Source organism: Schistocerca cancellata, chromosome 11, assembly GCF_023864275.1.
Source record: "Schistocerca cancellata isolate TAMUIC-IGC-003103 chromosome 11, iqSchCanc2.1, whole genome shotgun sequence".
NCBI classification, from domain to species: Eukaryota; Metazoa; Arthropoda; class Insecta; order Orthoptera; family Acrididae; genus Schistocerca; species Schistocerca cancellata.
Genome location: NC_064636.1, coordinates 92,612,216 through 92,756,394, shown reverse-complemented (window position 1 = coordinate 92,756,394; position 144,179 = coordinate 92,612,216). Strand labels below are relative to the sequence as shown.

Genomic DNA, 144,179 nt, shown 5'->3' with positions numbered 1-144,179 from the left:
GTGATCGAACTGGGTGTAACATTATGTACTTAGAAAAGTATCCAAAATTCCCACTATGTATTTATTACCTCCTCTTGCCCGCGGAACTGGCCCAGAGATGTCCACAGAGATTAGATCTCAGGGCTTATGTGGAATGATGGAGTGCATCTCATCTTGTGTACCGTTGTTATAAGGCTTAGTCAGCTGACAAACTCGGCATTCCTTCCAAAGCTGCTGAACTCTTCTCCTGATATTAGGATAGTAATAATAGCTACCTATCTTGCTTGAACATTTAAGTACACCAAAATGTCCGCAAACATAGTGAGTGTGCAATATGAGCTTTTCCACGTAATCTTCTGGTATACATACACACCATTTATCTGTAGTATCAGACCTCCTGTAGAACAAAACATTATCGACTACGGAGCTGCCCTTGGTCTGGCTGGCTCAGTTTATTGAAAATTATAGGCCAATGACCATCTCGTTGCTGGAGGACAGATAGGTTACTACACATGTATAAATAATACCTCCTGGATTCCAAATCTTGCATCAGCAAGTTCCTATGTTGCTTCTCCTCATCTTCCTCTGTGCCAATGTTCTCCAAATCTACAGGTAGTCTAGATAAAGCGTCTACGACCTGGTTATGTTGCCCCTTTATGTATATACCTCTGACATTATATTCTTGTAAAGTCCAGCGTGATAGACGAGCTTGATGTATTTTGGCTTGTTGCAAGAATGTGGGAGCTTGATGATCGTAGTACACGGTAGTGTGTGCTCCAAACAAGTAACAGTGGAATTTTCGAAACACCCACTCAGCCGCCAAAGCTTCCAATTCTGCGGTTGTGTAGGAGCGGTCGCAACATGACAACACGCGACTTGCGTAAGCTATGGGACAGAACGTTGGTTGGTTATTGATGTCCTTGATTTGAAACAAACAGCAACCTAAATCAACGCTCTATGAATCAGTCATCAAAACAAACTACAAAGTCATATCCGGGTGGTGTAACAATTTTGCATCCGCAAGAGCGTCTTTGATAAGCTGGAACTTCAGAGTCATTTGTCCATCTCCACGGTATGTTTTTTTTCGTAGAAGCTGGTGTAAGGGCTCTGCATTCATCACCTGTTTATTTAAAAATCGCCTATGGAAGGTCGCCATTCCTATGCAAGGTTTTAACTGCTTCTTGTTTTATGGTGTGGGAAAATCCTTGATGACGCTCACCTTCGCTGAATCCGGCATTGTTCCCTTATTGTCTGTTATATGCCCGACGAAACAGATCCGTTCGAGTGCAAAATGAGATATTCGCAGATTAGCTGTCACGCCTGCTTTACTAAATGCATTTATGACTCTGGCCAAGAGGTTAACGTGTTGTTCCCAAGTTGACTTTGCAGTTCAGGTCCTAAAGCGGCATCCAATGCCTGGATAAACACATCAGAGCTAACATTCAGGCGAAATGGAAGAACCTTAAAATGATAGCTTCTCTCTGTATAACCAAATGCTGTGTACTTCCTCGATTCAGGACTTGGCATTATCTGCCAGTAAGAACTTCTAAGATCACCTGTCGAAAATAATTTTTTGCCATGAAACTTCTGTATAAGCCCATCAATATTATCTGGATGACTGAGGACAGGAACTATAATCTTCCAGAATGAGATTTTCACTCTGGAGCGGGTCATGAGTCCTGCTTGGGTAGATGAGACGGTAGAGCACTTGCCCATGAAAGACAACAGGTCCCGAGTTATAATCTCGGTCCGTCAAACATAATTAATCTGCCAGGATGTTTCAACTATGATCTTATCTATCAGTCTTGCGTCCAAAACTAGTCGAACTTTGACTCCATTGCCGTCTGGTTTAGGGACAACGAATAAATGACTACAGAATGGGCTTGTTGATGGCTCAGTCAACTTCCAATCCAATATTCGTTGCAATTCTTCATCGACGGATCTTCGAAGTCGCCAAGGTATAGGATAAAAACTTTGGCAATATGTTCTCTGTGGGTACACTTCTAAATTACACGTAGCATTTCATTATACCCCGTTTTTCGCTAAAGACAACGATATTCTGCTGCAATAAGTCTGCCATTTGTTTTCACTGCTGATCGTCAAAATAGATTCAGACTATAACATCCCCCCTGCTTCCCGGGAGTTGCGAAATTACAAGTTAACAGTGACTGTGAATTATGAATTTTGACCCGCCTCGGGATAAGGCATCCGAATCCGAACTAAATAATGATTATTCCGCGGGAAACAGGACACGTTATAACTTGAGCGTTATTGAATGGGTAATTTCATTCAATAACGATCAGTAAATGAAATAATGGAAATTATTTGGAAATAAATTTTGCCAGTAGAAATTTTGCCGAAAGGAATGATTAAGTTGTAAAAGCAATTAAAAAATCGGTCGCCAGCTCAACCGATGAGCGACAGTACTGTTTATTACGTGAATAATTGTGTCAAAAGTAAAGTTTACCTGTTTGTAGAGCAGCAGGTGGAACGGGAACATTTACGTAAGTGCTGTGTCAGGCTCAGCAGTCATATAAAATAATGTCATAACAATCTAACTACACTTAAACATTAATTGTTAACTTTTAATAAGTATTTTGATAATTATTTTGTTCATAATTTGTCAGCTAAGTGTAATGCTGACAAGTCAGATAATTATCTATCGAGATTTTGAATAATGGACTGTCATTCTGTCTTTCAAATTAGGTACTTTGCACAGTTTAATCTACTGGTAATGAAATATATTGCCAATAATTGATTAACTATTTTTTGAATGATAATAATTCATTAATTGGGGAACTGTCAGTTGGAGTAATCTTTATAGTTTCATGAAATATCCTTGAACTAACTTCAGCTGAATATGCATTGAAATAAATCTTAATAATCAAATTTATTACTTCAGTCTATTATTAAGCTACTACGGTTAGCGCAAGCATATTAAGTGCAACAATTAACTACGATAACTAGTCGTGCTTAGACCCACACACCAGCCGTTAGACGTAACACAGCTAGGACCAGCAGCCCTCGGCTGTACTCCTTACTCCGAGCACGGCGTCACTGCTACTACTGCCCGCTGGCGCGCTCCCGCACCCAGCGGCACGACAAAACAATCTCTCTTGACTTCAACGTTAACTAAATATGCCCTGACTTGCCAGTGTTGAATATTACATAATTTAAACATAGTATTTACATTACATCTTTACACTAGACAATACATCGTATACAATCAGTTTCATGTGTTAGGTAAGCGAAAAAATTCATAGCAAGGACTGCGTTGTAGCGTCAGATATGCCCCACGTTTCGGTGATCTTTATCAGCAGATACAGACTCAACGAAACGTCCAGAACGGAACAACCAGCCCTTGCCCGTTAAAAACACTTCAAAACATTACATAAACTTACAGTAGTTACTCGCTGTTTCCGTAAAACTTAACCTACGACACATTTGACATTCAGTACCTTTGTATACATAATTATTAAAAAACATCCTTTACATTAATAATTTTCCTTGTACATTATTTTGTACACCATTCGAAATTTCTTTAGTACAGCAATTAGCTGCATAGTACAATAAACAATAGTAAATATTGTGGGTACAGTAATTTATCATCACTTCATATTAATTAAATGGTAAGACTGTTCCACGACCAGATAATAAACCCTATTAATTAGCTCACACAGCATATACCATCTGTGTCCATACCTAAACGCAACTATAGTGGCACTAAGCAAAAACACATATTAATTAGCTCACACAGCCTAAGCATAACTGAGTCTGTTTTAACCAATTATCACGTAAACAACAAAAGAACAAACTGACTAATTCACACAGCCTGTGCATAACTGTGTCCATTCAACAACAATAAAAATTAGCACTACACCAAAGAACATATTAACTGACTCACACAGCCTGAACATAACTGTGTCCACCTGAAACTAACCAGAATTACAACACACGTATTTGCACTTGTATAATTTGCACACACATTTGTTCTACTCGGTGTTGTAGGCCCAAAACTTCTCTCAATCTGCGTTAGCAACGAAAATGACATTGCTGGTGCACTGCCTTGTGCACTCCTTTTGTTACAGAACTTTTATCTTTTGGGTGCCCACATGTTATCCACGTCCAATAGGTACCTCTTTCACCATTATCATTTCCTGCACTTTACTTACTGTCCACTTTAATATATATACCAACCTGTAACGTAAATAAACAGTCTTAGTCCACTGGCATTTACTGACAATACACAGTGTACACTCTTAATATTAATTACATTAGACGTCATTTTTCATTTTACTTTACAAATCACAAAATATATCCTATAGCTAGTAAATAAAACCTGCTCTGATACAGCTTCAAGTCTATTATGTTCATCACTCCTAACCTTTTGCCTGACTGTGGGTACACTAGATAGAAAGCGTTAGGATGGGGAATACTTTCAATTCTAACCGGCCCATTATAAACAAATTTAAACTTCGCTATTTCATTGTCGATTTCACTCGATTTTTCGTGAGTTTTCACGACGACTTTGTCTCCTACTTTAAATTTTGCTGGCTTCAGATTCTCATCGTGCCTCTTAATCCTAGCCTCAGCACGTTTCTTCATCTTTTCTCTCACCATTTCTTTCTTCTGAATAATGTCTACATCTTTTCTGGGTGCAAAATCAATTATTTCCTCTATTATACTCTTGGATTTAACACCCAACATAATTTCCTCTGGTGTGATCCCTGTACTTTCATGAGATAATGTATTCATAATCCTTTCAACATCCTCTACATACCTGCCCCAGGCTTTGTGGTTGTTGTGGCAGTACGTTCGGAAGTATCGTCCTAATTCTCGCATATACCGCTTCGAAGGGTTACTGGAGGGGTGATATGCCGATATGTGAATAACCTCTACTCCTCTTTCTCTCATCCCCTCATTCCAAATTTTGGAAATAAATTGCGGTCTGTTATCGAACAATATCGCCTTCGTTACACCTATCTTCACGAAATAATCTTCACTGAATTTACTGAATACTGCCTTGGCCGTAGCCTTACACAAAGTATATAGCTTTACAAAATTTTGAAAACGTGTCTAACACGACCAAAATGTATGCTAAATTACCAGATGTCTTCGTTGAAGGACCGTAAATGTCCGTTTGGTAGAATTTCCAAATTATTGAATACTTTGCATAGGACTGCGACTGGTTGCATTCGTTACTTTTACGTTGTGACATCGAAGAACCTTCAACATCCCAGCACGTCAGCAATCGTTGGTTAATATATTAAAAAAACTAGAAACCCGCCTCGATTGCAAAAAAAACACCTAGTGTTAACCTAGGTTTCGGCGTAGATAGCTACACCTTCTTCAGAACAATAAAACCCACAAGTGCCTAAGAAGACCTTTGTCAATTGAAAGGGTACAGTACCGCCCGGCATTGAAAATAGGTACAACATTCTTCGTTATTCTTGTCAGAACGACATATTTTTTGTAATAATAACTCAATTTCACATAATACACCGAAACCGGATACCAGTGCAGGAAAGAATGACAATTTATTTATTTAATTGATCACATGTGCACTCCCACAAAATAAATCCCTACATCCAATTTGGTGAGGTATGCGAAATGAATGAACGTATGGTCGTCTGCTAACCACAGATAGTGAATGTGCAGTATATGATCATATTTGAGACGGTACTTGGGTCACCTTTGGTGGAAACAAAGAGATGAAATTTACCAGAGCTTTGAGCGCCTGAAATGTGGCTGACCAATGCGGTAGCGTGGTCTTCCCCTACCTCGACGGAGGTGCGAGAAGACCTGAAGAACGGCCATGTTTCAGCACTCTGCCGCTGGATCTAGTGTTGGTAAGACCTGTCTTAGGTGTGCTCCGTAAAAACAAAAGAGTGGAGACGTGGTATGCATGTGAAATACTTAACGATAGTTTGGAATAATAATTTCTCTATTTCAGGAACTTTTGTGGGGAGAATTAAATGTCAGCAGGTAATATTAAGGGGGTCGTAGTAATCTTCGGAAGTGACCAACGGTCACAATGAAGCCATGTGTAGCAATAAGTTGAAATACTTCCGAGTGCATAAGTTAAGCTGAATTACTGGCGTGTGTACTATAAGTTGGAAATATTTAAGGAATGGCGTGTACAGAACTTGAAATTAGAGACGAGTACTTCCACGTGGCGAGTACTGTGTGAGTCTCAATCTGTGTATTAGACAAAGGATAAAGAGAAGTACTCGTCCATGGTATCAGTTGAGGACTCGCGTGTGTGATGAATACGTTCTTAATATTACTTTGCGTGATATGATTCCGTGTGACGCTAGATTCAAACTCTGAGAGAGAAGTAAGGTGAGTCGGCCGTCTATCCAGCAACGCCACTTGGCTTGCATTGCACAGGAAGACGTGCATATAACGTCCAGAGTTCGTAGTAGGAAAGAAAAGTTACGAAGTGGGGCAGTGTCGTGTGGAACTGGGATGAATACTAATTGAAGTGGGAAAGTGATGTATTTCATTAAAGTTAAGTATGTGTGGTTTGCATGGGAGAGTAACAAGATAGTTTCAGAGGCAGTTTGTTATGCATGTTCCTTTTTTTAACCACTCGGTCTGGAGGAAATTTTCGTGATGATGGGTGTGAGAGTCGAAGTGTGAGATATAGAAAAAGATCCACCATCTATCCAGAAAGTGCACTGTAGCGTTAAATAATTACGAGACCATAAGATAGACAATCACCAATGTAAAGCCATGCCCACTGGGCGGAATTTCTCATGTGTTATTGTTGTAGGTTATAGAATTTGTCTGTTTAGGTTATAGAATTTATCGGAATAAATAAGACAGTGAAAAGAAAAAGATTGGTGGCCATTTCCTTTGAATAGTATGTTGCCATGATACCCAGAATTTATAATGTGTGCGCCATTCACATTCAGTGCGATGGCCACGTGTTGATCAAAGCTGTTGAATAAGAACGAAAATGTGGTATTACCAGTGCGTAGTGAACAATCAGAGTTGTGTAAATTTTTAATAGTCAGATGTGCGTTATCTGTTTCCGTTGGTTAATATTCAAACAGGAGAATAATTTGTAACTTAATTGTGAGTACTAGAGCTCATGTTACTTGATAAATAAAAAATGAATCCACTCGCTTGTCAGACCACTTATCTTACAGGCCTGACTGCTTGATGCCACAGTATGAGCAAGGCATGTGGGTGCCTCTCACAATGATTAAAAGAACACCATAGCTATACATTTATAAAGGAAAAAAAGGAAAACAGAATCAGTACATATGTACAAAGTCTAAACCGTTACTTAACTTAATGGTGTATTCTCCACCTCACATCGGCCTATGTTCGATGAGCCATGACCCGCCATAAACTGCAGCTACATCGGCCACAAGTACGGATTCTGCCAGCCACTTCCCTACTCATATTATCGAACCTAATGGACTCTAATGTTTTGTTAACACATTTCTTTGCCCCGCAATGACCAAACGCTAAGTGGAAACAGTCAATTACTTTGCACACATACCAGGTGATCAAAAAGTCAGTATAAATTTGAAAACTTAATAAACCACGGAATAACGTAGATAGAGAGGTAAAAATTGACACACATTCTTGGAATGACATGGGGATTTATTAGAACCACCCCATATTGCTAGACACGTGGGAGATCTCTTGCGCGTGTCGTTTGGTGATAATCGTGTGCTCAGCCGCCACTTGCGTCATGCTTGGCCTCCCAGGTCCCCAGACCTCAGTCCGTGCGATTATTGGCTCTGGGGTTACCTGAAGTCGCAAGTGTATCGTGATCGACCGACATCTCTAGGGATGCTGAAAGACAACATCCGACGCCAATGCCTCACCATAACTTCGGACATGCTTTACAGTGCCGTTCACAATATTATTCTTCGACTACAGCTATTGTTGAGGAATGATGGTGGACATATTGAGCATTTCCTGTAAAGAACATCATCTTTCCTTTGTCTTACTTTGTTATGCTAATTATTGCTATTCTGATCAGATGAAGCGCCATCTGTCGGACATTTTTTGAACTATTGTATTTTTTGATTCTAATAAAACCCCATGTCATTCCAAGTATGTGTGTCAATTTGTACCTCTCTATCTACATTATACCGTGGTTTATTCAGTTTTCAAATTTATACTGACTTTTTGATCACCCGGTATTTACTTGGCCATCTGACACGCCACTCCTATCTTTCTGTATTCTTTCGTGAATATAAAATACCCTTATATATCTTACAATATTTCTTCAACTTGTCACCTTTCTCATCTTTTGCGTCGTAACCTGTTTTTACCAATTTCAGACACTCGTCTTCATTCTGATAATGTCGCATATTTTTACACAGATTCTCTACCTTCTTTTTACCTTCCACGTCTTTGAAATACATAACTTGAAACACAGCTTCCGTACTATCTATATCTATTACTTCTCCAGGATCACACGCTAACCTTGACAATGCGTCAGCTACGCAATTGTCTACTCCCTTCACATGACAAATTTAACATCAAATTGTTGGATGTACAACGCCCATCTTTTCAACCGGTCGTGTAATAAACGACACGTTTTTAGAAACGTCAAAGCTTTATGGTCAGTGTGCACAATCTCTTTGCGCCCCCCTAAAAAGCATGTACATTTTTTAAATCCCCAAACAATGGCTATCGCCTCTTTCACTGAAACGATATAATTTCTTTCGTATTTAGTCAAGGTCCTGCCCGCAAAAGCAATGGACCGACACTCCTTGGCATCGCCTTCTCTTACTTCTTGGAAAATGTGCACCGCAATTCCATAATCACACGAGTCTGTCCCCATGTGAAATGGCATTGCTAAATCCGGGTGATACAGTACTATTTCCTTCACAAGCTCATCTTTCAGTCTATCAAAAGCTCTTTGACATTTCTCGGTCCAAACAAAGACACTCTTTTTCTTTAACAAGTCGCACAAATCGGGATCATTGAACGCTTGCCTTTCAACATATTTACGATAAAAATTAGAAAGACCTAGGAAAGCTTGTAATTGTTTTTTGGTTCTCGGTGGAGGACAATTTCATATCGCCTCCAATTTTTTCGGATCTTTGGCTATTCCTGAAGTTGTTATAATTGTTGTTGTTGTTGTTGTCTTCAGTCCTGAGACTGGTTTGATGCAGCTCTCCATGCTACTCTATCCTGAGCAAGCTTCTTCATCTCCCAGTACTTACTGCAACCTACATCCTTCTGAATCTGCTTTGTGTATTCATCTCTTGGTCTCCCTCTACGATTTTTACCCTCCACGCTGCCCTCCAAAGCTAAATTTGTGATCCCTTGATGTCTCAGAACATGTCCTACCAACCGGTCTACATTTTATATCCTCTCTACTTCGACCATCATCAGTTATTTTGCTCACCAAATAGCAAAACTCCTTTACTACTTTAAGTGTCTCATTTCCTAATGGACTGGCTCTCCCAAGGCCGTCAGTAGTTCCAATGGAATGATGTCTACTCCCGGGGCCTTGTTTCGACTCAGGTCTTTCAGGGCTCTGTCAAACTCTTCACGCAGTATCGTATCTCCCATTTCATCTTCATCTACATCCTCTTCCATTTCCATAATATTGTCCTCAAGTACATCGCCCTTCTATAGACCCTCTATATACTCCTTCCACCTTTCTGCTCTCCCTTCTTTACTTAGAACTGGGTTTCCATCTGAGCTCTTGATATTTATACAAGTGGCTCTCTTTTCTCTTTAATTTTCCTGTAGCCAGTATCTATCTTACCCCTAGTGAGATAAGCCTCTACATCCTTACGTTTGTCCTCTAGCCATGCTTGCTTAGCCATTTTGCACTTCCTGTCGATCTCATTTTTGAGAAATTTGTATTCCCTTTCGCCTGCTTCATTTACTGCGTTTTTATATTTTCTCCTTTCATCAATTAAATTCAATATTTCTTCCCTTACCCAAGGACTTCTACTAGCCCTCGTCTTTTTACCTACTTGAGCCTCTGGTGCCTTCACTACTTCATCCCTCAGAGCTAATCATTCTTCTTCTACAGTATTTCTTTCCCCCATTCCTGTCAATTGTTCCCTTATGCTCTCCCTGAAACTCAGTACAACCTCTGGTGTAGTCAGTTTATCTAGGTCCCATCTCCTTAAATTCCCACATTTTTGCAGTTTCTTCACTTTTAATCTACAGTTCACAACCAGTAGATTGTGGTCAGAGTCCACATCTGCCCCTGGAAATGTCTTACAATTTAAAACTTGGTTCCTAAATCTCTGTCTTACCATTATATAATCTATCTGATACCTTCTAGTATCTCCAGGATTCTTCCAAGTATACAACCTTCTTTTATGATTCTTGAACCAAGTGTTAGATATGATTAAGTTATGCTCTGTGCAAAATTCTACCAGACGCGTTCCTCTTTCATTTTTCTCCCCCAATCCATATTCACCCACTATGTTTCCTTCTCTCCCTTTTCCTACTCTCGAATTCCAGTCACCCATGACTATTAAATTTTCCTCTCCCTTCACTACCTGAATAATTTCCTTTATCTCATCAAACATTTCATCAATTTCTTCATTTGCAGAGCTAGTTGGCATATAAACTTGTACTACTGTAGTAGGCATGGTCTTTGTGTATATCTTGGCCACAATAATGTGTTCACTATGCTGCTGGTAGTAGCTTACCCGCACTCCTATTTTTTTAATTGATCATTAAACCTACTCCTGCATTACACCTATTTGATTTTGTATTTATAACCCTGTATTCACCTGACCAAAAGTCTTATTCCTCCTGCCATCGAACTTCACGGATTCCCACTATATCTAACTTTAACCTATCCATTTCCCTTTTTAAATTTTTTAACCTACCTGCCTGATTAAGGGATCTGACATTCCACGCTCCGATGCGTAGAACGCCAGTTTTCTTTCTCCTGATAACGACGTCCTCCTGAGTAGCCCCGCCCGGAGATCCGAATGGGGGACTATTTTGCCTCCGGAATATTTTACCCAAGAGGACGCCATCATCATTTAACCATACAGTAAAGCTGAACGCCCTCGGGAAAATATACGGCTGTAGTTTCCCCTTGCTTTCAGCCGTTCGCAGTACCAGCACAGCAAGGCCTTTGTTTAGTGTTGCAAGGCCAGATCAGTCAATCATCCAGACTGTTGCCCTTGCAACTACTGAAAAGGCTGCTGCCCCTCTTCAGGAACCGCACGTTTGTCTGGCCTCTCCATCTCCATCTCCATCTGTATCGCTGAGGCACGCAAGCCTCCCTACCAACGGCAAGGTCCATGGTTCATGGGGGTAGGTTTGTTATAATACGCCATAAAAATTCAATTTCCTTCTTCACAAACTCGCACTTCTTTAATTTCAACGTCATCCCTCCGCGTCTTAATGCTCGCAGTACTTCATTCGAGAGCTCGCAATGTTCCTCCCATGATGACGTCGCTATCAGCAGGTCGTCAACATAGATTGTAATCCGGGAACTCAGTTCTTTTGCCAGTACACCGTCGAGCGCTCGGATAAACACCGACACAGACGTGTTCAATCCGAAGGGGATAACTTTATACTGATAACACTTTCCTGCAAATAGGACTTGTGTCAGGTTCCGTGATTCTTCTTCGGGGCTTATCTGCCAGTATCCAGCGGTCATATCGAGGGTTGTCATGTACCGTACATTATGAAATTTCTGCAACACATCATCTAAACTCTCCGGACGGTCCGTCTAACGCTTCACTACATTGTTAAGTTCGCGGGCATCACTCACAATCCTGACGCTATTGTCTTTCTTACTGACCAAAACGAGCGGGTTATTATATTGGCTCTTAGAACGTTCAGTAATGCCCCATTCTTCCATGCGGTTTGTTTCTTTCTGCACCGCTTTCCTCCGAGCTATCGGCACCTGATAAACCGGCCGAGAAAACGGCTCGTGGGGAATCGTATCGATCATATTTTCAAAATCCCGCACGCGACCTGGTTTATCCGAGAATACTTCTTTGTTGTTAATTAGAATGTCATATAATTGAATTTTCTGTTCGTTAGTGACGCCCGAAATATTTTCGATAATCGCTGCAAATTCGACGTCATACGGCGATGTCATGTTTATATTCCTAACATGATAACACTCTGGCCCTCCACTCAGACCTTCATTCATTGGTAATGGAATTACGTTCAATCTCGTTAATGTCAAATTCCTGATCAGCTTGATCAAAAGTCATTTCTAATTTAAACTCTCCTACCAAACACATCATAATCTTTCTGTCACAATCTATAATCACTTTATACTTCGTCATCCAATCCATGCCTACAATCATCTCTGTGCTTAATTGCGGTACAACTAAAAAATCATGTTCCATCGCAACATCCTTAATACAAAATTGCATCAGAACCTGCCTCTTAATTGGGTTTTTACAGACACCTGTAGCACCTATCACTTTTATTCCCGTAACAGGCATTTCTACAACCTCCGTTACGGCCGTATTCCGTTCGTAAAATGACGACGAAATTACACTAATCTGGCTGCCACTGTCAATCCTAACTTGAACTTCCGTACCGTATACTTTACTAGGTATCATTAACTGGTCACATATTTTTGCTTCCTTACTTTTCTCTTCCCACAATAAACCTTTTTCAACTTCGAAATCACTCCATGAAGCATCGTTGCTCTCAATTATTTTATCTGGGATTTTTTTGGGTCTTCCCCTACTACTTTCTTTCGTTTGACGCAAAATATACTTTACGTCATCTGTATTGAACCGTTTGGCGGGTTTACTCTCACTAATATTATTACCTGGGTATATCACAACTGCTTTGACCTCGTATGCCCTGTAATCGCTTGTTTCGCGCACCAGACTCATGCCGCGGTCCGAAGTTGCACCTTCGGTCTGCAGTGAACGGCGCTAATCAGTTAGTTCAGATCCGTCGAATTCGGCTGTCACGGAAACGGCATTCCTCCTACTTTCACCTACCAGCACGCCACGTGCCCCTTCATCATTACTAACGTAAGTTATCTCATCACTATTATCCATTTTATTCTTATTAAATTTATTTCTTCCACGTTTTCTATCCCTTTTCCGTTCTTCTACACCGTCATATATTTTGCTCATTTGTAGTAGCCATCCCCCTTCATTGCCTAATTGCTTCACTTCATCAACATGCGCCTTTTCGACCGGGCACTGACCTCTTCCTCTGGCTTCCACCCGTTCCTCTCCTACCTTGGTCTACTCGAGTGAATCTCACGTCATATTCATTACGTCTTTCGTTATTTTGGTGACTGTTATAATTGTTCCTACTCTGATTATTTTGACCGCCGTGGAACATACTGTCACCGTCTCGGCAGCACACGTCAATGTCACCTTCTTCAAAAAGGCTGTTTTACTATTTTCATTCATTAAGTAGCCTCGAACACTCCACGGAAATTTTCCGCGTAGTATCGTGAGCATCCATTTTTCCGACATCCGTCCCTGAACGTACTCGACTTTTTTGAATACGTCTTCACGGTATGACTTCATGTTTGCATCTTTGCTTGGCCGGTAAGGAGAAGCAAGTTGTTGCAAAACTTCGTTCTGCTTATCCGCGTACCAGTATTTATCTTCGAACTTAATTATAAATTCCTCCAATGTCCGACAATTATCCTTTGCATGGACGACTCAGCTACTCGCGTCTCCGATTAATTTAGTTCTCGCAATTCTAATCCTGTCTTCTTCGGGTAACGCGGACGGAATTATTGTCCTGCGCGCCACCGTGAATATAACGGGGTGGACCCCTCCTTTCGGATCGAATTTCTCGATTTCAAAAGTCACATGGCTAGCGTATGCCCCACCCTCGATTTCAAAAGTCACATGGCTAGGGCATGCCCCACTCATCGCGAACGTAGCCGTCAAATTTTTTACATTTTCTAAGTTTTTCACTTGCTCTTTGATTCTATTGGTTTCGGACCTCAAACTCTCTACTTCTCTGTTTTTAAACTCTACGAGTTTGTGGTTCACGCCGACCTCTCACAATCGCGTTTTATCCTGTACTTATGTATTAATTGCGATTACCGTCTCATTACAGAAAGGGCAACAGCCTCAACGGGTGCGGGGCAAAGTCAGAACATGCGGGGACCAAGCAACAATCGGTATTGTAATTGTAAACTGTCGAAGCTGCGTTGGTAAAGTACCGGAACTTCAAGCGCTGATTGAAAGCACTGAAGCTGAAATCGTTATAGGTACAGAAAGCTGGCTGAAGCCAGAGATAAATTCTGCCGAAATTTTTACAAAGGTACAGACGGTGTTTAGAAAGGATAGATTGCATGCAACCAGTGGTGGAGTGTTCGTCGCTGTTAGTAGTAGTTTATCCTGTAGTGAAGTAGAAGTGGATAGTTCCTGTGAATTATTATGGGTGGAGGTTACACTCAACAACCGAGCTAGGTTAATAATTGGCTCCTTTTACCGACCCCCCGACTCAGCAACATTAGTGGCAGAACAACTGAGAGAAAATTTGGAATACATTTCACATAAATTTTCTCAGCATGTTATAGTCTTAGGTGGGCATTTCTATTTACCAGATATAGACTGGGACACTCAGATGTTTAGGACGGGTGGTAGGGACAGAGCATCGAGTGACATTATACTGAGTGCACTATCCGAAAATTACCTCGAGCAATTAAACAGAGAACCGACTCGTGGAGATAACATCTTGGACCTACTGGTAACAAACAGACCCGAACTTTTCGACTTAATAGGAATATAAAAAAGAGCGGAAGGTTTATCTGTTTAGCAAGAGTAATAGAAGGCAGATTTCAGACTACCTAACAGATCAAAACGAAAATTTCTGTTCTGACACTGACAATGTTGAATGTTTATGGAAAAAGTTCAAGGCAATCGCAAAATGCGTTTTAGACAGGTACGTGCCGAGTAAAACTGTGAGGGACGGGAAAAACCCACCGTGGTACAACAACAAAGTTAGGAAACTACTGCGAAAGCGAAGAGAGCTTCACTGCAAGTTTAAACGCAGCCAAAACCTCTCAGACAAACAGAAGCTAAACGATGTCAAAGTTAGCGTAAGGAGGGCTATGCGTGAAGCGTTCAGTGAATTCGAAAGTAAAATTCTATGTACCGACTTGACAGAAAATCCTAGGAAGTTCTGGTCTTACGTTAAATCAGTAAGTGGCTCGAAACAGCATATCCAGACACTCCGGGATGATGATGGCATTGAAACAGAGGATGACAAGCGTAAAGCTGAAATACTAAACACCTTTTTCCAAAGCTTTTACACAGAGGAAGACCGCACTGCAGTTCCTTCTCTAAATCCTCGCACAAACGAAAAAATGGCTGACATCGAAATAAGTGTCCAAGGAATAGAAAAGCAACTGGAATCACTCAACAGAGGAAAGTCCACTGGACCTGACGGGATACCAATTCGATTCTACACAGAGTACGCGAAAGAACTTGCCCCCCTTCTAACAGCCGTGTACCGCAAGTCTCTAGAGGAACGGAAGGTTCCAAATGATTGGAAAAGAGCACAGGTAGTCCCAGTCTTCAAGAAGGGTCGTCGAGCAGATGCGCAAAACTATAGACCTATATCTCTGACGTCGATTTGTTGTAGAATTTTAGAACATGTTTTTTGCTCGAATATCATGTCGTTTTTGGAAACTCAGAATCTACTATGTACACTCCTGTAAATTGAAATAAGAACACCGTGAATTCATTGTCCCAGGAAGGGGAAACTTTATTGACACATTCCTGGGGTCAGATACATCACATGATCACACTGACAGAACCACAGGCACATAGACACAGGCAACAGAGCATGCACAATGTCGGCACTAGTACAGTGTATATCCACCTTTCGCAGCAATGCAGGCTGCTATTATCCCATGGAGACGATCGTAGAGATGCTGGACGTAGTCCTGTGGAACGGCTTGCCATGCCATTTCCACCTGGCGCCTCAGTTGGCCCAGCGTTCGTGCTGGACGTGCAGACCGCGTGAGACGACGCTTCATCCAGTCCCAAACATGCTCAATGGGGGACAGATCCGGAGATCTTGCTGACCAGGGTAGTTGACTTACACCTTCTAGAGCACGTTGGGTGGCACGGGATACATGCGGACGTGCATTGTCCTGTTAGAACAGCAAGTTCCCTTGCCGGTCTAGGAATGGTAGAACGATGGGTTCGATGACGGTTTGGATGTACCGTGCACTATTCAGTGTCCCCTCGACGATCAACAGTGGTGTACGGCCAGTGTAGGAGATCGCTCCCCACACCATGATGCCGGGTGTTGGCCCTGTGTGCCTCGGTCGTATGCAGTCCTGATTGTGGCGCTCACCTGCACGGCGCCAAACACGCATACGACCATCATTGGCACCAAGGCAAAAGCGACTCTCATCGCTGAAGATGACACGTCTCCATTCGTCCCTCCATTCACGCCTGTTGCGACACCACTGGAGGCGGACTGCACGATGTTGGGGCGTGAGCGGAAGACAACCTAACGGTGTGCGGGACCGTAGCCCAGCTTCATGGAGACGGTTGCGAATGGTCCTCGCCGATACCCGAGGAGCAACAGTGTCCCTAATTTGCTGGGAAGTGGCGGTGCGGTCCCCTACGGCACTGCGTAGGATCCTACGGTCTTGGCGTGCATCCATGCGTCGCTGCGGTCCGGTCCCAGGTCGACGGGCACGTGCACCTTCCGCCGACCACTGACGACAACATCGATGTACTGTGGAGACCTCAGGCCCCAAGTGTTGAGCAATTGGGCGGTACGTCCACCCGGCCTCCCGCATGCCCACTATACGCCCTCGCTCAAAGTCCGTCAACTGCACATACGGTTCACGTCCACGCTGTCGCGGCATGCTACCAGTGTTAAAGACTGCGATGGAGCTCCGTATGCCACGGCAAACTGGCTGACACTGACGGCGGCGGTGCACAAATGCCTCGCAGCTAGCGCCATTCGACGGCCAACACCGCGGTTCCTGGTGTGTCTGCTGTGCCGTGCGTGTGATCATTGATTGTACAGCCCTCTCGCAGTGTCCGGAGCAAGTATGGTGGGTCTGACACACCGGTGTCAATGTGTTCTTTTTTCCATTTCCAGGAGTGTAGGAATCAACATGGATTCCGGAAACAGCGATCGTGTGAGACCCAACTCGCTCTATTTGTTCATGAGACCTAGAAAATATTAGATACAGGCTCCCAGGTAGATGCTATTTTTCTTGACTTCCGGAAGGCGTTCGATACAGTTCCGCACTGTCGCCTGATAAACAAAGTAAGAGCCTACGGAATATCAGACCAGCTGTGTGGCTGGATTGAAGAGTTTTTAGCAAACAGAACACAGCATGTTGTTATCAACGGAGAGACGTCTACAGACGTTAAAGTAACCTCTGGTGTGCCACAGGGGAGTGTTATGGGACCATTGCTTTTCACAATATATATAAATGATCTAGTAGATAGTGTCGGAAGTTCCATGCGGCTTTTCGCGGAAGATGCTGTAGTATACAGAGAAGTTGCAGCATTAGAAAATTGTAGCGAAATGCAGGAAGATCTGCAGCGGATAGGCACTTGGTGCAGGGAGTGGCAACTGACCCTTAACATAGACAAATGTAATGTATTGCGAATACATAGAAAGAAGGATCCTTTATTGTATGATTATATGATAGCAGAACAAACACTGGTAGCAGTTACTTCTGTGAAATATCTGGGAGTATGCGTGCGGAACGATTTGAAGTGGAATGATCATATAAAATTAATTGTTGGTAAGGCGGGTACCAGGTTGAGATTCATTGGGAGAGTCCTTAGAAAATGTAGTCCATCAACAAAGGAGGTGGCTTACAAAACACTCGTTCGACCTGTACTTGAGTATTGCTCATCAGTGTGGGATCCGTACCAGATCGGGTTGACGGAGGAGATAGAGAAGATTCAAAGAAGAGCGGCGCGTTTCGTCACAGGGTTATTTGGTAACCGTGATAGCGTTACGGAGATGTTTAACAAACTCAAGTGGCAGACTCTGCAAGAGAGGCGCTCTGCATCGCGGTGTAGCTTGCTCGCCAGGTTTCGAGAGGGTGCGTTTCTGGATGAGGTATCGAATATATTGCTTCCCCCTACTTATACCTCCCGAGGAGATCACGAATGTAAAATTAGAGAGATTCGAGCGAGCACAGAGGCCTTCAGACAGTCGTTCTTCCCGCGAACCATACGCGACTGGAACAGGAAAGGGAGGTAATGACAGTGGCACGTAAAGTGCCCTCCGCCACACACCGTTGGGTGGCTTGCGGAGTATAAATGTAGATGAATGTAGATGTAGATGTAGATGTAGATTTAATTCCTTAAACTGTTTCATCCTGAACCTTCACGATCTGTCCCTTCAAAGTACTGACTGACCGATCTAGTTCGTTTCGGATTTTCGCTTCTTCGTCAGTGACCACTTTAATTTCCTGGTTTACTTTTCCTTCAGATCATTACGTATTGAATTGACATTGCCCACAAGCCTACTGCTAACCGCGTCATACAATTGCTCTCTTTCCTTTTTAATTTCATTGCTGACTGCCTTCTTTAATGCTTCCATTATATTATCAAATTTAATTTCTAGCTCATTAACTTTTTCGGTTAATTTTTCGTCCATTTTCGTTAGCCAAAGTTTTAATTTGTCCACCCAGTTCACTTTTCAACAAACCCATATTACTATTCACACTCTTCAGAACATTTTTCATTTCAGTTTTCATCGAACTCATCTCATTATGCATTTCACATTTCATCGAACTTATCATCTGAAATAATTTATCCCAATTATTAGATTCCAAATTACCTCCCGTATTTGTTACTCGTTGCGCAACAATGTCCGTCACACCTGGTACGGCCGGCCGGGGTGGCCGAGCGGTTCTAGGCGCTTGCTTCAGTCTGGAACCGCGCGACCGCTACGGTCGCAGGTTCGAATCCTGCCTCGGGCATGGATGTGTGTGATGTCCTTAGGTTAGTTAGGTTTCAGTAGTTCTAAGTTCTAGGGGACTGATGACGTCAGCAGTTAAGACCCATAGTGCTCAGAGCTATTTGAACCATTTGAACACCTGGCACGTGTTTCATACTTGTCACAACTTCATTAATATTATTATCCTCAGTAAACTTATTTTCATAATTTTCTTGATGTGAGTCATTGAATTCTTGCTTTATTACTACATGGCTCATATCTTCTGCATTAGTTGAGCTACCTAGCCCACTATCGTTACTCATTTCAGCATCAAACAATGCTGAGACTGACTCAGGCCTTTGTAGTTTCCGTTCCACTTGCATTGTCCAGTTTAACATTCTACTATTGTTCAGTCAAATTTTCCATTGATAATTTTTTGGTTTTTTAAAGGATTCTAATTTTGCTAGGTTCGGGCCGCTGGACAATTCCAAGATTGGAAATGTCGTGTCCCCCCTGCTTCCCGGGATTCGCGAAATTACAAGTTGACAATCACCGTGAATTATGAATTTTGACCCGCGTCGGGATAAGGATCAGAATCCGAAGTAAATAATGATTATTCCGCGGGAAACAGGACACGTTATAACTTGAGCGTTATTGAATGGGTAATTTCATTCAATAACGATCGGTAAATGAAATAATGGAAATAATTTGGAAATAAATTTTGCCAGTGGAAATGTTGCCGAAGGAAATGATTAAGTTGTAAAAGCAATTAAAAAATCGATTGCCAGCTCAACCGATGAGCGACAGTACTGTTTATTACGTGAATAATTGTGTCAAAAATAAAGTTTACCTGTTTGTAGAGCAGCAGGTGGAACGGGAACATTTACGTAAGTGCTGTGTCAGGCTCAGCAGTCATATAAAATAATGTCATAGCAATCTAACTACACTTAAACATTAATGGTTAACTTTTAATAAGTATTTTGATAATTGTTTTGTTCATAATTTGTCAGCTAAGTGCAATGCTGACAAGTCAGATAATTATCTATGGAGATTTTGAATAATGGACTGTCATTCTGTCTTTCAAATTAGGTACTTTGCACAGTTTAATGTACTGATAACGAAATATATTGCCAATAATTGATTAACTATGTTTTGAATGATAATAATTCATTAATTGGGGAACTGTCAGGTGGAGTAAGCTTTATAGTTTCATGAAATATCCTTGAACTAACTTCAGCTGAATATGCATTGAAATTTATTACTTCAGTCTATTATTAAGCTACTACGGTTAGCGCAAGCATATTAAGTGCAACAATTAACTACGATAACTAGTCGTGCTTAGATTCACACACCAGCCGTTAGATGTAACACAGCTAGGACCAGCAGCCCTCGGCTGTACTCCTTACTCCGAGCACGGCGTCACTGCTACTTCTGCCCGCTGGCGCGCTCCCGCACCCAGCGGCGCGACAAAACAGTCTCTCTGACTTCAACGTTAACTAAATATGTCCTGACTTGCCAGTGTTGAATATTACATAATTTAAAAATAGTATTTACAATACATCTTTACACTAGACAAGACATCGTATACAGACAGTTTCGTATGTTAAGTAAGCGAAAAAATTCATAGCAAGGACTGCGTTGTAGCGTCAGAGTAGCACTTGTGTCACGTTGAACAATTCTCTCCAGTCGCCGTTGCTCTCGCTCTTGCAGGATCTTGCTCCAGCCGCAACGATGTTCTACCGGATTCCTGATATTCACGGTACACTCTTGATATGCTCGTGCGGGAAAGTCGCCACTGCATGGTTACCTCGGAGATGCTGCGTCCCATCGCTCGTGCGCCGACTATAACACCACGATCAAACCCACTTAAATCTTGATAACCCGCCTTTGTAGCAATAGCAACCGACCTAACAACTGTTCCACACACTTTTCTCTTATCTAGGAGTTGCCGACCGCAGCTTCGTATTCTCTCTGTATTTGAATACGCATGCCTATAACTATTTCTTTGGCTCTTCAGTGTACATAACTACATTTGGTGAAGATGCATAAAATACTTTGCAAATTAGGTCGTAAAATATTGCATGGATTCTGAGCCTAGCACTTTCGTTTGCGTCGTAAATTACAGAACAATTTTTCGTCACATTTACTTCAATAATCGTGAACTGAGCCTTCCATTTAATTATTATGACTGCGTGACGTAAATACTATAAAAACCAATGATGAAGTTAGAACAATCTCGTTACGATAAGCGTCCGTAACCACCTCAAAATCATCTGTGCCACTGTAAATGACGATGACTGTAAATATTTCTCATCATAACGGTTTACCAGTGCACAGTCCCACACCTTTCCTTTATAACGTGACTTTAAATTACGTCTTAGTTGGTTTGTACCCAGTCCAGCGGAAAAATCAATCATTTGTTGTACATCTATTTGTTTCGATGTAAATAAAATCCCCTCTATATTCACAGGCTCCTGAGAAATGGAAATGTCACACTAATTGTGCGAGCAGTTGTGCAGCTGTAAATAAAAGCACTACAGTTCTAATTTGCCGCGTAATGGCGGCTGTCTGGCAGCTCCTGCGATGCTACGGTGTCTCGACTGCTAGCGTGCTGGCAGTGGTGCAAACGCTTCGTTATTTGACACAGGGCGATTACGACCACGAAATGAAGGCGTTACATAACGGATTAAGTCGAAAATGTATTTCACAGTTAATAACGAACTCTACAGTCGTACAGACCTGGAAGACGCGGAGCCACCTTATAACGACGACAGAGGCAGAGAAAGAGCGCCAGAGAGAGAACGTCGTGGAGAGAGGCGCTGCCGCAGTGTCTCTTTTATGTATACACCAAACTGTAAGGCTTACAGATGTAAACACACTGAGTCGTAGCACGTTATATCAAGTCTGCATTTTCTCCAGAGTAACAGTTCGTAGTATTAACAGTCTTGTATTCCGTACCACTGATTTTCTGTTTCACTAGTTATCACATTAGACAGAGCCACACTGTTCCTCAATTCGTAACAAATATTAAAATGTTCCTGACAAATACATATGCAGAAGCTATAAAACGGAAGCACATTGTGTTTGGGTCACGCTGTTCACTTCAGTGTTCTCGCAACAACCATATTTAAGTTACTATTCCAGTCAACATGACATCGAAAGCAGAGAGTGTGTTTCACTGTAATGATACTGTGGAATGTAAGGACGGACTGATGTGAATAACTGCAGTAGCAAGCAATGGGGCATTGTCCAGTTGGAATGGTCTCTCTCAGTAATTTCGAAAACATTGAAACAATACAATGTGGTCTTCCTCACACTGCTCACGTCATCATTCTCTCAACGAACTCCACAGACTGTTCTAGGCCACTGTTCCTTACAACACGGTACTGTAGTCTGGACCTGCGAGTCACTATAATGAAACTGGGTAACGAGGCATACGACTGAGCTGAATATTACCGTAAGTAATCAACAGTGCATTGTTCAGTTGGAAAAACTTGTTAACCACGGTGTAGTAACTAAAATTAGAAGAGTGTAGTAGTGAGTAAGTAACGGAGCAATGTTAAGCTTAAACGTTATGCTTCGCCATTATTGAATATTCTCCTAGAAAACGAGAGTTCTTCTTTGTTATTTTCAACTACAGCTTGGTACCTGATGCTGATTCTGTACAGAACAGCACAGGCGCTGAAGAGCTTTGGCGGGATTTTGAAGAGTAACTTTATAAATGGTGGATTGTTCAGCTAGAGTCAAGTTAACTGAAGTTTCAGGTACTATTGCACAATATGCTTCAGACTCGCTTTGCTCTTCAAGTATCCCTTAGCTATCTACACCAAGTTACAGTAGGTCACGGATCCCTTTATAATGGTACCCAAAAAGGTTCAGCACCTGTCAGAAATGGTTGTGGAAAACGGGTTGAACAGTGAGGAGAATATTCATTGTTTGATTAGCAACCAATTGAATTTATTTTAAGTTTACCCCTCCATACATCTTGCTTCTCTCAAGGTGGTACTATTTTAATAGTCAGGTAGCTGAGGAGCATACTTGAGGATTGGGAAGTGAAACACTGTAATCAATCAATGGTGCATTGTTCACCTGGAAAGGCACGTGTCACTGACAATGTAGGAACGGAAGCAAAACGTGGTTTGTTTGCACAACACAACTCAAAGTTTGTTCCACAAACACAGCAGACTGTTTTAGGCTACTGTTCCTCGCAGCACAGTAGTTGATGGTTCTACTGTAAGTCGAAGTAAGCGAGCTGAATAATCATAATGGTGATGGACAGGACTAACATTTTCATTAATAATGGGGCATGCTGTATCTTGAAAATTATTTATCGTAGTTGTGTTAACAAAATGAGAATGGGCTTTATTTTTATTGCTCAATTCAATCATCACAGAACAAACTGAAGGGGTTAATGTGTAAAAGTGTTCCTTACAACACTGGGCAGAAACTATTCATGAGTTCTGCAGTAAAACATCCGAGGATGGCGAGGCTTGATACGTGTAATATTGTAAGTAAAGAATGGGACTTTGCAGACGTGAAAGGTTATCGTACCTACAGTGTGGTAACCAAATGCGTTGTTTTATATCACATGGAAGGTGCTGAGGAACACATGTGAGGGTTCAGGAGAGTACCTCCGTAAATAGTGCATGGTTCATTGTTTAGCTGGAAAATCGTGAGTCTTTTACATTGCGAGAACTGAAACAGAATGCTTTACGGTTGAACTTTCGCCCTGCAGCCATGTATTTGCTTACTTGTATTTATATAATTATTTATCCTGTGGCAGCATATGTGCCACTGATACTTGGTCACGAAACTAGGCAGTGCATAGCTTACAGAAAACTGAAAGCGGGATTAAGGAGTCAATAAAACACTAAAAACAAGAGATGTACAAGAAGAATTCTCAACCATAGTTAGGAAACCCCATATGGAACAGCCACAATGTGCCACGAGGGAACCATTTTTCTTCTATTTGAATAGTTGGGTTTATCACTTAACATTTGCTGTTCGGGCGGTAGCCTATTGTAAATGAAACCTGCTGAATACTGTACGCCTTTGTGCACAAAGCTGGAGGTAGTGTTATTCAAGTCTATGTCGCATTCTGTATAATGTTCAATGATTGGTTGTTGCAGTTTCTTCTGAACGAGTCAGCATCTTCTAGAACTACTCCCATGATGACATATGAAGATGGGGGCGGCCGAACTTTGATTCTGAAACACCTAAAAATGGCCTACACGAAGTCTGCAAACGGACAGCGCAATTGACTCAATGTTTGAAGTGTCGTGAGTTGGCAATGTCCTGGTAGTTTAGAACTGCGTGCCGGACACAGTCTCGAACTTGGGAGGTGCGGTACTGGGGGGAAGTAGAGGTGAGGCGAGGGGTCATGAGTCACCCTTGCGTGGCTAAGTCGCTAGGGCGCTGGCAACGAAGAGCCCCAGATTCGGGCCCCAGTCTAGCACACCGTTTTAGACAGCCAGGACGTTTCACGTCGGCGCACATTTCGTTGCAGAGCGAGACTTCATTCTGGGTATCCGTGGTTGATGAGACTAGCATTGTAAGTGAGGGGCGACGCAGTTTTCGGTCGAAACATGGCGCGTCCATGGTCTTGTGCCGACGAACAAAGAGTATGCTTTATTTACATTTCAGTAATATATGCTGCTGTTCGCTGCAAGATTACACACAAAGTTGTTCGTAAACTCCGCAGCGACAGAGCTAGGAAATATATATCGTGTGCCAGGACAAATCGTCTGTTGTCAGGGATATGATAGGAACACGGTCATCCAGAGAACAGGTCTAGTAAACAACGTCTCTAAAATGCATACCTAAGAGGTACGAGCACTTGTACATGCAGTGCGAAACAAATCTCTTCTACTGTGACCTCTTTGCTTTCCTTATTTTGTGAGGAGGTATTATTGAGCAGATAAACAAAAGTCCAGTAAACGTATCCTCTAAAATGTATGGTTCAAATTATGGGCACTTCTTCATTAGAAGTGGTGCGTTTTACGGTAGCTCAGATGAACGAGTGGTCATATCTTAGTATGCACTTTAGATCCAACGATTACTGGAGATTTTTTCTTAATGTGGTCGATACTACAACCGATCAAAACAGTGAAAGGTAAGAGATGGCACTATAAGGGATTTGAATCATAGTATCTAGGATGAAGAATTGCTAGTATCTCTTTATAGGCCATGTTGACTAGATTTGTTTGCTTCAAGTGATCGTTCCTGTCACGCTCTCGAATACTGACCACCGCTCCTGCGACACCTTCTATGTGATGTCTGAGGAGAGGCACGATGTAAGTAGATAATAATGGGTTGTACTGCTGGAAGATCACGTATTGCAACATGTCATCCATTAAGAGACACAGAAGGTGTTTCAGGTTCCGGTTATTTACTCAGTGGCGACAGTTTTAGGCCTTGTGTGTCAGACCGAGGCTACAGGGACACGTACGTGGAAGCTGGACGGAGCACCACTGGAGGTGGAGAACAGCGCAGCGTGCAGCGTGTCAGCTGTTCTCCAGGAGGAGCGCCCAGCGCCACGCCCCTCCCCTGCAGGGCCTCACTGAAGGGCCTCTGAGAGCGAGCCCTTCTGGGCTGAGCGCGGAGCCCTGCAGGGCTTTGTCTGCTGGGCGCGGCCTTGCCGCCTGCCCGCCTCTCACCTGACCCAACCGAATCTATGAAAATCGCGCCCAGTGAGATTCGTGCCCAACCAGAAATGTGTGAGATTCGCTCCCTTTGTGTCAGGCTTACCTTCGCCTGGGCCGTCCTAATCACCCTGAACTACCTGCTCCTCGGACACAGGGCCAGCCGAAGTTGCCTATCGGTTCTAGGCGCTACAGTCTGGAACCGCGCGACCGCTACGGCCGCAGGTTCGAATCCTGCCTCGGGCATGGACGTGTGTGATGTCGTCAGGTTAGTTAGGTTTAAGTACTTCTAAGTTCTAGGGGACTGATGACCTCAGAAGTTAAGTCCCATAGTGCTCAGAGCCACTTTTTGAACCTCGGACACAGGGACCTCCCCCCTCCCCCGGCACTAGGCACAGCCGCCGACTGTCTGATACACAAACACAGCCTTAGTGGTAAGGTGGCCGTAGAAGAGTTCACATCGCGCGATTCGTGTACTTTCGACACAGGAGTTCAGATATGGAATTTTCAACCACTAATCACAGTAAGGCATGTTGCCACTACGAAGGTTATTCAAACATAGTGAAGAGAACTAAAGAAGATGGAACAGTTCAAGATAGAGAGCAAACCACTGCCGAGGAATGCTAAAAACGGAGGATTCGACAGTGCTTTTTTCATTCGAGCATCAATGTGGACCTCTGGATGTCGCTCGGTTGGAAGTAAGGAAGACTTTGAAACACGCAAAGAAGAGGGCAAGAGACGAAGAGACGTCTATTTAAAAAATGTATTCAGAGGAGCTGGGTTGCCTGCATAATCGAGGCTATGATTTTGTCACTGAAATGCCAGAGCAGCAAATAACGAAGAGAGCTTTGTACTACCAGCGGGGAAAATCACAGCGAAATGAGAGAGATCCACCGACAAGAGAAGAAATTGACCTAAAGGCAGATTTACTAGCTATGAACGATGGCAGCAGTTTACTGTTAAGCGACTACAAACTAGGAGAGAGGATAATAGTTTTTAGCGGAAGGGCAGGAAGAGAGGCTCTAAGGAGTAAACAAGACTTTTTTAAGGATGGTACATTCAAGTGCTGCGGCAAACAGTTTTAGCAAATATACGCCATTCACGCCGACTTTGGGAGTACAAATAATGAGACAAACATCTATCCAGTTGCCTTTGCACTACTGCCAAACAAAAGAAAAGAGACGTACGTCCGTCTTTTCCGAAATTTGATGGAAAAAATTCCTGAATGGAAACCTGCAAACGTGACCGTAGACTTCGAATCAGCTGCGATTTCAGCAATTAAAGTTGTATTTCCGACAGCTGAAGTGCATGGATGTTATTTCCACATGTAAAAGTGTCTCTTGAGAAAAGTCCAAGAGCTAGGACTTGTTCATGAATACAAAGAAAACGAAGAAGTGTGACAAAATCTTCGCATGTGTGCTGCGCTGGCGTTTCTACGGCCTGAAGATGTATGTGATGGTTGGCTGGAGATACATTCACATGCACCGGATATCCCCAAACTTTCTGAATTTTTTGACTACTTCGTAGATATATGGTTGCAAAATGAAGAAACCACTATCAACGTTTGGAGTTGCTACAAACGGCACCACCGAACAACCAGCGCTATAGAAGGTTGGCACCACAAAATTAATAACATGCTTGCTAAACCAAATCGGAAAAGTAACGACGAATTAGGTGTTTGAAAAGAGAAGCAGAAAATTCAGCGCCCGTCTTAATGAGGGCAGAACTGTATGGAAGGTAAACGGAAAAAAAATCTGCATGAAACGTGATGAAAGGTTGGGAAAAATAAAAAATGCGAAGAGGATGGTGAGATCAAGGATTGTTTGAAAGCCATATCCTACCTACAGAAACTTGACTGAATTTATCAGAAGATGTATATAGATACAATAGTGTTCAAATGTAAATAGCAACTTATATAAAAAATAATAAAAATTAAAAAGAAATATTGACGATGTTTATAAGCTGATTTTAAACACCCCTAAATGACTTTCGATCTTTTAGCCAATCCAAAGCCTGGATAAAGTGTTACGGAAATCAGATTATTTTTAAAATACAGTATATGTGTTTTACAATACACCGAAACAAAGGCGAACCCTTTTCAAAGACAACCCTTTTCAATTGTACTTCTCATTCAAGAGTCACCACCACAATTCGTCGCTAGTTTTTATAAATTAAGAGTTAAAATTAAGTGACATTACTAATCGCGAAGTATAGAGTCACTTGATATTTCTGAGTATTCAAGAAGTGTAGTTGTTATAATGAAAATGATATTGGTAATGACTGCTGAATGGTACTGCAAGTGAAGCAAAAGATTGTAATATCTTGTATTTACTGCAGTTTGAAGTGGTGTGTGGTAGAAACTTAATTCTCTCTCTCTGTCTCTCTCTCTCTCTGTCTGACGGCTGAAAACTCCAGCTGGGAAACCTGCAGGCAGCGTCCCTCAGCTCTTTTGTCTGCGGGGAAAGGGAATTGGCGGACCCGTCCTGGACGCTTTCTGGGTGGAATCTCACTGGGCGCGTTCTCCGCTGGGCGCGTTTTCCAGCACACCGACCCAGCCGGCCAGCTGCAGCGGGCGTCCACAGCAAAACAGCACGAGCTGCCAGCCACGTCCTAGAATACTGTTCCCACCAAGAGAGCCACAGAGCAGAGAGTCCTGTACTCGGGAACACTGGCTGTGCCTCTTGGTTGAAACCACCCAAGGGAGAGAGAAGGTAGTAACATTACCTGTGTCAAGGTCCAGAACATTCGAAATCACATACACTGAAGTGCTAAACTAACAGCTACAGGCATGCGTATTCAAATACAGAGATGTGTAAACATGCAGAATATATAAGGCGACAAGTCTCCGGCGCAGTCGTTAGATCGGTTCCTGCTGCTACAGTGGCACGTCATCACGATTTAAGTGAGTCTGGCCGTTGTGTTATTGTCGGCGAACGAGCGATGAGACACAGCATTTACGAGTTAGCGATGAAGTGGGGATTTTCCCATACGAGCATTCCACGAGTGTACCGTTAATATCACGAATCCCGTAAAAAGTCGAATGTCTGACATCACTGCGGCCCGAAAAAGATTCTGCAAGAACGGGACTAACGATGACTGAACAGAATCGTTCAAAGAGACAGAAGAACAACCCTTCCGTAAATTGCTGCAGATTTGAATGCTGGACCTTCAAAAAGTGTCAGCGTGTGAACCATTCGACGAAACATCATCGGTATGGGTTTTCGGAGTCTAGCGCCCACTCGTGTACTCTCGAAGACTGCATGACACAAAGCTTTACACCTTGCCACGACCCGTCAACATTGACATTGGACTGTTGATGACTCCGAACATGTTCCCTGCTCGGACCGAGGCTCGTTTCAAATTGTATCGAGCAGATGGAAATGTACAGGTATGGAGACAACCTCATGAATCCGTTGGCCCTGCATGTCAGCAAGGGGACTGATCAAGATCGTGGAGGGTCTGTAATGGTGTGGAGCGTGTGCAGTTGGACTGATGCGGGACCCCTGATACGTCTAGATACGACTGTGACACGTGACATATACGGTACCATGCTATCTGGTAACCTACAGCCACTCTTGTCCGCTGGGCATTCCGACGCATTTGGGCAAATACAGCAGCACAATGTGACACCCCACACGCCGAGGATTGCTGCAGAGTACTCCAGGAACACTCTTCTGAGTTTAAACACTTCCGCTGGCCTCCAAACTCCGAGACATGAACATTACTCAACATATCAGGGACGCCTCGCAACGTGCTGTTCAGAAGAGATCTCCACCCCCTCTTACTCTTCCGGATTTATGGACAGCCGTGTAGGATTCATGGTGTCAGTTCCCTCCAGCACTACTTCAGACGTTCGTCGAGTCCATGCGACGTCGAGTTGCGGCACTTCGTCATCATCGTGGGGGCCCTACGTGATATTAGGCAGGTGTGCCAATTTCTTTTGTTCTTCAGTGTAGAACAGAAAGGAATTACGCGGTTGCCTGTGAATCATGTTCCTTATCAATCGTCAGGTGACTTGTGCGATTAGCAAACAAACAAGCCAACAGTCAAGAGACGTCCATAACCTTTATCACACCACGCTGCAGATATCTGAAGTACGGACAAGGTGCAATCTTTCTAGAATGTTACGCATGCGATGGATAAACAAATTTCCTGTGGAAAAACTCAAGTGCAGCTGTTGTGCAATTACGGCCTCTTCTTATGTCAAAGAATATTTACTCATAAGTTTTTGTATATAGCAAATGTGGCTGAGAAAGGTAGACGAACCGCAATATTAAAGCAAGTAAAACTTAAATGTAATAGAAGAATCGTTAATCTCAGGAAATAAGAGCAAGCGTCAGATATTTGATTGTAATATATACACGGACTTTGTTTTAACTTGACCCAACTACACATCTCAAAAACTACGTTTTGTAGAGGAAAATGTTCTAGGTATAATTATCTCCTACGTTCTAAAAAACTAATTAATTAATTAGGTAACTTGATCTTTGACATAGATAAGAAAGGTACTGCATTTAAACTCTTTTTGATCCGTTTTTTTGCCTAGAGACATACATTCTAAAACTTTTTATCTGTCTAAGGTTAAAATCTGTGCAAGAAACTGATTTTAAATGATTATGTTTTCTTCGTGGCTGCTCTAAGGAGAAAACGGGTTAGGTACAGGAGGAGTTGGCGGTCGGAGATTTTCGTTTCTCCGGTTCCCAGAGAACGCCGGACAAAGTCGGAGAAAACTGCTACAACTCGCGATGAAGACTCCGTCTCCCTTGGCAGCTAAAGTACTCACAGCCGCCGTGAGATTTTCTGGAAACACTCTCAGAGTGAGAAGGCTGAACAACAGTGGCAGTGTGGTACCTTCTGACTAACAAACTGTCCCCCCTTAGGGAACGTCTTGAACACGCAAGCTGACGGCGAAATACTGCGCGTCGTTCGGACCGTGATAGTAGCAGATTCGCCCAGTATTGTTAATTCGCGAAGAAATCACTATGCACTGTATTGTTAAACACACTAATAGTTTTTATGAAGGTCCGGGGATCCAACACCGAATAGGTGTACGATATTTACCTTATTTTTCATAATAGAAAGTTTTTATTCTTGATACCTGCAATTACAAGTTGACCTCTGCGCTCCAAAATACGACTATATGCAAATTTATCTGACATAATAAAACGCAATGTGCAATCGGCATTCCTTATCTCCAACAATTGCAAAAAAGCTACATACTTTTTTTCACAGCAAAGAACGTTGTTGCAACAGCAATGTGCGTTATCGTCTCTATTACGGTAGCGCATCGTCGTTGCTACTCGCAGCCGTAATATTATATTGATATTACATTCCGTGGAGACATTACATAGGTAAACTATTATTGTTAGTAAACAGGCCATCTGTCTGTGCTGCAACTAGCCACCTCAAAAACACCCAGTCCTGCAGGGGCAGTGTTAACTTTGCATTCCGTAATGTGACCACTTCTCCTACACCTTCCACCCAATTTTCCCCTCTGCCTAACCCTCCCACCAATTTTTATTGTATATATGGATTCTGCGTCAGAAATACGTAAAGTTTACTCAAACCATTGTTTTCCCTTCGTCGTAGATGGCACTCTAATCAGCAAATATCTACTGTTTTCGCAAATAACGACAGACGCATTTGCTTCTACAGGGTTTTCATAATTTTTTAACGATTGAAAATACTCTACGGCCGCTCCAGGATACATTGCTAACTATTTCCCGTCACGTGGTGTGCCGAAGAAAGTGGAACCCTAGATATCGCGACCTCTTGTGGAGACCTTCTGCATGCTCCTTCCACATTTCGGCTTTCCCTTCTTTTCTTAGGCCAGATTTTCCATCGGAGCTCTTGGTATTCATACAGCTGTTTCCGTTTTCTCTCCACAGGCCTCTTTAATTTTACTGTAGGCGGTATCTGTCTTTCTCTAGCGATGTATGCCCCTAAACCCTTACAAGTAGTTTAATTGTCAGAAATATCAATGGATACCCATATTATTTACATTGTATAATCCTATTTGCATCATTCAAGCAAATTTCGAAGATAGATGGTAAACGTCAGAACAAAAAGGTTTTTATTTACCACGTAAATACACTGAGACGAAAAAGAAACTGGCATAGGGATGCGTATTCAAATACAGTGACATGTAAACGAGCAGAAAGCGGCGATGCGGTCGGCAACGCCTGTATAAGACAACAAGTGTCTGGTGCAGTTGTTACATCGGTTACTGCAGTCACAATGGCAGGTTATCAAGATTTAAGTCAGTTTGAACGTGGTGTTACAGACGGCGCACAAGCGATGGGATACAGCATCTCCGAGGTAGCGACGAAGTGGGGATTTTCCCGTAAGACCATTTCACAAGTAAACCGTGAGTATCAGGAGTCCGGTAAACATCAAATCTCCGACATCGCTGCGGACGGAAAAAGATCATGCATGAACGAGACCAACGACACTGAAGAGAATTGTTCAGCGTCACAAAAGTACAACTCTCCCACAAATTGTTGCAGATTTCAATGCTGGGCCATCAACAAGTGCCAGCATGTGAACCATTCAACAAAACATCATCGATATGGGCTTTCGGAGCCGAAGGCCCACTCCTGTACCATTCATGACACCACGACACAAAGCCTTATGCCTCGCCTGCGACCGTCAACACCGACAATGCATTGTTGTGACTGGAAACATGTTGGCTGGTTGCACGAGTGTCGTTTCAAATTGTATCGAGCGGATGGACGCGTATGGGTATGGACACAACCTCATGAATTCGTGGACCCTGCATGTCAGCCGGGGACTGTTCAAGCTCGTGGACGCTGAGTAATGGTGTGGGACGACGGCAGTTGTATCGTTCAAATGGCTCTGAGCACTATGGAACTTAACATCTGAGGTCATCAGTCCCCTAGAACTTAGAACTACTTAAACCTAACTAACCTAAGGACATCACACACATCCGTGCCCGAGGCAGGATTCGAACCTGCGACCGTAGCGGTCGCGCGGTTCCAGACTGTAGCTCCTAGAACCGCTAGGCCACTCCGGTCGGCTTAGTTGTATGGTTCCCTTAAACGTCTAGATACGACTCTGACAAGTGACACGTACGTAAGCATCCTCTATGAGCATCTACATCCATTCGTGTCCGCTGTTCATTCCGACGGACTTGGGCAATTCCAGCGGGACAATGTGACACCCCACACGTCCAGAATTGCTGCAGAGTGATTCCAGGAACACTCTGTTCAATTTAAACACTTCCGCTGCCCACCATACTCGCGAGGTATGAACATTATTCAGGATATTTGGGATTCCTTGCAACGTGTCGTTCAGAAAAGATTTCCAGCCACTCGAACTATTACAGATTTATGGTCAGCTCTGCAGGTTTCACAGTGTGAATTCCCTCCAGCACTACTTCAGATGATAGTCGAATCCATAACACATCGCGCTGCAGCACTTCTGCGTGCCTGCGGGGGCCCTACACGATATTAGGCAGGTGTACCAGTTCCTTTGGCTCTTCAGTGTAGAACAGAAAGGAATTACGTAGTTTCCTGTGAATCATGTTCCTTACCAGTCGCCAGGTAACTTGCATGATTAGCAGAACAACAAGCCAACATTCAAGAGATGTCCATAACCTTTATCACACCATGTTGGAGATATCTGAAGTACGGGCAAGGCGCAATCTTAGTAGAATGTTGCGCATGTGAGTAATAAACAGATTTGCTGTGGAAAAACAAAAGTGCACCTTTCGTGCAATTACAGCCCCTTTTTTCCTCAAAGATTATTTGTTCGTAAGTTTTTATCTATAGTAAATGTGGTTGAAAGAGGTAGACTGTCCGGAATATTAAAGTAAATAATGATTAAATGTAACCGAACAATGGTTACTCTCAGGAAATAAAAAAAACTTTATTGTGTGTTTGAAGAGCAAGTGTCAATCATTTGATTTTATTACATACATGGAACTTGTTTTAACTTGAGACAACTATGTATCTCAGAAATGACATGTTGTACGAGAAAAATGTTCCATGTGAAAAGCTGGTATTAGTAAAGGGGCTATCTGTCGGTGGCACAAACTAGCCACCTCCTAACCACCCCTCCAGCATGGGGAATGTCAACTTTGCATTTCCAAATGTGACACCTCGCCGTACCACTTCCTCCAATTTTTATTTTATATGCGGATTCTACGTTAAAATATAGGTAAAGTTTACTCAAACGATTGCTTTCCGCCTAACATAGACGGCGCTCTAATCGACAAATACCAACTGAGCCTGTTTTCTCAAATAACGTCCAACGCATTTGCTTCTACAGAGTGTTTCACAATGTTCTGAAAATTTAAAATAAACCACGGCCACTCCAGGATACATTGTTAACTATGTTCCTTCACATGACGTGCCAAAGATAGTAGAACCGTGAATACCGCGAGCTCTTGTAGAGACCTTCTGCATACTCCTCCCACATTTCACCTTTACCTTCTTGTCTTAGGACAGGTTTTCCATCAGAGCTCTTGATATGCATACAACTGCTTCTTTATTCTCCAAAGGCCTCTTTAGTTTTCCTGTAGGCGGTATCTGTCTTTCCCTAGTGATGTATGCTTCTAAATCCTTATAAGTAGCTTATTTGCTAGAAATATAAATGGTTAACCATATTATTTATACTGTACAATCATACTGGCAACATTAAAACAAATTTCGAATATAGGTATCAACAGTCAGAACACGAAGGTTTCTATTTACCGCGTAAATAAATCGTAGAATGAAATGCGTCGGTTCTTAATTGCAGGAACAGACACACTTGATATTTTTCGACTACAGCGCCATCGACGACGAATGAGAATCAATGATTTGAGTAAACGGTACGTATATTCTGAAGTAGAATCCGAATACGCAGTTGAGAAGCGGGGTTCCCGTAGTGGGCGCCGATTAGAGTTGGCATAGACCGGGGAGCGGCAAAGCTAACCCCCACTCTGTCCGCGGCCCGCTTTACACGTCCGTTCTGCGGGTAGCCGAAGATGCAGGCGCTCGCCTTGGACACATCAAGTAATCCCGTCGTAGTGGTCGAAGGAAGTGCGATCACTACACGGTGTGCAGACGTGTTGCAGACGCTCCTGATCCACACGTCTCGCAGTCGTAGACGCGACCATTCAGCTTGATTCCAACAAGACATCGCGACATGCCACACATCTAACGAGATCTTGCGAGTTCCCCGTGAAGACTTTGGTAACCACATTACTCCCAAACGCGCTTGCCTCTAACAACCGCCTTTTTCGCCTGATTTGAGTGTGACAGACTGTTACCTTCTTTGAAGGCGAGAGCGTACTCCGACGGGCCGAGAAACTCGCAACAGTTAATTGTTCGAATTCACGATGAGAATTCCGGAATTCCTTCAGCAATCTCGTATGAAATATGGGTTAAAAAGCTGAGTGAAATGGGTCGAGTATTGTATAGCTGCGAATGTAGCATTTCATAAGGAAAGTTGCATCATGTGTAGAATGTTAATCTATGTTTCGCGATTACTTTACGTGTTGCTGAAATTTGAAATTGTCAAAACATTGTGATTTACCCTGTACATTTCATTTACGGTGTAAGTGTAAACCCTTGCCCTCCAACGGCTGATATTTAGGTTAGACATTTTCGTTAGTGTTGCAGATCTGTTTGTACAGTACAATATACTTGTTGTTGTTGTGGTCTTCAGTCCTGGGACTGGTTTGATGCAGCTCTCCATGCTAATCTATCCTGTGCAAGCTCCTTCATCTCCCAGTACCTACTGCAACCTAAATCCTTCTGAATCTGTTTAGTGTATTCATCTCTTGGTCTCCCTCTATGATTTTTACAATCCACGCTGCTCTCCAATGCTAAATTTGTGATCCCTTGATTCCTCAGGATATGTCCTACCAACCGATCCCTTCTTCTAGTTAAGTTGTGCCACAAACTTCTCTTCTCCCTAATCCTATTCAATACCTCCTCATTTGTTACGTGATCTACCCACCTAATCTTCAACATTCTTCTGTAGCACCACATTTCGAAAGCTTCTATTCTCTTCTCGTCCAAACTATTTATTGTCCATGTTTCACTTCCATACATGGCTACACACCATAAAAATACTTTCAGAAACGACTTCCTGACATTTAAGTCTATACTCGATGTTAACAAATTTCTCTTCTTCAGAAACGCTTTTCTTGCCATTGCCAGTCTACATTATATATACTCTCTACTTCGACCATCATCAGTTATTTTGTTCCCCAAATAGCAAAACTCCTTCACTACTTTAAGTGTCTCATTTCCTAATCTAATTCCCTCAGCATCACCCGACTTAATTCGACTACATTCCATTATCCTCGTTTTGCTTCTGTTGATGTTCATCTTATATCCTCCTTTCAAGACACTGTCCATTCCGTTCAACAGCTCTTCCAAGTCCATTGCTGTCTCTGACAGAATTACAATGTCATCGGCGAACCTCAAAGTTTTTATTTCTTCTCCATGGATTTTAATACCTACTCCAAATTTTTCTTTTGTTTCCTTTACTGCTTGCTCAATATACAGATTGAATAACATCGGGGACAGGCTACAACCCTATCTCACTCCCTTCCCAACCACTGCTTCCCTTTCATGCCCCTCGACTCTTATAATTGCCATCTGGTTTTGTACAAATTGTAAATAGCGTTTTGCTCCCTGTATTTTACCCCTGCCACCTTTAGAATTTGAAAGAGAGTGTTCCAGTCAACATTGTCAAAAGCTTTCTCTAAGTCTACAAATGCTAGAAACGTAGGTTTGCCTTTCGTTAATCTTTCTTCTAAGATAAGTCGTAAGGTCAGTATTACCTCACGTATTCCAATATTTCTACGGAATCCAAACTGATCTTCCCCGAGATCGGCTTCTACTAGTTTTTCCATTCGTCTGTAAAGAATTCGCGTTAGTATTTTGCAGCTGTGACTTATTAAACTGATAGTTCGGTAATTTTCACATCTGTCAACACCTGCTTTCTTTGGGATTGGAATTATTATATTCTTCTTGAAGTCTGAGGGTATTTCGCCTGACTCGAACATCTTGCTCACCAGATGGTAGAATTTTGTCAGGACTGGCTCTCCCAAGGCCGTCAGTAGTTCTAATGGAACGTTGTCTACTCCCGGGGCCTTGTTTCGACTCAGGTCTTTCAGTGCTCTGTCAAACTCTTCACGCAGTATCGTATCTCCCATTTCATCTTCATCTACATCCTCTTCCATTTCCATAATATTGTCCTCAAGAACATGGCCCTTGTATAGACCCTCTATATACTCCTTCCACCTTTCTGCTTTCCCCTCTTTGCTTAGAACTGGATTTCCATCTGTGCTCTTGATATTAATACAAGTGGCTCTCTTTTCTCCAAAGGTCTCTCTAATTTTCCTGTAGGCTGTATCTATCTTATTCCTAGTGAGATAAGCCTCTACATCCTTACATTTGTCCTCTAACCATGCCTCCTTAGGCATTTTGCACTTCCTGTCGGTCTCATTTTTGAGACGTTTGTACTCCTTTTTGCCTGCTTCATTTACTGCATTTTTATATTTTCTTCTTTCATCAATTAAATTGAATATTTCTTCTGTTACCCAAGGATTTCTACTAGCCCTCGACTTTTTATCTACTTGATCCTCTGCTGCCTTCACTACTTCATCCATCAGAGCTACCCATTAGTCTTCTACTGTATTTCTTTCCCCCATTCCTGTCAATTGTTCCCTTATGCTGTTCCTGAAACTATGTACAACCTTTGGTTTAGTCAGTTTATCCAGGTCCCATCTCCTTAAATTCCCACCTTTTTTCAGTTTCTTCAGTTTTAATCTACAGTTCATAACCAATAGATTGTGGTCAGATTCCACATCTGCCCCTGGAAATGTCCTACAATTTAAAACCTGGTTCCTGTATCTCTGTCTTACCATTATATAATCTATCTGAAAACTTGAAACGTCCCCTTAGAACAACTTATACATATGAAACGCCCCCTTAGAACAATTTATACTCTACTGTGCTTAACCTGACACACAATGTTTTTAGCGCAACGCAATCTGACTATCAAAGATCCCTGCAAAGGAATGGCCCTGAGTAACATTAAACTATACCTTTCACAAATAACTTACCTCACAAAAATCTTCATTACTGGAACTACTGCAATACAGCGAGCGCCACTACTGCCAGCTAAATAAAAGATTCAAACTACTGAAGGCACTAACTACTGATAGGGACAGTTAGCAAATGAAAGATTTTAATAGAGAACAAACACTGTATTTACCTTAATATTCATAATTAACATCCAGTATCACAAATCATCAAAACTCCGCCATCTCTCTCCCCACATCCACCACTGCTGGCGGCTCACCTCCAACTGCGCAACGCTACGCGCTGTTCACATCCAGCTATAGCAGTTCATGACAACAATGGCAGGCAACAATGCAAACTAGCCACAGACTGCACACAGCACAGCCAGTGATTTTCATACAGAGCGCTACGTGGCATTACCCATATAAAAATCTAAACAGCCTACTTACAAACTGTCAGTATCTCCAGGCTTCTTCCATGTATACAACCGTCTTTTATGATTCTTGAACCAAGTGGTAGCTATGATTAATTTGTGCTCTGTGCAAAATTCTACCAGGCGGCTTCCTCTTGCATTTCTTAGCACCAATCCATATCCACCTACTATGTTTCCTTCTCTCCCTTTTCCTACTGTCGAATTCCGGTCACCCATGACTATTAAATTTTCGTCTCCCTTCACTACCTGAATAATGTCTTTTATCTCATCATACATTTCTTCAACATCTGCTTGCACTACTTGTACTACTGTAGTAGGCATGGGCTTCGTGTCTATCTTGGCCACTATAATACGTTCACTATGCTGTTTCTAGTAGCTTACCCGCACTCCTATTTTTTTATTCATTATGAAACCTATTCCTGCATTACTTCTATTTGATTTTGTATTTATAACCCTGTATTCACCTGACCAGAAGTCTTGTTCCTCCTGCCACCGAACTTCACTAATTCCCACTATATCTAACTTTAACCTATCCATTTCCCTTTTTAAATTTTCTAACCTACCTGCCCGATTAAGGGATCTGACATTCCACGCTCCGATCCGTAGAAGGCCAGTTTTCTTTCTCCTGATAACGACGTCCTCTTGAGTAGTCCCCGCCCGGAGATCCGAATGGGGGACTATTTTACCTCCGGAATATTTTACATAAGAGAACGCCATCATCATTTAACCATACAGTAAAGCTGCATGCCCTCGGGAAAAATTAGTCGTTTCAATGTTTGTTTAGAAACACGTTTAGCGTAATCCAGAAAAACGACGTGGATGTGGTAGTTTTCTGTTAGCATGTGGATGCTTGATTTCGGTGAGTCGCCTTGCCTGTCCGCAATGCGGCGCCTGACTTCTGTGAGCATCCGTGCCAGATGCGCCAGCCCCCGTCGCTTCACCCACGTTTCGCCACAACACAGCGGCTGCGGTTTGCATTCCACCAGCAGCCGCGTGGCGGTCAGCGTGAGGGTGACGCCGGTTGGGTGGAAACTCGCACCGGAGTCAGTGACTGTGATGGCGGGGTTCGAGGATGGCCACCGAAGTCGAGCATTCTGATGGTCTCACTACAGTCAGCCCCGTAGCAACAGAAAGCTGCGTCACCACACAAGTAGCTTGCTGCTGTTGTGGTCTTCGGTGTGAAGACTGGTTTTATACAGCTCCACATGCTACTCTATACTGTGCAAGACTCTGAATAACTACTGCAGCTTACATCCAGCTGCCTCTGCTTACTGTATTCACCTCTTGTTTTCCCTCTGCGATGTTTAACCCCAACCTCAAAGCATTTATTTCTTCTCTCTCGACTTTAATTCCCACCCTAAATTTATGTTTCGTATCAATTACTCCTTTCTCAGCGTAGAAATTGAATAACATCGGGGATACGCTACAACCCTGTCTCAAGCCATTCACAACTACAGCTTCCCTTTTCATGCACCTCGATTCGTAAACTACCCTCTGATTTCTGTACAAGTTGTAAACAGCCTTTCGATCGCTATATTTTACCACTGATGGCTTCACAATTCCAAAGAAAATATCCCAGTCGACACTGCAAGAAACTTTCTCTAAGTCTACAAATACCATAAAGGTAAGCGTGCCCTTTCTTCTAACAGAAGTTGTAGGGTCCGTATTGCCTCCAGTGTTCCCATATTTCTCCGGAATCCAGACTGATCTTCCCCGAGATCTGCTTCAGCCAGTTTTTCCATTCTACTCTAAAGAATAAGGTGTTAGTATTTTGCAGGTATGACTTTTTGTTATATTGCCTTCAATACACCTCACTTGTAGAGGCCCTCTATATACTCCTTCAGCTTTACGTTCTTTCCTTAGGACTGGTTTTCCATCTGAGCTCTTGATATTCATACAGCTGCTTCTTTTCGCTTCAAAGCCGTCGTTAATTTTCCTGTGGGCGGTATAGATCTTTCCGTTGGTGATGTATGCTTCTAAATCCTTACAAGTAGATTATTTGCGAGAAATATAAATGGCTAGACATATTTATTACACTGTATAATCATATTTGAATCATTAAAGCAAATTTCGAACATTAATGTCAACCTTCACAACAGAAAGCTTTTTATTTACTACATAAATAAAATGTAGGATCAAATGGGTCAGCTGTTAACTGCAAGAACATGGACACTTCATATTAGGTGACTTTACCACCATCTACGACAAACGAGGAACAGTACATATATTCAGGTGTAGAATCCAAATACGCAGTTGAGAAGCAGAGTTCTCATTTGAAAATACATGCAGGAGGGATGGTTAGCATAGACAGATGTCGCCTTTACTAATATTAACCTTTCAACTACAACATTGGTTTAGTACGATACTCAACTCAGGAGGTAAAGGTGTAGTACCGGAAAAGTAAATGCATAGTAATAAAGGCTTACATGTCCTCATAGGCAGTACCGTGAATCGAGGTACAGTCACGGTCATATTTGAACTGCTTCTGTCGTACAGTAAAGTACTTTTTGAATTTGCCACCTGGGAGGGAGGTATGGTACTTTTTGAATTTGCCACCGCCGCTATCTTGGAATTGGGGTGGGAACCCTATCAGTGTGTCTGTGATGTCACAGGCCTAACAGTGCTTGCGTCATCAGCTGACATCATTTCCTACATCTTGGATTACGTCACGGGATGGACGACAGAGCCCTCTCGTGGTGGTACTGTGTACTAAGTCAGTTGGGCTCTGGACCTCATGGCAAACACCCACACTGGATGACGTTAGTGGCTCAAATTGTTTATATAAAGACTGGTGCACGTTTTCAACAGCTGACGATTAACATGCATTTTTGCAGTCTTTTAGTGGTTTGCATGTCTGTAGGCTGTGTGGCGCGACCCCAAGCATGTCAGATCGTGTGTTCTGTATCACTGTTTTAAATATACTCCATACCTAAATAAATTGTTCCAAAATAAATAAAGTACACTCCTTCCTTATTCTCTCCAACAGCCCAGTGCAGGCTGAGTCCTTTTCTCACCAATCTCTAGGAAGAGGTGGCGGTTGGGTGACTTAGGTTAGTGGAGGTAGCCGAAATGACCTTTCTTTCCTGGCATTTTCTTAGGTGTGATGCATTGGCCTGTTGGAATTTGAACTTCCCGCCATTTTTCTTGGGGAGAGGAGGGGGTTAGCTTAGAGGAGGTAGCCCAATTGACCTTCTTCCAGGCAAAATTCAAACTCCCCACCCACCAAAATCCGCCATCTTGGATTATGTCACAGCTGCCATCTTGGATGACGTCATGCGCTGTTGAGAATTCTACACGACGCCATCTTGGATGACGTTATCACCGCCATCTTGGGTAAGTCTGGGAACAATGTGAAGTCGGACTGTACTGGTTTTGCCCCAATACTCACGTCACCCACCTGTATTAACGTTAGTTCTTTGCACCAGTCCGCCACATTACGTAATTACTGCAAACAATTTGCTAGCAGCCTCTATGGTGCTGTGTTCAACCAGTGCAAACCGCACCATACTCAAATTACTGCCACATGAGCTGTTTGTTCAGAATGTATCTTCGCTTGCGACCTCACACTCAATTCACTTCTGTGCCTGCACTGCACAAGTACTTTTCGTGCTTAATTGCAACGTCACATTGGTAGCAGTGCATACACCACATCATGCTTACACCATCTCCAGCCGTCTTGCCAGCTCACCTTCAAATAAAGAGAATTAGAGAACCACCTAAAATCATTCCTTCCCCACACACCTGCATGCTCCTCTTACAAAACAAACTACCATCTCTCAGAGAGTTATACTCAATCGCATGAGACATGGAGCTAACAGTGGATATATACAGCAATTTTCCAAAGTGCACTTTTGCGTCTCTGTAGGCGTTTTGGAAGCAGACCACATGGAACACTCATTTCCCTGTCTGCTGTGATGGAATTAGACTTGGCGGCCCCGTGCGTGCATGTGTGACCAAAGTGGCAGACTGCGTTCTCAACAAGCGCTTCTGTGGCCCTCATGTGGCGGCGTTACAGACGGAAGGGATGGGGCCCCTCCACGCCCGCACCAACGTGGTGACCAAACCAAACGTTCTACTGTCACCTCCGTAAACATGTTAGTTGTCTAGTAAGTGGATCACAGGATGCTGGGCTGTGATGTTGTCCGTGCGTCTGGGTAAGGCTACGCATTAACACGGTCCATCAGGTGATAGAAAGTGGACGAAACGCGAGTGAGGGTAGCGATTTGAAGAGCAGAGGGAAAAAAGTGCCATGGCTCGTGCCGTGGGAAAAAACCTCTGCGACTGTGGGATGGGTAGTAAGAGCAGTAGTGGCTTACTAGCTGCGATAGCTCATGCAAGACTGGATTTGTTAGTATAGGTAACATGCATTATTACCGTGACAAGCGATGGCGATGTGTCCCAGTTGCTGCAGCTGCCACATTCCTGGAACAATCAAGATCGTTATACAGTAGTGGGAGATCGGCCATAGATCATCTCACTGTGTGGGGGATGTATGGAGCTTGTTTGCATGCAGTGTACGGTACGGCTTCCCTGTGTGGTGCCAGTTATTCGTTAGTGTATTTCAGCTGGATATCTAGTAATGGCGTCTGATTAACAGTGGCCCGTCTGTGCCGTTATGTTTCTGTATGCTTGGCCATAGATGTTAGGTCCTTACAAGTATGTCTTTTGGTCTTTTATGTTTCCATCTATGGTTGTGGTCGTAGTTCCCCAGATTCAGAATAAACGAGTTCTGCTAATGTCTGGAGTTTCTGTGTAGTCTTGTGGTGAGTTTGTGGATTACCTCCGTGAGAGTCTCAAGTCGGTATTCCCGGTGAAGGTCCGCGATGCGTGTGTATCGAGGAGCATTGCTTATGATTTTGAGTACTTTGTTTTGTATGAGCAGCAGACGGCGCAGGCGTGTAGGCGCAGCGTATCCCCAGACGGGAGCTGCGTACGTCATCAGGGGTCGGACAAGTGTCATGTACATGGACCTCGACACCCTTCTGTTCAGTGTGCTACGCCTGTTGAGCATAGGATAGAGCTGTTTGAGCCTCGCGCTAGCTCGGTTGGTCACGTGTTGTATGTGGTCCCCCCAGAGTAATTTCCGGTCCAGCCAGACACCGAGGTATTTGACTTTCTCGCGGAAACGTATTGGACGTGCATGTAGAGTTATTGGTCTGCAGTAGCGGTGTTTGCGCAGTTGCTTCGGTCTTCTAGTGAACAGAACGGCTTCGCACTTGTCGACGTTTACTCTAACACGCCATTTCTCCAACCAAGGCTCGGCCACTCTGAGTGCAGTCTGTAGGCGTGACGTAATGTTTGATGGTTTCCAATCTTGCGCAAGGATGGCTGTGTCATCCGCGTAGATTGCCATCATTGTGTTGTGTGTGGTTGGGAGATCGTTTATGTAGAGGTTAAACAGTAGGGGCCCTAGGATGCTTCCCTGGGGTACTCCCGCGTGTATACCGTGTCGTGTTGATTGTTTTCCCTGCACGTCAGTGTTGAAACTCCGGTCTGTGAGGTATGAGTGTATTAGACGCAGCAGCCCGTCGGGGAATCCCGCGTCGCTGAGTTTGCGGATGAGGCCGTTGTGCCATAGGCGGTCGAAAGCCTTTTCGATGTTCAGGAACACTGCCCCTGTAGCTTTGAAGCCATGTGTTATATGTTCAACGACCAGCAGGAGTTGTTGTGTTGTGGAGCGGTGATTCCTGAAGCCGAGTTGCTCCGGTCTCAGGATGTCATATGTTATGCAGTGCCTAGTGATGCGTTTGAGAATCACCTTCTCAACAACCTTACTGAGCGAGCTCAGAAGGCTGATGGGTCGGTAATTTTGTGGGAGGCTGTGGTCTTTCCCCCGCTTCCTGAACATCAGGACCCTGGCCGTCTTCCAAAAGGCGGGGAAGTGTTGGTGTTTTAGTATGGCATTCGTTATGTGTGTTAGGTACTCAGTTGCTTTATCCGTGAACTCCTGGAGGACACGGTTTTGAATGCCATCATGATCAGGGGCTTTCCTAGCAGCGGAATGCATTATAGCCCAGGAGACTTCGGCTGTGTTAGCATGTCGAATGTCGTCGCGCGATGGTTGGGCTAGAATGCGTGTAACCTCTTGGTCAGTAGCAAGTGTGAACGCTGGATCTGATGGTACCAGGTTCGGTGTGAATGACGCTGCGAGTGTTGGGGCCATTAGTTCTGCTTTCTCTTCCGCTGAGTATGCAGGTCCGTCAGGCCCTTGAAGCGATGGGGTGTATATTTTCTCCCTGGTGAAGTGTCGGGCTAGTTGCCACACGCCAGGTCGTGTGGTGTCCAGCCCTTCGAGTTTTTGGTTCCACTGTTGTGTTCTGTGTGTTTGTATTTTATCGTGTATGATGTCCTGTAGTCTGTTAATGTGCCGTTTGACGTACGGGCGCCTGGTGTGCTGTCATTGGCTCCTAAGGCGATTCCTCATTGAGATTAGGCCCAGGATTTCCTGGGGCAGGGCCGCACTGCGTTGTTGTGAGGTGCGATCAGGTGTGGTGCCTGCCATTGCGTCCTGGACGGCGTTAGTGAGGGTTTCTACTGCCTCGTCAATTTGTGCTGTTTCATTAATTTCGTGTATAGGTGGGATGTGGCTATCGAGCGTTTGCTTGAACCTTGTCCAATCCGCACGCCCGTAGTCCAACATCTTACGTTGTTCCATGTGCTGCAGTGTTTCCTCAATGTATAGTATTACAGGTTGGTGGTTTGAGGGCAGATCGTTTTCAACGGAAACGTTGAGTGTCGATGTAATGCCCTTGATGAGGGCCATGTCTATCACGTCTGGCCTGTGTCCCCTCCGATAGGGAATGTGCGTTTCAGTCGGCGCTAGTATAATGTAGTTTCTGCCAAATGAATGTTCGTACAGTTTTTTGCCGTTGGGATTTCGTATGCGTGAATTCCATTCTGGGTGTTTTGCGTTCAGATCTCCAGCGACTATTACTATCGGTGAAATGTTGAGTAATGTGCTGATATCGCGTGTTGAGATGCCTACAGGGCTGTTGTATACCGATATCAGTGTGGTGTAGGCTCCGTTGAACTTGACTCTGACGGCCGTAGCCTCGATTTTTTCCAGTTCAGGGAGCTCTATGTTTGTGTGCTCAATGTCTTTGTGTATGACGATTGCAGTTCCACCTGCCACGGCGTCGTCCGGTCGGTCGGTACGATAGACACAGTAGCCTGGAAAGTTTAATTGTTTGTGCGGTCTAAGTTTAGTCTCGCTCAGTAGCGCGACAAGGATTCCCTTGCGCTCCATGAACGCGGCAAATTCTGCCCTTTTGTCGTGGATCGAGTCTGCATTCCAGAACAGGATCTGTGATAGTGTGTGCAGGTCTGCGTTATGGGGGTGTGGCATATTATTCATGTAAGAGTGTGAAAGAGTGTTGTGATGGCAGTGTGTATGACAGCCCAGTATTGCCCGGGTTCGGCGCTCATGAGCTGGGTGATGAGTGTAGTGACGGCCATCAGCACCTTGGTAAGGATTTCAATGGTCGTGTGTCGGGGGAATAGTGTTTCCAGTATTCCCCTAGATGATGTGTTGGTGTTAGGTGTGGCAGCCTGAGGTGCTGTTGTGGTGTTAGCGGCCGCTTGTGCGGGTATTGGTGTGTTGTTTGGGGCGGCATTTGTGCTTTGTGACAGAGCATGTGGCGCCTGAGTTACTTCTGTGGTGAGGGGGATGGTAGTGTGAGTTACAGTCTCGGTGTCTTGTTGACTGTTTTCCTGTGTGCTGCTGTTCTGTTGTTGCTGCGTGGCCTGTTGTGGTGATTTCGTGTTCCCCGCCCTGTGTTTGCGTGTACGACTACTCCTCCTCTGGGCTTGGGGTTCTGGGGGTTCTTGTGTGGATGTGTTTTCCTGTATATGGTGCGTTTCTTCGCAGTTCGTGATTTCCGGGAGTGGGGTCGTGTTGTTTGGGGGCATAGGTGTTGGTACCGATGCTTGATGGGTTTCAGGTGTTGTCTGTGGCTGTTGTGTGGCTGTTGCAGCGGTTGCTTCTCGTGTGTGTGTAGGGCGCTGAGGTTCCGCAGCCTGTGCCGTTCCGCCAGGGCGTGCAACCGTGGCAAACGTTACGCCGTTCCCTACTGGGTTCGGCGCTGGCCTTGGGCGTGGTATGTCGTCCAGTACCCTGCTTTTGTCTTGTTTTCGCTTCAGCGCCTGTTTGTATGAGTTGCACTGTCTGAAGTTTGCCGCATGGGACCCACCGCAGTTGGCATAGCGTCGCTGGTTTGGCTGTGTTTGTGTGCAGGTGTTGGATCTGTGGTTGCCAGCGCATCCGCGGCAGCGAGTTGCCAGGCCGCAGCGGAGGCCGAGTGGTCGAACCGCTGGCAGTTGTTGCATTGTTGGGGGACGTTGGGTGGTTCGTAGAGTTCTACACGCACGTCCATCCGCAGAAAGCTCTTTATCTGCAGGATGGCGCGGGAATCAGCCGTGTCGGCTAACTCAACCATGTAGTGTGGTAACGGTGCGTGTGTACGGAACCCCGTCATCCGGGAGGCACTTTTACAGTCGAATCCCAAATAACAAAGGGCCGCATGTACTGTCTCGTTGGGGGTGCTGGGGTCCACTCCCTTCATCACGTACTGCTGGGTTCTCTCGTCCAGCGTCCTGTACGTGTAGTGTTCGATCTTCCGATCTTTGAGGAAGGTCAGAAGATCTTTATATTCTGTGTCTGTGGCAACGTACAGTGAGGCCCTATCCCCCGAGTACTTTGCATGTAATGTGCTGTTTATGTGCCTTTCCGCGAATGCAGTGTTAAGGGCACTAAGGTTCCCATAGTTTTGTATAACAACTGGGGGGAAACCAGTCTTGTGTTGTGTGGGCACTGTTGTGGCTTTGTGTGCTTTGTTGTTGTTCGCCAGAACTGTGTTTGCGTTTTGTTGTGTGTTAATGTTGCTAGCCCGAGGTGAGCTAGTGGGTGTAGGCAACAGCGCCTTTCGGTTGCCTAGCGAGTTTGGTTGCTCGCGTGTTTGTGCCGGTGTTTTTTTTGGTCTGCGTTTTGGGCCCTCCACCTGCCAGGGCTCTGTGTAGTAGTTTTCTGTGTCCTCATCCGCCGTCGCAGCCTCGATTTCTTGAGGCTGCGGCGTCGGTGGGAGAATGGTACATGACTGTCCAGTGATAGGTGAGTGTAGCGTGATCTTCAGTGTACTTGTTTTTGTGGGAGAGACGTCCGCCCCGAAAAGTTCGGTGATCGGCCGGCGCGACTCAAGCTGCTTTTGCGCTTTCGCGCCAAGCTGTCGAGCGCTCCCAGCCGCTCCCTTGCCTTCGGTAGCGGGCGGGGCGCGAGTTTCGGCGGGTGCAGTCGATCCTCGCGCCTCTTGTGTTGCAGTCTTGCTGCGGGTGATAGCAGGGGAAGTGCTAGTAGCGTCCGCCATTTCGCACTTGGGATTGTTTATTGGGTGGGAAGGAGGGAAACGACAATTTTACTTTTCTCGAAAGACAAGAGAAGTGTTACTCGTTCCCTATGGAAGTGGGTGGTCCCTACTTTACGCTAACATGCGCTGTTTGTGTAAGCGCGGCACCTAAAGGAGGTGCGGGAGAAGAATGGCCTGCAGCACGCGGGCTTGGTCCCGTGAAGGAGCCCTGGTACTGCCTCAGAGTCCCTAAAAGAACGTGAGAATCACGTTGGGTAACCGGAGGCTACCGGGAGCTGCGAGCCGAAGCTCTTTCGCGGCAGTCCGCGACTGGTTGCGCGGCTCTGCGTCGAAGGGGAGCAGGCTCAACCCTTCGGCACTCGGCCGGTTGCCGCTGGGCGGCTGCGCCGGCAGCGGCTGATGCGCACTCCCCGGGCGCTAGAGGTGGCAAAAAATAACGTAACTGACAGAAATAACCGGTTACTGAGAAGTAACGGTTACTGCGATAACCGTTCCTCTGATTCTGGCAGTTATTTCAATAACTGTTTAGTGTCAACAGTGCCTCGCGCCATCTGTTGACCGAAGATCGTACTGCGCATTTGAAAGGCGTTCTATAGACCATGGGAATAACTGTGAGACTGCGCGCCATCTGTTGATAAGAACTGTGTACTATTTCGTGGGCCTTCGTTACTTTTAGCATAAACAATTAAATAAAGTTAATGTCCGAGCCGTGGCTGATAGGAGCTGCAGTACAGGCATTAACAAGTACGGTCGTTCCCTTAAGCCACCGCCTTACGTGTTAATTTAGCTTGGACGGGTAGTAGGAGGAAAGTTACTTAGGAATTCGAGCGACTATGGAAATAACTGTCAGAGACCAGTATTCTCCTCTGGCAGTTATCGTTATTGGCTCGTAGTTCTAGTTCTCTGGTAGTTATCGGGCTACCACCACAGATAACCTGGAAGCTGGTAACGGAATAACTGTGTGTCTAGACGTTCCTGACTCGGTGACTCCAGTTAAAGGTCGTAGTTCCAGGTGATATTTCCAGAGAGGATAGTAACTGGAGCGAACAAATATTTTCGTACTGCTACGGAAATAGCCGCTGGCCATCGCGAATGACAAATAACATGTCAGAAAGTGTAACATAATACAGTGGAATATAATAATTATTATCCTCGTCATTTGTCAGGAGATTGTCAAAATATGTGAATATATCACAGTAACTGCTAATATTTACAGAATTGGTACACTGACAGAATAAAACACAGTTACGTACTTTTAATAAATTTATCGTACACAGAATACCCGATCTTGACTGTTGCAACCAAGTGCTGTCAAAACTAAAATATAGCAGAAATTTTACCTAAGCTGGTCTATCAGTCTCTGTTACGATATTCATCTACAGAGTAGAAGGAGGGGTCGATGGAAGCGTCTGATTCCACCCGTCTGCTTCGACGTAAAGGTGTTGTGGTGTGTGAATGTCATTACGGCACGGTGTTTATGAGTTGGTTTGTGTGTGTGTGTGTGGGGGGGGGGGCTGTCGATCTAGGTTGCAGTGCCGGAATTTGCTGGTGGTAATTAATTTTTTTTTTCTAGCGTTGATGTTTTGTGTATTTATGATGTATTGAATGTGATTTAATTTATGTAGGGATGATTGATTTGTGGACTTTTCGGATTGTGGTTTTATTTTTCGCAGTTGTAGGTGTTGGTTTTTTGGCATCAGTAGCTGTGGTGGACCTATATAGGTCACCGGAAATGACCGATTCCCATTTTCATAGTTGTGTGTGTTGATGTTTTAGTATCGTCATCTGAGGTTGACCTATATAGGTCAAGGGAAATGTCTGATTTCAATTTTCGTACTTTTAGTTGTGGGTATTGGTGTTTTGGTATGGTCACCTATAGTTGACCTATATTGTTCAAGGGAAGTGTCCGATTCCTGCAGATTTTTGTTGGTGTAGCAGAATGCTGTAATTTTTTTTTCTTTTTGTTCTTCATTTTGTGTTTTGGGATCATGGTGTGTTTTTTTTACTAGCTTGTCCTCACCCTAAAACCCCCAACTTCCCGCAGTTGTCCCATTGGTTTGATTGTATTTTTGGTGGGAAATGTTATTGTATTATTTATATGTATCTTCGTGTTTGTTGCCATGTGTATGTAGTGACGTCATAGACACACTTAAAATAGCCATTTCCGGCATATTGATGACGGGTGGAATCAGACACTTCTGTATCACTGTAAACCGTGCCTTATCTGAAACCAAGTTTTTAATGGTTGCTGACTTGCTGGCAGTTTATTGAAAATGCATGTTCCTGAATATTGGACCCCTTTTGGACCAAGGTAAGTAATTTTAGGTCTTTATGTAGATTGCTGTTCCCATTTCTAGTACTGATATTATGTATTAAGCTATTGGTTGGAAATACTTGTAACAAATTTCATAAAGGAATAAATATATTAGGAAGCAGTTGTTAGAATACAAAGTTGCTTGAACAGGTTCCTACATGATGTTCTTGAATTGATATCACAAACGATTTTTATTACACGCTTTTACATGCGAAAAACTTTTGCTACGTTTAATAAGTTCCCACAGAATATGCTCCCTTATGAAATAACAGAATGAAAAAATGTGGTATGCCCTTCCCAACTGAATTTATTATCGAGTTGTAGTCCCAGAAATGTAACACTGTCAATCTTTTCGATCTGCATGTCTTCATATGTTATAAACATGCTGTCGCTGGAGAAATCGAGCAGTTTGCAAATCTGACATAAAACTTGGATTAGCGTACTCACACTTTCCCCAATAGGACTAGCTTTTACAGCACAGGAGTAAACGAATCTGTCACATTACGTATATTTTTTGTTGTATTATAAGACTGTACACTTTATTCTATTATGTGAGCAGCACATGAAATTAAGCTTCGAATTTAACCTACAGTACTCAGTTTACATATTACTTCATACTTCAAAATGCACGTTGTTAACATTTTACTTAAACAGTGCTTTGGCGAAGTTCCGCGTACTTTCTGTCGCAGCTGCGAAGATAATATTTCTAATAGCGACCGATAACCTACAAACATACACTCCTGGAAATGGAAAAAAGAACACATTGACACCGGTGTGTCAGACCCACCATACTTGCTCCGGACACTGCGAGAGGGCTGTACAAGCAATGATCACACGCACGGCACAGCGGACACACCAGGAACCGCGGTGTTGGCCGTCGAATGGCGCTAGCTGCGCAGCATTTGTGCACCGCCGCCGTCAGTGTCAGCCAGTTTGCCGTGGCATACGGAGCTCCATCGCAGTCTTTAACACTGGTAGCATGCCGCGACAGCGTGGACGTGAACCGTATGTGCAGTTGACGGACTTTGAGCGAGGGCGTATAGTGGGCATGCGGGAGGCCGGGTGGACGTACCGCCGAATTGCTCAACACGTGGGGCGTGAGGTCTCCACAGTACATCGATGTTGTCGCCAGTGGTCGGCGGAAGGTGCACGTGCCCGTCGACCTGGGACCGGACCGCAGCGACGCACGGATGCACGCCAAGACCGTAGGATCCTACGCAGTGCCGTAGGGGACCGCACCGCCACTTCCCAGCAAATTAGGGACACTGTTGCTCCTGGGGTATCGGCGAGGACCATTCGCAACCGTCTCCATGAAGCTGGGCTACGGTCCCGCACACCGTTAGGCCGTCTTCCGCTCACGCCCCAACATCGTGCAGCCCGCCTCCAGTGGTGTCGCGACAGGCGTGAATGGAGGGACGAATGGAGACGTGTCGTCTTCAGCGATGAGAGTCGCTTCTGCCTTGGTGCCAATGATGGTCGTATGCGTGTTTGGCGCCGTGCAGGTGAGCGCCACAATCAGGACTGCATACGACCGAGGTACACAGGGCCAACACCCGGCATCATGGTGTGGGGAGCGATCTCCTACACTGGCCGTACACCACTGGTGATCGTCGAGGGGACACTGAATAGTGCACGGTACATCCAAACCGTCATCGAACCCATCGTTCTACCATTCCTAGACCGGCAAGGGAACTTGCTGTTCCAACAGGACAATGCACGTCCGCATGTATCCCGTGCCACCCAACGTGCTCTAGAAGGTGTAAGTCAACTACCCTAGCCAGCAAGATCTCCGGATCTGTCCCCCATTGAGCATGTTTGGGACTGGATGAAGCGTCGTCTCACGCGGTCTGCACGTCCAGCACGAACGCTGGTCCAACTGAGGCGCCAGGTGGAAATGGCATGGCAAGCCGTTCCACAGGACTACATCCAGCATCTCTACGATCGTCTCCATGGGAGAATAGCAGCCTGCATTGCTGCGAAAGGTGGATATACACTGTACTAGTGCCGACATTGTGCATGCTCTGTTGCCTGTGTCTATGTGCCTGTGGTTCTGTCAGTGTGATCATGTGATGTATCTGACCCCAGGAATGTGTCAATAAAGTTTCCCCTTCCTGGGACAATGAATTCACGGTGTTCTTATTTCAATTTCCAGGAGTGTATAATATGAAACACTAATAATCGTTCTAACATCAACTAAAATGTACCCGGAGTTAATACGCTAAGGTTATGACACGATTCATACGACATTCCTGCTATTTCACACTACTCGCAGTTATACTGATAACTAAACGGATGGATTCCAACTATGTCGTTATTTAACTGTCGGAGTTATCGGTATTCGCTAGCGAAAAATAACTTGGCAGTTATTAATAACGGTTAACGATAACGGTTATCAAAGAATAACTGGAACTGTGATAACGGTTACTCCAGAATAACCGTTTGGCCCATCTCTACCGGGCGCTGCCGGGCGACTGGCTGCGGAGCGCTGGTAGCGGCCGGCTGGCGCGCGGCCGGCTGGAGGGGGTGGCGGGCGAGCTACGGCTGCTGGCGGTCGGCGGCTGCGCTGCGAGGTCCTCTCCGCTCGGCGTCCACGCGACGACTCTCGTGCTGTAACATATAGCTACAATCAGCGGTGGAAACACATTTGCGAACGCCGACCGTGTGCGGCTGTTTCTTGTTGGATCGTCTGATCAGTCGGAAGTTGCATTGCCTATTCAAAATATAATTATTTTGGATAGCTCAACATGAATTTCCTAAGGGACCGTAGTTTATCATGCAGTTACCAGTAGAATATGGCGCGGAGAAAATGTTTCGCCGCATGCAACTTCCGTCCGAACTCGACGAAAGAATTCGTGACTGCGAACTCTCTATTTGGCAGAAACATATAGAAAATTAAATAATTTCATGAAGAAGTGAGACATAGATTCTATAGTAAATGAATAGTCCATACACCAGTTCCATTTAACTCTGAATTTATGGCAATTAATAGATAAACTTACACTGCAATGACGGATTTAACATGGATGCCGTTTTGACTGGCACTTCTCTTAATGAAAACAATTCCTTTGACGTTTTCACATACACGTCGCACAATAAATCTACTGCTAGGCACTTTCAGTATTACACATTTACTTTACACTAGAACAATATTAATTTTGACAATAATAATACGGCGGCAAGACATGCGCGCCCGACACAAGTTACAGGAGACAAGAGAAGAATGAGTAACTGTTCATCGAGAATATCTCGTACCTCAAAAAAAAAAAAAAAAATGTGTAAAAGTGTTCTTCTTCTGTCCGTTTTTCGCGCCGCGGTTTTCAAAGCCAATAACTCACTGCATCTCTCACGGCGCTTCGACAGTAAACAAGTTGCGTCACAGGTCGTTCACCTTTTACATTCTCGCAACATTATTTGCTAACTGTAGCTGTTGCCGAGCGATTGCTCGATTAGTGAATGATTTAAAATGATAAGACAATCACATAATGTTACAACGCCCATTGTTGTTTTACGAGGAACTATCACAGCACTGGCCTACATTGATGTTTTAAGCATCTTCTTACTTCCCACTGTTGAAGAGCAATTCAGGGTTGGTGACTGCATCTTTCTACACGATCGAATACCTGTTGATAATGCACGGCCTGTGGCATAGAGGTTACAAGACAATAACATCCCTGCAAACCATTTGGATGGTTTGGAACGCTGACTTCGTGCCAGGCCTGACCGACCGACATCGATACCTCTCCTCAGTTCAGCACTCCATGAAGAATGAACTGAGATTCCCCAAGAAATCTTCCAGCGCCTGACTGAACGTATATCTGCGAGAGTGGAAGCTAATGGTGGGCCAACACGATATTGAATTCCAGCATTACCGGCGGAGGGCGCCATGAAGTTGTAAGTCATTCTCAGCCATGTTTCAAGATACTTTTGATCACATAGTGTAGGTCATCATGTCATGTCATAGTTATCATAGCTACAGCGAATATTACAAGTCCATGTGCCATATCTGGTTTACAATACAGTAGCGTTCATGACAAAGAACTCATCAAGGGAATAAATAGAGGGATCAAGAAGATATTCTTATAATTTAATTTCAAGTTGTGGTGTTACTCTAGTAAGATCTCTAATTTTCAGAAAAAGTATATTAAACACCTATTAGTACGAGGCTCAAGTTTTTTCCATCCACATGTAAGTCGTGTTTTGATGTTGTGTGATAATCATGATAATCAGTGTTGGTTTTGTGCATGGGTAGGTTCTTAACTAAACAGGACACGGGAGATAAGAAATATTGTGAGGTCCCTGTTAATATTTAATGTCTTTTAACAAGACTTCGGCATGAATGATTTATACTCACTCCTCTTAGAATTCCGATTGCCCCTTTCTGAGTGACCAATACTTTATTTGCCATTGGTTGATTTTCCCAAAACTTTATGCCATATGACAACAATGAATGAAAATAGCGAAAATAAGCACCCTTTCCAGCGTCAGTATTTTTCATCGCCGCTATAGAGCATAAGTCCTGAACTAAATCTTTTTCTCGAGTCCAGAATGTGGCATAAGCAATTTAATTTATTGCGAGTGTGGAGGCCTAAAAATTTTGGAACAATATACGTGATGTATATATTGATCATTACAAAAAATGGTTCAAATGGCTTTGAGCACTATGGGACTTAACAGCTATGGTCACCAGTCCCCTAGAACTTAGAACTACTTAAACCTAACTAACCTAAGGACAGCACACAACACCCAGCCATCACGAGGCAGAGAAAATCCCTGTTGATCATTACAGCATAGGCGTATGCCCTCCTGCACTTTCTGAGACCCAAGGAAATAATTATAATGGTTTTTTTTTTCTTTATTTTATTTAGATTCAGGCCATTGCACGCGAACCATTTGTAGAGATCAACACGAAGTTGACAGTTGATACAGTGTCTCTGTCAGAAATATTTTCAACTAAAAGAGCCGTATCATTTCCAAAGAGAGTATAACGATCAAAAGGACCCTACGATGCCGTGTGACAACAGATGACAGTAAGATAATGACTCCTTGGCTGTTTGGACGTGCCTCTGACCACACTGTGACTGAAATTACCTAATTTCTCGGTGTATCTGCATGGGCTGTCCAATGTGTCTACAAGGAATAGTACGAGGGTGGTTTGAATCACCACCAGAGGTCAGCGCTAGCGCCACGAGCTATTCACGTGACGTTCATTGGACTGTAGCCTGTACACACGTGCCACGTCAGTGCTCTCGGAAGAGAGCTGTGGCGGTAACGTCGCTCTGTTGTTGTTCCCACGTAGTGATTTGCGAAGATTGGAAAAATCGAGATTCGAGCAGTGATTAGGTACTTCGTAAAGAAAGGTATGAAAGCAAAGGACATTCATGCCGATTTCCAGAATACACTGAGGGACTCTGCTCCTTCATATTCAACTATTACCAATTGGGTAAATGAATTTAGATTTGGTAGGGAGAGCTTAGACGAAGCTCCAGGCAGTGGTCGGCCAAGACATGTCCCTAGTCCAGAAATCAGGGCAAAACTGCACAAAATGGTCACGGGGGATCGCAGATTGAAAGTGCGTGAAACTGCTTACACTTGCCATATGTCATCTGAAAGTTTATATCAATTTTAACTGAAGAATTAAAACTAAAAAAATTATCTGCAAGATGGGTATCGCGACTCTTGACGCTGGATCAAAACCGCATGAGAATGGACATATCGGAACAAACTTTGGCCTGTTTAACAAGAAACGAACAAGATTTTCTGCGTTGGGCTGTGACCACAGATGAAACTTGGGTGCACTACTATCCTCCAGAGACGAAACAACAGTCAAAGCAGTGGAAACGTGCTGCTTCTCTGCACGAAAGAATACAAAGGTGATGGCATCATTGTTCTAGGATGCAGAGGGTATTCTGTTTGTAGATTATCTTCCCACTGTTAAAATAATTAATAGAGAATACTATGCTAACCTCCTGTGCAAATTACAATAAAAGATACACGAAGGAAGGCCACTTTTAGCAAGGAAGAAAGTCATCTTCCATCAAGGCAACGCCCGCCTGCACACATATCCGTCGCTATGGCAAAATTACACGAACTAAGGTACGAATTGTTGCCACGCCCACCTTATTCACCTGATATGGCTCCGACACACTTGCATCTCTTCCCAAAACAAAATTTTTCTTGGTGATCGATGATTCACTTTAAACGAAGAATTGATAGTCGGAGTGCCTTGATCCCACCCCGAAAATGAGTTTCCTCCAGGGCTGGAGGCACTCTAATATCGATGAACCAAGTGCTTTAATCTACAAGGAGAGTACATTGAAAAATAAAAAACGTTTCAGTGATGTGAGTGCTTTTTTTCTATTCCGTTCCGAGAACTTTTCGAACCACTGTTGTATACCACCGGCAAGCACATAAGGTGACGTAAGACCAGTGGTTTTTAAGCGATCCTCACTGCAGGGATCGAAGACGAGAATCGTATCTTTCCAATGACAGTCAGTTTCAAACCAAACACGAATTTCTCCTGTCGGAGAATACAGAGCAGTAAGTTTCCGAGAGAATATTTCGGGTACCTCGTGAAAGGACATTTCTCACAGGAAGACCTAAACCTGCGGGTCTCCAGTCCACCAAACAACACAGAAAGTGGAGAGTAACAGGCTGGAGGCGTTTAGTGTGGTCCCCCAAGTCACGGTTTCGCCTCTTATCAAACGAATGCGCGGCGCCTTGTGCAGCGATAGCGCAATGACGCGTCCAACTCGTCAAGTATGGGGCAAGTGGCACGGGCTCGAGGTGTTTCTGTGATATTTCGGTGGTGTTTTCTCGTACTATTGCTATAGGATTTTTATTCAGGTTAATGCTGACATGAACCAAGATGTAGCCCAGGAATTTCTCATTCTTTTGAATATTCGTCATGAGTATGTTGTGGACACACCGTCTTCCAAGATGACAGCCGTGTTCGCAGGGCTGCGTGGAACGTTCCTTGTTTGATGCACACTCGGGTATCCAATTCTATATCGACTGGCCCACTAAATCGACAGATCTTAGTCTCATAATCCCTGGGATAATTTAGGACAGAAAAAATGTAGCAATTAGGAATCCTTCAGTTTTGTAGGTATTCAAATGTACACTCAGGTAACGAAAGTCATGGCATACCTCCTACTATCGTGTAGGACCTTCTGTTGCCGGCATAGGGCAGCAGCTCGACGTGGTAAGGACACAACAAAGAGAGACGTCCGTCTCCTGTAGTAATATGCTGTCTCTACAGCAAACCATGGTTCCAAATGTGTTGCCAGTGTAGGATTTTGTGCACCAATTGACATCCGCATTACAAGACGTAAATGTTCTGTGGCATTCATGCCGGGAGATATGGAAGGCCAAATAATTCGCTTGTGCACCATGTTATTCACCCCAGTGACATGACGCATTGCCGCCCACAAAAATTTCATTGTTGTTTTGGGACAGAGAAGCCATGGATGGCTGCAAGTTGTCTTCAGATTTCTTTTTTGAGTCATCAGTCTTCTGCGTGTTTTGATGAGGCCAGCCAGGAATTCCTCTGGCTTTTGCCCTCTACAGCTCCCCCTAGCTCCGTCGTGTATTAACAAATCTCCTATCACCCTGGCCGTTTTCCACATATTCGCTTCCTCTCCGATTCTGCGCAGAACCACCTCATTCCTTGTCTTACCAATCCACCTACTTTTCAACGTTCATCTGTAGTACCACATTTCAAATGCTTCTATTCTCTTGTGTTCCGGTTTTTCCACAGTCCATGTTTCACTACTGTACAATACTGTGCTCCAAACGTACGTTCTCAGAAATTTCTTCCTCAAATTAAGTCCTATGTTTGATACCAGCAGAATTTCTTTCTCGCTGTTCTCATTTCTTGCTACTTCCCATTACCTCGGTCTTTCTTCTATTTACTCTCAATCCATATTCTATACTAATTGTTCATTCCATTCAGCAGATCATCTAATTCTTCCTCAATTTCACTCCGGATAGCAGTGTCATCAGCGAACCGTATCACTGATATCCATTCACCTTGAATTTTAATTCCACTCCTGAACCGGTCTTATATTTCCATCATTGCTTCTTAGGTGTAGAGATTGAAATGTAGGGGCGAAAGACTACACCCCTGTCTTAAACCCATTTAAATACAAGCACTTCGTTCTCAGTCGTCCACTCTTATTATTCCCTCTTGGCTCTTTGGCATGTTGTGTATTACCCGTCTCTCCCTACAGCTTGCCCTATTTTCTTCGGAATATCGAACATTTTGCACCATTTTACATTGTCGAACACTTTTTCTAACACGACAGATCCTATGAACGTGTCCTGATTTTTCTTTAATCTAGCTTCCATCGTCTAAAACATCTTAAATTTTCTTTTCCATTCTTCTATATATTATTCTTGTCAGCAACTTGAATGCATGAGGTCCATGCTGACTGTGCGATGATACTCGTACTTGTTATCTCTTGCATTCTTCGGAATTGTGTGGATGATATTTTTCTGCATGTCAGATGGTTTGTCGCCATACTCATACATTTTACACACAACGTGAATAGTCGTTTTGTTGCCACGTCCCCCAACTATTTTAGAAATTCTGAGGGAATATTATCTATCCCTTCTGCCTTATTTGATCTTACGTCCTCGAAAACTCTCTTCTAATTCTGATACTGGATCCCCTCTCTCTTCTAAATGGGCTCCTGTTACCTCTTCTGTCACATCAGTCAAATCTTTCCCTTTGTAGAGGCCTTCACTGTACTCTTGCCACCTATACGCTTTCTCGCCCGCATTTAACAGTTAAATTCCCTCAACACTCATAATGTTACATCCCATGCTTTTAGTTTCATCGAAGGTTACTTTCATTTTCCCATATGTTGAGTCAGTTCTTTTGATAATAGTTTCTTTATCGAGTTCTGCACGTTGTTCATGCAGCTATTTCGTCTTAGCTTCCTTGGACTTCATATTTATTTCATTTCTTAGCGACTTGTATTTCTGTACTCCTGAATTTCTCTGAATATTTTTGTAGTTCCATAATTCATCGATCAACTGAAGCATTTCTTCCGTCACCCACGGTTTCTTCGCAGTTACTTTCTTTGTACCAATGTTATTCTTCTGAAGTTCTGTGATTGCCATTTTTAGAGATGCCCTTTCTTCTTCAGCTGTAGTGCCTACTGATCTACTCCTTATTGCTCTCTCTGTAGCCTTAGAGATCATCAAGCAGATCCCATTATTTCTTAGTACTTCCGTATTGCCCTTGTTTGCGTACTGATTCTTCCTGACTAATCTCTTAAACTTCAGCCTACCCTTCATCACTACTACATTTTGATCTGAGTCTACGTCTATTCCTGGATGCGCCTTACAATCCAGAATACGATTTCGGCATCTCTGTCTGACCATGATGTAATCTAACGGAAATCCTTCCGTATCACCCGACCTTTTCCAGTTATACTTCCACCTCTTGTGATTCTTGAACAGAGTATTCGCTGTTGCTATCTGAAATTTATTACAGACCTGAATTAGTCTTTCTCCTCTCTCGTTCCTTGTCCCAAGCCCACATTCTCCTATAACATTTTCTTCTAATCCTTCCCCTACAACTGCATTCTAGTCCCTTATGACTATTAGATTTTCATCTCCCCTTACGTACAATGTACTTTCTCTATCTCTTCATCTTCGGCTCGCGACGTCGACACGTAAACCTAAATTATCGTGGTTGGTGTTAGTTTACTCTCCATTCCGATAAGAACAACCCTATCTCTGAACTGTTTACATTGGCACACTCTCTGTCCTACCTTCCTATTCATGACGAATCCTAGTCCCATTCTACCATTTTCTGCTGCTGTTGACACTATCCTGTACTCACCTGACCAGAAATCCTTATCGCCTTTGTATTTCGCTTCACCGACCCCTACTATATCTAGATTGAGCGTTTATATTTCCCTTTTCAGATTTTATTCCTTCCCTACTACGTTCCAGCTTCTAAGATTAGACGCCGCAACTCGTAGAAGATTATTTAGTTGGTTATTGAATCTTTTACTCATGGTCACTTCCCCTTTGGCAGTCGCCTCTTGGAGATCCGAATGAGGAACTATTCCGGAATCGTTTACCGACAGAGAGATCATCAGGACACTTTTTCAGTTATAAGCTACATGTATTGTAGATACACATTATGTGTCTTTAATGGAGTAGTTTCCATTGGCTTCTGCGTCCTCATGCCGTTGATAATTGCTGATTCTTCCATCTGCAGGGGCTGTTTCCCACCCCAAGAACAAGAGGATGCCCTGAACTTCTGTCTGCTGCTCCGCCCTCTTTGACAAGGTCGTTGGCAGAATGAGGGTTACTTCCGATCCCAGAAGTTTTCGGCCGCCAGTGCTGATTATTGATCAAATTTTCAGCAGTGAAGTGTTTAGAACCCGAGATCGAACACGTTTTGATTACTGATCAAAGGAGCTACCCCTACAACGGCCTTCAGATAGCTGAACATAGCGATGATCGGTTCAGTTGGACTAGAGAAGCCAGTCCGTTCCATGTAAACATAGATCACATGGTAATGGAGCCACCACCACCTCGCACAGCGCCTTGTTGACAATTTGTATCCATGGCTTCGTGGGGTTTGCGCCACACACAAACACTACCATCAGTTGTTATCAGTTGAGTCCGGAATTCATCCGACCAGACCACGGTCCTCCAGTCATCTAGGGTCCAACCGTTATGGTCACGATCCGAGGAGAGGCGCTGCTGGCGATGTCGTGCTGTTACCAAAGGCACTCACGTCGGTCGTCTGCTGACACAGCCCATTAACTACAGACTTCACCCCACTGCCCTAGTGGAAACGTTCGATGTACGCCCCACATTATGCGGTTATTTGGTGCAGTGTTGCTTGTCTGACAACTCTACTCCGACACCGATGTTCTTGGTCGTTAAGTGACGGCCGTCGGCTACTGCCTTGCCAGTGGTGAAAGGGAATGTCTGAACTGTGGTGTTCTCAGCAGACTCTTGAGACTGTGGACTTTGGAATATTGGATTCCCTAACGATTTCAGAAATGGAATGTCCCGTGCGCCTGTCTCCAACTTCCGTTCCTAATTCAAAGTCTGTTGACTCCCGTTCTCCGACTATAACCTCGTCGGAAAGTTTTTCGTATGAATCACCAGAGTACAATGACTGCTCCGCAAATGCACTGCCGTTTTATACCTTGTGTACGTAAAAGTACTGCCATCTGTACGTAGGCCTATCCCCAGCCCACGACTTTTGTCATGTCTCGTGTAATCGTGAGTTACCGGTTGACAATTATTGAACAATAGGAAAAAATCGTATATTAGTTAGAAACAACGGTGTGCGCTCAGTATATTCAACATGTAAACGTCACCATAGATATTCGAATTTACCTGATGACATGCTCTTTATGCTGCCATAATATGCGATGATGTGGCGTAGACAAATAGCTAAATTCTGCATGACCCGCTGAAGTGTCGGAACATCGATGCTGTCGATTACCTACTGTATGGCTCTTTTGAACTCAGCAATGATTTCGGGGTTATTGGTGTACACCTTGGCTTTAGTCCTTCAGTAGTGTGCGGAGTTTCTCGCAACGAAATCGGCGCCGTGTATCAAATTGACTATTTCGCTTATTCACGTGGTTAATTATTGTATTTCACTAACAAAACACACAATAAATTAAAAAATCTTCAAAGAAAGACAAAGAAGACATAAGAGCATAGCAGCAATATAAATATTATTAATTAAGATTTTTTTTCGTCAGTTTTGGATTGTGGCACCAAAAGATAACATTGCCTTTTTTTCACTTGCTTCTTTATTACAATTCACTAGTTAAAATCATTATAAATGACAAATATCTCTACAGAAAGGCAAATATGACGTTATAGCACAATGAGAATCGTAACATTACTTATTCAGTTGTATCATCGTAACGTTTGGACTGCGGTAACACATGAGAAATTTTATCAGTCAGAACGAAAAGGTTCAATGTGCATTAAGCAGATTGGCTTTTGACACACTTTGCAACGCTATTTTGTCGTGTTTTCTTCACTGCGCAGGAATTACACCTATTCCTCTTGCTTGCAGTTGTTTTTTTCTCCTTCTCTGCTTCTGTCTTCTGCTTCACCTTCACACGTTGGCCTAAATGTTGTAGCCTCAGTTGCAGATCCCTGTGGTGTCCAGACTTCTTCGACCCAAGTGAGGTAGAACTAATGCATGAGACTGTTGTTTCAGGAGCCAAGCGGTTAAAGGCGCTACAGTCTGGAACCGCACGACCGCTACGGTCGCAGGTTCGAATCCTGCCTCGGGCATGGATGTGTGTGATGTCCTTAGGTTAGTTAGGTTTAAGTAGTTCTAAGTTCTAGGGGACTTATGACCACAGGAGTTGAGTCCCATAGTGCTCAGAGCCATTTCGTTGTTTCAGGAATCAGGAATCCTTTTCTTATGATACAATTCTGATTGCTGCCATAGTAGAATACTTTTGCATTGATTCCATTCACATTGATCACTGAAAAAAAATATAACCATCGGCCAACGGCGCATGTTTCTTGCAACATTGTACGAAGTGGTCAGCGTATCAATAGTGTCAACTCCACCTTTGGCGCCATTAATGAATGTTACAATCGATGCCTTTAGTTTATCTCCAGTGTCAGCAGTTACTGATTTATCGTCATGCAAACTTGATCCTAGGATCAGATATTTCCCTTTTCTAGGAACGTAGGAAACCAGAGTACATCCTTTCTTGAAGCCAAAAAGTGAACTGTTGGCAACCGTTTGCTTACTAGTAGCAAACTCCGGAGGAATCTCACGCTTGTTTTCTTTCATAGTTCCAACAAAAGAAACAGTTTTCCTCCATAACTCTTCTGTCAAGCAAATACTAGTAAGTCAGTTTTCTGAGGTTACATTTCGACCTGACTGATAAATAGGTTCACATAGTCGCAGAACATCATCGGCATGTTTATTGCTTACGTGATATAATCCTTATGGTCGTAACCCAGAGTATATTTCCAAATCATACATGTAAAATACTTGGGAATCCACAAAATCATATATCTTATTCCAATATTTGTTTGGTTTGCTAGATATCACAGAATACTTCCAGTTTCTCATGTACTGTAACATTTTCTCCGATAGTATCACTGTCAGTTCTATACAAATATAGAAAATATTTCCCAAATCGTTGCTATCTTGTCTAATCGTCTCCCTTCATCGCGAGTTGCACGATTGTCAAATCTAAGACACCGCATAAAGAATTTGAAATGTTTCCTGTTGATTACGAGGCAAAATTTCTCAGCAACATCCCGATTACTTCTCCTCAGATCCTCTAAGCTTTCTCTGTTGCTTTTGTTTACTCCAGCTAGAAAGAAGAGACCGATGAAGGCTTTCAATTCAATTATGTCTATTTTTTTTACGTCTCTTTCAAGCTGGAATGAAGCTTTGACGCTCCAAATATACTGATTTGTACACAAAACTATAATAGACAAAATTTTGTCATCTATAAGGCAATTCCAGAATTCCAAAGGTGTTCTCGCTGCATTTGCTACACCTATATGTCCAGCAATTTATTATAATTGCCCTGCGATGGTGGAGCTTCATTCCATTTTGTCTCTTTGTACCTTCCAATATAGTAATGGCCGTTTTCCTCAAGTACTTCCTCATCTTCTTCACTGTCGTCTTCTTCTGTTTCTGAATCTTCCAGCCAGACTTCTATTACGTCATCACCATCTGTGTCCACTTTGTCTTCAAAATCCTCTTGAAATTCGTTATTATCCTCTTCGAATAGCATCTATTGGATTTGTGCAAAATGATTTAGGTCGAGGAGGTTATATGTCTTACTGTAGCCTACCATCACGAAACATATCCCACCTAAAATCATAAAGTTCCTATAAAAAACGCAATCGGGGGCGTCTTATCAGCTTGATACGTGATATTCAGACAACTGTGAAGGATAACTAAACTCTCCAAAAAGAATATAAGAGCATTTTACATTCTCAGTTAGCTTTCTACTACTTACCTAGTTATGTTGATAATCAAAGAAACTACCTGTTGAAATGTAATGGGAATGGGCGTGGTGTATCAAACTAAGCAATGAGCAAATATCTCGACAACACAGCAGTCACGTTGATACTGAAGCGTACAACAACGGATAACGTCTGGGTTAGGGAAGCCACTAGCGAGAAGGTGCCGGTGCTGCCAAATGCTGACAAATAATTTACAGAAACTATCGACGTGTATCAATTTTAACGGCCCGCCCGACGGAAGGTTAATGTAGCCACACGGAAAGGAGAGGCATGTGTTCAGACCTGGAGAATACGGTGGCCAGTCGATGCCCATGCCAGTGGTCTCCGGGTACCCCAGAACCAGAATGCGGTCCCCAAAGTGTTCCTCCAGGACATCACTCTCCTGCTTACATGACGTCTTGTCGAAATTAGGGTCACTTTGAATAATGACGATGGAATGATTTTCCAAAACCTTCACGTACCGTTCGACACTAACGATACCAGCAAGCAGTATCGCCTCGATCATTCCGTGACTGGACACTGCACACCACACAGCCGACCGCTGAGGGTGAAGAAATTTCTCGATCGCGAAATTAGGATTGTCAGTCCCTCAAATGCGCCAATTTTGCTTACTGACGTACTCTTCCAAAAGAAAGTTGGCCTCGTCGCTAAACCAAACTAAAATGCGCATACTAATTCCCATCATGCCCTGCGGCCAACAGTGCAGTTTTGACGTCCTAACACAAACCGTTCAGAAGTTATGAAGATTATATTTCATATAGTGCTCCGACTGTCGCCCTGTATACGGTCAATGTGAAGGACGTTGTTGACTCTATGCTCCACATGACAGATGCAGCAGTCATGGGTAGAGTCAGTGTTGACGTTCTAATGACCCTCCCTCAGCCGCTAGAAAAATGAGCAAAAGGACATACAGTCAGGCTGCCTCGAAATTTTCCGCTGCGAAATTGATTGCTCTCGCTATTCCCTACTCTTACCGGGTCCTCTTTCCTTCCTAATATTAAATTATTTATATAAATCTGTCCTTCGGTGCTACTTTTGAATATGAAAATTGAAATTGGTCTTTTCATCAAAAATAATATGTTTAGTGCTGTGGATCTTAATTACTGTCTTCTTGGCTGGAAATCAAGTAAACTCAAGGTTAAACTTCTTCCTAGCATCCAGCGTAAGAAACAGTTTTTCTAGATGTGCGTCGTGATGTAGGTCTGAAAAATTTCTTGACGTTGTTATTGAAGAGCAACTTAGACGGATACGATTCTGAACAACTGTGACAGTCTGTGTCGTTAGGGCAAGTTCCACAAATTTTCACTTTTCATTATAGAGAATCTTTTCAATCCAAAAGACCGTGTTATTCAACAGGAATCGCACAGTACTACCAACCATTTAAAATCCTAAGTCTTCTGCTTGCATGCACTTCGTATCGTAATTAGTATGAGAGGAAAGAGAGCACAGTATTCGGTTCAGAAAAGACAAAAAATTTATCTTCTAAGGTAATAATTATTATTTAATACACTACTGGCCATTAAAATTGCTACACCAAGAATGAATGTAGATGATAAACGGGTATTAGTTGGACAAATATATTATACTAGAACTGACGTGATTATATTTTCACGCACTTTGGGTGCATAGATCCTGAAAAATCAGTACCCTGAACAACCACCTCTGACAGTAGTAACGGCCTTGATACGCCTGGGAATTGAGTCAAACAAAGCTTGTACAGAGCGTGTACAGGTACAGCTGCCCATGCAGCTGTACCTGTATCACAGTTCATCAAGAGTAGTGACTGGCGTATTGTGTCGAGCCAGTTGCTCGGCCACCATTGACCACATGTTTCCAATTGGTGAGAGACCTGGAGAATGTCTGGCCAGGGCAGCAGTCGAGCATTTTCAGTATGCAGAAAGGCCTGTACAGGACCTGCAACATGTAGTCGTGCATTATCCTGCTGAAATGTAGGGTTTCGCAGGGATCGAATGAAGGGTAGAGCCACGGGTCCTAACACATCTGAAATGTAACGTCCACTGTTCAAAGTGAAGTCAGTGCGAACAAGAGGTGACCGAGACGTGTAACGAATGGCACCCCATACCATCACACCGGGTGATACGCCAGTATGGCGATGACGGATACACGCTTCCTATGTGCGTTCACTGCGATGTCGCCAAACACGGATGCGACCATCGTGATGCTGAAACAGAACCTGGATTCATCCAAAAAAATGACGTTTTGCTATTCGTGCACCCAGGTTCGTCGTTGAGTACACCATCGCAGGCGCATCTGTCTGTGATACAGCGTCAAGGGCAACCGCAGCCCCGGTCTCCGAGCTGATAGTCCATTCTGCTGCAAACGTCGTCGAACTGTTCGTGCAGATGGTTGTTGTCTTGCAACCGTCCGCATATGTTGACTCAGGGACCGAGACGTGGCTGCACGATCCGTTACACCAGTGTCGATAACATGCCTGTCATCTCGACTGCTAGTGATACGAGGCTGTTGGGATCCAGCACAGCGTTCCGAATTACCCTCCTGAACCCACCAATTCCATGTTCTGCGAACAGTCATTGGATCTCGACCAACGCGAGCAGGAATGTCGCGATACGATAAACCACAGTTGTGATAGGCTACAATCCGACCTTTATCAAAGTCGGAAACGAGATGGTACGCATTTCTCCTCCTTACACGAGGCATCACAACAACCTTTCACCAGGCAACGCCGGTCAACTGCTGTTTGTGTATGAGAAATCGTTTGGAAACCTTCGTCATGTCAGCACGTTGTAGGTGTCGCCACCGGCGCCAACCTTGTGTGAATGCTCTGAAAAGCTAATCATTTGCATATCACAGCATCTTCTTCCTGTCGGTTATATCTCGCGTCTGTAGCACGTCCTCTTCATGGTGTAACAATTTTAGTGGCCACTAGTGTAGGAACGTTCTTCTCAGTGCTCAACTATTACAATATATATTCAGCTTCTTACAAGATCGTATATTGACAAAAATTAATATTTTCTGATATCTCGCATCAATGGCGTCTGTCGTTTCTTTTTCTAACAGTAGAAGTACACCTGATTTGAAAATACGTCCTTCGTTGTCAAGCCCACTATCAGGAAACAAAAATTGTTAGTTAAGTCACGCAGTCCACCAATTTGTTAAAAGTCGAAGAACGCTAACAAGCCAACGATTTTATTTACAATCTGCGCTCTGGCAGCTGAAAACGATAATACTGGTTATTTATAACTAGTACAGTGTTGCCAATGTAATACTAAGTACAATAAAATTCATTTCTGTCCAGCAACCTCTAATTTTTCGAAATGTAAACTCGCAGTCAAACTATTAGGAGAGTTATCCAAGGTAAGATGTCAAGTATGTGCAACAGAGTTTTATGCTAAATTGTGTGATAGAAAGCATTCGAAAACTATTATGCATAAACCAAAAATTGATTTAAAAAAAAACACAAACCACCTTACCTGTGAAAATTGTTCCGAAAACTACAGTTAGAATAGCAAGCAGAGCGGAAGGCGCCCTTTATTTATTGCTGAACATCGTTCTATTTTAGCTGTAGATCATTTAGGAATACTGTGCAAGAAGGTGTTTTCCGGTGATGAGGGCGCTAAAAACATGCAGTTACATCGTACAAAGTGCACTAACATTATAACTGAAGTTTTGGCTCCATATTTTACACAATCATTGGTTGAAGAGCTAGGTAACCAAAAATACAGTGTACTAATAGATGAATCCACAGTTGTATCAATATCTAAAATGCTAGGTATCATTATACGGCACTACAGTGTAAACAACCAAACCATTAGATCAGCATTTCTCAAACTCCCTGTAGTAGAATCTGCAGATGCAAGAAATCGGGCTGCTGTTCTTGTGAATTCTATGAAAGATCTCAAACTTCCAATCGCTAATATGGTAGGAATTGGCACAGATAATGCTTCTGCAATGGTTGGAATAAACAATGGGCTTTTCGAACAACTCAAGAGAGAATATGGTTTGAAGCATTTGGTATTGATCCGTTGCATTTGTCACTCTCTTCAGCTTGCCGTTTCGCACGCCTCAGTGAATACCATACCTAGAAACATAGCGTTTCTTGTACGGCAAACCTACAATTGGTTCTCCATTTCACCCAAAAGACAAGAGGAGTATAAAAAGGTTTATGAGACAATAAATTGTGGAAAACAGTCACTAAAAATTTGGATGGTCTGTGCAACACGTTGGCTTTCAATTGAACCAGCAATACGAAGAATTCTGGAGCAGTCGGAAGAACTAAAGCTACATTTTGCACTTGCCATGGTTTATAAAATAAATAAAATATTAATTTATTGTATATGTATGATAGTGATTGGTTGTAATTAATATTTGCTTATCTGGAACGTGGACGTTTAATTATTCGGTATCAGACGCTTGACAATGGCTTTTTCGTAAATGTAATGTTATTCGTAGCTGACCGTGAAATAAGACTCAAATAATCGGACTTCGTATTTAAATCGTTTCCAAAGACTGCTGCGGTAGGTGCGGACTCAAATCTAAATCTCAATATTAGAATAATTTGCCAGCCATGTCAATACGTCGTACAGAGGTGACTGTCTATTTCATAAATATAAATTCTTTACAGAATAGAGTGCCTAGTAAGATTACAACTCGCAGTGTTCTTATATAACATCAAATATGGCGGTGTGCCAGTCAATGAAATATACGTGCTTCCAGCGTCAGCTATACTCCTCGACCTCCTTCTTCTTAATCAAACATAAGAGTGTCATAAATGTATTTTGTTTTATCAGCGGCATAGCGCTGCAGTTCTGTGCCATAGGCTTTATTTATTTGTCAGAGATTATTTATTTAATTAAGATTTCGCGTTTCCGAGGAAACTCACGCACGGCATGCAAATGGCCCGTTATATTGCCCCCTGAATTGCGAGGCGAAAGGACACACCTGCAGGCGAGCAATTCACCTAAAGGCACAAGAAAATCTAAATTATCTACAACTATTTACATGACATACATTATACAGTATATTATATACAAAATTTGAATGACGCGCGTGCGCCGTAAAAGTTCTTATGTTGGCAAAATAGAGTGCGCGCATGCGCAGAAGCGTCTGTGTGACTCTGGCACTGCCGTTATATCGTAAATTTAGATCACGCGGCACAGTATTACAGTTCATATTGTTCGTGTGCGCGCGTTTCTTAGTCGTTGCACAAAGAAAATATTCCACCAAGATGACATATGAAGAGTACATTCTATGACAGGTAACTTACTTTTAAAATTACAATATTTGTTATAGTACAATACAACTTTAGATTATTGAATGTTCTTAGTTACATAGTATTGCATTGAAATGCTTCAAAGAAAAATGTCTTTTTGTTTCAGGTGCGTTGACCTATACACATCGTGTCGTTATTACAGTTCATATTCATCTGCTGCACAATAATTTTTCACAGGTTAGTGTCGTCGTGGTAAAGTTTTTTGATCACAGTAATATCGCTGTATAACAACGTAATTGATACATAAGCATGTCCGTTTCCTATTTCCATTATAGTCGTTGTGATGCAGTTCGTTGTGACAAAAAGCATTGTTTATTACAGATCAGACGTGACCCGTCGAGTAATTGGTCCATATGCAGTTTGTTTTCGATATTCCGTGGAAGCTTGGTTGCAGAACCTCGGACGGCACATAGCTGGCGTCGATCCTTGAACAGTCCAGGTAAGTGTGTCCGTCACATTTCGAGAACATTCCATTCCCTGAAGTTCCAACCAAAATTCTTCCACTCGTCGTGTTGTTTTCTGGACAGGCACGTTGTGACCATTTAATCCAGTTAACATCTTGAAGTTAGGTACTGTAGTAATGTCACTAGACGATGCACCAATTACACACTTCACATTTTCAGTTTTTTGCTAAATATAGCTCACCTAAATGTTTGTAGTTACTTATCAAAGAAATCGTTCATCGCGTTTACAAAGGTACGATGCATGATGAATGTCATTAACAGTTTCCTTCACATAGGTTTCTGCGTAGTTGTAGACTTAGTAATGTACGTTAATGTCCGTGAACAGTGGTTCACTATGCAATTTTTTTAAAAGTTTTTCACATTTTGGCACTCGTTATCGTTCAAATTTTCACGTAGTAACAGTTACATTATACATCATTAAAAAAAACGTAAGTAATCATACATATACACGTCACATATTTTCTTAGCATAAACATAATACAGTTACACATAAACATGTTTACATCATCATTACATAGCTATAAATTATTACATTGTGTCACATTTGATTACATGAATTGCAGATATTTACGTTCTCTTTAACGGTTTTGCTGGGATTTTATCGATGTTTTTTGTGATGTCATCTGAAATTAAGATAGGTTAGACACAACATTCATTACATCAGTAGGCAAGACCAGGCGTTTTCACAACTCAATAAATATTCAGAATGATAAGAGACGGAAAGCTGTTAGATTCCTCGCGTTTTGTGCGTGTGTGTGTTAGTGTCTGTGTGGCCTTGGCTACTGGTAGATGCTTTTCTTGCTGAGAGATGTGCGCCTAATGTATTTCTCGAAGTAAAAGATCGCTTCACAGATGAAGTCTGTCGGTTCGTCAGGTGTCATACCAAGTCAGTGGTACCTACAGTCACAAATGTTCCGTGAAAAATTAATATATCATTCACTGCTACGTAATCATAAATTTTACTTTAATATTCAGTCTTCTCGGTGGTGCCGCGGCGTTGAAAGAAAAGTTCTTCTGTCTTCTACTGCGTCACTGGAACCGCTGAAATGAAAATTTCTATACTACTTATTATCTATGTTGTAATTTGTTTTAGTTATTGTCACACAGCAGGTCGTTGAGATAACGGTACGTTATATGTTTTGTGGTAGAAGATCATGTGAGGCTTAACTTCAATCTTGTACACATACGTGTTGATAACACCTAATCGTTTGGTAAAAACTTGTAAATATTTGGATAACACTTCCTGTAGTTTTATACGTTCATGTACACTGAAAGCTGTAGCTTCATTTATCTTATGATCAGTCAATGTTTTCAAGTCCATTAGCTCTGTGTCAGATGAGTGTGTGTGCGTGTCTTGAATGTCATTGTCAAGTACAAACTGAACCTTGTACCCTGTACAGTGTTTGTCATGCTTTAGAGTTCTCCAGTCCAAATCAATAATAATTACACTGCCTTTATCATTTAAAATACATTTACCTTTGGAGAAGTCTATAATGCAGTCCTTCTCGCTCATAATATCTATTCCTAATATGCAATTTGTCACAAGGTTTTGTACAACCAGGAATGGCCATTGTACGGTTCCATTACCTATTTTAATGTTTACAAAAACTTGCTTCGTAACCCTACATGATTTATTACCTAGAGCAGTAGTTATTTTACAGTTTTGGGCGGGAAACTCGGGCACAGGCTCCAATTCACACATCTTTCTATAGAAATTAAAAGACAAAACGCTCACAGCTGCACCTGTATCTAAGATAATAGTAGTTGCAGTCCCACCTACTACACCAGTAGTAGATGCTAAAACAATTTCATTTGTGTTTGAACGACATTGTGTACTGTCTTGCAAAAGTTCATCTGATATATTGTCATTGTGGTTGTATCTTATAAATAAAACAGGTAGTTTTTGTTTAGAATTATTAGGCAAATCAATATTTTGTTGTTCAATGGTGGTGTCAAATAACTGATTAACATTGAAGTCGCCCCCCCAAGAATTCTTCAGCCACGACCCGGGGCATAGAAGTGACTGTTTCTAGTTTGTTGGATTAGCATTTGTATTAGGTACTGACACAGATTGAGGTTGTGTATCAGGTGTCATTTCTATTATATTCACATTCGGATATTGCCTGTTGTGATCTCCAAACTTTTGCGGTTGTTGTTGCTGTTGCGCATTATAACTTACCTGTCGGTCGTAAGGTATGCTCCAATTTTGTCCTGGTGGCTGCTGTGGTAAAGCAGTGTTTGAATGAAAGTATTGATCACTACGAGTCCAGCCTTGATGCTGTCTTGGCTCGTAGTTATTATTATTTCTATTTCTGTTTGTGTTTTTGTTGTTACATTTGTATCCGTTGTTACCGTTGTTGTTATTACCGCGGTGCCTTTTGTATGGATTGCCGCATGGAGTGTTATTACTGTTGTAACTGTTGTTTGTATTGGAATATGCGTGTTGATTTCGATTTCCGTATTGAGACGGCATGTGAGTTTGCTGTTTTTGCTGTACCGCGTATCCAACTGCGGGCGCGCCAGAATTGAGTTGGCAAGCCTGCATGTTTTGCATACCACTAGTGTAAACATTGTGGCTGCTGTTTTGCCGCGCGAAGCGCTGATCTTCTAGTAACATGTCAACCGAATCTAAAGCTGTTAAAAAATAATCTGGATCGTCATCCGGAATATGTAAGAGTTTTTCTTTAATGTTGAAAGGCAATTTGGCCTTCATCGCACGTGTTGCGACTGGTTCGTCCAAAAAATGTCCCATGTTCAAGTATTTTTCAAAATATCTACGTAATTTACCATTTTTACTGTTAAAAGTTTCAGGTTCTAAAATTTGTCTTCTGAGTCGCTCCTGGACGGATTGCGACCAGAATTTGTTCAGAAAGGCACGCTCAAACTCACTGTACGTGGTACATACGTCAGCTTGACTGTATGCCCAGACAGCTGCATCGCCTTGGATATAACCGACAATATATGAAATCTTTTTCCGGTCACTCCAAATGCGTGGAAATGCGTTACTAAAAGATTTAAGAAAAATCACCGGATGAATGGTTCGTTTTTCTGGGATAAAAGTCTGAAATTGCCTGTGTTTTATTAAGCTTTCTTCTTCCTTTGCATTATGGTATGGATTTGTTCCACTGTAATTACTGTAATGTTCAGATGGCGAATAATTACGATAATGTTGCTATGGTTTACCATGATAATAGCTTGTGTTTGTGTTTGCACGTCGTGGTATGTGTTGTAGTCGTGGTGTGTTTTGTTCTTGTGTGTTTGTCGCGTGCGGTATGTGTGCGTCATACTCGAATGTATATTGGTTTCTTAACTGTACATTTTGACTGATATTTTCGTTACATTCAGACTGTGGTTGATCCGTGAATTGTCTCATGGGTGCAGTGACGGATTGTACTGCGTCACTAATCAGCTGTTTGTTATTAGTGATGTATTCCGCTACGGAGTCGTGCACAATTGTTGGTAAATTTTCACGTATGCATCTATCAAAATGTTTGTCTTTGTTCTCTACCCAATCATGAAATTCTTTATTAATATTTTGAAAATGAGCTGTGGCATCAGATTGTAAGATGTCAGTCAGGTGTTGTTCAACATCGTCAAATTTATTCTGCACGTCAGTAATTCGTTTCTCAAGGTTGTCGTGTACTGAAGGACATGTTTGAATTTGTTCAGTAAGAGCTTCACACGTGACATTAAGGTTTTTTAATTGTGTCTGTAAAAGTGCTACGTCATTTGTAGTCTTTTCTTGTATCGTATTAAGCTTGGAAAATTTCGTACTGAGCTCAGTCATCTGTTTGGTCAGTGTGGCGTCTATAAGTTCCACACGTTTACATAAAGTGTCATTATATGCCTTGATTGCTATGAGGTCAGATTTAATTTCGTCATTTCGTGTCTTTAAGGTTGTCAGGCTTTCCGCGTTCTGCATCCTTAAGGTTGCCATATTTTCTGCGTTTCGTTTCATTAGCATTTGTAACATGTTGGCAATGTTTGCTGTTTGCAAGGTCTCTGCCCCCGCCGCGTCATTAGACGTGACGTCATGTATTAACACGGGCTCTGACTGAGACTTTGAAATTTTTGTGGTGGACGGCCTATTGCCAAAATTTCCGTTAACACTTGCGTCAATATTTGATGAATCGTCACTACCGGTTGCTGTCGTAAAGTCATTTTCTAACATTTGTCTCTCGTCCGAGTCGGATTGCGTCTGAATAGTATGTCTTTGCTGTTCCATCTTTGCGTATTGTTTTCTAGTTATGACCATGCCACACGTAAGATATGCTTCAAGAAAATAAGGTTTGACACTGGTTTTAAAATAAAATGCAGTTGAACATGAATCGCTCGTAGCAACAAAGGCTGTTTGTTAATTTAAAAATGTAAACTGAATATCGGATTATTCTTAATGGCTGCTGGCCATGTTACAACGTATCGTTCAGAAGTCGGCCATATTGTACACTCGTGTATTGGTATTGTTGAAGAAGTTATTGTTTAAGGAAAAGCACTGAGAATGAAATTTATCACTGAAAACTGCTACGCGCGAAAGAAATACTACAGAATCTACTGAAGAGCTAATACACTGAATTATGCGTCTGGTCAAGCCTGCCAATGCAAAGATGCTGCGTCTTACGTTATTTTGCTGGAAGCTTCATTGCGTCTTCCCGCAAAATTTTGGAACTGGAAAATATCTTCAGATTTTTGTTATTTCTCATACATTCACGTCCAGGTCCAGAAAGTTGATTTTTCACATGAAACAAAGAGAACAATGTAACAAATGACAAACTGAACAACGTCCTGTCACGGTCGCCAATATAAAATAAATAAAATAAATAAAATATTAATTTATTGTATATGTATGATAGTGATTGGTTGTAATTAATATTTGCTTATCTGGAACGTGGACGTTTAATTATTCGGTATCAGACGCTTGACAATGGCTTTTTCGTAAATGTAATGTTATTCGTAGTTGACCGTGAAATAAGACTCAAATAATCGGACTTCGTATTTAAATCGTTTCCAAAGACTGCTGCGGTAGGTGCGGACTCAAATCTAAATCTCAATATTAGAATAATTTGCCAGCCATGTCAATACGTCGTACAGAGGTGACTGTCTATTTCATAAATATAAATTCTTTACAGAATCGAGTGCCTAGTAAGATTACAACTCGCAGTGTTCTTATATAACATCAAATATGGCGGTGTGCCAGTCAATGAAATATACGTGCTTCCAGCCTCAGCTATACTCCTCGACCTCCTTCTTCTTAATCAAACATAAGAGTATCATAAATGTATTTTGTTTTATTAGCGGCATAGCGCTGCAGTTCTGTGCCATAGGCTTTATTTATTTGTCAGAGATTATTTATTTAATTAAGATTTCGCGTTTCCGAGGAAACTCACGCACGGCATGCAAATGTGCCTTTATAGGTTCAAGACAATTGTTACACTGGCGATCTTTTGTACAAGATGTATTGTGACGACTCAAACCATCTTTACATGTTTTATCTTAAACATGCTTTAAAAGACGTACAAATAGCAATAAAAGCTTTTGAAGGAGAATACAATGACCCAACTAAATTACTAGATACACTTATTTCTCATGCAGTCAGTCGGACAAAACATAGTTTTTCCAACTGTTGATTTGTTGACAACACCAGTTCCAAGCGAATGTATGTACGCAAATGCGAACCTTGGCTTTATGTTTGAACAGAAATTGTCTGAGTCAAGTTTGTCTGAAGAAAAAAAATTTAGTTGAAGAAGAGATGCATTCAGTTTAGTCTGAAACTCATAAAAGAAATTCAACAAAGACTGCCAAGTAACGTTACGATCCTGAAAAAAATGTCAATGCTGAATGTTGATGAAACACTAAAAGTGAATGAAAATAATGCTGTAACGGATGTAGCCAAAGAATTGGGTTTTAGTGGCGATTTCATAGACGGTATGATGCAAGAATGGCATAATATCAACTTCATTAGGTGGAATAACACTACTAACACTGTTCGATTTTGGAGTGAGGTTTTGCAGTGTAAAAATGCCGCAGGGGAGAATACTTTTTCTTTGATTTCACAGCTAGCTCTGACTGCTCTATGCCTACCACATTCAAATGCAGAAGAGGAAAGAATATTCAGTTCTATGAACATTATAAAAACTAAACAACGTAACAGATTATCGTTAAAGACAATTAATGTTTTGATCATATTGAGAGACCAGCTGAAGAAACAAAATAAATATTGTGCATTTTTTTGACATACCGTCAGACGTATTGGAGCTTATTGGAACGAACAAAAGTTACTCTTTTGCGACAAAACTAGTCGAACTGCATCATCATCTTTTGAGCGGTATTCAACCCTCTATATCAACTACAGTTCCGCCAGAGCATGAAACAGAAGAGTTATTCGATCTTATGAGTGACGACGATGAATAGCTCACATACCGGTACGTATATATTTTGTAGCCTAATTTGAGTTCTTGCTTTCTTTGTTACAACTATAGTTTTATATTTCTAGTATATTTGACTACTGTGATTGAAGCAACAATTTATGTGTTGCGTCAATTATGATAACATGTTTATTTAAACGTTAGCGATTTTATATGTATGTTGTTGCAAGCGATGCGTCATTTAATTAAGACAATATAGCAATTACATGTGAGAATTTTTATTAGTATTTTATTACCCCGTCCCCTCCCCACTGGCTTATTGCACCATTCACAGCACGAAATTTTCAGTACACCCCTAGTGAAATCAGTTTTAGCGACTTTCTACCGACTTTTGATACTGAATCTAGCGACTTGGGTTTTTTAGAGTTGGCAACACTGGGTTCCTATACGAGTTGGTAAACAGAATATTAATATTTACAAATGTGTATCTAGCTGTCTTACCTCTGAGCATTTACATTCATATCGCAGTTTGCGTTACACGTTATGAAGCGATACTGTAACTTTATGTACATGACTTCTCCTATGACTATTCCTCAGCCCGGCGTATGTATTTCAGAAGAGAGGACTGAAATGCACTAAAAATAAGTTCGTGGTGGGCAAGTCTGTGGCCGCCACGGAGTCTCATCGGCAGAGCCCGCCGGTTCACAATGCGGAGGAGAGCAATTGTGGTAATCATCAGTGTGGCCTTGGCGGCTGTGGTGTGAGGTGTTTCTCAAACGCCCGATGATGGAGTGGTTGCAGTGGGGTGGGGGGGGGGGAGGGGCGACGGCCCGAGCAGGGGGCAGGCAGCGGATGAAGGAGGCGGGGGCCGGCCCAGCCATAGCCAGGGTGGGAGGAAGGAGGACAGAAGCCGGGAGTGGCGACCGACCGCCACTGCGCTGGTTGCTGCATCGCGGGACGTGTCTGGTGAGTGGCCACGTACTTCTGTCACCACCGTGCGCTGTGACCGGCTCTCACTTTACTCGACTTAGTAGCCTCCTGTTTCCTGTTCTCTGTGTTACACACACTTAAAAGCGGTGACAGTGGAACTGAGGGAATCCAAAGTAAGAACGGAGATTTTTTTCTGCTTTTCGTAACTTCTCTCCACGACCTGTAGCACTACAGCTCTTCTGATTGATCCCTGTATCCTTTCACTTCTGGTCGTGCACTTTTAAAGCACAGTTTAAATAACAGCACCACTAGCAATATTCACGTGTCGCATGTTTTCCGAACAGGTTTCTAGGCGAATGTTATTTTTGATGTAAGTTCGTGAGATATGTAACGCTCTCGCGATGGCTAAATGTACCAGTCACGAACCTTGCTGCTCTTCTTTGGACCTTCGCAATCTCTTGAATCAGGCACAACTGGTAAGGGTCCCATACAGACGAACAATAAGACTGGACGAACTAACGTACTGTATGCTATTTCCTTTGTTGAAATACTGCATCGCATGAGGATTCTACCATGGAACTGCAATCTAGAGTTCGCCTTGCCACTTACTTGTGTAATCTGATCATTTCATTTAAGATCATTTCGAATAGTCACACCCAGATACTTGATGGATGTTACCGCTTCCAAAGACTGGACATTTATTTTGTACATTAATGAGGATTTTCGCCTTGTTATACACAGTAGGTTACACTTACTAATATTCAGAGATAACTGCCAGTCATTACACCAAGCATTTATTTTCTGCAAATCCTCATTGATTTGTTCACAACTTTCGTGTGATACTATTTTTCTGTAGACTAAAGCATCATCGGCAAACAGTGTAATGCGGCTGTCAATACCGTCAACCAGATCATTTATGTGAATAGTAAAAAGCAACGAACCTATTACGCTGCCCTGGGCACACCTGATGTTATACTTGTAGAGGTCAGCCGTTCAGGACGACATACTGCTACCAATCCGTTAGAAAACTATCTATCCAACCGTATATGTCATCGGATAGGCCGTAAGCGCTCACTTTTTGGAGCAAGCGACAGTGCGGAACTGAGTCAAGCGCCTTTCGAAAGTAGAGAAATATGGCATCAACCTGAGAGCCGACATCTAGAGCCTGTTGTATATCATGCACAAAGAGGGCCAACTGTGTCTCTCATGACCGCTGTGTCCTAAAACCGGGCTGGTTTCTGCAGATGAGCTTCTCAGAGTCTAGAAAGTACATTATGTATGAACGCAAAATATGTTCATGATTCTACAACAAATCAATGTTACTGAAATTGGTCGGTAATTATGTGTATCCGATTTTCTACCCTTTTTATTGATTGCTAAGACCTGGGCCTTCTTCCAGTCCTGTGGAACGTTCCTCTGTTCCAATTATCTCTGATAGATGATGGAAAAGAATGGTGCTACTTTTGTAGTATAGTCAACATATAATTTTACTTGGGTACCGTATGGGCCAGATGCCTTCCTGGCGTCTAAGGATACTTACAACCCCAGATACACTAAACACTATGTCAGCCATCCTTACGTTTGTTCGATTATTGAAAGGGGGAATGGTGCTGCAGTCCTCTGCTGTAAATGAGTTTTTGAAAGCTAGGTTTATAATTTCGGCCTTCTGTTTACCATCATCAGTTACACTACCAGCACTGTCAGCAAGAGAAGGTATTGAATTATTTGTAGCGCTCATAGATTTTATGTACGACCAAAATTTTTTGGGGTTATTTTTAGAATTTCCAGATAAAATATTGCTTTCGTTAAAAAGAATCTCTCATTGACCTTTAGACAGCTGCTTTCATTTCGCATAATTTCTGTTTGTCAGCGGGGCAGTGACTACGTTCAAAACGACTGTGCAAAATTCTCTGCTTTCTCAGCAACTTCCTAATTTGTTTGTTGTACCAAGGTAGATCCCAGTCAATGGATGCCAGATTAAAGTCTCCACCTATAACTAATGGATAATTTGGATATTTATTTCCTATGTACTCAAGACAACCAACTGAAAATTTATAGTACAATGTTTATAGTAAATATTCCTTCATCATTCATTAAATATCCATGATCACTATGTTCACAAATACACAATTTCAAACCATTTAATGATAGGACTCTACTTGTTGCTGTATATAACGGACCATACATAAAAATTGCTTGTCTTAATAAACTGCCAACTACTTCGATTACTTGTCCTTGTAATTTATTAACAGTAATATCAAATGCAGGAATAATTCAGAATCATGTTCTTTGAAAAGGTGAAATAGTACCTGAATAGCCACAGATACATGTGGATCAAAATTTGCTTATTTTTTGTGATTCCAAATAAAACTTGTCAGTCAATAGCATTATTATACATATAAACATTTGGCATGCATTTTTCATCCCTCAATTACTCTTTATTTTGTATTTAGTTCTAATGAGAAGAGCAATGTACTTAACTTTAACTGTAATTTGTGTCATAGCAAACCACTTAAAGAGGGAAAATTCAAAAACTGTACTGGTTAGTAGTTATTAATTTTGTATTCATTGTCAGAAATCTTGATCATAGATGTGGTAAATCTTTGCTTCACCTAGCATAGCACTGAGTATATCATTATTTACTATGGGACAGTATTAATTTAATGCTGAAGATTAGATGGGTAGATCACATAACTAATGAGGAGGTGTTGAGTAGGGGGAGAAGTTAGTGGCACAATGTGACTAGAAGAAGGGATCGGTTGGTAGGACATGTTCTGAGGCATCAAGGGATCACAAATTTAGTATTGGAGGGCAGCGTGGAGGGTAAAACTCGTAGAGGAAGACCAAGAGATGAATACACCAAGCAGATTCAGAAGGATGTAGGTTGCAGTAGGTACTGGGAGAAGAAGCAGCTTGCACAGGATAGAGTAGCATGGAGAGCTGCATCAAACCAGTATCAGGACTGAAGACCACAACAACAACAACAACAGTATTGCAGGAGAGCTTCTGTAAAGTTTGGAAGGTAGGAGACGAGATACTGGCAGAAGTAAAGCTGTGAGTACCGGGCGTGAGTCGTGCTTCGGTAGCTCAGATGGTAGAGCACTTGCCCGTGAAAGGCAAAGGTCCCGAGTTCGAGTCTCGGTCGGGCACACTGTTTTAATCTGCCAGGAAGTTTCATATCAGCGCACACTCCGCTGCAGAGTGAAAATCTCATTCTGGAAACAACAGTATTACTTTTTGTGGTAGAATTACTGTATTTAAGATGGATTGCAATATTGCCATAAACATCATCAATGAAATTATATTTATCACAGACTAATGACTGTGGTATAGCAGTTATATTGTCATATAACTTACTTGGTCCTTATCAGTTTGTTTCAAAAAGTCCAGAAACTTTAATTCATGTATCATAGCCCTGATTACAGGTGAACCATGTGGAACACCTGGAAAAATTTATCGAAAATCACTACATAAGACACAGTTCAATCCCGCATCCGGCCATCCACATTTAGGTTTTCCTTGATATCCCTAAATCGCTCCATGCAAATGCTGAGATGGTTCTTTGAAAGGGCACGGCCGACTTCCTTCCCCATCCGTCCCTAATCTGATGATAGTGATGACCTCACTGTTTGGTCTCTTCCCACAAACAACCCAACCCAACCCTACCACATAAGACAATTGGTTTTACCTCCTAAAGCTTTATGCTTTTTACATACATCTGTACCACATCTCTAAATAGTGCATTATAAGGTTCAATACTTGAAGTCAACACATGGAAACCTTGCAATAAACATGAATTAATGTGTTGATCACAGTTACTGTTTGATATTGGATTGGGCACTGAATTTTCCAAAATTGTGTTAGATAGTTTGAATGCATTGTACTAGGTTCTACCTCCAGTTTGGAGAGCTGAAGCTATGCTACTTAAGGCTGTTGTGGTGCAAGGAAGATTCAGGAAATTCAATTTAGGAATAATTTCAATTTGTGTGATCATTTTACCACAACCTACAAGAGGTGTAGGCAAAACACATTTGATCCAGTGTCATGGAACTAAACTTCACAAATAACACATTCAATTATAAAATGCTACTAACAGTTAGCTCTTTTGTAAAGTTCACTGAATTGTAGCTTTTTAAGGATTGGATCTCAAATATCTACATAAGGAAATTCTGGTATTAAAGTTGGTATAAAACATTCAAGTAATTGATATTTCCAGTTGTAATCATTCACAATATCATTAATTTCTAATTGTGCTCTGCTGTAAGAACTTTCTTCATTGTACTCCTTTAAGCAATTTTCGCAAACAAATATTGTAAATTCAAGCCATAGTACTAAAGCATTTGCTGCTACTTTCAGTGCACAAATTACACCAAATAAGTGATGTGTTTGCTTTGGTGGTTTCAATTCCTTTTGCTTCATTTAAACATTCATGCCAGTTTCATGCAAGTTATGGGATATACTACATACATTAAAATATTTAAAATTAACTCACGCCATCCACAAATGATGGTTTTCGATGACAGGAGCCGCTAATATTTCGGTCTAGTAGCTCCTTAATTTTCATCACAAGGCTGAGTGCACCCCGAAAAATGGCATCAGCGCATTTCAACCTAGATGGTCACCCATACAAGTGCTGGCTACCCCTGACAGTGCTTAACTGCGGTGATCTGACGGGAACCGGGGTATCCACTGCAGTAAGGCCGTTGCCATGCTTCATACATGCAGGCAATAATTTTATCACCCCCTGTACTTTTTCCTTCCATTTTTTCTATATCAAACTGAACATAGTGCATAGGAATGTCAGTAAAACAGTGAACATTCGCTGGTGAATCAGTTTCATTAAATGCAAGGAATTATAATAATCTTTTTTCGCATTTTCAAGTGCATCCCGTTCATGTCCTAATCTCAGGTAAACATTTTGTCCATGTGGTAAATAAATAGCAAGCCTAATGACAGGGTGCAACTGAAAATGGAATGGAAATTCACAATCACTCTATACCACTTCAATTGATCTGACATAACAGCAGTTCACAAAATCGCTCACTTCACCAATCTGAACTTCTTCATTTCTGTGTGTTCTTTGACTGCCTAATTCTATAGCTGCACTATCATACACTTTATGCACATATTTATAAATATATTTAACAATTTTACTATAGTGCAAACTTCAGTATTCACATTACAATCGAATTTGGCTAGTGAACATGGATTACATGATACAATGTCACGATTGTCAAGAGATTACCCTCGAAAATTAACGCTAACACCATTATCACACCATCTGTGCAGTGGATATCCATTAACTGATTGTCAAGTGATATCACAGTAATATTTTGAAAATTTTTTTGTGCATTTGCCACCTCTCATACAAATAGAACCTTTATTATGTGCACCATATGGTCCATGCACCATATGTTTTGCAATATGTTTAAATAGTTTACAGTGTGTTTGAATATCTGGAATTTCTGCAAGTATAACTTTATCAATATCGCCAGTCTACTATTTTATCAATTTCACATAAAGTGATTAAAATGCAGGCATGTGACAACCATCTATTTTTAATTCGCTTGTGTAAATGATGCTGAAAATATGTTTCATTAGTATTGCATGAATTAATTTTTAATTTAGCCTTAAACAATTGCACAACTTTTTTAAAGAAATTAGCAGATTCATGTCGATCAATGATATAAATAATTTCTGACCATTTAGGAAGGAAAGTCATTTCAGCAAATAACGAAAGTTTACCGATATTTTGAACAATGGACATTGCACCAAAATAGTTGTGATCGGTATTTTTTGGAGAACCATTAAATAAAAAAGGCAAAATAACTCTTCTACCACTATTTATTGTCATTCAGATTTAGTTATATGTGATCACATAACTTATTATAAAGTTTGCCTTATGAAATGGGGTCTCTTACCTTCAATATATACATACATATCAACAATTCACTATTAAAGTAATTCTTGTGAGTGATGTGAAAGACAACATAGTAACTTTATTTCGAGGCTGTGTCACAGTGGACGTATTTGGGGTATTATGGAACTAATTAGTATGCCATTCAGTGCCCCCATTACGAAATAATAATGGATGTACTAATGGATCCAGTGAGGCATCTAGAGATTGTTTTTCTTTTTACAATACACACAGTATTTCTTCCGAACAGTGGCTCACCGTTTCCTGTGGTAAAAACATCAGTCACTTGAGTCTGAACTGCGGCATTGAAACACCAGAGGTCCAAATTCTTATTAACTGTAATATTTTCATCCACTGTTTCACCCCCTTTTGAGTCGAATTTCGAACAACCACTTCCTACAATATGAGATCCATACGCTCCCCAAATTTAAACTTTCTATCCTTAGTGGTTTGGGCTGGGCAATGACGGGTCAGTGACTCAGTCTGGTCCTATTTCACACCCTTGTAGGTTAATTTCCAAAAAGAGTGAAACACGAATATTTGTGACTTCTGACTGAGAAGTCAGATACAACTTTTCATAGATTTAGCTTCGAAAATGACTGCATTGTGAAATATTTCCATAAAAACTTCCATCCTCTCTGTAGCCCCCTATGGGTTGGTTCCTAGAACAATAAAGAGGTTGGTTTGTTTACAGCTTAGTATCTAAATTCATGTTTTCGTAGATTTATCTTGCAGAAATTAATTGTGAAACACACCCTGCCGCTGTTGGATAAGCAGCAGCCAGCAGCAAGTCGTATACTCTTAGCTCACTTATTTCTATCATAGTTGAATTCTGAATTTATTTTTGGGTAGTTGCATAGTTTAATTCACAAATTGCAAGCTTATTATAGTATTTGAGAGTTCTCGCAGAAGCAATTTGTCCTTTTATTTGGACTGTTGAGCTCCGTGGCCTTGGATAATGATATTTCACTATAAAAATACAGGAAAGAGGCTGGTTGCTGTATTTTTATAGTGAAATATCATTCTAGCATAGCGTTTTAGTACCTGTATTGTGTAAACTCGCGTAGTCGTCAGTCATCTGTTTGTTCTGAACGGCTTGTGAGGTAAAAGAGAGGATAAAATTGTTTGGGATTGACAGAGATTGCGCCCGCTGTGTACGGATTCAGTGAGAATTGGCCACTGTCCGTAAACAGCTGGAAGCTGTGTTGGCCATGGTCGACAGGCTCCAGGCTGTTGCCCTGGGCCGCGGTGACATTGAGACACACTAGGTGAGAGTTTTGGCGCCTCTGGAACCTGTAGCATCCCCTGGGATCTCTGATGCCACTGCTTCCTCGGATTCGGAAGTCCCTGCCAGTCGACACTTGCCTGACGATGATTGGCGAACTGTAGCAGGGTCGCGAATTTCTGGGCGGAAGGCAAAAGTTGGTGTAGGCCGCAAGGCTGTACCCTTATGCCTCCCTAACAGGTTTGAGGTACTGCCCACTGCTGAAAGTACTTCTGAGCCAGAAAGGGTGGCCTCGCCTGTTGTAGCAGTGGCTGGTCTTCCTGAGAGGTCCGGACAAGCGCAGAGGGTGGGACTGTTTGTCATTGGGAGCTCCAATGTTAGGCAGGTGATGGATCCCCTTAGGGATAAGGCAGCTAAGGACGGGAAGAAAGCCACTGTGCACTCCGTGTGCATACTGGGTGGAGTCATCCTAGATGTGAAAAGGGTCCTACAGGATGCCATGAAGGGTACAGGGTGCAGCCAATTGCAGGTGGTGGCTCATGTCGGCACTAATGACGTGTGTCGCTGTGGATCAGAACAGATTCTCCAGCGGCTATCTGAGCTGGTGAAGACTGCCAGTCTTGCTAGAGAGATGAAGGCTGAGCTCACCATCTGCAGCATCGTCGACAGGACTGATTGTGGACCTTTGGTACAGAGCCGAGTGGAGGGTCTGAATCAGAGGCTCCGACGGTTCTACGACCGTTTAGGCTGCAGATTCCTCGACTTGCGCCGTAGGGTGGTGGGGTTTCGGTTTCCGCTAAACAGGTCAGGTGTCCAATACACACAAGAAGCAGCTACTCAGGTAACAGGCCTATGTGGCGTGCACTGGGCGGTTTTTTAGGTTAGACGGTCTCGGGAAAGGTCAAAAAGGGCTCCAGTCTCAAAGGATAAAGCGCAAATAAACGACGAGAATAGACCAAGCAACAGTCGGTATTGTAGTTGTAAATTGTTGTAGCTGTGTTGGAAAAGTACCAGAGCTTCAAGCGCTGATAGAAAGCACTAAAGTTGTAATCGTTACAGGAACGGAAAGCTGGCTAAAGGCGGAGATAAATTCTGCCAAAATTTTTACAGAGGCGTAAACCGCGTTCAGAAAGGATGGATTAAATAAAGTAGGTGGTGGTGTGTTTGTGTCTGTTGGTAGTTGTTTATCTGGTTGTGAAGATGAAATAGATAGTTCCTGCGAGTTACTATGGTTAGAGGTTATACTCAACAGCCGTACCAAAATAATAATTGGCTCCTTCTACTGAACCCCGACTCATATGATATAATAGCTGAACGGTTAAAAGAAAATTGAATCTCATTACAAATAAGTACGCGACTCATAGAGTTATAATTAGTGGAAACTTCAATCTACCCTCGATTTGTTGGTGAAAATATATGTTCAAAGCTGGTGGTAGACAGAAAATATCTTTCGAAATTCTACTAAACGCTTTCTCTGAGAATTACTGTGAACAATTAGTTCATGAGCTCACACGAATTCTAAATGGTTGCGGAAACACTCTTGAGCTCTTAACCACAAATAATTCAGATGTATTAGAGAGCATCATGACGGATACAGGGATTAATGGACACAAGATCATTGTAGCGAGGCTCAAAACCATATCACCCAAAAACCACTAAAAATAAACGGAAAATATATCTATTTAAAACAGGAGATAAAAATTCGCTTGATGGCTTCCTAAGAGAGTCTTCATTCCTTCCAAGCTAATTATGTAAGCGTAAACCAGATATGGCAGAAATTCAAAGATATAGTATCAACAGCAATAGATAGAGTCATACAGTATAATTGAATAAGAGACGGGACTGATCCACCATGGTACACATAACACGTCAGAACACTGTTGGAGATGTACCATAAAAAACATGCCGAATTCAGAAGAACGCAAAATCCCCAAGACTGTCTAAGTTTCACGGAAACTCAATATTTAGTGCGAACGTCAATGCGAGATGCTTTTAATACACTCCTGGAAATTGAAATAAGAACACCGTGAATTCATTTTCCAAGGAAGGGGAAACTTTATTGACACATTCCTGGGGTCAGATACATCACATGATCACACTGACAGAACCACAGGCACATAGACACAGGCAACAGAGCATGCACAATGTCGGCACTAGTACAGTGTATATCCACCTTTCGCAGCAATGCAGGCTGCTATTCTCCCATGGAGACGATCGTAGAGATGCTGGATGTAGTCCTGTGGAACGGCTTGCCATGCCATTTCCACCTGGCGCCTCAGTTGGACCAGCGTTTGTGCTGGACGTGCAGACCGCGTGAGACGACGCTTCATCCAGTCCCAAACATGCTCAATGGGGGACAGATCCGGAGATCTTGCTGGCCAGGGTAGTTACTTACACCTTCTAGAGCACGTTGGGTGGCACGGGATACATGCGACCGTGCATTGTCCTGTTGGAACAGCAAGTTCCCTTGCCGGTCTAGGAATGGTAGAACGATGGGTTCGATGACGGTTTGGATGTACCGTGCACTATTCAGTGTCCCCTCGACGATCACCAGTGGTGTACGGCCAGTGTAGGAGATCGCTCCCCACACCATGATGCCGGGTGTTGGCCCTGTGTGCCTCGGTCGTATGCAGTCCTGATTGTGTCGCTCACCTGCACGGCGCCAAACACGCATACGACCATCATTGGCACCAAGGCAGAAGCGACTCTCATCGCTGAAGACGACACGTCTCCATTCGTCCCTCCATTCACGTCTGTCGCGACACCACTGGAGGCGGGCTGCACGATGTTGGGGCGTGAGCGGAAGACGGCCTAACGGTGTGCGGGACCGTAGCCCAGCTTCATGGAGACGGTTGCGAATGGTCCTCGCCGATACCCCAGGAGCAACAGTGTCCCTAATTTGCTGGGAAGTGGCGGTGCGGTCCCCTACGGCACTGCGTAGGATCCTACGGTCTTGGCGTGCATCCGTGCGTCGCTGCGGTCCGGTCCCAGGTCGACGGGCACGTGCACCTTCCGCCGACCACTGGCGACAACATCGATGTACTGTGGAGACCTCACGCCCCACGTGTTGAGCAATTCGGCGGTACGTCCACCCGGCCTCCCGCATGCCCACTATACGCCCTCGCTCAAAGTCCGTCAACTGCACATACGGTTCACGTCCACGCTGTCGCGGCATGCTACCAGTGTTAAAGACTGCGATGGAGCTCCGTATGCCACGGCAAACTGGCTGACACTGACGGCGGCGGTGCACAAATGCTGCGCAGCTAGCGCCATTCGACGGCCAACACCGCGGTTCCTGGTGTGTCCGCTGTGCCGTGCGTGTGATCATTGCTTGTACAGCCCTCTCGCAGTGTCCGGAGCAAGTATGGTGGGTCTGACACACCGGTGTCAATGTGTACTTTTTTCCATTTCCAGGAGTGTAGTTTCCACAATGAAACATTGTCTCAAAATATGAAAGAAAATCCAAAGGGATTCTGGTCGTCTGTGAAGTACAACAGTGGCAAAAAGCAGTCAATACCGTCACTGTGCGACAGCGATAGAAATGTTACCAATGATGATGCCACCAAAGCGGAGTTACTAAATACAGTTTTCTTTATTTCCTTCATGGAAGAAGATGAAGTTAACATTCCAGAACAGCTGTTAGCATGAGTGACATAAAAGTAGATATCTTAGATGTAGCGAAACAACTCAAATCACTTAAGAAAGGCAAGTCTTCCAGTCCAGCTGGTATACCAATCAGGTTCCTTTCTGAGTATGCAGACACAATAGAACCTTTCTTAGCAATCATATACAACCACTAACTTGACGAAAGGTCTGTTCCTAAAGACTGGAAAGTAGCACAGGTCACACCAATATTCAAGAAACGAAATAGGAGTAACCCATTGAGTTAACGACCCTTATCACTGACCTCAATTTGCAGTAGGATTTTGGAGCACATACTGTACTCGAACATTGTGAATCACCTTGAAGAAAATGACATAGTGATACATAACCAAAACGGATTCAGAAAATATCGTTCTTGTGCAAAACTGCTAGTTCTTTATTCCCTGCCAGCCGGTGTGGCCGAGCGGTTCTAGGCGCTTCAGTCTGGAACCGCGCGACCGCTACGATCACAGGTTAGAATCCTGCCTTGGGCATGGATGTGTGTGACGTCCTTAGGTTAGTTGGGTTTAAGTAGTTCTGAGTTCTAGGGGACTGATGACCTCGGGAGTTAAGTCCCATAGTGCTCAGAGCCATTTGAATCATTTACTTTATTCCCATGAAGTAATGAGTGCTGTCGACAAGGGATCTCAGATCGATTCCATATTCCTAGATTTCCAGGAGGCGTTCCTCACAAGCGACTATTAATCAAATTGCGTGCATGTGGAGTGTCGTCTCAGTTGTGTGACTGGATTCGTGATTTCCTCTCCGAGAGAGGTCACATTTCGTAGTGATACACCGTAAATCATCGAGTAGAACAGAAGTCATATCTGGCGTTCCGCAAGGTAGTGTCATAGGCCCTCTGCTGTTCCTGATTTACATAAACGATCTAGGTGATAATCTGAGCAGGCCCCTTAGATTGTTTGCAGGTGATGCTGTAATTTACCGTCTAGTAAAATCATCAGACGATCAATCCCAATTACAAAATGATCTACAGATGATTAGTAGCAATTGGCACTAAACAAAGCAAAGTGCGAGGTTATCTACGCGGGTACTAAAAGAAATCCGATAAATTTTCGGTATACGATAAATCGCACAAATCTAAGGGCTGTCAATTCGACTAAACACCTACGAATTACAATTACGAGCAACTTAAATTGGAAAGGCCACATAGATAATATTGTGGGGAAGGCGAAACAAAGACTGCACTTTGTTGGCAGAACACTTAGAGGATGCGACAAACCCACAAAAGAGTCAGTCTACATTAAACTTGTCCGTGCTCTGAGGGAATTTTGCTGGGCGGTATGGGATCCTTACCAGGTAGGATTGACGGAGGACATCGACAAAATGCAAAGAAGGGCAGCTCGTTTCATGTTATCGAGCAATAGGGATAAGAGTGTCACTGATATGACACGCGAGTTGGGGTGACAGTCACTGAAACAAAGGCAGTTTTCTTTGCGGCGAGATCTATTTACGAAATTTCAATCACCAACTTTCTCTTCCGAATGCGAAAATATTTTGTTGACACCCACCTACGTAGGGAGAAATGATCATCAAAATATAATAAGAGAACGAACAGATTTAGGTTTTCCTTTTTCCCACACGCCATTCGAGAGTGGAATGGTAGAGAAGTAGTATGAAAATGGTTCGATGAATCCTCTGCTAGGCACTTAATTGTGAATTGCAGAGTAACCATGTAGATGAAGATGTAGGTGTTTATCCCCTGTATTTCCTAAAACACTGAAACACTTATTTGTAGCTAAGAAGTCAAATACCAATTTTCATAGACGTAACTTCAAAAATACTTTAGTAGTTGTTCAATAATGATTTATTTTCAAAAAATTATTCTCCCCACTATTTCATCATTATAGGGGCTACATTTCCAAAATGCTCAAAGACACATTTCTTTATTTCTGTTTGAGACACCAAAAACCAATTTTCGTAGGCCTAGTGTCAATAGTGCTTCGTAGCCATATATTTTCCAAAAACCATTCGTCCTCTATTTCACACCCTTAGACACGGATGCAACTGCGAACAAATTTCAAAACGCTTGTCTTTGTCGTCTTCATTGAGCTTCTGCAGTAATTCCAACTTCAGTGCGTTCATAGACATCTTCTGTCGCAGGACTTTCCACGCTGTCGTTGGAGCCGTTTCGAGTTCACGGGATGCACGACGCACCCACTTATTTGGACTCTTTATGAATGTCACTACACATTCACTTAACGCAAACTGGGACGTCCGATTCGCTTTTCCGGGCACAAGCAACCCGTCGTAACGAATTTGTTGTGCCAATGGTAAATGGCCCTTTTTGTTGGTGGTTTCTTACCGTAGTTGGTTCTAAACATCCGCTGAACAAACGTAGCACACTTGTTTTTGTAGAGCTCCAACACACAAAAAGCTCGCTCCGCATCTGAACTCGCCATGTTTGAGACTAGCGCTAACTATCGGCAAATTATACATGAAAATAAACTTTCAAAGTATCTGTTCAAGATGAGATATGTATGATATTAGTAAAATGTTTGGTTATTGTGGCATAAATAACTCAAAGTGTGCCTGAACTTGGGTGGTGCAAACGGCTCTGAGAACTATGGGACTTAACTTCTGAGGTCATCAGTTCCCTAGAACTTAGACTACTTAAACTTAACTAACCTAAGGACATCACACACATCCATGCCCGAGGCAGGATTCGAACCTGCGACCGTAGCGGTCGCGCGGTTCCAGACTGTAGCGCCTAGAACCGATCGGCCACTCTGGGCGGCACCTTGAGTTGATGTACAACCTGTTTATATATACAATGTGTGATCAAAAGTATCCCGAAACCTGGCTGGAAAGCACATACTAGTTCGTGGAGCCCTGCAACGATAATGCTGGAATTCAGTATGGTGTTGGCCCACCCTTAGCCTTGAGTATAGCTTCCACTCTCACGGGAACACGTTCAGTCAGTTGCTTGAAGGTTACTTGTGGAATGGCAGCCCATTCGTCACGGAGTGCTGCACTGAGGAGTGGTGTCGATGTCGGTCGGTGAGGCCTGGCACGAAGTAGCGTCCCTGAGCATCCCAAAGGTGTGCTATGGGATTCAGGTCAGGAGTCTGTGCAGACCAGTCCATTACAGGGATGTTATTGTCGTGTACCCACTCCGCCATAGACCGTGCATTATGGTGCTCGGTCATGCTGAAAGAGTCGCCATCCCCAAATTGCTCTTCAACACTTGCAAACCAGAAGGTGCTTAGAAATAGGCCAGTACTGCGATAGTGACACGCAAAACAACAAAGGGGTGCAAGTCCCCTACATGAAAAATACGATCACACTATAACACCACCGCTTCGGAGTCTTTCTGTTGGCACTAAATAGGCTGGCAGAGGTTCACCGGGCATTCGCCATTCCCACACCCTGTCTTCGGATCGCCACATTGTGTATCGTGATTCGTCACTACACACAACGTTTTTCCACTGTCCAGTCGTCCAATGTTCACGCTCCTTACACCTAGCGAGGCGTCGTTTGGTATTTACCGGCGTGATGTGTGGCCTACGAGCAGCCGCTCGGCCGTGAAATCCAAGTTTTCCCACCTCTCGCCTAACTGCCATAGTACTTGCAGTGGATCGTGATGCTGTTTGGAATGTGATGGCCCACATAGATGTCTGCCTATAACGCATTACGGACCTCTTCAACGGTCGGTGGTCTCCGACAGTCAATAGACGACTTCGGCCTGTACGCTTTTGTCTTGTACATGTCCCTGCAAAAAGGTGGGAATTTAAGGAGATGGGACCTGGATAAACTGAAAGAACCAGAGGTTGTACAGAGTTTCAGGGAGAGCATAAAGGAACAATTGACAGGAATGGGGGAAAGAAATACAGTAGAAGAAGAATGGGTAGCTGTAAGGGATGAAGTAGTGAAGGCAGCAGAGGATCAAGTAGGTAAAAAGACGAGGGCTAGTAGAAATCCTTGGGTAACAGAAGAAATATTGAATTTAATTGATGAAAGGAGAAAATATAAAAATGCAGTAAATGAAGCAGGCACAAAGGAATACAAACGTCTCAAAAATGAGATCGACAGGAAGTGCAAAATGGCTAAGCAGGGATGGCTAGAGGACAAATGTAAGGATGTAGAGGCTTATCTCACTAGAGGTAAGATAGATACTGCCTACAGGAAAACTAAAGAGACCTTTGGAGAAAAGAGAACCACTTGCATGAACATCAAGAGCTCAGATGGAAACCCAGTTCTAAACAAAGAAGGGAAAGCAGAAAGGTGGAAGGAGTATATAGAGGGTCTATACAAGGGCGATGTACTTGAGGACAATATTATGGAAATGGAAGAGGATGTAGAGGAAGATGAAATGGGAGATGCGATACTGCGTGAAGAGTTTGACAGAGCTCTGAAAGACCTGAGTCGAAACAAGGCCCCCGGAGTAGACAACATTCCATTGGAACTACTGACGGCCTTGGGAGAGCCAGTCCTGACAAAACTCTACCATCTGGTGAGCAAGATGTAGGAAACAGGCGAAATACCCTCAGACTTCAAGAAGAATATAATAATTCCAATCCCAAAGAAAGCAGGTGTTGACAGATGTGAGAATTACCGAACAATCAGTTTAATAAGCCACAGCTGCAAAATACTAACACGAATTCTTTACAGACGAATGGAAAAACTGGTAGAAGCCGACCTCGGGGAAGATCAGTTTGGATTCCGTAGAAATACCGGAACACGTGAGGCAATACTGACCTTACGACTTATCTTAGAAGAAAGATTAAGGAAAGGCAAACCTACGTTTCTAGCATTTGTAGACTTAGAGAAAGCTTTTGACAATGTTGACTGGAATACTCTCTTTCAAATTCTAAAGGTGGCAGGGGTAAAATACAGGGAGCGAAAGGCTATTTACAATTTGTACAGAAACCAGATGGCAGTTATAAGAGTCGAGGGGCACGAAAGGGAAGCAGTGGCTGGGAAGGGAGTGAGACAGGGTTGTAGCCTCTCCCCGATGTTATTCAATCTGTATATTGAGCAAGCAGTAAAGGAAACAAAAGATAAATTCGGAGTGGGTACTAAAATCCATGGAGAAGAAATAAAAACTTTGAGGTTCGCCGATGACATTGTAATTCTGTCAGAGACAGCAAAGGACTTGGAAGAGCAGTTGAACGGAATGGATGGTGTCTTGAAAGGAGGATATAAGATGAACATCAACAAAAGCAAAACGAGGATAATGGAATGTAGTCGAATTAAGTCGGGTGATGCTGAGGGAATTAGATTAGGAAATGACACACTTAAAGTAGTAAAGGAGTTTTGCTATTTGGGGAGCAAAATAACTGATGATGGTCGAAGTAGAGAGGATATAAAATGTAGACTGGCAATGGCAAGGAAAGCGTTTTTGAAGAAGAGAAATTTGTTAACATCAAGTATAGATTTAAGCGTCAGGAAGTCATTTCTGAAAGTATTTGTCTGGAGTGTAGCTATGTATGGAAGTGAAACATGGACGGTAAATAGTTTGGACAAGAAGAGAATAGAAGCTTTCGAAATGTGGTGCTACAGAAGAATGCTGAAGATTAGATGGGTAGATCACATAACTAATGCGGAGGTACTGAATAGGATTGGGGAGAAGAGGAGTTTGTGGCACAACTTGACCAGAAGAAGGGATCGGTTGGTAGGACATATTCTGAGGCATCAAGAGATCACCAATTTAGTATTGGAGGGCAGCGTGGAGGGTAAAAATCGTAGGGGGAGACCAAGAGATGAATACACTAAGCAGATTCAGAAGGATGTAGGTTGCAGTAGGTACTGGGAGATGAAGAAGCTTGCACTGGATAGAGTAGCATGGAGAGCTGCATCAAACCAGTCTCAGGACTGAAGACCACAACAACAACAACATGTCCCTTCACGTTTCCCCTTCACTATCACGTGGGAAACAGTGTACCTAGGGATGTTTAGGAGTGTGGAAATCTCGCTTAGAGTCGTATGGCACAACTGACACCCAATCACCTGACCACGTTCGAAGTTCGTGAGTTCTGCGGAGTGCCACATTCTTCGCTCTCACGATGTATAAATGACTACTGTGGTCGCTATGGAGTACCTGGCTGTAGGTGGTAGCACAATGCACGTAATATCAAAAACGAAAAACGTATGCTGTGTTTAGGAGATTGCAACAGTCATATTCGAGTCAGCACTCAGTAGTCGCTGTTATATTCCTAAGACCATAGTTTCCGCCGTCACCACTGTTGGAGGTACCCACTGACCCGTCTTTGCCTGCCTCAGGCTCGTTCAGCCAGTAGAAGCCGACGCCTGGGGCACACACTCACACTCTCACCCCTCTCTCCCTTTACACGACACATCAGCTCTTAGTGTCATGCACGACAATTTCGTTCGTTAATGCGAAGTTGATATTGATCCCTCTAAAATCAAACAGGCGACACTTTCTCGTACTTGATGAGATGTAAACAGAATTATGACATCTTAGCGGTTTTTGAAATTTTTGAAGGAATTAACTTAGCTGAATGAGCCAGTATATATATTTAACAGAACGAAGTGATATCAAGATGATGCTATCCCCGATAGATTGCAACATTAATTTACACATTATAGATTGGAGCAACAAAATTAGTTTTGTATTATATTTATTTATAAAATCTTTGATTGTACAAGTGTCTGAAAATTTTATGATTTTTAGGAAGAAGTTCTTTACTTCGCCTAATTACTGCATCCCAGCATTATGTCGTGCAGAAGCTGCAGCTGGTTTATCTGCTTCTTTGTGGCGGTAGTCTTAGCTGCTGGCTCCAGTGACACAGATTCCATCACAGGTACAACTTTTACATTTTTTTAACTGAAATATGTATGGTATGATCATGAACAGGAATTTTATAATCCGTAATGAAATACGTGTTCTATTTCTCCATTGAGATTTGAATCAATTGCTTTTTCAGGATCCGATCTTGAAGACACAGTCTACAGTTCAGAAAATGAGAATCAAGGTAATATTTTATTCCATTAATCCTAGATATTTTGAGAGAGGGTATATTAATTTGGGGTCGAATTCTGCTCTGTATTTCCATTTAAAATTCCTGACGCTCTAGGTACCGGGAAGGAGAGCTCTATTCAGGTTAGCACCGTGGATTAGGTATCACTGGTTTCGCCTGGTGGGAGGATAAGTCCTTCGCAGCATGTACACGGGTCGCACAGGATCCTGGTTTACTGAAGCAGCACGTCAAGGCCGTACATTTGGTACATGATCTGATCCAAACATAAAAAAAAGAAATAACAAGGCTCAGTTAACTGGAGCAGGACGTGAAACGAGCCGATTTGGAGCAGGAGAGGCACCTCAGGTCATTTTATTTTCCACTGTCTGTACTTCTATAAATACATTCATTAAAGTTTGTCAGAATGACCAGGAAGGATTCAGGATTCACATTCATAGCAGCGGAAGTTCAAAAATATAATAAAATAAACTTTTTTGCATGTGAAATTTCATCATTTTTTCAGTTTCTATTCGCTGCATTTGTTGCTATAGGTACACTTTTCTTCATAAGTAAGAGATTCTTCGATGAATTTTGCATAGCATACAAACCATATTTACAGGTTCATGAAACTCGTTTTCCTAATCTATTAAAAACTGTGGTAAAATCTGACACAAGTAACTATAATATTTGAGTTGTTTCTAAACATGAAGTTAAAAATGTAACAGCTCACTCACTTTTTCATAAATTAAGTAGATTCTAGAGCTTCGTTTACCTCTAAGTATAGTATGTATGCTGTCCAAAATTCATAGAAGAATCTCTCCTATGTGTACTTATAGCAACAAATGCAGCCAATACTAAGTGAAAAAATGATGAAATATCACATGCCAAAAAAAATTATTTTGTTATGTTTTTGAACTTCCACTGGAATGAGCGCGAATCCTGAATCTTTCCAGGTCATGCTGACAAAGTTGTATGAATTTATTTGTAAAAGTATAAACAGTGGAAATTGAAACATCCTGTGGTGCCTCTCCTGTTCCAAGCCAGCCCGTTTGACGTCCTGCCCCACTTAATGGATACACCTATACCTACGTACCTACACCGCAGACCACATTGCGGTGAATGGTGGAGGGTGCTTTATGCCACTACTAGTCACTACCACTTGCAAATAGAGCTAGTGAAAAACGACCGTGTAAAGACCTCCGTATGAACCCAATTTCTCACATTTTATCTTCATCGTCTTTACGCGAAATTTACGGTCGCGTCACTAGAGTTGTTCTCTAAATTTGTGCAACAGTGCCTTGCAGGAAGCGCGTCGCCGTCCCTGTCGCTCCTTCAATACGTATCTTCTCTTATACAAACCAATTTTGTCAAAAGAAAGTGTTAGAACATTTCAGTAATCGGCTAATTTACTGGCAGTTAGCATGACTCATTCACTTGATATGGTTGTGGAACGAAATGGATGACCAAATAGCAGATTTTAAAGTTCACTACACTGTATCTAAGCAACCACTGAAACAAACACAAGTGAAAGGCTTGTCAGAGACCATCATAAAAACATCCCAATCTCCACCATGCGATCTGTGGTATGTGATGGGAACATGTTGAGGAACTTTTTATTATGCCAACTGGTTACAATATCTTTGAAATGAGCAAACGATGTCGGTGCTTACATTATATGGCGTGAAGAGCTAACTCCGCAGTGCGCATGCAAAACGTGAGCTTAAATAAGAATACATTAAATGGAATCTTGCAAGACGCCGTTGTTAAATATTTGATAGTCAATTATAAAAGAGAAGTTATACATTATTATGGATCACTATCATATTTAAAAATTGGTCAGTTATATAAAATAAATTGTGTCAAACATCGTTGGAATTTAAAACACTTTACATAACAGCATCATTGATTGTTATAAAAGACCAGGCGTAGAATCATACAAAAGTGGGGGGAGGACTGGGCGAGTGCATAGCGAATATCTGAGTTCACGAAGCATCTGCGCAATGCTGGCATGCTGCTCGCAGCTGCCAGAAGAAAATCTAGCAGACCACCTCTCAGTTGCGTCGGTGTCTTCCCCCAGTTGGACCTGGTGGGGATCACAATCACTCAATCGGTATTCACGAATAGGTTGCACTAGCGTTCTATACACCGTCTCCTTTATGGTCGAGCTTCACTTTCCCAAAATTATCCTAGTAAGAAGATCACAGAACTATCACAAATTACACGAAAAACGTGGGAAGAAGAGCAGCTTTCAGGAGGGTGGGCATCGGCACTAACACATCCTATACAAAAGAAAGGCGATAAGAGGAGACATGGAAACTGCAGAGAAATTTCTATAATACCTGTGACCTATAACGTATTCTTAAAAGCACTGCTAAATAGAGTAGAAGATCCACAAATTGATGAGAACCAAGGAGGCTTAAGAAAGGAGAGATCATTTGGGGAACAGACCCAGAATCTAAGACCGACAATGGTTTATGAAAAACAGAGGATCAAAAAGTTCATGCTTACATTCATAATCAAGAAAGCCTATGATTCTGTAGACAGGTACACGTTGTTCCAAATTTTAGGTGAGATGAGTTTGGATAGAAAATCCAGTGAAGTGGTGAAACAGACCCTAAGCAAACCAACAGCCAAGGTCAAGTTCAGAGGAAAGCTGTCAGAGGTCTTTAAGATGAAAGCCGGGGTAAGGCTGGGAGACGGACTCTCCCTTTTGGTCTTTAATTGTGTCCTCGATAAGGTGATCAGTGAGTGGCGACAAGAAGTGAAAGGACTGGGTGGAATACGATTGGGGTGTAAGAATAAAGGTGTACAGGTAGACTTTCTAGCATTCAAAAATGGTTCAAATGGCTCTGAGCACTATGGGACTCAACATCTTAGGTCGTAAGTCCCCTAGAACTTAGAACTACTTAAACCTAACTAACCTAAGGACATCACACACACCCATGCCCGAGGCAGGATTCGAACCTGCGACCGTAGCAGTCCCACGGTTCCGGACTGCAGCACCAGAACCGCACGGCCACCGCAGCCGGCGTCTAGCATTCGCAGATGACATTGCGATCTTGTCTGAATCATTAGAAGAGCCAGTTAACCAAACCACAGAACTGCAGAGACAGACAACTAAAGCAGGACTACAGGTCTCTATCGAGAAAACACAATATATCACAAACATCACGCCAGCTCCTAGATGGTAACCGTATGAGGAGGGAAAATTCAGAAGGAAGAGAGACAAAATACCTTGGACAATGGATAGACATTGGACTGACTGAAAAAGAAGCAATCTGAGAACGAATAAAAAGAATGAACTTAGCATATAAACTAACTATCAACACCTACAATAAGAAGAATATTTCGATAAAAGGAAAATTGAAACATTACCAAACAAGGATCCGCCCTTGACCTATCTATGCAACAGAAAATTTCTGCAAGAACTGGAGTGATCAGGACGCTAGAAATAATAGAACGAAAGATTCTCAGGAGAATACTAGGACCTCAAAGAACACAATCTGGTCAAATTAGAAATCGAGCCAACCAGAAACTGTATAAAAAGAGGGAAAAAATTTCTGACGTCATCAGGAAAAGAAGGAGCATGTTACGTGTCCACAGTTCAAACCAGTAGTAGTTAGAGTATACATTGAAGCGAACAGCAGCGGTGCACAGAGCCTGATTGGTTTCTACTCATCCACTATATTCTCACTTTGTCTATGCAGTAACAATTGAGTTTTCTGTGATGGCGCATTAAGTGGGGTCCAGTACTGACCATGTCATGCTGTTTAGGATCGCTTCTGCACTTCTGAGAGTCAAGGCCTGACTGGGTGTCTTCAGCCATCAATGGCAGCTCATTCTCCTGCTCCAACTAGCTGACCAGCTGCATGGCAACATCCCAGGGTGTTGCCACTGTTGCGGGTCCCGACACACCGGATGGCGCCACTGCTGCAGGTCCTGACAGCCTGGAGGACGCCACATCCATTAATGGGCAAAGAAGAAAACCCATTAATAGCGACAATAGCAGAACAAAGACTTCATCTTTCTCACAATGACAGTTATCACAGACATTAAGAAAATGTCACTTACCCTTCCGCAGCTTCTTCCTATTCTGCTGCTCCTGCTGCAGCTGGACAGCGCCGTACGTTCTCAGCTGGTGCTTCATGCTGCCTGAGTGAATGCAACTGATGATGCAGAGCTGCTGGGCCCAGCTTTTATCCCTGATATGATCTGTTGTGCGTTCCTATTGGCTACTGCCAAATTCAAGCCCATTTTGTGGCATAATTCTGAACTAGACCAGTTGCTTGATCCTCTGGATCAGAGGCAGACATCTTGAGTGAGGTGGAAACTGCTGACTGTGATTTTAAAAAATGGCAAGCAGTTATATAACAACATAAACGGTCTGCATGACTTGCAGAACGCATCTTGGCACCATTCTGCAGCACAGCCACTATCTGCTGGACAGTACTCCTCTTCTTCTTCAGGCATTCATCCAGTACAACTCTTTTCCATTCTGCATGTAGCACGCTATGGGAGCAATCCTTGGCTGCGTGCTTTCCTGGAACATGGCTGTTAAACTCCTCCTGCTCAGACACCAGCAGCTCTTCGATAGAACACACAGCACACAGCACCGAGGATGGCGAGTGAGTGATGGACAGATGAGAGAATGTGTTGGTGTAGGGGGTAGTGAACGGGGATAAGCAGCTGATGCTCATTGATATTAAATATTTCACACACGGATACGCTTCCACTGATACAACTGAGCCTGCCTCCTCCATTTTGGATCACTGAATGCTTCATTTACAATATCTCGACAGTTTTCTCATGCTAATGAGCATGTATCAATTGCAACATGCGCCTTGGCTGCATCCTATTGTGTTGCCACATTCAGCTGAAGAGAATTTTTTTGCTCCTTTCTTCTACAGCCTTCCATTACCATAGTCTACTATTCCCTTTGTAGTGAACTGTGACTACAATCCTACCACGGATGCATACATATAATACAGCTATTGAAAGCCACTCTGTCATTTACATTGATCATATTGGTCAACCACATCATGATGCTTCCATAATGACAGCTCAGCATACTAACTTGTCCCACCAATTCTGTTCACGTGAATAGAGAGAAAAAATATTTACACACAGATTTGAATTTCCCACCAATTTATGGAGGAGGGGTGGGGGTGTGACTTAAGCACAGCCTTAGAACAAGGATATTCCCGCCATTTTTTTTTTATTTTCACGCCAACATTCGAAGTTTTCACAGAAAGAGCAAGTGGGGATGTGTAACCATGTATGGAAGTGGAACATGGATGATAAACAGTTTAGACAAGAAGAGCATAGAAGGTCATAAGGAGGTAAGTGTGGAGGGTAAAAATCGTAGAGGGAGACCAAGAAATCAATACACTAAGCAGATTCAGAGGGATGTAGGTCGTAGTAGTTATTCAGAGATGAAGAGGCTTGCATAGTATGGGGTAGCACAGAGAACTGCAAAACCAGTCTCTGTGCCAAGCAAGATCGTAAGAGATGGAAAAGAGCCACCGTGGTTCAACAACCGAGTTAGAAAACTGCTGCGGAAGCAAAGGGAACTTCACAGCAAGCATAAACATAGCCAAAGCCTTGCAGACAAACAAAAATTACGCGAAGCGAAACGTAGTGTGAAGAGAGCTATGCGAGAGGCGTTCAATGAATTCGAAAGTAAAGTTCTATGTACTGACTTGGCAGAAAATCCTAAGAAATTTTGGTCTTATGTCAAAGCGGTAGGTGGATCAAAACAAAATGTCCAGACACTCTGTGACGAAAATGGTACTGAAACAGAGGATGACAGACTAAAGGCCGAGATACTAAATGTCTTTTTCCAAAGTTGTTTCACAGAAGAAGATTGCACTGTAGTTCCTTCTCTAGATTGTCGCACAGATGACAAAATGGTAGATATCGAAATAGACGACAGAGGGATAGAGAAACAATTAAAATCGCTCAAAAGAGGAAAGGCCTCTGGACCTGATGGGATACCAGTTCGATTTTACACAGAGTACGCGAAGGAACTTGCCCCCCTTCTTGCAGCGGTGTACCGTAGGTCCCTAGAAGAGCGTAGCGTTCCAAAGGATTGGAAAAGGGCACAGGTCATCCCCGTTTTCAAGAAGGGACGTCGAACAGATGTGCAGAACTATAGACCTATATCTCTAACGTCGATCAGTTGTAGAATTTTGGAACACGTATTGTGTTCGAGTATAATGACTTTTCTGGAGACTAGAAATCTACTCTGTAGGAAACAGCATGGGTTTCGAAAAAGACGGTCATGTGAAACCCAGCTCGCGCTATTCGTCCACGAGACTCATAGGGCCATAGACACGGGTTCACAGGTAGATGCCGTGTTTCTTGACTTCCGCAAGGCGTTCGATACAGTTCCCCACAGTCGTTTATTGAACAAAGTAAGAGCATATGGACTATCAGATCAATTGTGTGATTGGATTGAGGAGTTCCTAGATAACAGGACGCAGCATGTTATTCTCAATGGAGAGAAGTCTTCCGAAGTAAGAGTAATTTCAGGTGTGCCGCAGGGGAGTGTCATAGGACCATTGCTGTTCACAATATACATAAATGACCTGGTGGATGACATCGGAAGTTCACTGAGGCTTTTTGCAGATGATGCTGTGGTGTATCGAGAGGTTGTAACAATGGAAAATTGTACTGAAATGCAGGAGGATCTGCAGCGAATTGACGCATGGTGCAGGGAATGGCAACTGAATCTCAATGTAGACAAGTGTAATGTGCTGCGAATACACAGAAAGATAGATCCTTTATCATTTAGCTACAAAATAGCAGGTCAGCAACTGGAAGCAGTTAATACCATAAATTATCTGGGAGTACGCATTAGGAGTGATTTAAAATGGAATGATCATATAATGTTGATTGTCGGTAAAACAGATGCCAGACTGAGATTCATTGGAAGAATCCTAAGGAAATGCAATCCGAAAACAAAGGAAGTAGGTTACAGTACGCTTGTTCGCCCACTGCTTGAATACTGCTTAGCAGTGTGGGATCCGTACCAGATAGGGTTGATACAAGACATAGAGAAGATCCAACGGAGAGCAGCGCGCTTCGTTACAGGATCATTTAGTAATCGCGAAAGCGTTACGGAGATGATAGATAAACTCCAGTGGAAGACTCTGCAGGAGAGACGCTCAGTAGCTCGGTACGGGCTTTTGTCAAAGTTTCGAGAACATACCTTCACCGAAGAGTCAAGCAGTATATTGCTCCCTCCTACGTATATCTCGCGAAGAGACCATGAGGATAAAATCAGAGAGATTAGAGCCCACACAGAGGCATACCGACAATCCTTCTTTCCACGAACAATACGAGACTGGAATAGAAGGGAGAACCGATAGAGGTACTGAAGGTACCCTCCGCCACACACCGTCAGGTGGCTTGCGGAGTATGGATGTAGATGTAGATGTAGATGTAGAAGACCAATGCAACAGCAACGAGTATTCATGACAATATTCCTCCTCTGATTCATTTGTCTGTAGGAAAAGCAAATTAATTTTCTAATCACTTGCAGCCAGTTGTTCGAGGTAACTGGGTGTTGCATTCAGTGAAACTTTCAGAACTAAGCTATGAGTTCGATAGTTTTCGCATTTCGAGACATTTCCGTGTTTTAGGGTGAACATTATAAGACTGGAACAGTACTCCACATACGTTGAATAGGTCCCTTACTTAAACGTCATCAAATGGTGAACGAATAACTTTATTGTTATGCGTTTTACGATAACCCATCATCAGGTATCAGATACATCGAGTTGTACAGGTGAACAGAAATTACATGTTACATACAGTCTGCCTCTGACAGTTATGTACTGTAATTTTCATACAATCACTTCTTCTGTACAACTCGATGTGTGTGAATTATCGAGAAACGCGTAATGTCAATGTCATTCATTCACCATGTGATGACGTTTTACTAACAAGGGGAGGCCAGGACTTTGGTATCACAGATTTACTTCAAACTTTGTACACGTTTAGTAGGCCATTAAAACAACGCAATGTGCGAATAGTGAGATTTCTACTTTCGCAAGTCAGAGAAAATCGCAGTCGAAGTTTTACGCCTCAGTTATGTAACTGATGTATCTGTGCGTAGGTACTGAAAATTTGTTTGCGGACGACACTGCGGACGACATTTTCCACCCTCTCGGTGGCAAATCTCGTCGTCAGCGCAAAACTGACGTCGTCTTTCCAGATGCATTTCTTTTGGCACTATATTTTATACATCAGAGTATATAACTTATCTTTGTATTCCATTTCCTCAGTTACGAGAAGTTTGGCTGTTATATTCTCTTTGCCTGGGCTTTGTTACTTCTCAGGATTTAGGATTTTCAGATTTAGTTGCAGTATTAAACAGTGGTGCAACATGTCATTTAAGGGATCCAACTGACCGTCTAATGTAGCTAATGTAGGCATTGTAGACACTGCGTATAAAAGGAACTGGGAATATCTTCAGTAGGAACTGGACCTTGTAACTGAGATATTTTATCAATGAGAATCGTGGAAATTAAAAGTATGTGCTGGACCGAGACTCGAATTCAGAACTTTGCCTTTCGCGGGCTAATGCTCTACCATCTGAGCTACCGAAGCACGACTCATGACCCGCTCCTCATAGCTTTACATCCGCCACTACCTCATCCCAATTTCCAAACTTCACAGAAGCTCTTCTTGCGAATCTTGCAGAACTAGCGCTCCTGTAATAAAGGATATTGCGGAGACATGGCTTTGCCAAAGCCTGGGGGATGTTTTCAGAATGTAGCGGTAGAGCACTTGCCCGCTTAAAGTCAAAGTTCCCGAGTTCGAGTCTCGGTCCGGCACACAGTTTTAATCTGCCATTCTCAGTACTGTGCTGGATTTGAATTTTAGGTGACTTCCTGTGCAAATACACTGATGCACCAAAGAAACAGGTATAGGCATGTGTATTCAAATACAGAGATACATAAACAAGCAGGATAGGGGCTGCAGTCTACAACGCCTGTATAAGACAAAATCCTGGCGCACTTCTTAGATCGGTTACTCCTGTCACAATTGTAGGTTTATCAAGATTTATGTGAGTTTCAGCGTCGTGGTATAGCCGGTGCACGAGCAATGGGACACAGCATCTGCGAGACAGCGATGAAGTGGGGATTTTCCCGATTTCACGAGTGTATCGTTACTATCAGGAACCCGTAAAACATCATATCTCTGACATCACTGCAGCCAGAAAAATATACTGCAAGAACAGGACCAACGACAAAAAGAGAATTGATCAGCGTGACAGAGGTGCAAACCTTCCGGAAATTGCAGTAGATATCAAAGCTGGGCGATCAACATGTGTCAGTGGATGAACCATTCAACGAAACATCATCGATAAGGGCTTTTGGAGCCGATGATGATGATGATGTTTGGTTTGTGGGGCGCTCAACAGCGTGGTTATCAGCGCCCGTACAATTACCCAATCTTTGCTCAGTCCAATTGCGCCACTTTCCTGGATGATGATGAAATGATGAGGACAACACAAACACCCAGTCATCTCGAGGCAGGTGAAAATCCCTGACCCCGCCGGGAATCGAACCCGGGACCCCGTGCTCGGGAAGCGAGAACGCTACCGCGAGACCACGAGCGGCGGACTTTTGGAGCCGAAGGCCCCCTTGTGTACCCATGATGACTGCATGACACAAAGCTCGGCTGGGCACGGCAGCACCGACATTGCACTTTTGATGACTGGAAACGTGTTGCTTGGCCAGAGTTGGGTCATTTCTAATTGTCTCCAGCAGACGTACATGTCCAGTTATGGAGACAAGCTCATGAATCCATGGACCCTGCATGTCAGCAGGGAACTGCTCCAGCTGGTGACGGCTCTGTAATGTTGTGGGGTGTGTGCAGTTGCAATGATGTGGGTCCCCTGATACGTCTAAATACAACTCTGACATATGACCGTATGTTAGCATCCTGTCTGATCACCTGCATCCATTCGTGTCCACAGCGCATTCTGAAGGAGCATGATATACCCCACACGTCCAGAATTTCTACAGAGTGGCTCCAGGAACACTCTTCTGAGTTTAAACACTTCCGCCGCCTACCAGATGTGAACATTATTGAGCATATCTGGTATGCCATGAAACATAGTGTTCAGAAGAGATCTCCACCCCGTCGTACTCTTACTGATTTACGGACAGCTGTGCAGGATTCTTGGTGTCAGTTATCTGCAGCACTACTTCAGACATTAGTCGAGTCCATGCCACGTCGTGTTGCGGCACTGTAGCCGGGCCGTACACGATAATGGGCAGGTGTACCAGTTTCTTTGTAATATCTGGATTTGATTCCTTTTTGTGCGGATTAAGAAGAAATTCCTTAAGTGATAGCATTAAAGATACGGAGCTATTCAACCTTGGCATGAATTCTACACAGTAAGGATATCGTTTTGTTGCGGCAGACGTACGATGGACAACATTTCCCAGCCGTTGCTTGACACAGACCTACTTGTGGCTGATACAAGTATGGGGGCCGCAGAGGCTTGCTGAGTGGGGCCGTGTTCCAGAGCTGTCCACAGTGGAGCCGGCGTGCGAGCAGCTCGCGGCTGCGCAGCTGTCCGTTGAGACGGCGGCCGCCACCGCCGTGTCCGCCATGCGGCACTCCTGCACCGGCCTCACGCGGGCCGCCGTCGCCTTCATAGGCGCCCGCTTCCTCAGGGTGATGGCCACGGAGGGCTGGGTTGACGCTGCACGCAGCTACCCGAGCACTTTTGTGGAGTTAGTTCGCCTGCTTGCAGAGGCACAAGCAGACACCAGGTAAGCACGAGAGAGGCAACTCGTCTGTGTTGCACAGGTGTACATGTGTGTGATTAGCCAACTGTATAATTTCTGGCAATCAGTTTCATTAGATATTCCCACGTTAGGAAATGTATCATCATTCACGTTCACATTCAGTTATTTAAACAACTTACGGGAATTCAGCCGGGTAATATTTACAGCGACCACCGATATTTCGGCGGGAGCACACCCCACAATTTTCAAGGCACAAACTGTAACGGACAGGCGATGTACAAACAATTTTAAACACTCGTTCTTGGAGTAATTAAGGAAAGATAACACACACTAGTGCCCTAAAAGATGACAGAAGTCAGACGTATCGATAGTAAAATACTACGAGTGAGGTAATGTTGACTCTGTTCCTCTGTTTTTTGACAAGGGAGAGAGCAGGATTACAAGCAGATTTTAAACAAGAAACCGCAGTCTCTGTTTACAAGGTTGCTCGCTAATTCAGTCTCAACAGCCTCCTGAATAACACCGTCCCAATAGTTGGACGTGTATGCCAATACCTCGGTATTGTTATATAACATAGGGTGACCAAACAATGTTCGGCAATAGCAGATCTACTTGGCTGATGTAATCGTGTGTGGCGTTTATGCTCAGTGCATATGTTCTCCACGCTCCTGATAGCCGGATCAATATATGTCACGCCATAGCTACAAGGAATGCGATACACACTTGCCTTATACTAACCAAGATCATCCTTAACAGAACCTAAAAGCACTCTGATTTTAGATGGAGGTCGGAAAACACATTTTACATCGTATTTCCGTAAAATACGACCGACGCTGTTGGACGTGCTTCGTAAGTAAGGCAAAAAGGCAGTAGACTTAGGTGTCAACACAGTATTATCATCAGTGATCCGATGCACAGTTGGTCGATAGCGCAACGCACCTTCAATCTGTCTTTCACTATAACCATTTCGACGAAATGTAGTTTCACGATGCACCAGCTCAGCGGTAATAACATGTGTCCTGTGTACCAAGGCACGAAATACCCCTTCACGCTGAGCAGTATGGTGAGAACTATCAGCCTGTAAATACAAGTCAGTGTGAGTACGTTTCCGGTAAACTGCATATCGCAATGGTCGATTAACCTTCCTCGTAACCAAAACGTCAAGAAAGGGAAGGTAATTACCATCTTCCACCTCCATAGGAAAACGAATTTTCTGGTGGATCCAGTTCAGATGATATAAATTAGAGTGCTTTTCTGTTCTGTTAAGGATGATCTTGGTTTGCATAAGGTGGATGTATGTGTGGTATGGCGTACATTGGTCGGGCTATCAGGAGCGTGGAGGAGAGATGCACTGAGCATAAACGGCTCACACGATTACAACAGCCAAGTAGATCTGCTATTGCCGAACATTGTTTGGATACAGGTCACCCTGTAACGAGATATTGAGATGCACGTCCAGCTGTTGGGACGATGTTATTCAGGAGGCTGTTGAGATTGAATTAGCGAGCAAGCTTGTAAACAGGGGTGGAGGTTTTTGTTTAAACTCTGCTTCGAATTCTGCTCTCTCCTTGTCATAAAACAGAGCGACGCAGTCAATGCTACCTCACTTGCTAGTTCGTAGTCTTTCACTATCGATATCTCTCACTTTGGTGACCTTTGGTGGCACTAGTGTTCAGTGTGTGTGTGTGTGTGTTATCTTTCCTGAATTACTCCTAGAACGGAGGTTTTAAATTTGTCTGTACACCGCCTGCCCGTTACCAGATTGTGCCTTGAAAATGGCGGGATGTACTCCTGCCGAAATATCGCTGTAAATATTACCTGCCTTATTTCCCATAAGGTGTTCGAAAATTGTATACAGTAGAAGAAACTCAAGTCTCACACTTTCTGATAGTGCGCGATGCTTTCATTCGCTTCTTATGAATTTAATAATTAGCATTAGATTGTGTAACCAATAATATGAATTTTAAGTATGCAAGAAATTTCGTAATTTCAAATATTTTTTAAAAGAAAAGTAATTTTAACTGTTTGTACATATCCATTATAAAACATTAATTTGTTTTTATACAATTTAGCCTGAAATATAATACATCGCATAAATATCATATGAATTCTTTTACTAGAAAAGCTGAGATAATTTTAAGCTATGCAAGGATCAATAGAATACGTGGCATCGATTATCTCCATAAAAAAAGGTAACGTTGGAGGAGGTTGACTCGTTATAGGCAGCAGCACGAAAGTAAGGTAATTCTAAATGTAAATAATAGTTTCTAGGTATGGCAAGGTCATGAGCTTACGAACATTAATCTATTCAAATTGAAAAGTATTACAATCGAGATAATCTTGTCAATACTGCATTTAATAGTCTGCATGTTACAATACTAATCTACTTCAGAACAGTAATTTGCAAGTGAAATAGATTTAGAGTTAGTAGAATAAAAAAACAGTTACAAGTGACAACATTTTGTAATAGAAACTATGGGCTACTTACAAAAATTTTGATTATATCAAAGTCTGAAAGAACAGACACGTTGGATTCATATAACTGACTCGCCTTGCTGGGCAATGGATCCACCTTCTTCAGTGCAGATGCATGAATACATCGAATCTCCTGTGGAAATCTCAGAGTAGCCGGCCGTGGTGGCCAAGCGGTTAAAGGCGCTACAGTCTGGAACCGCGCGGCCGCTACGGTCGCAGGTTCGAGTCCTGCCTCGGGCATGGATGTGTGTGATGTCCTTAGGTTAGTTAGGTTTAAGTTGTTGTAAGTTCTAGGGGACTGATGACCTTAGAAGTTAAGTCCCATAGTGCTCAGAGCCATTTGAACCAATCTCAGAGTTGAGAACACGGAGCCAGTGGGCAGGGACTGCAGGCAGGCGGTGCGCTGTGGGAACCTGGATCGGCTGTGAGGCGTGCCGAGGCAGCCAGCCCAGCCGTGGTGACTGCGACCTGGGCGGCGCAGTGGTTGACGCACCTGCCTAGTAAGCAGGAGATCATGGGTTCGAATCCCAGTCATATACACATTTTCACTTTTCGCTACTCATTCCGCATAATGTCTTGCTTCAACTGGCACCAGTGATCCCTTCACTTACATAAAAACTTCCTGTTTCAAGATCACAAAAACTGTTAAGAGATTAAACAAACTGAATTCATTTGGAAATATCCCATGTGCCATCTAAGAAGAACATCTCTTACAAGGTACAATATGGTGCATGATAGATGAGGTGTACCGTAACTGCCCATACGTTACATAACTCTCTTAGAAAATGTACTGAATTTAATTCGTCATAAAACTCTGTAAATGAGGAATTCACAAAATTCCCCCAAAACTTTACTAGTATTAAAATGTACAGAACTGCTGTAATTTACAAACATTCTACAAAACACAATCTCACGTCCCACAAAATGAAAAAGAGTAGAAGATGCTGGGACCAGCTTAGGTTTATAGAGTGCGTTGCGTCACGTGAATGAAAATCTTTCACTAGATTGAAACGCCCGATCAGGAAATGATGTGCATTCCTAAGTACGAGGGTCATTCAATAATTAAAGAGACAGATTGGTCTAGGGAAGAAACTGTTGGTAGGACAAGTTTGTTACTTTTATGGTTTAAAGTTGGCATCCCTGGAACGACCCATTTCCAGCTGATGTATCAGCATTGTTTTGTTTATAGCACCACAATACAATTCAAGATTGCGAGTGCGTTTGAAACGTCCCCACTAGTTGAACAATGTTCTCTTATTCGGTTTTTACTTGCTGAAGGCGAGAAACCAGTGAATATGCACTGTAGAATGTCTAAAGTTCATGGTGATGGTTGCATGAATGGTGCAAAGTTTTACGAGGGGGTAGAGCAGTTCAAAAATGGTCACAACTCAGTGACTGACGAACACTGTTCTGGCCGACAAGATGCATTTTCAACTCCCTCACTTGAAAGTCGAACTGATGACATTATTCGTGCCGACCGCCGTGTGACTGTGGAAATGGTGGTATAGTTGATAACATTATCTGTAACTAGGTGTTAGTACCTCGAAACATGTGCAAGATGGGTCCCAAAGCACTTGACGTGGCTACGCAAGAAACAACAGTGAGAATGTGCACAGAGTGAAACGAACGTTGTGGAAGAGAAGGTGAGCACTTCCTCAACGAAATTTTAACTTGTGATGAAACTTGGGTTCAGTATGATGAGCCAGAATCAAATAGACTAAGCATGTAGTGGAAGCACACCATCTCACCTGTCAAGAAAAAATTCAGAACCCAAGCATCAACAGGAAAAGTCATGTTGACAGTGTTCTGGGATGCTGGAGGTACAATTTTTTGTGATTATCTCGAAGAGCAGCGTACAATGAACAGAAAATACTACTGTGATTTGCTTTTAAACAAGGTGAAGCCAGCCATGAGAGAGAGATGGCGTGGATCTCAAAGGAGAGGTGTTACTCCAGCAAGACAACGCACTTCCTCATATTGCTCAACTAACCCGTGAAACCACCGACAAAATAGTCTGAGAAGTACTGCCTCATCCCCCCCCCCCTTACAGTCCTGATTTAGCACCTCGTGTTTTCCATTTGCTTGGTGCACTGAAGGACGCATTGTGTGGGAACAGGTTCCAGGACCACGAGGACGTGAAAGAGTTTGTGGGAAATTGCTTCAAACATCAAGATGAGGAGTTCTTTGCAGTCGGAATAAAAAGGCTTGTAGCCAGTTGGAACCAGTGCATAAATGTTCAAGGGGATTATGTTGAAAAGCAGAAAAAGTATTGTTTTATAAGAAGAAACGCTTTTTTCTCCAGACCAGTTTGTCTTTTAAGTACTGAATGACCCTTGAGCATTGTCCTCCAGGTACAAAAGGTACAGTTACTTCTCATTTGCGCTGTATTTTATACAAACTGCTTTTAGGCACACTTCAGCTACAGGTCTTGGAAACTCAGGATAAGCAATGCATAAAGCGATTAACTCATTGGCGACTCATTCATCTTAGTGAACGAACTATTTGTCGTTGGGAGTGTATGTTCTATTTATTGTGTGTGGGCAATGCCGCTCTCTCTGTGCAGTGTGCCAGCCGCTGCAGACAGCGGGAACACCTCTGCTGCGCCACACGCTGGTCTTCACTCCAGTGCCCCACCTCATGGCGCAAATGTTTCCTGCGTCTGGTGAGTTCCACCTTTACATTTGCACATCTCTCCACGTTCACACACTACAAATTATGATAAAAAAATCGTATGGCGCCTAATATTATTTTTATAAAACGCTGCGGCTCTGGTGGTTAACAGTAGCCTTATTTCATGCAGTCTCTACATGTTTCTCTGGCTACACACGTATAACAGAGCTCACTTTCCATATTTAATGTCTTGCATCAGATTTTACACATATTTATATGGTATGACAATGTGGATCATGTTCAGTCCAGAACACATGTATTTCACTCAATTCAGTAATGTTTGTATGTCAAAATTCTTTTCCAAGAGTTCTTTTTACGTATTGATGTGCTGGATACAGTTTGTACTTTCATTACTGGTTATACAGCATGATTCACAAAGATATGAAAATATTTTTAATATGTTATTCTACAAGTAAAACTAAAGAAAAAAGTTTATATAGATATAGATCCGCAAATGTTTAGTTACCGAGTTACAGCTAATAAGAGATTTTGCCTGAAATGTAGCAACTTTGCTAATATGAAGCCATCGCAAAACTGTATGAGGTTAAAGTAAAACACGATTTCCTTTTATTTGGTTCTTACTGATCTGTTGAATCTAATAAAACATGTCCCAGTCGTGTATCTGCAGTAGTTTTCCAGAAGATCCATAGAAGTAAAAACATAATTTCATAAAATTTTAAATTTATTGACTATTTGGCTCATTTTTTTTAATTCCAGACAATTGCACAAAGATTTAAACAAAAGTTGTAGAGAATTTAATTTTGGGAAAATGATGGCAATAACGTTAACTGAAACTGTATGAATGTGCCAGGTAATATGCTTTTGTTAATACCATAGCAGACGTGAATTCTGGTTTCACTTAAACACACCGTTGTTATTATGTTCTTTCACTCAACAATACACAAAACTAACTCGTAACAAGGTTAGGAAATGACTGAAACAACTCACTAAGGTTTGCCAACATTGACGTAACTTTTCTACATTCTGAATGGAAAGTAAACAAATTTATTTGTTTAATAATCATTGCTTCTCTGGATGTTCTGGAAAACTAATGCAGATACACATCTGGGACATGTTTTATTAGATTCCCCAGATCAATAACAAACAAAAAATGGAAATCGTAATTTACTTCAGCCTCATACAGTTTTGCCATGGAGTCATATTAGCGAAGTTGCTAAAGTCTTTTATTAGCCGTAACTCTGTAATTAAAAATTTGCGGACCTACGTTTATATCAACTTTTTTCTTTAGTTTTAATTGTAGAATAACATATTAAAATATTTGCATATCTTCGTGAATCACCCTGTGTATGTTCCAAATTCATCTCGGAGGGACTGGATATGGAAGTGGGGTTTCGGTGCATTGCAGTTGCACAAAACCGTACTGCAGTGCGAATAACATGTGGGAATTTGAATTTATGGTGGTCTTTAACAGGAAAATAAGGAAGAGTCAAGACCAAGGGAAGCAAGTAAAATTACAAAAATAATTTCCATATAAAATTCTGGGTAGCACTTGTTCTGGAGTGTATGCTTAAAAGTGAACGGGGTTATATGAAAAGAGAAGCATGCTAAAGGGGTGGTGGACAGAACGAAATGAAACTTCATGGCTTGAGTCAATATATGATGTTATTTCATTTCCTCAAAACTTAGCTGTTTGAACCCACTTCCCAGTATCATGTCGTACCCATACTTGCCTTGATGTATGAAGTAATTCTGTTGGGAAGGACGTTCTAAAGCCATTATAACTTCTTGTGAGTAAGCTGTCCCAAAACTGTTGTAACTCCACCTAGACATCCTGGATACTGACATGGAGGATGGAGTGCCATGCATATTTCACCACAGTCAGACCTGAGTATTGACTATCTTTCTGACCGATGGAGCTTTTCAGCATCACACAGACAATTCATTGACATGTCCTATGTGTGGCCAAGCATTGTCATATTGGTAAATTGTGTCATGTCAATGTTACATGAGAGGTAACACATTAGGAAATGGGATGTCTGTGACTATTATTTCGCCACTAGGTTTCTCTCCACAACATTATTTGTTTATGGTTCACTTCAATTTTTATAGTTCTTTTTTGCTTCAAAATTTTTGTATATTGTTACTATACCCATCAGATAATGTTGCCACCAGATCAGATTTTCTTTATTTTTGCTTTTGTATAGTGTGAACCACTAATTTTGTTTTTCATAATCATTCTTGAACTTTACAGAAACTGGTTCACTGTGTTATTTCATCCTAATCATACACCTTCCTTCTTGGTGTGTGATTAATCTGAGTATCTTGTTTTACAGACTTATGAAGTGCCAAGTTAATATAAAGAGGCACCATTTAAATTGTTTTTGTGTATATAATGAAAAAGTTTTCTTAACTATTGCATAGTGTTATAGTAAACGTTTGCTTGTGTTAACTTCAATCAGAGTAAAGCCAAATTACTAGAATTTCTTAAATGATATACAGAGTTTGTTCAAAGAATAATAGCTTTTGAAAGTAAATTCCAGCAAGAAAGAGGTATTCTTGAGATGATATGTTCAATATAAAAAGTGTGTGTTTTAGTATCTAAGTATTTTAGTATTTCTGTTTGTTGATAATAAGAAATGCTTTTCTAAAGTTATGCCCCCCCCCCCCCCTGCCCAATTTCTTTTTATCATCCTTCAAGTTATCTACTGGGCTTTTCCTCTTTTAAAACCTTAATGTATAAGAGTGTAGTACAGGATTATTTACGTGCAGTAATATTTATTTGAACTTAAACTGCAGCAAGAAAGCAGGCAAAATTCATACTTCTGCCTTTCCTGTACTTCACTGTTTCATTGCCTGTATAATCTGGCGACTATTCGTAAAGTGAGGTTAACTGGTCATGGAGGTTAGCTGAACCACTCTATTAAAAATTAATAAGGAGGGAAATTTTAGTCTAAGGAAAATCTGATTATGTTAAGTTTGCCGCCCTCCATCACTTCATGTGATATTTTGGCGCCTGAATATGGTTACTGCAGTGTTATTAACCATAGCTGTGTGTTCAAGGTTTGAGGTAAATATTTTGCTATTTGTGTTTTTCTTCTGCCTGCAGTCATTGAGTATCAAATAAGTTGGTGATAATTTTATTTAAAAGTATTTTTTAAAGGCTTCATTACATATCTTATTTCCAAACGTTCTTTTGGTTGAGGTTATGCTGTTGCACAATACATTTCATGAGCGTATGTGGGATTAAGTGCCAACACATTTTGGGGTTAACTGGTCAGTAGTCCAGTTAACCCCACTGAAAACTTGCCTTATAATTACCCTTATACTTACTACTGTATATAAACAGAAGCTTTATTAAGCATAATATTTACACATTCTGTGAATTAGGTGGTTCATAATGCCAAGAATAAGGCAGCAAACTACCAATCACAGAGATTATCCACCAGAACTGCTGAAAGACGCAGTCAGTCAACATATCCATGAGCAAGTGTCTTTTACGAAAATTAGAAAGTAGTGTGGGTATTCCTAGATCAACCCTTAAACGATTCATAGGAAAGGCTGTTCGTCTATGAGTTGACAACATAAATTATAGGCCATCAAATAAACATCTACAAATTTTCACAGAGGAGGAGGAAAAAACACTTGCTGACTATATTACTACTGCATGCAACATCCATTATGGCTTAATCACAAAAACTGCAAGGATTCTGGCTTATGAACATGCTAAGAGGAATGGCAAATCTGTACCACAGAACTGGGGAAGAGAGAAAGTTGCAGAACTGTAATGGCTTGGGGCATTTATGAAACGAAACAGACTTTCATTACGAACACCAGAATAGACAAGTATATCGTGTGCCACTAGCTTCACAGAAGCAAATGTGAAAGTGTTATTTGACAATCTGATATGCCTAAAAGCAAACTACACGTTTGAACACAAGACATATACAATCTGGATGAGAGGCAACCACTGTGCAGAAACCACCTAAAGTATTGGCACAAATTTGGTGCAGAGCAGTTGGACAAGCCATATCTGCTAAAAGAGGATCACTTGTGACAATGGTTAAAATAATCAGTGCTTCTGGAACAGCTGTGCCACCATTCCTTGTGTTTCCTAGGGTGCATTTTAAAGATCACATGCTGCATAACGCCCCACCAGGCTCTGGGGATGGAGCCACTGCCTCAGGCTGGATGAACAGTGAACTATTTTTATCAGTCCTGCAGCACTTTGTAAAACATGAAAGGCCTACAAAGGGACATCCTAACCTCATGATTCTTGACAATCATGAAAGCCACACAAGCATAGCAGCAATACCATGTGCAAAAGAAAATGGAATTGTTTGGCTTACTTTGCCTACTCACATGATCCATAAGCTCCAACCTCTGTATGTGCGAGTTTTTGCATCTTTCAAAAAGTTCTATAATACAGCATGTTGTGATCTTATGGCACATACAGGGAGATCTATCACAATCTATGATGTTGCTAGACTGTTTGACAGAGCTTTTCCCTTGCGTTCACCAGCCGAAATATTTGCAGTGGTTTTGGGGCGTGTGGTATTGAACCAGTAAACAGTGACTTTTTCGACCTGAAGACTATGTCCCAACTTATTTAACCAATCAGCCTTTGCGCAGTGAATCTAACCAGAGAAATGATATGCCATCTACTTCCACTGTTGCTGACAAGACCATAACTACAGATTTAAATATTCCTCAGCCTTCTAAAGAAGTCAAGATGAATGGCAAAAGAACTGAACCAATCTCTCCAGAAGACATTCAGCCTCATCCAAAAGTCCCTCTTCCAAGAAGAAAACAAACCAAGAAATCAAAACCAATGATTGTGACAGACACCCCAATAAAAAAAACATTCTTCATGATTAAGTTAAATTAAAAGAAGAAAAGAAAATGAAGAAATCTAATAGGATGATAAGAAAGAAGTTTGATCAGAATAAGAGTCCAAAGAGTAAGCTCTTTGAGTAGGAAGAATCTGAAGAGTCTGAAAGATCTCTTCTCTATGATGACTCTCCTTCAGCAGTGAGTCTGTCTTCAGATAAAGACAGTATGGTGTATTCTCTAGGAAGCTTTGTGATTGTGAAAGTTTATGGTAAAGACTCTACTACTTTCAGACATTACGTTGCTAAGGTTCTTAAAGTCCTAAAAGATGGAGCTGAAGTGTAATTTTACAAAAGCTTAACTGGAACAGTGAAATTCATGACAACAGATGAAAGACTTTCTGTACCAGAGACTGATGTTGTACTGAAATTACCTAATCCATTTCAATTAAAATCTGCTCAATATGCAAATATGTGTTCTTTCAATTGTGATTTGTGTAACTTCACATTGTATTAGCTGTTTATCAGTCTTTTGTAGACTGTTTTGAGTATATAACTAATTGTTGGCATTTCTTTCTCCTGTATTACATAGTATGAAGCACTGTCTAGTGTTATATGTATTGTGTTTTTCAGTGAATACCAATAAATTGTCAGTCATCCAGTTAACCGCACTGAATGACTCAGTTAACCTCCTCCAGGGGTTAAGTGAACCACTTGCAACTGTGTTACTTTTTGGTCTCTGATTTTTAAAATATTTTGGTTGGGCTCTTAATATTTTTTTAAAACATTCAATAAATATCAACAAAAATAATAGTGAGCTAAATGTTTACTTATTGTGTAAAATACACATACAAAAATTTAAAATGTTAAAAGTAGTCCAGTTAACTTAACTTTACCATGTTTTAAACCACAAAATGAAATTTGAACTGAGTTGTCCTAGCTTAAGTATAATATTATTCATTCTGCGTTTCTATTGAATTGCTGGGTAAGATCTTAGGAAAAGAGTTGCATAGTCTGATTTACTTTTCCATTGGTACAACACACAGTAAAAACTTGTAAACATGGTAACTCTATTGATTAGCTTTTCTTATGAATGGGACTACCCTCCCACAGTGTACTTTATTTGGAAACTCAACTACATTTTAGTAAGAGGGTTGTATGTGGCTTTTCCTGTGACAGGACTATTTGTTCTGTGGGGGTATAGTATATGTGGCAACATAGAGACAGGGCTTTGTGTTACTGAGGTACAAACATATTAAATTACAATAGTAGTGTTACGGTTAAGACTCCACCACTATGTGCTAAAGTAGGATGTCCGTGGCTTACCGTTTTGCCATTGAGGTTCTCTCCACCACTACCTACTGTGACCTGACATCAAAACAGATGGCAGCCATATGATGACAACAGAAGTGACACCGCTGTGCCTGTTGAAAACATGCGAATTCTGCCCATCTTGCCACCATGCCCGCTGACAATGGTCTTCTGTGGAACTGAAAAACGGCATCGACTGTTGCGGCACCAGCAGCCTATGCTTCAGGTCCCAGCACCACTTCAGTTGCAGTCCTTTGCACAGTGCCGTTAGATGTGGCCACACTCTCCTCATGGTTCCTCGAGGTAGCAAAGTTTGTCTGAACACATTGGAGTGGCCGGTCTGCTAGCAAACCTAGAGAGATAACATAAACAGCCCATTAGAAGTAAACTGTATATGTGCCCATCACACACTACAGAAAAGAGAAATGCCAAACATACTCTGTGGACCATGCTAGTTCTCTGAATGTGACTAACCCTAACTTTATCATGTGTTATCATGGTAGAAATCATACATTAGTATTAGTTACCCAACTGTCAGTTATGGTAGCGGTAGTAGGAGTAGCAGCAGCAGCAGCAGTAGTACTTGCTGAAGGAAATTCAAGATGGTGGTAACAGCAATAGGGTATTTTTATAGTATGATGGTAACATCGTTTACTATTTCAGTAGTAGTATAAGCAGTCGTTACAGGGCCGATAGCAGTTGGTATAAAGAAAACTGTAAAATTTGGCAAAATAATTGGAAATAACTAAAAGCTATTGACTTTTTCTGTAACTCTAAAGGAATAAAAAAGTGTGAGAGGAAATATAGGCCATAGAAAATCTCCATGTGAAGCAGCAGATGTGTAGCATCTAAATGTTGCAGGCATAATGGCACAAAGAAGTAAGAATAATAAAAAAAGTTGTATGATTGATATTCTGAACTCATTTTAATGCTCAGAGTAGAAAAAGTGAGTACACATGAAAGATTATCATGAAAAGTTACTTACATGATGTACTCGGTTATTGGCTTTTAGAAAGAGGAAGATGATAAATATACACTGAATCGTCAAAGAAACTGATAGAGGCATATGTAATCAAATACACAGATACCTAAACAGGCAGCATACAGCACAGGAATTGGCAACGCCTATATGACACAAGTGCCTCGCGCAATTGTTAGATCGGTTACTACTGCTACAATGACAGGTTATCGAGATTTAAGAGAGTTTGAACGAGATGTTATGGTTCGCGCGCGAGCCATGTGACACAGTATCTCCGTCGTAGCGATGAAGTGGGGAATTTCCCCTTACGAACGCTCCACAACTGCGCCGTGAATATCAGAAGTCCGGCAAAATACCAACTCTCTGACATAGCTGCGGCTGGAAAAGATCCTGCAAGAATGGGACCAACGACAACTGAAGAGGATCGTTCAAAATGACAGGAGTGCAACCCTTCCGCAAATTGCTCAGATTCCAACGCTGGGCCATCAACAAGTGTCAGTGTGCGAACCATCCAACGAGACATCATCGGTATGGGCTTTCAGACCCGAAGGCCCACTAATGCACTCTCGATGACTGCACGACACAAGGCTTTACGCCTCGCCTGGGCCCGTCAATGCTGACATTGGACTGTTCACTACTGGAAATACGTTGTCTGGTCGGACGAGACTCGTTTCAAATTGTATCAAGCGGTTGGGACGTGATGGGTATGGAGACAACCTCATGAATCCATGGACCCTGAATATCAGCAGGGGACTGTTCAAGCTGGTGGAGGCTCTGTTATGGTGTGTGGAGTGAGCAGTTTGAGTGATATGGGACCTCTGATACGTCTAGGTAAGACTCTAACAGGTGACACGTATGTAAACATCCCATCAGGTCACCTGCATCCATTCATATCCATTGTTCATTCCAACGGACTCGAACAAATCCAGCAGGACAGTGCGACACCTTTCACGTCTAGAATTGCTTCAGAGTGTCTCCAGAAACACTCTTCTCAGTTTAAACAGTTCCATTGGTCACCAAACTCGCTAGACGCGAACATTATTGAGCATATATGGGATCCCTTGCAACGTGCGGTTCAGAAGAGATCACCCCTCGTACTCTTACGGATATATGTACAGCCCTGGAGGATTCATGTTGTCAATTCCCTCCAGCACAACGTCAGACATTAGTCGAGTCCATGCAACGTCATGTTTTTGCGATATTTCTGCGTACTCTCTGGGGCCCTAGACGAAAAGGCAGCAGTTTCTTTGCCTTTTCACTGTATAAATGAATAGATAACCCTCTGGACAACGGTATGGGTAAGAGAGGCATAGGTATGAATGGGTTACGACGAGGTTGATGGTGATCTTCCAGTCGGTTGTTCAGGTGTGGTCTACAGGATTTTCGATGATCAGTATGTTCCCATGCAACTAAACATTGGGCCGCTGTAATATATGAATGCCGCAAAATGTGATTATTGCACAGTTCGACCAACCAGCGAAATGGATACCCAGAATGAGGTCACTTACAAATCGATAGCTGCTTATAACGCTTTTGCATGCGTACAAAGCATCTCTGCAGCCTTAAAACTGATCACTGAACATCTGAGTCTGCTCACGGCCCTTATACAGTCTACGAGGGCTGCTAACAATGCTCAACACGATCAACACTAATGGGCTTTTGTATCCGCTCTCCCAGTCACAGAGAATCAGTTGTGCTCGAATGAGGTGTACCTTAACAGAGCTACAACGAAATCTGGCGGTGTCATCTGCGTGTAAGAGAATGTTCGAAATTCTGACTTGTAAGAACAAACTGGCTGTTGCAGTCGATTTCTACATCTTTCTTTGGCTCCATAGGAAATTTAATATCACATCTTTCATTCCCCATTTATATCTCTCTATTCACGATGCATGTGCAAACTGTGCTTACCCATTTGAAAAATCAGTAATTGTCTTCTATTATTACCACATTTCCTTTATTTTATAGAACAATTAAAATGTTGCAATTTGAAGAGATCATATGTATTCGCTGTCTGCCCACCTCATCGTGTAATGGAAAACTTCTTACTGCAGACAGTTGTTACTGGACAGTGCCCAAAAGGCACTTGGTCGAAAACTCATGGAACTGTAACGCTTCGATACAGCTGTAAGCTCATAAAATTTAATTGCTAGGTTTTGTACATCTATTTGTAGTATACAATGATCAATTTTTGCACTGTAGCAGATGTAAATTACGACTTAGACAAGTAGCAGCGATTGGTAAAACGGAAACGTTGTGTTAGCTAGCTCTAGTCTGACTTCGTACTGGAGTGATGTGTAGCCTTCAGGTGGCCCCCACTGTGGACGGACACAGAGGTCGCTTCCTTTTGTGGTGCGGCATCCGCATGGCCCAGTGGTGACTCCCACACAGCAACTGTGCTGTTTGTCGTGTATCCACTGGCCGACGTGACACACACAGGAGTGTGGAAACTGACGCTGTCGCCATTATGGTCCCAGGGCAGAACCAGTTCCATCCCCTGTGTGCTCTCATGGCACGGTAGCGTTGCTGGCATTGGGCAAGCAGAAGTTTCAGGAAGAGACATTGCAAACGCTAACAGCTTCGCACAACTTAGTATCACTGGTGTAATGCAACCTTTCCTATATTTATTTCCAGTTTTTCGTATTTTGAGTTGATTTAGATGTTATTCTTCGAGACAAAAGGCACGAAATAACACAAAGAAACTTTTTTAGCACTCATGTTTACCTTTTTGCTTCCTAAAGTCTGGTCCCTGATCCCTAACATACACGCTACAAAATCTGATGATCACTGAACCACGTTAAGTCCACTAAATGGTTTTTTCCATTCCAATTTCTGTGCGATTTACCTTCTTATACAGGGTGTCACCTAACGTTACCGCTGGATATATTTCGTAAAACACATCAAATACTGACGAATCGATTCCACAGACCGAACGTGAGGGGAGGGGCTAGTGTAATTGGTTAATACAAACCATAAAAAAATGCACGGAAGTATGTTTTTTAACACAAACCTACGTTTTCTTAAATGGAACCACGTTAATTTTGTTAGCACATCTGAACATATAGACAAGTACGTAATCAGAGCCGTTTGTTGCATTGTAAAATGTTAATTACATCCGGAGATATTGTAACCTAAAGTTGACGCTTTAGTACCACTCCTCCGCTGTTCGATCGTGTGTATCGGGGAGCACCGAATTACGTAGGGATCCAAAGGGAACGGTGATGGACCTTAGCTACAGAAGAGACTGGAACAGCACATTACGTCCACATGCCAACACCTTTCTATTGGTCTTTTTCACTGACGCACACGTACATTACCATGAGGAGTGAGGTACACGTACACACGTGGTTTCCGTTTACAATTACGGCGTGGAATAGAGTGTGTCCCGACATGTCAGGCCAATAGATGTTCAATGTGGTGGCCATCATTTGCTGCACACAATTGCAATCTCTGGCATAATGAATGTCGTATACGCCGCAGTACATCCGGTGTAATGTCGCCGCAGTCTGCCACAATACGTTGTTTCATATCCTCTGGGGTTGTAGGCACATCACGGTACACATTCTCCTTTAACGTACCGCACAGAAAGAAGTCCAGAGGTGTAAGATAAGGAGAACGGGCTGGCAAATTTATGCTTCCTCCACGTCACGCCCGTCGAAAGTGTACCTCACCCCTCATGGTAATGCACATGTGCGCCAGTGAAAAAGACCAATAAAAAGGTGTTAGCATGTGGACGTAATGTGCTGTTCCAGTCTCTTCTGTACCTAAGGTCAATCACCGTTCCCTTTGGATCCCTACGTAATTCGGTGCTCTACGATACACATGATCGAACAGCGGAGGAGTGGTACTCAAGCGTCAACTTTAGGTTACAATATCTCCGGATGTAATTAACATTTTACAATGCAACAAACGGCACTGATTACGTATTTGTCTATATGTTCAGATGTGCTAACAAAACTAACGGGGTTCCATTTAAAAAAACGTAGGTTTGTGTTAAAAAACATACTTCCGTGCATTTTTTTATAGTTTGTATTAACCAATTTCACTAGCCCCTCCCCTCACGTTCGGTCTGTGGAATCGATTCGTCAGTATTTGATGTGGTTTACGAAATATATCCAGCGGTAATGTTAGGTGACTCACCCTGTACATTGAAAACATGTGGTCCAATAGTTTTGGTGTCACTCCAGCCCCTTGCATGCACCTTTCACATGTGATTTATTTTGTACAGACTATTGTTTCCTGTGCTGAGCTGCTGGTAAGAGGAAGTCATGAAACTGTGTAAACTGATTAGCTCAATGGTAAGTCATTCATCTTACTGAACCCCCTACTATCGTTGTCAGTGTGTTCTACTATTCGTATGTGGAGGACCCGTCTCCAGTAAGCTGCCCTCTATTCTCCATGTGATACACATTCCCAGGCAGGGACTCTCTGCAACTCCCAGTCACTGGAGACGGCAGCACTACCCCCACCTCTCAGCCCCACAGCGACCATGGCGGCTTCCTGTCACAGGTGGTCTCCCCACGATCCTCCCCCCCCCCCCCCCGACGAGTCCCCAATCTTATTGCGCCGCCGTCTCTCCAATGTAGTGACAACATCACGTCACGTGCGCATTGTCAGCATTCACAGTGAACCTGTGCGGCATTAACCAAGTGTTATTCAAGTCGAATGCTACTTTGTTGTGTTTTTGATAAAGCTGGAGTTATGGTTCTCATCGTTCGAGTAGGCAAGGAGCAAAGTGATTACGCACATCCTTCAATGCTTTTGGTGTGTCTTACATTCACTTCAGAACACAAGTGAGTCAATCAGTGCAGTTACACAGGAAAGCTGCTGTAAAACTAAATTTGCTCTCCAATGATAGTGAAGGTACTTGTGTGTTGGAGGGCATTTTTGTTTTCAATTATAGTTTTCTATCTTCCAAATTAATCTACAGGGAATAGATTTGGAACACGGTTTTTATGCATTGCATCCCCACGAAACCTTGACATTATGGGAACAAATATATGTTAAAATAAGTCCATGGCTATTCACGAAAGGAAATGTTGAAGGAATAATGAGAGTGGAAATACAAAGAAAGCAACATACCACAGTGTAATTAAGATATGCGATATTGTGCTGCGTATATCTTTAACTGCATGTATTTCGCATACTTTCCTTTAAATCACGCTTTCAGACACTTCCATGTTGTCCCGTACATGTATGTATATTTCTTGCTTATAACAAGTAGTTGCCCCACAGGGAGTGAGATAATGGCACCAATGGGAGGGCAGAGTCAGTGGAGAGCGCTGGGCTACCCTTCTACAGGAGATGTATATATGTATATGAGATCCTCTGTTGGTAGTGTTCGGAAATCTTTCATTGAAAGATCAGACTCAATGGACATTGGAGTCTGGCTAGTCATGCTCAGAATGCCTGACAGTTAAGGCAGCTGCTCGTCATAATGAGGAAGTCAAGGCAGTGCTACTGTGGTTGTAGGTGAATGGAGACGTTTGCGTCAATATGCACCTGACCAGTTGTAAACACCCCCTACAGCTGAGGGGCTTTCACAGATGTCCTGACTACAGTTCCTTTATTCATTGCACAGCAGTTTCTACGTAAATACATCCTAATGATGACTTACCTTTTTTTTTTTAAATCAATGCGGTGGACACCAATATTTGGCTTTATGAATAATACCTCAATCTTACAGTGAATATCGTATCCCAACATCACGTCATCGCCAATGCTGTTCATCTCAATATTACAGAAAATGCATTGGGTACCAGGCCCAGAACTGACAACACTGATGGTAATCAACATGCCTAGTGAATTGAACAATTAAGTACCGCATAATACTGTAGTCTCTGATACTACTTTGGTCAGGGGGTAATATGGGATCTAAATAAATGTTTTTACTTTAATAAGTGCGTAGTAAGATATGTTTGACTGGATTAAAAAAAACAACAAAAAAACGTAGTCTCTCCTATGCAGTGATTCAAGGAATTCCAGTGTTGATTACATATTACCATCAACCATGTGTGGCTAGCCGATCTCATGTACTTGTACATTTAAAAGCCTCATGAGGATAGACAGGCACACATCACACCAGACAGACATGGAAGAGACAGAACAGAACAGGACGGTGCCAGGTATTCGTTAAAGTGGGCACATGGAGACAGTGTGAGTTATTTGCCACAAGAGAAGTTGCATGATACAACAAAGAAGAAGGAAATATAATGGAAGAGATTAAAGAGATGCAACATCGCGAGGAATACTTCACAAAAAGTCGTGAAAGCGGTCAATGAAAGAAAACAAAGAGTTATAGTTACCAGAAACACAATAATCAATGTTAAACTCGACTTCAGTCAGAAATTAGACATGACAACGGAAGCACTTTACACCACAAGAACACCATACAAAAAATAAAGAAAACTTCCAGGAAGCAACCACAACAGGTCACCAAAAAGCGAAAAAACCATTAACGAATTAACCTGAGGAGGAAATATGAGTTACAACAGAAAATAAAACTAACTGGCACAGTAGTTTACAAAAGGAGCGAAAAATTCGTTGGCTATAAGGCTAAGAAAATCATTTTGGAAAACATAGCACAAGTAGTTTGAAAATGGAATGAAAAATTGGTTGCCAGTGAGTCCTGGAATATCAGTTTGCATAGTAGGAGATATGTTGAGGAAGAGTATGTAGGAATGATGCCTTGAAGAATAACTCTGTACAGCAAAAAAAGTCAAGATTTTCCTTCCTGGCGGGCGGTAGAGTGTCGTGTGGACCATTAGAACATCTCACAGGCGTTGGAAGACTAAAACAAAGTGTTTTAAAAATAAAGCTTATCCAATCGTAAGTAAAAATACAAACACTGGAAAAGAATGTTTGCACAAGAAAGCGAAGCTCCGTGTTCTGACCTTGATGGACAAATCGGAGGAGTGTGGTCTCAGCACAAGGGTGTTGCCAATTCCCCAGACGTCAGAGCCGGTATGTCTCAGTCAGTTGCCTCGTGGCGTGGCCGCGCTGTTTGAGGCGCCATGCACAGATAATGCGGCCCCTAACTCCAGAGGTTCGAGTCCACTCTAGGGCATGGGTGTGTGTGTTGCTCTTAGTGTAAGTTTAAGGAGAGTGTACGTCTAGGGACCGATGAACTCAACAGTTTGATCACTTAGGGATTCACACACACACACACACACACACACACACACACACACACAGTCAGTTGGCATCATGAGGCTGACTGCATTTCATCCCAGGGCTCTCAGCAAGGGAATATCCTGGGCAGTACCAGAAATCACCCCCGTGTCTTCTACATACCTCCAGATATAGTGACCACTCAGCTATGTAGGCAGACATGTTTACACATAAACATTATATACAATTTCCTTACAAGAAGAAGAAGCCAATAAGAACCAAATACTTGGTCATTGCACAGTAAGTAACGTAGCTGACGTGGGTGAGAAGGAAATTTCATTTAGAGATGGAATAAACTGTAATAGATCAACAGTTTTGAAAGATGGAACAGGCTTAGTGGCATGGCTGCAGAATCTTTTATTAGTTAAAAAATTTCACACTCGTCTATAGAAAATAGAATAAGTGGGAATACACAGCTAATATCTTTGACCCAGCTCTGTCATTAGGGCAACATTTAAATGGCGTGATACTCAAAGAGATACAGATGCCAAACCTTAATGTTAATGAGATAAAATCTTCGGATATACTCAATGTTTGAATTTCATTGTACTTACACAACAGCCCACAGCAGGAGTATATGGAAAAAAATGGAAATGAGCGTCTAGCATTGTTGGCCGGGAGGCCTCATCCAGGGAAGACCAGCCTTCAATGCAAGTCTTAATTCAGTCGACGCCATATTGGGCGACACGCGCAACGGTGATGAGGATGAAATGATGATGAGGACAACACAACACCTAGTCCATGAGGGAAGAAAATCTCCAACCCAGCCGGGAATCGAAGCCCAGCCTGCTGCATCGAAGGGAAGCACGTTACCATCCAGCTAAGCAGGCGGGCTTATAGAGAATACATACAATTACTGATGAGACCGCGATGTTGAATGCTTTCTGTTCGCGTTGCAGGAAGTCACATGGCAAAGAGACGAATGGGGAAGAATTTAGTGACATTGCAGGCGCAAGTTGGTAATGCGATCTACACTCCTGGAAATGGAAAAAAGAACACATTGACACCGGTGTGTCAGACCCACCATACTTGCTCCGGACACTGCGAGAGGGCTGTACAAGCAATGGTCACACGCACGGCACAGCGGACACACCAGGAACCGCGGTGTTGGCCGTCGAATGGCGCTAGCTGCGCAGCATTTGTGCACCGCCGCCGTCAGTGTCAGCCAGTTTGCCGTGGCATACGGAGCTCCATCGCAGTCTTTAACACTGGTAGCATGCCGCGACAGCGTGGACGTGAACCGTATGTGCAGTTGACGGACTTTGAGCGAGGGCGTATAGTGGGCATGCGGGAGGCCGGGTGGACGTACCGCCGAATTGCTCAACACGTGGGGCGTGAGGTCTCCACAGTACATCGATGTTGTCGCCAGTGGTCGGCGGAAGGTGCACGTGCCCGTCGACCTGGGACTGGACCGCAGCGACGCACGGATGCACGCCAAGACCGTAGGATCCTACGCAGTGCCGTAGGGGACCGCACCGCCACTTCCCAGTAAATTAGGGACACTGTTGCTCCTGGGGTATCGGCGAGGACTATTCGCAACCGTCTCCATGAAGCTGGGCTACGGTCCCGCACACCGTTAGGCCGTCTTCCGCTCACGCCCCAACATCGTGCAGCCCGCCTCCAGTGGTGTCGCGACAGGCGTGAATGGAGGGACGAATGGAGACGTGTCGTCTTCAGCGATGAGAGTCGCTTCTGCCTTGGTGCCAATGATGGTCGTATGCGTGTTTGGCGCCGTGCAGGTGAGCGCCACAATCAGGACTGCATACGACCGAGGCACACAGGGCCAACACCCGGCATCATGGTGTGGGGAGCGATCTCCTACACTGGCCGTACACCACTGGTGATCGTCGAGGGGACACTGAATAGTGCACGGTACATCCAAACCGTCATCGAACCCATCGTTCTACCATTCCTAGACCGGCAAGGGAACTTGCTGTTCCAACAGGACAATGCACGTCCGCATGTATCCCGTGCCACCCAACGTGCTCTAGAAGGTGTAAGTCAACTACCCTGGCCAGCAAGATCTCCGGATCTGTCTCCCATTGAGCATGTTTGGGACTGGATGAAGCATCGTCTCACGCGGTCTGCACGTCCAGCACGAACGCTGGTCCAACTGAGGCGCCAGGTGGAAATGGCATGGCAAGCCGTTCCACAGGACTACATCCAGCATCTCTACGATCGTCTCCATGGGAGAATAGCAGCCTGCATTGCTGCGAAAGGTGGATATACACTGTACTAGTGCCGACATTGTGCATGCTCTGTTGCCTGTGTCTATGTGCCTGTGGTTCTGTCAGTGTGATCATGTGATGTATCTGACCCCAGGAATGTGTCAATAAAGTTTCCCCTTCCTGGGACAATGAATTCACGGTGTTCTTATTTCAATTTCCAGGAGTGTATATAAGTGACTTTGACAAAGGGCAGTTTGTGATGGCCCTACGTCTGGTAACGAGCGTCTCGGAAATGGCGAAGCTTGTTACTCACTACTTCTATCGATAGTACTTATAGAGATTGGTTGAAGTATTGTAGAGTAAACGACAAGGTGTTGGGCATCGATGATTCATCTTAGAAAGTGGAGGTACCTGGCTTGCCCTCTCCGTAAAGCTGGATAGGTATCGACCTGTGGCAGATCTGTCAAAAGAGATCAATGCTGCTGTGGGGACAAGTGGTTTCGAGCTCACCTTTCTGCACACTGCGTTGAACTTGCGGCTCCATAGCAGACGAATCCTGGATATTCCCACGTTCACACAGTGGCGTCGTCAGTTGCTGTTGCAGTGCACACAGGGTCACTAAGATGGGACCACAGATGAATGGACACGTGCCGTCTGCCGTCTGGTCGGTGAATCACGTTTCATGTTACACTAGGTCGATAGTCGTATCCACATGCGCTGTCATCCAGGTGAACAGTTACATGAGACAACACCGCACCGTGAATTCGGGTTGGTGGGGGCAGCATTAAGCTCTGGTGGACATTCACTTAGGCTTTTGTGGCACCAGAGGTAGTAATCAAAGGATGCGTAGCAGCTGCAGACTACATGAACATTGTGACACGTTAACTTTTCACGGCGAATTGAATGTTCAAGTAACTTACGGGTTTGCTTCCAGGTGACATCGTCGAACACCGCCGATATTTCGACAGGAGCACACCCTGCCATTTTCAAGGCTGGGCAGGATATGCATTCTATGATGCTTCGTGTTTTTCGCAATGGCGATTGAATCTCGCAGTAGAGCAACAGCCCATATCATAACTGTGGTGCAGTAATTTGAGGAGCATGATAGTGGACTGACACATATGTACTGACCGCGAAATTAATCAATCTGAACCTTGTGGAACACATCTGGGATATTACTGGACGCCAGCTCCACATTCACAAACTGCTGGCCCACAGATGAAGCGAATTCTGTAATCTGCACATAGACATGGCTGCTCTCATCATGTATTGATCGACCTCCAACTACGGAAAAGATACCATGGCACAAGGATGTACTGAATGAAAACATCTCTGCTTCACGAGATCGTTTTAACGTAGCATTGTGCAAATGATGACAAACTGTTAACACAGGAACCGCATTGTCACGAAATGATGACAGAAAAACACGAATGAATGTTATTCTATGTGCCTCCATGAGATGTACAAACAATGAAATAACAAACAAATTATTTTTGAAGACTAAGCGGACAATGCCTATTACCAATATATCACCATTAATATTAGAAACGAGGCAAGCAGCTGTGAGAAAGAATGACAGTGAAGACCAAACATCAGCATTACAGATTAGATTGGAGACTAAAATGGCAGTGCAGGCACCAACAGAACTGTTAACGGGTGAGGACAGAACGCAACGTCAGATCTTGGGAGAAATTATGTACAAGATTCTTTAGGCATCGCACCATCCCAGATGTGAATCCAGAGACAACTTGTGTGCTGGCGTTAGCTGGTGCCAGCGCTCCACGTATCTATAATAGACACTGCAGAAACTGTGCCTATCAGGAGAGAGGCCAAAGACAAACGCGCTAGAAACGCGCCGCCAACGCCGTCTAGACCATCAGTATTTAGATCGCCGCCAGGGACCGAAGGGCCAGTCAGTCAGTTGTCCAATGAGTCAACGAATGGACCCTTCAGTCACAGCAAAGTACCACAGTATTGTACGTAATGGACTGGTACTTCAACATGAGTGTGGCCAATGTGAACTGTTACAGAAGAGCTTATACCACAACACCTGGACTATCTGAAGTTAAGTAACTTCTTGTTCCTGTGAATATAGAACCGCGTTAATACATGTATGCAGTTTGTGAGGATACTGGCCAGCAAACAAGGTCCTCTGCTTGCTTCCCATGGTACAAGCCTACAGAGAAAACGAGGCGACACAAAAAGTAGAGCATCTGGAGGATATCGTTGCAGATGAAATTACTGTGGAGGATAACGAGAGTGGACTACTCGATTTTGCCAAATATCATCAACGATAAACAAGAGAACATTCATAGAATACTTTTGGAGTTTTTTGAGCAGTTATCCGCGAAAATTGGCACATAGTTTTTTCACATGCACGAGCTTTTAATCAAACCAGTCATTCTTACGATTTTATTGACAGGCTGATGGTGCTCTCCCAAAAGAAGTAAAATGGATCATCACCTAAATATTCTATATTGATACTATTACTCAATTCTGACTACAAAATCGACATTCTTACAAAACAGTGCACTAAAATTGCTTCTGAAAGGGAATCTAACCCCATAGAAACACTGTGCTACAGCAGTTAAAAGCAGGTCATATCCATTGCGGAATGTACAAATACATTCTGAATCTCGCCTCAATCTACAAATCACAAGTAGGATATTTTGCTTGGATTTTGACAACTTGAATGATTTATTTAATGTTTTAGTTACTATGGCTATGAGAAAAATGAGATTTAGTGAACAGGTGACAAACATGATGTAGGTTGCTGTAATACTATAAAGTAAAAGCCTGATTCGTCAAGTACGGCTGCTGTCAGCAACATCACACGCAAATGATGTGGAAACACTTCTCTAAACACCTAAAACACTTGACATATCCAGCATGAGGACGATATCTCAGGAATGAAATCAGTTTGCTGACCTACAAGTAGGAAGATCTGTGTGAAATGAAATAAGTTTTAAGTAGATACGTCTAAGTGACAGGAGGGGGGGAGTAATTGTATAAAAAATGTCAGGTCATCAGCTCATGAAACTAACATAAACATGAAGTTGAATAAATTGAGGAGAACATCCTATTGGGACGTCCATACGTTCCCAAGCTGAGAAACATGGTCTCAGTTAATTGGGAGCAAAAACATAAGGTATTGCTTGGAACGATGCAGGACTACGACACGATAATTTCGGACAATGCAAATCAGTAACCTTTATAAATCCATACATCATGCATAAAATAAATTATTTAGCAGCACTCCCTCCACTGTCCACAGCATTTGCTAACAGAAGAAAGGCTGTGGTGTTTCAGTTCCTATGACATGGCCACATCTCGAAGGCTGCATTTAGTACTACATCGATACTGAGCACACAAATGCTGGTGGCAGTCACAAACGCTGGAATCAGTGGTGCTGAATAGCACTGAGGTGAAGAAAACACAGCAAAACAACCACAGTGCTATACAGAAATATCTTTGTCCACCCAGAACATCTGTTGGAGTATGGGGATCTCGTGATTGTGAGGCAGCCAACTCATCAGGTTCCAGTAACTGCAGAGTAATAATGGGAGCACATTGTAGACTAAATCTGATGATAATCAGTTTGCATCTGGTTACCATTCCAACAGCAGGAGTCATAGATAAAACGGCTGCACGTGAGCCATACTAGTTGCTCCTTATTACAATGCCCGATTGGACAGCTTGGGGTCTGCATCATATTTGTAGGGTATTTTTGAATTTGTGGATATGACTTTTACCTCTATCAGTGGTATTTCAGAAGAAATTAAATCGAGAATAGGACAGGCCAGAAGTATCTTTAATAAGATGAAAAATGCATTCTGTTCGAGAGACATTTGTTTAAACACAAAAATGAGGTTGCTAAGATGCTATGTATTCTCAAAATTACTATACAGAATGGAAGCGTGGACATTGAAGAAGAAGGACATGAACAGTTTAGAAGCTTTTGAAATGTGGGCATATAGAAGAATACTTAGAATTAGTTGGGTGTCGAGGATTACTAATCAAGATGTCCTAAGAAGAATGGGAAAGGAAAAAGAATTAATTAAAATTATTAAAGTACGGAAGCTACAATATTTAGGCCATGTTATTAGGGGAGTAAATTACAAAATATTGCAAATAATACTAGAAGGGAAAATTTGTGGGAAGAGAACGAGGGGTAGAAGACGGACATCCTGGATTGACAATTTAAAAAATTGGTACAACTGCTCAACGTCAGAACTCCTTAGATCAGCCAAATCAAGATCAGAAATTGCCATGATGACAGCCAACCTTCTTAGAGGAGACGGCACATGAAGAAGAAGTGGTATTTCAAAAAAAAGGAGTACCATTTGCTGGTATTCCATCATATACCGTTAGTCCCTGTGAACCGCTGCACACACCATAGTCAGGCAAAAGCACACAGCCTCCACTGGGGGCACACCTAGTAAAGGACTGTGGAGATCAAAACCACTTCCAGGCTGTTGGCCACTGTAGTCGTTCACAAATAACTTTCCCTGTATCGTCATTCGACAGGAAAGAGTCAAGAAGCGTTACACAGATTCGTCACAATATTAACAGCCATTCCAAGTATAAGAACTGAATGATTTTCTGTCGAAACAACTACATCAGGAACATCACATAAATGTAGTATTCATAGAACAAGAAAGTGGGGGGGACTGATTGATGGATACTGGATTTCTCAGCTGTAATATGTCATGTGGTAGGATAATAACATGAATTTGTTCTTTATCACCTTTAGATTGAAAACAAATTGCTACGTCTTATTCAGAAGGAGATGAAACACAAAGTTTGTAGTATCAGATTGTGGTTATTATCTGTTAGGCTCATTATGGTAAATCCGATATGCGCAAATGACATGGTGCATTTCTGAGGACATAGATCAATGGTAAGAAGTCTACAGTGTGTTCAGGAGGCCAAGATTTCCTTGGAGCAAAGCTTCGAATCGTGATCTGGCAAGTGCTACAAACATAAATTTGCTATTATAACCTGCAGATTTTGTTGTTGCCTACAGACAGATAGCACTGCAAGAATTTATATTCAAATTGTGTGTGTGTGTGTTTGTATGTGTGTGTGTGCGTGTGCATGTGTGTGTGTGTGTGTGTGTGTATGTGTGTATGTGTGTAATAGATAGTATCTGTGAGTGCTCTTATTTTGCAAGCACTTTGTTTGTTAAGTGACCAGTTGTGCATACCTATGTGCCAACAAAGTCTTTCTTTATAGGGGCAGAGCAGAAGAGTTACTTTCACTGCTGTATCTGAAATATTTCGACCAAACAGTTTTCTCATAAAAAGTAGCTTTCTCTGTTTGATTAAGCTGTTTCAGGATATTTGGGAATAACTCTGCTGATTTTTTCTCCACAACAGGAAATATTCCTTAAATATCAAGGGATGTGATTAGCTTTCTGTGCTGCGTTTCCTTATGGCAGAAGGTATTAGTGCACACAGAACACTACTAGTGGCAGCATGACGTAGCTCTTTCAGTCAAGGGCCGTGACTGCTTAACACTAGCATCTGGTTTTGAAGTAAGTTAGTGTAGGGAATGAATGTGAGAAAATGTAGCGACTGAACTTCTTGAGAGATGCGGTGTGAGAAATATAATTAGGAGCGAATGAAGGATTTGAGAAGACGATACTGCTGTGTTTATGTATCTTAAACTACCAAGACTTTAGGCTACTCTGGGCTGTAGAAGGGAGAGAATTGTAGATTCATTGGTTGTCACTGCATGGATGTGTTTTCAGAGGTCACAGTCCTGCTCCTGCGATTGTTTTCTTCATGATGTCTTCGTGTTTCTAGTAATGTATGAGAATATCTCTGTATTTTGCAGGAGCCTTCGTGGAGAGGAGAAGGATCAGAGACTGATCCAGGCAGCTAAGGAGGGGGCAGTGGAGGAGCTACTGATGCTGCTCAGGGCTAAAGCAGATCTGGGGGCGACGGACGAGAACAACAAGACAGCGCTCCACTGGGCGGCCGCTGGGGGCCACACAGTGGCAGTGAGGTGTCTGCTAATGGCAGGTGCTGACGTGGGTGCGAGGGACAACTCGCTGCAGACTCCCCTGCATGGGGCTGCACTGAACGGCCACGCGGCTCTTGTGCAGCTGCTGGTGGCGTCCTCTGCCGATCCCAACGCCAGGGATGAGGATGGGTGGACGCCGCTGCACTCTGCGGCATTCACAGGACAGGCAGAGGCGGTGACAGCACTGCTTGAGGCAGGGGCCAACAAGAGGGCCGTGGATAACATCGGCAAAACCCCGCAGGACATTGCCAGACAGTACAACCACCAGCAGCTGATAGACGTGCTATCATAAAGCTAGCAGCCTCACAAATGTCTGTGAAATAAAATAAATGAAGATTTTTGACAATACCCTTCATTTGTCTTAGAATAATGCAAACAAAGAAACTGCAGTCGTCCTCTGTATCCATATTTATGCAGCATTTGTAACTACTGTAGGAACATCAAAAGAATAATGATAGAGGGAGACATACACTGGTCAACCAGAACACTCTGACCACCAACCTACAACCAATATAAACACAACAAAGCGGCAGGAGCGCCACATGGCGACGTATGGCTGCCAGTCATACACTTGCACAGTGCTCCTGGTATCAGTGTGCACGCTTTCTGCGTGTTGAATCTGTCTAAGTTTGATCGAGGGTAGTTTGTGATTGCCCAGAGGTTCAGCTCGAGCATTTCGGAAACTGCACAACTTGTCCGAGGAGTGCTGTTGCGAGTGTCTTCATCATGTGATGAAACGAATGTGAAGCTACATCCAGGCATCCTGCAGTTGGGCAGCCACCCCTCATCACAGGTGAATGTCGTAGGCTGGGTAGACTCGTAAACCAGGACAAGCGGCGATCTGTGGGCAGAGTACAAGTAGGTCAGAACACACAGTGCACCAAACACTGCTAACAATGAGCCTCCGTATCCTACAACCCATTCATGTGCCAATGTTAACACCACAAAATCGGCAACTGTGACTGAAATGAGCATGTGACCACTGGCAGTGGAAGTTGTTGCAACGCTCTGCGTGTTGCATGGTCTGATGAATCCCAATACCTTCTTCGCCATGCACACGGGAGGTCGTGAATCCTTTTTCTTCCAGGGAAGGGAGACGTACTGCAGGAGGGAGACATGCTGGCAGTAGCTCCATTATGCTCTGAGGAACATTCACATGGGTGTCCATGGTCTAGTGGTACCATGACGATCAAGGAGTATCGTACGCTCGTGGCAGACCACGTATACCCGTTCAGTGGCGATTTCCAGCTGGTGTGCTGGCTTCCCAAGTCACCAGATCTTAACCAGATCGAACAAATCTGTGATGTTATTTTATGGGGCATTACAGCTCATCGCACCCACCATCGCCCCCACCACGGAATTTATGGGAAGGTGAACTGTATGTGGAGATTTAGTGCCAGCTCCCTCCTGTGACCTACAAACGCCGCATTGCTTCCATGCCAGACGAGTCTCCCTGTTATACGTGTCGAAGGTCGACATACTGGCTATTAGGTAGGTGGTCACATTGTTCTGGCTGATCAGTGTGTAATGGAAAGATAAAATAAGAGGGCTTCCTTTTGTCAAAAATTAATCAAATATCGAAAAATACACTACTAATTATCTAAAATATTTAATGACTGAAAATTGCTTGGCAGGAACATGTTTCGTGCCAAAAATTATCATAATTTTCTCCATAACAAAGCATCGACATAAAAGTTCTGTAGTTGGAATGCATCTTTAGTTCGGACCTACGAAGAATTTACCTCTATCTGTCACGCAGATTGTCCAGAAACTTGCATCTGTAGTTAAGATGTGATATTATGAGGAATATTCACACCACTTTCACTCTGATTCTAGACTGAATTTACACATTTCAATAACTACTTTGTTCAATTACATTCAGACGTTGGTACTAATATTCGCACATTATTACCTGCTTATCACCTGAAATTGCATTATCAGTGTATTCTCAATTAAAAATAATGGTACAACAACCTCCAGTGCTGCAGTAAGCAGACTTATTACGACGCATAATCTAACGCAGATCACCACTCTCACATAATGGGGAGCTACAGCAAAATCTCCGACTGGCCACATTTCCCTCCTATATTGATACTATTACTCAATTCTGACTACAAAATCGACATTCTTACAAAACAGTGCACAGACTGGCGTCATGTCGGCAGAGGGCCAGGAGCTACCACTACGCAACATCCTGTGTCGCAGCTGGCAGTTTGACCAACTACGGCTCGTAGGAACTGGAAAACTGAATCAGAAATTTGTGTAGCCAGTCCAGTCAGAAAACCAAATGTGATACACGATACATGAATACTACTCCACTCCCAACAAGTAAAAGCCAATAGTGCTTGCAATATTCAAAAAAATAGCTACACAGATGGAAATAACTTTGCAATTTGTCAAAAATAATTTCAAAAATTGTGGTGATCAATCTCAGTTATCAAACAATATGTTACCACTGACTACCAAGTAATAGCCACAGCATATCTTAGCGGGTATAATTTAATGACAATGTAATGTAATATAACCCTGTTTGAGACGGAGTTTCAAGAGCAAAGTGATCTTCCATGAAACATGTAACTCTACTCCTTACAGTAAAGAAGGCTGAAACCACTGCAAGGTGCAGTGAGTCTGTGATTTACTTCGAAACAGTATTTGAACATTGCAGGCAGATACAGATCGCTTAAGCCAGGCACTCGTCCATCCAGCCCGCAAATGCCGAGAGAGACTGAAAACAGGCGCCTCCCTGGCACTGAGCTCAATCCCTGAGCTTGCTGTGGGCATCAGCAGCCAGCTGTTGGACAATGGAGCCAGCCGCCATCAGCACGCGTTCGGCCAAGCTCTTGTCTCTTTCTCCTTGTGTGAGGTACGCACTGAGTGAAAGAGCCACGCAGCCCTCATATTCTGTGTGGTCCACCCCTCCTTCTGCGAATACTTTGGTAATTGCCGTCCAGGAACATCTCACATTAACATAAGATGCACATATAACCCACTGATAAACCAGAGCAACTAGATGCTGATTCTCCATGTCGAAATCACTGTTAGGTTTAACAGACCTCGACACAGTACTGGTTAGCAACCCTGATGATTATAATTAGGAATGGGCAGTAGTCCAAGTTGAACTGTCATTTATCATTTCCTCCTGCTCACAGTAAATTTTTGCATAGGGAATGCATCACTTAAATGCAACTAATGTGGCATGAGTAAACTACTTTTCTTTCAGAAGGAGCAATAAACCTGTTGTATCAGTATTAAAATCGTGACGAAAGGATTTAACATTGCCAACTTCACACCACCGAACCGACAAACATTCACGAGGGTAGTGACGCAGTTGCTGACACACACTCACGGGATCACCATCCTGGTGGACAGATGGAGTCATGGTATGCTGGATGCTGCAAACATAAACTGAACCACTTGGTCTCTGCAGTCACCGCAGTCGATACTTACAACCAATCTAAATATAAGAAATGTATCCATATCACCCACATTCTGTCCCTACACTTGATGCTAGAGTGAAAAAGTTGTTTGTGTGACGGTTCAAGTGAATTTCTGTACCTCCTCACACATAGCTCTCTGAACAAAGAAATGACTACACATAAGTTCATTTGAGGGAACTTTCTCACATCTGACCTTCACCGTGAAAAATATCAGACATAGCTGTCATTCATACACCAAACACGCACCGTATAACATACGACTGTTAAATACACTATGGTGTGTATGACAACAGTAAATTTAAAGAAGATTGTGATCTATCACTAACAATGCTATAAACTGTACTGAACATACACCTACCAGTCACTGAGATCCTAACAGTTAAGCGCAGTGTTTGTGTTCTTCTCTACTCTTTCAAGAAAATTAATTCTAATAAATTTTATATTACATTGGAGACAGAGTACTTTGCGTGAAACCAAAGTATCCAATCAAAGAGATGTGTATTACACAGAACTATTCTTTATTTCATCGTAGTGATCTGCCGTTCCTGAATTAGGTGAAGAAGATGATGATAAACGGGAAAAACAGTTTACCACAAATACACAAGACGTTTCAGCGTGTCATAGTTCTCTGAATGCGCTATATGAAATAGTACTTTATAGTGAGAGACAATGGTGACATATAGTAACTGTGTAATGGGTTTGCATTCTAGGCTTTGTAAAGGATTATAATGTCACTGAAGCAATCATTATAGGAGTTGTACACAGGAAAGTGTAGTCCAGGCATCAGGGGAGTACAGAATAACTTTGATAGGGTGAATCACTAAACAATAAATACAAAACTACAGAGTAATACAAAACGTAGCACGTCAGTTCAAAATACAAGAACAAAGGAATGCGGTAGTACAAAAATAAATGACATCGACATAGAACTATTAGCCCCTCAACGGACCTGCCATGTTAAAAGAAGATGAGATGTGCTTGACCTAACGTTCATAGTACCAGTAAAGACCACACTGACAAAGAGAGGCCCCCCAGCAATGAGATCGACTTTTTTAAACTGTCTATACAGTGACGTACATTATGATCCCAGGTATCACACAGTGCAGCTATTCGCCCTGGTGGGGACTTGTTTACGAGTAACTGAGAAAAAAATAATTCGGTAATTTTGTGCAACACGCAACAGCACTAAGATATTTCTTTAGTGTAGTCTGGTTACGATTACAGCGCCACATGCAAGAGCTCTTGGGGTCGAACACGTCAGATGCAGTAAGGTTTCTTCTTTATCGAAATGACTCTGATCATTATTTTTATTCAATTAATTGATTTAAATGAAATTTTGTCACATTATTTTGATCACCGTATGAACTTTTTCATTTGTGTCATTTTTTACTTTACATCATTTGGTCTCCGCTTGAAATCTTTGGTCGTGTGTTTTTAACTAACTTTATTTATTAATTTCTATTTAATTTCTCGTTTTGTTGCCCTGTTTTATAGTCCACGTTATTGCATTCATTGCACGTATTCTCATTTTCCTGGAATTTTCATATAAATCCTTCTTTTTTTAAATTTTCGTCTCTGATGTTTTCTCCATAGTTGAATAGGCATTTAGGCTATACTTTAAATGTTTGAATGACGGATACCATGCAAAAAAAAATTGCACAACTGGTAACAAAAATGAATTTTTGACACTATTGCAGAAATATAAATAGATTATTCAATCATCTTTAACTAATAGATTGTTCAAATAATTGTATATTATAACAGATAAATACAATTAAATTCACATTCACAAAAATTCCGATTGGAAAAAGAATAGTGTAAACAAAAACATGAAATGAATGGTAAAATTCATATGGTGATAAAAATAATGTGACAGAGGAATAGTACTGAATATTACATTTAAATCATTTACTTGAATAAAAGTCATTTCGATAACGATTTAAAGGTAAAAGAAATTCACAACACCTGACAACATTTGAACCCCTGACCTCTAGCACGTGGAGCAGTTGTCCCATCCGCTCTACCATGCCACCAGAGTGTGCAATGTAATTTTCTTATCACTATTGAATGACACACAAAATTTTGAATTCTTTTTTTTCGACAATTACTCCAAACGAGGGCCCACCAGGGTCAATGGCTGCAGTATGTGATACCTGGGAAGTTAACCTACATACCTGTATAGGTAGTTTCGAAAAGTAGATAGCACCGCTGGGGACCTCTCCTTGTAAGACAGAACACTGAGAACTTCTCTTTCAGATGTGACTTTCTGATGGAAGAGGGTAGGTGGAGACTGTGGTGACTGTGGAGCTCCTGGGTGGTGGTAGGGACCACCCCACAGACGTACTCCTCGGTACGGAATGGCAGCAGACGGCAGTCTGCAGCAGTGAGCAGCAGAGACAGCAGTGGCAGCACCGGACGTCCTTCCTTCAAGTGGCTGCCCTCATCAGCAGGACTGAGTGGCTGTCGTTGTGGGGATGGCAACGTGCGGTGTGGTGGAGCACAGTTTCCAAGTTCTTGTGGACAACAGGAAAGGCTCCACATAGTCTCTCGAACAGCGACACTTCAACATTGTCGTCCCTGATGTGTACTTCTTCGTCTGTGGCTTAACTGGCGAGAGATGAGAGGTATTCTCACGAAGAGGAAATCATCAGTATCGTCCTAAAAGCGGCTATTCTTTAGCTTAGGACTGTGTGTGGTTAGAGACTGGCTACTTGGGTTGGAACATTAGGACTCGAAACTTGGAAACGCATTACTCTGGATCTGAACATGTCCTATGGATGCCAAGTCACTCCTAATTCCTTGCTGGTTTTACATGCAATCTACATCTACATCTACATGATTACTCTGAAATTCACATTTAAGTGCTTGGCAGAGGGTTCATCGAACCAAAATCATACTACCTCTCTGCCATTCCACTCCCGAACAGTATGCAGGAAAAACGAACACCGAAACCTTTCTGTTCGAGCTCTGATTTCTCTTATTTTATTTTTATGATCATTCCTACCTATATAGGCTGGGCTCAACAAAATATTTTCGCATTCGGAAGAGAAAGTTGGTGACTGAAATTTCGTAAAGAGATCTCGCCACGACGAAAAAGTCTTTGCTTTAATGACTTCCACCACAACTCGCGTATCATATCCGCCACACTCTCTCCCCTATTACGTGATAATACAAAACGAGCTGCCCTTTTTTGCACCCTTTCGATGTCCACCGTCATTCCCACCTGGTAAGAATCCCACACCACACAGCAATATTCTAAAAGAGGACGAACGAGTGTAGTGTAAGCTGTCTCTTTAGTGGACTTGTTGCATCTTCTAAGTGTCCTGCTAATAAAACGCAACCTTTGGCTCGCCTTCCCCACAATATTATCTATATGGTCTTTCCAACTGAAGTTGTTCGTAATTTTAACACCCAGGTACTTAGCTGAATTGACAGCCTTGAGAATTGAACTACACTCCTGGAAATGGAAAAAAGAACACATTGACACCGGTGTGTCAGACCCACCCTACTTGCTCCGGACACTGCGAGAGGGCTGTACAAGCAATGATCACACGCACGGCACAGCGGACACACCAGGAACCGCGGTGTTGGCCGTCGAATGGCGCTAGCTGCGCAGCATTTGTGCACCGCCGCCGTCAGTGTCAGCCAGTTTGCCGTGGCATACGGAGCTCCATCGCAGTCTTTAACACTGGTAGCATGCCGCGACAGCGTGGATGTGAACCGTATGTGCAGTTGACGGACTTTGAGCGAGGGCGTATAGTGGGCATGCGGGAGGCCGGGTGGACGTACCGCCGAATTGCTCAACACGTGGGGCGTGAGGTCTCCACAGTACATCGATGTTGTCGCCAGTGGTCGGCGGAAGGTGCACGTGCCCGTCGACCTGGGACCGGACCGCAGCGACGCACGGATGCACGCCAAGACCGTAGGATCCTACGCAGTGCCGTAGGGGACCGCACCGCCACTTCCCAGCAAATTAGGGACACTGTTGCTCCTGGGGTATCGGCGAGGACCATTCGCAACCGTCTCCATGAAGCTGGGCTACGGTCCCGCACACCGTTAGGCCGTCTTCCGCTCACGCCCCAACATCGTGCAGCCCGCCTCCAGTGGTGTCGCGACAGGCGTGAATGGAGGGACGAATGGAGACGTGTCGTCTTCAGCGATGAGAGTCGCTTCTGCCTTGGTGCCAATGATGGTCGTATGCGTGTTTGGCGCCGTGCAGGTGAGCGCCACAATCAGGACTGCATACGACCGAGGCACACAGGGCCAACACCCGGCATCATGGTGTGGGGAGCGATCTCCTACACTGGCCGTACACCACTGGTGATCGTCGAGGGGACACTGAATAGTGCACGGTACATCCAAACCGTCATCGAACTCATCGTTCTACCATTCCTAGACCGGCAAGGGAACTTGCTGTTCCAACAGGACAATGCACGTCCGCATGTATCCTGTGCCACCCAACGTGCTCTAGAAGGTGTAAGTCAACTACCCTGGCCAGCAAGATCTCCGGATCTGTCCCCCATTGAGCATGTTTGGTACTGGATGAAGCGTCGTCTCACGCGGTCTGCACGTCCAGCTCGAACGCTGGTCCAACTGAGGCGCCAGGTGGAAATGGCATGGCAAGCCGTTCCACAGGACTACATCCAGCATCTCTACGATCGTCTCCATGGGAGAATAGCCGCCTGCATTGCTGCGAAAGGTGGATATACACTGTACTAGTGCCGACATTGTGCATGCTGTGTTGCCTGTGTCTATGTGCCTGTGGTTCTGTCAGTGTGATCATGTGATGTATCTGACCCCAGGAATGTGTCAATAAAGTTTCCCCTTCCTGGGACAATGAATTCACGGTGTTCTTATTTCAATTTCCAGGAGTGTATTTATCGAGTAATCGAATTCCAACGCATTTCTTTTGGAACTCATGTGGATCACCTCACACTTTTCGTTATTTAGCGTCAACTGCCACCTGCCACACCATACAGCAATCTTTTCTAAATCGCTTTACAACTGATACTGGTCTTCGGATGACCTTACTAGACGGTAAATTAAAGCATCATCTGCGAACAACTTAAGAGAACTGCTCAGAGTGTCACCCAGGTCATTTATATAGATCAGGAACAGCAGAGGTCCTAGGACGCTTCCCTGGGGAACACATCACTTCAATTTTACTCGATGATTTGCCATCTATTACTACGAACTGCGACCTTCCTTACATGAAATCACGAATCCAGTCGCACAACTGAGACGATACCCCATAGGCCCACAGCTTGATTAGAAGTCGCTTGTGACGAACGGTGTCGAAAGTTTTCCGGAAATCTAGAAATACAGAATCAACTTGAGATCCCCTGTCGATAGCGGCCATTACTTCGAGCGAATAAAGAGAACGATGTTTTCTGAAACCATGCTGATTACGTAGCAATAGATCGATAGAGGCGATTCACAATGTTTGAATACAATATATGCTCCAAAACCCTACGGGAAACCGACGTCAATGATGTAGGTCTGTAGTTCGATGGATTACTCCTACTACCCTTCTTAAACACTGGTGCGACCTGCGCAATTTTCCAATCTGTAGGTACAGATCTATCGGTGAGCGAGCGGTTGTATATGATTGCTAAATAAAATATCAGCGTAATCTGAAAGGAACCTAATCGGTATACAATCTGGACCTGAAGACTTGCCTGTATCAAGCGATTTGAGTTGCTTCGCAACATAAAGATATTACATCGTATTCGGGAATGTATAGTAACATGACAACCGTAAGGTAGTACATATTCGTACAAGACTCATTCTGCTCTATCGTGCTAACAGTATTCAGAACATGTTATTAATTATGATTTGTAAGAGCCAGACCAATGTGAATCAGAACGTAATTACTAATCATGATTCTTGCGAATGTGTATGTACTTAATTTTGTGTATGCAAATAATCCCAATTGGGCCAACCTATTACTATTGTGTTAATAAAAAAAGACCTTACATCAGTGTTATTTCGCAAGGAATAAATACCATCACTAAACCTATATGAAAATTGATCTACTCCTTATCGCAGTTAAAGTGAGTAAGAAGAACATATTAATTTACAATGCATTTCATCAGAGTTAAATAGATAAACTATGTGTATCTATGCAGATACTTTACTGTACTATACAGACCTAATTAAGAAAACGATGTCTCCTGTTCCGACGTTTTCAGGCACCCCACATTAGCGCTACGCGAGGACAAACTCACATAGAACAACCAAAGATACACTAGTAGAAATGTCTGAAACTGATTAGTGAGTACGTATACAAATAACGTGGGGAATATATCACTAGCCGCTCTTATCGAATACTGCTTATTACGATTAAGGTTGTGTCTTACAGCTTTTACATGTGTACAACCTGTTCCTACCATAGGGCTTGATAATTCTGGCGACGATCGACTCGGCGAGGTCGGTAGATGTCGTCCTCCACTGTTGCTGTTGAAGACCTAAGCTGTCATGTTTACTGTCATTCTCTTTCTTTCTGTAACTCAGGGTTGTATTTTAGTGACGAGGTGCGTTTCCCTTACACAATACTGTAATAAAAATACAGTTCTTCCATCTGTGATGCACTAAAGATGACTTCTGTCGTTGTAGGTGTTGTTAAGGGAGCCTAACTTATGGTATATCCTGTCTTGGTGCTGCCTGACTTATTGCCTCTCACGAAAGAAAATAAATCAACCACCTTTCTCATGCGCAGCGACAAAAGATGTCCTACCGAAACGCTCCACTAAGAAAGGGTCCAACGATCTTAGTGTGATCCACACTCATCGGCCTCTAGCGTAAACATCGACAAACACGCAGCTACGGCGTGGCCACGTATAAGTGCCTCCATCGAAAACTGGTGCTGGTGAACAGGCAACAGTGGCGTGGCCTAGCATAGCATCCTGCAGCGAAAAAACCGATCGAAGACGTCAACACCAGGGTTGTTTCTTACCAAGCTTTGGAATTGTCACAACACAAAAACTCTGAGGCTGGAGTGCAGTAGAAGATTTTCTGACTCACCATGAAAATTGATAGAAGATAGGGGTTCACTATTCTCAAAGTCTTGCACCTGAAGACCATTTGCATATGACGTGCCCAGTATGGAGCTGTACCACGCACTCTCTCACAATGCAGTGAAAACGTGACGAGCAAGTACGAAGACATTCTTGAGACCCCATCTCTCCAACTTGAGCTCCAGCAGACTAAGGGCGCCACAGATAACAAATGAAGAGGTAACCTGATACTAACTCAAAGTCTCACAGTAATTTTGAAACCTACTTTATGTATTTACATTTACTTGTGCGATGGGGTGCAGGTCCACCCAATTGTACTGTTCTTCTGACTGACATCTTCATACTCCAACAAGTTAATTCAGCTCGATCTGATGGCTTCTGCGAGTCTGTGTTTTGCCTACCCCACCCGTTCTGCTAGACAGTTATCTGATGGGTCGTAAGTCGGCATAGGCGCTCTCAATTCGACGATTTCTACTGTTGGTTGCCTTCTATTAGGTTCTCGCACACCTGCACAGTTTGGAAAAAGTGTCAGAATACAGACAACAATCACATAGGTGCTTTATGCCTCCAATTTCCTTCCCTGATGCTGATCTGTGAAAAAGAAAAGTAATTTGTTTTACTTCAAGAAAAATATTTAAAAATGTAGCTCAAGTATCAATGACATCATCATCATCATGCTATCAATTTTTCAGGAAATAGTAGGCAAGGGAGGTAGAGGAGGTCATTCTAAATATCTGTACCAATTTTTGTGACTTTAAATTCAGTCGTTTAGGAGAAAAGTGTACCTGAATTATGAAAATTCAAGGTTTCGGTAAATCGTAAAAGAAGATTTACAGATTTATTGACTTACCACTATGCTCGTTTACAACATTGCAGCTGGATACTCCAGATGTCCTCCTGTTACCTTATCCTCTATACTCTTACTCTTCATTCTTTTCTTTATCCTCGACGCCTTGGTAGCAGCTTCTGCAGCTGTCTCTGCTTCATTTACCCATCGCTTGTCAACAATAGTTAGAGCTGAAGCGAT

The 144,179-nt window shown here is 42.8% G+C and overlaps 1 protein-coding gene across 1 annotated transcript; it reads left to right on the top strand.

The window, feature by feature from the left end:
• Nucleotides 1-98,964: 98,964 nt before the first annotated feature.
• Nucleotides 98,965-133,197, top strand: LOC126108252 (serine/threonine-protein phosphatase 6 regulatory ankyrin repeat subunit C-like). The gene is made up of 4 exons (XM_049913481.1): nucleotides 98,965-98,971; nucleotides 104,785-105,139; nucleotides 110,154-110,252; nucleotides 132,511-133,197. The coding sequence occupies exons 1-4, from the start codon at nucleotides 98,965-98,967 to the stop codon at nucleotides 132,989-132,991; spliced, it is 942 nt and encodes a 313-aa protein (XP_049769438.1). The 3' UTR covers nucleotides 132,992-133,197.
• Nucleotides 133,198-144,179: the final 10,982 nt, after the last annotated feature.

What these genes read in the sequence shown, in the direction of transcription:
- LOC126108252 (XM_049913481.1), top strand. An exon ending in GAGGCACAAGCAGACACCAG is followed by an intron (nt 105,140 to 110,153) that starts GTAAGCACGAGA and finishes CTCTCTGTGCAG; the next exon opens with TGTGCCAGCCGCTGCAGACA. An exon ending in GCAAATGTTTCCTGCGTCTG is followed by an intron (nt 110,253 to 132,510) that starts GTGAGTTCCACC and finishes TGTATTTTGCAG; the next exon opens with GAGCCTTCGTGGAGAGGAGA.